At 39.2% G+C, this 116,803-nt stretch overlaps 13 protein-coding genes, 1 long non-coding RNA gene and 1 pseudogene across 28 annotated transcripts; 6 read left to right on the forward strand and 9 right to left on the reverse strand.

The window, feature by feature from the left end:
- Nucleotides 1-28,585: 28,585 nt before the first annotated feature.
- On the reverse strand, nt 28,586-35,431 carry LOC121768477 (CRM-domain containing factor CFM2, chloroplastic-like). 4 transcript variants are annotated; one of them, XM_042165019.1, is made up of 14 exons: nt 34,632-35,431; nt 33,352-33,874; nt 32,925-33,055; nt 32,482-32,793; nt 32,240-32,396; nt 31,840-32,132; nt 31,387-31,446; nt 31,248-31,313; nt 31,054-31,155; nt 30,187-30,396; nt 29,863-30,094; nt 29,303-29,433; nt 28,959-29,210; nt 28,586-28,728 (listed from the first exon to the last, which is right to left on the reverse strand). In XM_042165019.1, the coding sequence occupies exons 1-13, from the start codon at nt 35,343-35,345 to the stop codon at nt 28,989-28,991; spliced, it is 3,153 nt and encodes a 1,050-aa protein (XP_042020953.1). In that variant the 5' UTR covers nt 35,346-35,431; the 3' UTR covers nt 28,586-28,728; nt 28,959-28,988. The 4 variants fall into 4 exon arrangements, with proteins under 4 accessions (XP_042020953.1, XP_042020952.1, XP_042020951.1 ...); XM_042165018.1 differs by having other exon boundaries at nt 28,586-28,733; XM_042165017.1 differs by having other exon boundaries at nt 28,586-29,210.
- A 497-nt stretch (nt 35,432-35,928) lies between these two features.
- Nucleotides 35,929-38,537, reverse strand: LOC121769491 (protein CREG1-like). Its single transcript, XM_042166314.1, has 6 exons — nt 38,297-38,537; nt 37,856-37,891; nt 37,137-37,338; nt 36,538-36,616; nt 36,352-36,469; nt 35,929-36,241 (listed from the first exon to the last, which is right to left on the reverse strand). Exons 1-6 carry the CDS (start codon nt 38,461-38,463, stop codon nt 36,214-36,216), a joined length of 630 nt encoding a protein of 209 aa, XP_042022248.1. The 5' UTR covers nt 38,464-38,537; the 3' UTR covers nt 35,929-36,213.
- Nucleotides 38,538-40,304: 1,767 nt separating this feature from the next.
- LOC121767911 lies at nt 40,305-41,631 on the reverse strand. The gene is made up of 2 exons (XR_006043239.1): nt 41,410-41,631; nt 40,305-40,509 (listed from the first exon to the last, which is right to left on the reverse strand). It is a non-coding gene; the product is annotated as an uncharacterized LOC121767911 (long non-coding RNA).
- A 1,887-nt stretch (nt 41,632-43,518) lies between these two features.
- Nucleotides 43,519-46,128, reverse strand: LOC121769179 (protein NRT1/ PTR FAMILY 5.8-like). Of its 2 annotated transcripts, none has more exons than XM_042165900.1 (4): nt 45,932-46,128; nt 45,617-45,834; nt 44,887-45,407; nt 43,519-44,392 (listed from the first exon to the last, which is right to left on the reverse strand). In XM_042165900.1, the coding sequence occupies exons 1-4, from the start codon at nt 45,984-45,986 to the stop codon at nt 43,594-43,596; spliced, it is 1,593 nt and encodes a 530-aa protein (XP_042021834.1). In that variant the 5' UTR covers nt 45,987-46,128; the 3' UTR covers nt 43,519-43,593. The 2 variants fall into 2 exon arrangements, with proteins under 2 accessions (XP_042021834.1, XP_042021833.1); XM_042165899.1 differs by having other exon boundaries at nt 45,917-46,123.
- An 11,856-nt stretch (nt 46,129-57,984) lies between these two features.
- Nucleotides 57,985-61,544, forward strand: LOC121769069 (zinc transporter 5-like). 2 transcript variants are annotated; one of them, XM_042165746.1, is made up of 2 exons: nt 57,985-60,971; nt 61,189-61,544. In XM_042165746.1, the coding sequence occupies exon 1, from the start codon at nt 58,121-58,123 to the stop codon at nt 60,950-60,952; it is 2,832 nt and encodes a 943-aa protein (XP_042021680.1). In that variant the 5' UTR covers nt 57,985-58,120; the 3' UTR covers nt 60,953-60,971; nt 61,189-61,544. The 2 variants fall into 2 exon arrangements, with proteins under 2 accessions (XP_042021680.1, XP_042021679.1); XM_042165745.1 differs by having other exon boundaries at nt 57,987-60,971; nt 61,182-61,544.
- Nucleotides 61,545-62,372: 828 nt separating this feature from the next.
- LOC121767132 (mannose-1-phosphate guanyltransferase alpha-like) lies at nt 62,373-65,615 on the forward strand. Its single transcript, XM_042163326.1, has 15 exons — nt 62,373-62,578; nt 62,675-62,772; nt 62,955-63,055; nt 63,172-63,250; nt 63,383-63,443; nt 63,557-63,603; nt 63,710-63,802; nt 63,900-63,990; nt 64,224-64,272; nt 64,420-64,536; nt 64,632-64,779; nt 64,891-64,983; nt 65,059-65,127; nt 65,214-65,256; nt 65,340-65,615. The coding sequence occupies exons 1-15, from the start codon at nt 62,521-62,523 to the stop codon at nt 65,438-65,440; spliced, it is 1,248 nt and encodes a 415-aa protein (XP_042019260.1). The 5' UTR covers nt 62,373-62,520; the 3' UTR covers nt 65,441-65,615.
- A 148-nt stretch (nt 65,616-65,763) lies between these two features.
- On the reverse strand, nt 65,764-71,582 carry LOC121767131 (alpha-mannosidase 2-like). Its single transcript, XM_042163325.1, has 4 exons — nt 70,906-71,582; nt 70,366-70,515; nt 70,197-70,229; nt 65,764-68,935 (listed from the first exon to the last, which is right to left on the reverse strand). The coding sequence occupies exons 1-4, from the start codon at nt 71,455-71,457 to the stop codon at nt 66,197-66,199; spliced, it is 3,474 nt and encodes a 1,157-aa protein (XP_042019259.1). The 5' UTR covers nt 71,458-71,582; the 3' UTR covers nt 65,764-66,196.
- Nucleotides 71,583-73,431: 1,849 nt separating this feature from the next.
- Nucleotides 73,432-75,399, forward strand: LOC121768434 (protein transport protein SEC13 homolog B-like). The gene is made up of 2 exons (XM_042164945.1): nt 73,432-73,582; nt 74,262-75,399. The coding sequence occupies exon 2, from the start codon at nt 74,323-74,325 to the stop codon at nt 75,226-75,228; it is 906 nt and encodes a 301-aa protein (XP_042020879.1). The 5' UTR covers nt 73,432-73,582; nt 74,262-74,322; the 3' UTR covers nt 75,229-75,399.
- Nucleotides 75,400-75,832: 433 nt separating this feature from the next.
- Nucleotides 75,833-78,916, forward strand: LOC121768433 (E2F transcription factor-like E2FE). Of its 3 annotated transcripts, XM_042164943.1 has the most exons (13): nt 75,833-75,873; nt 75,989-76,133; nt 76,263-76,360; nt 76,447-76,514; nt 76,836-76,888; nt 76,948-77,025; nt 77,129-77,170; nt 77,384-77,465; nt 77,591-77,658; nt 77,738-77,810; nt 77,912-77,973; nt 78,089-78,410; nt 78,615-78,916. In XM_042164943.1, the coding sequence occupies exons 3-13, from the start codon at nt 76,284-76,286 to the stop codon at nt 78,707-78,709; spliced, it is 1,020 nt and encodes a 339-aa protein (XP_042020877.1). In that variant the 5' UTR covers nt 75,833-75,873; nt 75,989-76,133; nt 76,263-76,283; the 3' UTR covers nt 78,710-78,916. The 3 variants fall into 3 exon arrangements, with proteins under 3 accessions (XP_042020877.1, XP_042020876.1, XP_042020878.1); XM_042164942.1 differs by lacking the exon at nt 75,833-75,873 and having other exon boundaries at nt 75,897-76,133; XM_042164944.1 differs by lacking the exons at nt 75,833-75,873; nt 75,989-76,133 and having other exon boundaries at nt 76,140-76,360.
- A 62-nt stretch (nt 78,917-78,978) lies between these two features.
- On the reverse strand, nt 78,979-80,436 carry LOC121768435. The gene is made up of 3 exons (XM_042164946.1): nt 80,293-80,436; nt 80,111-80,199; nt 78,979-79,311 (listed from the first exon to the last, which is right to left on the reverse strand). The coding sequence occupies exons 1-3, from the start codon at nt 80,335-80,337 to the stop codon at nt 79,161-79,163; spliced, it is 285 nt and encodes a 94-aa protein (XP_042020880.1). The 5' UTR covers nt 80,338-80,436; the 3' UTR covers nt 78,979-79,160.
- A 2,041-nt stretch (nt 80,437-82,477) lies between these two features.
- LOC121769415 lies at nt 82,478-84,955 on the forward strand. Its single transcript, XM_042166216.1, has 5 exons — nt 82,478-83,019; nt 83,277-83,544; nt 84,256-84,354; nt 84,440-84,642; nt 84,763-84,955. The coding sequence occupies exons 1-5, from the start codon at nt 82,583-82,585 to the stop codon at nt 84,836-84,838; spliced, it is 1,083 nt and encodes a 360-aa protein (XP_042022150.1). The 5' UTR covers nt 82,478-82,582; the 3' UTR covers nt 84,839-84,955.
- A 565-nt stretch (nt 84,956-85,520) lies between these two features.
- On the reverse strand, nt 85,521-88,228 carry LOC121768674 (annotated as a pseudogene).
- Nucleotides 88,229-90,555: 2,327 nt separating this feature from the next.
- Nucleotides 90,556-99,815, reverse strand: LOC121768007 (paired amphipathic helix protein Sin3-like 2). 8 transcript variants are annotated; one of them, XM_042164349.1, is made up of 24 exons: nt 99,577-99,815; nt 99,339-99,425; nt 98,476-98,760; nt 98,200-98,383; nt 98,005-98,103; nt 97,755-97,928; nt 97,351-97,645; nt 96,873-97,009; nt 96,506-96,581; nt 96,395-96,424; nt 96,026-96,219; nt 95,770-95,924; nt 95,378-95,508; nt 94,999-95,253; nt 94,356-94,913; nt 94,098-94,189; nt 93,336-93,956; nt 93,017-93,114; nt 92,799-92,937; nt 92,562-92,714; nt 92,305-92,468; nt 91,856-91,967; nt 91,033-91,194; nt 90,556-90,920 (listed from the first exon to the last, which is right to left on the reverse strand). In XM_042164349.1, exons 2-23 carry the CDS (start codon nt 99,419-99,421, stop codon nt 91,057-91,059), a joined length of 4,173 nt encoding a protein of 1,390 aa, XP_042020283.1. In that variant the 5' UTR covers nt 99,422-99,425; nt 99,577-99,815; the 3' UTR covers nt 90,556-90,920; nt 91,033-91,056. The 8 variants fall into 8 exon arrangements, with proteins under 8 accessions (XP_042020283.1, XP_042020280.1, XP_042020284.1 ...); XM_042164346.1 differs by having other exon boundaries at nt 92,799-92,952; XM_042164350.1 differs by having other exon boundaries at nt 96,503-96,581.
- Nucleotides 99,816-103,390: 3,575 nt separating this feature from the next.
- LOC121768675 lies at nt 103,391-106,261 on the forward strand. The gene has a single exon (XM_042165219.1). The coding sequence runs from the start codon at nt 103,391-103,393 to the stop codon at nt 106,259-106,261; it is 2,871 nt and encodes a 956-aa protein (XP_042021153.1).
- Nucleotides 106,262-111,167: 4,906 nt separating this feature from the next.
- On the reverse strand, nt 111,168-116,564 carry LOC121769136 (ABC transporter B family member 15-like). The gene is made up of 7 exons (XM_042165836.1): nt 116,157-116,564; nt 115,858-115,912; nt 115,562-115,740; nt 114,985-115,442; nt 114,298-114,838; nt 112,827-113,738; nt 111,168-112,740 (listed from the first exon to the last, which is right to left on the reverse strand). Exons 1-7 carry the CDS (start codon nt 116,400-116,402, stop codon nt 111,370-111,372), a joined length of 3,762 nt encoding a protein of 1,253 aa, XP_042021770.1. The 5' UTR covers nt 116,403-116,564; the 3' UTR covers nt 111,168-111,369.
- Nucleotides 116,565-116,803: the final 239 nt, after the last annotated feature.

The following is a 116,803-nucleotide window of genomic DNA, read 5'->3' on the forward strand; positions in this document are numbered from 1 at the left end:
TGAAAAAGGCACCAAAGTTCGAGTGGGGAGCCGAGCAGAAAAAGGCCTTTGACGAGCTCAAAAGTTACCTAGCCGAGCTTCCTATTCTCTCTGCTCCAACCGAAGCCGAAGTAATATTCTTATACTTAGCGGCATCGGATCAAACCATCAGCGCGGTGCTTGTACGAGAAGAAGGCCTAAAGCAGCTTCCCATCTATTTTACAAGCCGAGCATTAAGAGGTCCAGAAACCAGGTATCAACCTCTGGAAAAGATTGCTCTGGCATTAGTAAATGCAGCAAGGAGACTGCGGCCATACTTCTATGCTCACAAGGTATGCGTCTTAACTGATCTGCCACTTCGGCAAGTGTTGACCAAACCAGAAGCATCAGGCAGAATCGCCAAGTGGGCTATAGAGTTGGGAGAGCACACAATTGAATATCTACCTCGGAAAGCCATCAAGGGACAAGCCTTGGCAGATTTTCTTGCAGAAGCAAAGTTCGATCAAGCAATTCCTGTTATTGCCGAACAGAAGAATTCTGCCAATGCCGAGCTAGCACAGCCCTTGGAATCCGAAGTAGAGCCGCCGGACTGCTGGAGCGGATTCGTAGATGGAGCTTCAAACAAGATGGGAAGTGGAGCTGGTATTCTACTTGTCGCTCCCGACGGACACGAGGTAACCTACTCACTTCGGTTCCTATTCCCCACTACTAATAATGAAGCCGAGTACGAAGCCCTCCTGGCCGGACTCCAGTTAGCGCAAAGTCTGCTCGTCAAATCTCTCAAAGTCCATTGTGATTCACAAGTCATAGTAAATCACATGTTGGGTACAAGTGAAGCCCGTGACGAGAGAATGAAGAAGTATTTGGACAAAGCGCAAAGCGTCAGCCGAAGTTTCTCCTATTTTCGGATAATCCGCATTCCCAGAGCGGAAAATAGCCGAGCAGATACCTTAAGTAAGTTGGCCTCAGATCCGAGCTCAAAGGTGGAAGAATTAATGCATCGAAGCATTGATGAAGCCGAGGTACATTCAGTATCCAGCTCGCCGAACTGGATGACGCCGATCTTGCGGTATCTGGATCAAGGACAATTGCCCGAGGATAAGAGAGAAGCTCGGAAGATCACGTGCCGAGCACTTCGGTACGAACTTCATGAAGGAGTCCTCTTTAGAAAGTCTTACCTCCAGCCGTTGTTGCGGTGCGTAGGACCAGAAGAGACGGACTACATCCTCAGAGAAGTTCATGAAGGATCGTGCGGTAGCCACATCGGAGCCAGAGCTTTAGCTACAAAAGTTCTGAGATGGGGATATTATTGGCCAACCATGGTACAAGAGGCAGTGCAGCTCGTCAAGAAGTGTACGAAGTGCCAAATTCATGCAAATGTCCCAAGGATGCCGCAGACCGATCTATACACTATGCAAAGCCCTTGGCCTTTCATGCAATGGGGCATAGACATAGTGGGACCACTTCCTCAAGCTCCTCGGCAAATGAAATTCCTTATCGTTGCCGTGGACTACTTCACGAAGTGGGTGGAGGCTGAACCATTAGCTACGATAACGAGCTCAAAGGCATTGGACTTCGTCTGGAAGAACATAGTGTGCCGATTTGGCATACCCCACATCCTCATCTCGGATAATGGGACTCAGTTCACCGACAAGACGTTCAAGAATTGGTGCCAAGAGCTGAACATTCAACAGCGGTTCACTTCGGTCTCCCATCCCCAAGCAAACGGACAAACGGAAGTAACGAACCGGATTCTGGTGAAAGGGTTAAAAGCTCGGTTAGAACAAGCCAAAGGACAATGGGTAGAAAATCTCCCTCAAGTCCTATGGTCCTACCGAACTACACCCAAAACCTCCAACGGTGAAACTCCGTATAGTCTGGTGTACGGCACTGAAGCCGTAATTCCGGTGGAGATCGGCGTACCCAGTCCCCGAACTCTAAATTTCTCCTCAGAAATGAATGACGACGGACTGAGAGCAGAACTAGATCTCGCCGAAGAAAGAAGAGAATTGGCGTGCATAAAAGCAGCCAAGTATAAGGAGCAAGTAGCCCGGTATTATAACCAAAGGGTGAAAAAGCTTCAATTTCAAGTGGGAGATCTCGTCTTGAGAAACAACGAAGTAAGCCGAGCAGAAAAGCTGGGCAAACTCGAACCCACATGGGAGGGTCCATATCGGGTGTCAGAAGTCCTCGGCAAAGGGTCTTATAAATTGACTCACATGTCAGGAGAACAAGTACCCCGAACATGGCACATCTCCAACCTCAAGAAGTTCCACTTGTAAGAGACAATCCGGTCAGTCCGTCTCGTGTCTAGTTCGGTCATAGGGGTATATGTTTTTATTTGTTTGTTTCTTACTTGCACCTTTTACTTGTCGTTTTATAAAAAGTTTAAAGTTTTTTTCTTTCATCTTTTTCATTTTTTCTCTATGTGTTTTGTCTCGATGTGCTTGTCGTCTCTTACAAATGGTACCAAGGTATATCGTTCTTTAAAGACTGATCCCCTTTTTAGATCGATTATTAAAGACTATTGTGAGTCCAAGCTTCTAAGGAGGATATAAGACCACAATTCAGCTTAACAAGCAGTCCGTCTGAAACGAACTGCAATAAGCCAACGATTGTGAGTCCAAGCTTCCAAGGAGGATACAAGACCACAATTCAGCTTAACAAGCACTTCGTCTGAAACGAACTGCAATAAGCCAACAATTGTGAGTCCAAGCTTCTCAGGAAGATACAAGACCACAATTCGGCTTAAGAAATAAGCACTTCGTCTGAAACGAACTGCAATAAGGGAAAGTCCGATCCACGCGATAAACCTCGCCGAATTAGGACGACCAAGTTCGGTCAAAGAAGTTTACCTCATAAGACCGGGGACGACCATGTCTAGTCAAAGAGGTTTACTGCATAAGACCACTTCGGTTAACTGGGAAAGTCCGATCCACGCGATAAAACTCGCCGAATTAGGACAAGGGAAAGTTCGATCCCGGCGACAAAAATCGCCAAATTAGAACACAAACCAAGTCCGGTCAAAGATGTTTATTTCATCAGACCAAAGACGAGTCCGGTCAAAGATGTTTATTTCATCAGACCAAAGACGAGTCCGGTCAAAGATGTTTATTTCATCAGACCAAAGACGAGTCCGGTCAAAGATGTTTATTTCATCAGACCAAAGACGAGTTCGGTCAAAGAAGTTTACTTCATAAGACCAAGGACCAAGTCCGGTCAAAGAAGTTTACTTCATAAGACCGAGGACAAGTACGATGAAATTTTTTCGCTAAGCTGTAAATACAGTGTTAGAAGCGAAAACAAAATTTCATTTTTCAAATCTTGTTCGGCATACAACTCCGCTACCCTACAAAATGGCGTTACGCTATTACAAAGGACTATTCTACTGTCCAGGGTTGCTGAAGTTAAGCCACCTATCTGCAAAATCCTCTGGAAGCCGAGTTCGGTTGTTCCGAGCAGATGAAGAATAAGCAGGTCGACGAGATGCTATCCTCGACCCAACGCCTCTTCCCCGAGCCCGAGAAGTCCTAACACCTCGGCGATGAAGAGTCTCTGCAATAAGCATCTGCTGATCTTGCGCGCTCATAGTCACAACTCCTCGGCGAATTTCAGTCCGTCCCTGTCTTGACGATTCCGGTTGCTCCTGAGCCCGTTCTCGTCTTGACGTTTCCGGCTGTTCCGGAGTTCGTTGTTGACTGGGAGTAGGATTTTGAACAAGGGAACCAGAGGTTTGATCTGGAGTGCGAGCATCTGTTGGCACGATATGCCGAAGGAATCTTTCTATGGAGGGGCGCCGAGAAAGAACAATGTTGTACCGAGAAGCCCAGCGCCGCAATGATTTCACAACTTGTTGGCAAGCCGAGCTCTCCAGCGCATTGTTCCTCCGGAGTACATGATATTCCTCCCACAGTTCGTCAACTCGACTCTGAACATCTGATATGGTCACTCCCCCGCGCACACGGATGTAATCCTCGTACGCAGTCCTCTCAGCAATGGTCGTATTCAGCTCGGCCTCCAGATCCTTCTTATCGGACTCTAAGTCCTTATTATCGGCCTCCAGCTTCACTAAACGAGCCAGAAGCTCGTCATTCTTCGTCTGATCGGCTATAGCTCTTTTCTCAGCTTCGTCTAAAGCCGAAGAGTACAGCCGTTTCCAGTGAAGTATCTCCATCTCCTTGAGTACAAAGCAACTATATTAGTTCGGCAGCTGTACCGAGCAGATAGTAAAATACAACAGGAGTAAAGGCGAGTACGAAAAGCTATACGAAGACAAGTGTAGAGAATTTTTCATTCACAAGGAAAATTTTTTACACTAGGAGGGCTTCAAGGCCATTTTACAAGGAAGAAACCAGAGTAAGAGAAGGGAGACGAAATCATACTCCGCCAGCTTCGTCTCCGGCTCCTCGCTCTGGTTCAGCTTCTTTCTCCAGAGCTACCTCAGCCTCGGCCTCGCGTCCTGCCGGCCTCGCCTCCGCCTCCTGATCGGCTTCCTTCTCCGGATGCCCGGCCCGCTCGACTTCGGCCTCCGGCTCCAGCGGCTCGGCCTCACCCTCTCCGTTGTAAGTCGAAGCGGGTGAAACGGGTCCCACGGAGGCAAAGATAGCCTCCAGGTTCTCGTCCCGATCAGCTCGACAACTCCGGACTCGGTCTGCAGAAAGCAGGACCGAGGATGAAGCGAGCTCCTCAAGGAGCGGCAGATTCTGAAGCCGAGCTGCTATCTCTCGGCTGTACAGAGGCAGCACGACGTCGGCCCCCTGCTCGCCCTTATCGGTAATTAGCCTTACCAGACTACCGACAAAGGCCGAGAACTGGCTGCTCAAAAAGAGTTTCTCCGTGTAAACACGGAGAGCCTCCCCCTGGGCAGCCACGGCGGCAGCCTCCTTCTGAGCCTCCCGGTGCTTCGTCTGCTCTTGCAGGATGATGAGCTGGTTTTTGGCTGACCGGGCTTCATCCTGAGCCGATATCCTAGCAGCTCGGGCCCTCTCAAATTTGGCCTCAGCCTGTTCGGCCAGACTACGAGCAAGATGCAACTCCTTCTGCATCTCCTCGTAGTCGTGGGATGCTTTGGAGAGCTCCACGGAGACGAGCTTGGCTCTCTGAAGATGAACAAGGAAAAAACTCAACAGAATGACCATCAAAAAATGTGGAAAAGAAGCCAAGTCAGAAAGCTTACCTCCACAAAATTCGTCGGCCATTGAAAAGGCTCAGGGACGTGTTCCGGGATGTCTGCAACCACCTCGGAGATGACCAGGTCTTTCCCCGGCACTCTTGGGGACTCATGAAATTTCCCCTTCCCTTTAGCCGAATACGACTCCGGCTCTTTCGGATCCGAAGAAGAGGTTTTTTGCCTCTTCGGATCCTTCTCGGCTTCAGACGCCGAGCGAGGGGCTCTCTGCCTCTCCGGCTCCACAAGCTCGGAGGACTTTCGGATAGCCTTATTCAGCATGTACACTGCCAAAAAGCAAGAAAGCAAGGTTAGTTTTCTTCGCTAAAGCAGTAGAGCATAAAGATAAAGAGAAATCCTCACCCTCGGCCTCTTCGTCCGAAGACGAGATGTCGAACACGACGTCGCCCTTGACGAGCTCAGACTCCGTGTATTGTTTCCTAACTATGGGAATCTTGTTGAGCTCGCCATCGAGCTCGTCCAACGGTTCAGGCCGAGGGTGACGGATAACGGACTTCGGCCCTCTCCAGGGAAAACTAGGAGCCGCGGTCCTATCATAGTAGAAGAAGCGGTTTTGCCACTTCGGCCACTTCGTTTTACAAAAGGCCCTAAAGGGCTGTACAGGGATCAAGTAAAACCAAGACCCCTTCCTCTTAAATTGAAAGAATTTAAGGATCGCCTTCAAAGACAAATCCCTTCCTAACCTACGGAGTTCGGCAGCAAAAGCCGACAAGTGCCTCCAAGAGTTCGGAGTCACCTGACCTAAAGGGAGCTGAAAAAAATCTAGTAAATCTATAAAGGCAGAAGGGAGGGGGAAACGAAGCCCGCATTCTAAGCAGGCCTCGTACACGGTGGCGTAACCCTCCGGCGGGGAGTCAGCCCTATGATCACCGTCAGGTACCACCGCCTTCCCCCCAGGAAAAAAGTATTTTTCGGGTAGGGACATCACAGTATCCTTACTCAAAATACTATGGAAATACTCTACGGTCTTCTCCCCGGACTCTTTCCGGCCAGAAGACCCCTTACCGCCTCTCCTAACGCTACCCGACTCCGAAGAAGAAGAAGAAGACATTTTTCTTACTTTTTGAAGGTGAAAGTCTGAAGAAATTCTTGAAAGCGGAGAGAGAATCTTCGCAAGAAAGAGAGAGTGCAGAAGAAGCAGTCGCAAAAGTGCTTCAATGATGAAGAAATGAGGTATTTATCAGATTCGGCGAAGATTTCAAAATCGTCGCACCGTTTCGAATCCCACCTTTTCAGGATTCAACGGCCGGATTTTACTGTCGCATTTAATGCAGTCACGCGCAAGGCACGTCCCCTGACATCAGCCTCCCCCTTGCCTTTATCCAGAATGCCGAAGTGACTCACTTCTCCGAAGTGATTCACTTCGCCCTTCGGGGGGGGTAGTGATGGGGTGCGCACTAAACAAGCCCAACAGCAATGACGGCCCATCAGCCCAAAGCCCAAGGAAGAGTATGAGTTCGGCATTACCAAAGAGTTCGGCCTCAGCCTACAGCTCGGTAAAAGCCAACCTATCAAGCTCTACTCTCAGATCGGCAACCAAAGCAGGAGTATGAGTTCGGCATTACCAAAGAGTTCGGCCTCAGCCTACAGCTCGGTAAAAGCCAACCAATCAAGCTCTGCTCTCAGGTCAGCATCAAGCTCTACTCAAAGATCGGCAACCAAAGCAGTTCGGTCTCAGTCTTCGACCGAACAAGGAGTTAGTGGACCCATACAGGATGTCCAACGCACCCACTACCACGTGGTGTCAACTCAGGCCACGATCGTAGGCCATGACCTACGCTACATCCACGATCTTAGGCCATGACCTACACGACATCCACGACTTAGGGTGGAGATGCAAGCCACGATCTTAGTTCCATATATAAATAGAACTTAGATCTGATATGAGGAGGTTAGAATCTCTCTAGAGAAAAAGTCATATAGCAAGTCTGTGTTGTAAGCTGTAATTCGCAGATCAAGCAATACAAACCTGCCCCCATTTCTCCCCGTGGACGTAGATTTACCTCAGTAAATCGAACCACGTAAAATTTCCGTGTCGTAATTTATTTTTACGAGCATTCATCATCATCAATAATTCGCGGATTCATCACTATATATGTCACATTAGTTTTTAACTGATTCAATGTTTTTGCAAGGAAATTAATTCAATGTTTCAATTCCAAATTAATTAAAGATGACGTTTTTCGGGTTTCGTTCTTCAAATATTTATTTCTATTTCTCTCTGCATAATAGTAATTGATAGTACTATCTATTATTACTATTATACCATGTGAAAAATCTAAAAAATATTTTTAATTATCTTTTTATAATCAATGCCAACATATTCGAAATTAGGCCACATAATTATGTACTCCCTCCGTCCCAAGTTACTTGAGTCGTATTCCTTTTTGGGTTGTCTCAAGTTACTTAAGTCATTTCTCTTTTTGGCTAAAAATAAAACATCTAATCACACATATTTTATCATTTCTTTTACTTTACTTTCTCTCATCTCTCTTACTTTATTCTCTCTTCTACTTTATTTAACTCATTAAACACAACTTTCTTAAATCCCGTGCCGAAAAGAAACGCCTCAAGTAACATGGGACGGAGGGAGTATGTCAGTGTAATATGTAAATTATCGTGATTCGTGACAAACTAATTCTGCACTAAAATGAAGGGAACAAAATAGACAATAAACATAAAATTCGTAAATACAATCATTTCATACACACGCACATAAAAGCTAGCTATTCAAGCCTATCTACCCAATAACTTTGATAACGCTCTAGCTATTATTCAATTCTATCTACCCAACAATTTCAAAGTTCTCACTCATCACTTAAATTCAAACTTAGACTACCCAATAATTTCAAAGTTATCACTCATCACTAATATTCAAACCTTTTACAGTACATTCCAAGAATCCACAACTCCATAATAAAAACGACTAATATTCATATTCTACATCACCAATTTAAGCACTTTTTGTATAAAAAAAATTTAATTACAGCACGTTTTATCTTCAAAATACCAACTTTAATTTATTTATATCCCGTCTTACATAATCTTGAAATGGAACAATAAGTCAGCTCGCCAGATTCTTAAGCGGATTATAATTTAATTGATGTAAAATTTTCTCACATTTTATATCCTTAATTTTCATGTTTTTTCTTCAAAAACTATCAACTTGGGGAAATTATTTATGTTCCATTTATTAAAGTCATTTTTTCGGAATGTTGAAATACAAAATATGGTAAGTGAAAAAACCAAAAAAAAAAATTACACAAATTTATAGAATTCGTAACTTTTTAATTATGTGATCGTGGACTAACTACCATGTAATTAGGTCGTGAACGATAGACAACATTCCAATCTGCAAGCTGCCACACTGTATGAACATAATACACGTGTGTATTCTGTTAAGGATAATCTCCTTAACGCGATGCCGGAAGATAGATTAGAAGTCCCGGGAGGCGAAATCCCGTCGACAACTAGGGTTTGCAGAAAAACGATAAAGAAAACAAGAAAGACGATAAAGGATTATTTCATTGATTGATTAATGAGAATAATAATAGCCCTATTTATAATAGGGATACTAACTTAATGAGCAAGACAAAAGATATGAAAAAGATATGCAATCCCTAAATATCTAACTAAATAATGCAATTAAATAATAATGCAAGATATGTAGAATAATAAACGTATCAACTCCCCCGCGGTTAAAATCCACCTTGTCCTCAAGGTGGGAACCACGACACAATGAGGAGAGTCCAAAACAACAGCTTTGGCGAGACCTCCCCTCCTGGATCAAACGTGCACGGTCGGTGCCGATAATGGAAACAACTTTGCTTGCTAGACTGGCACCCTGATTCAATTATGCCGGTGAACATAATATTTATATGGGATCTTGAGCTCTTAATATTTGTTGCTCCAATAATTCTATTAGATAGGCTCTTAACGTGAATACAGATATCCGCATAGCTGACAACATTCTCCTCAAACAACGTCTCTGTATCATATTTTATCTCCAATTCACTATGTGTTGGAACAATAATTCCATCACCAATCTTGTCATCATATGCCTCAACAAGCACTTGAGGCATCATATTTTCGTTCACAAGGATCTCTTTACAGGGCTCGTCGTCTAGAACATCAAGAGTAACACCATCATTGCGAGTAGCATTGTTAGAAACATCGTTAATGACTTCGGGAATATCCTCACTCAATACCATTGTGGGAGTATTATCAATGTTCTCCGCTGCTATATTTTCATCATCACTGTTCTCGTTGTAATCATTTACGGCAGCAAGTTGGGCAGGAGAGGGCGATCGAACCAAGAGGTTGGTTATATCGTTAAGATATCGCGGCTGCCCCGAATCAATAAGCTCCCTGGACTGTTGAGGCAGGTGCGTTGAACCGGATCGTGGCTGGGCAATGGCAGGCAGCGACATCGTGCAGGGGCTCAGCGATCGGTTGAACTGCGGTGGCTGGTACGTTGGCTGCACTTCCGGCGGATGGTAATTCGGCTGCCATTGTTGATAACCAGCGTGGAAGGTCTGTGTGCAGCTGTAGCTGGGTGGGTCCCAGCCTGTTGGACGTCGCATCTGGACCGGCTGCATGTGGGGCTGGTGTTGTTGCCACCGCCAATCCTGCATCTCCGGTTGTTGCGGTTGCCGCCATTGCAAAGCATCGGGTGGATCAGGTTCGGGTTTCAACGGAGGGAGTGTTGCTGCTACCCTGCGCTCATGCTCAACCAATCGGGACTCGAGTCGGGCGAACCTAGCGAGAATATGCTCCAACTTTGCAGCTATTGAATTCAATTGCAAGTCTTCGGATACTTGCGATACCTCCGTCCATGAACGAAGATTGACTTCGGCCATGAGCTCTCAATGAGAGCACCAATTTGTTAAGGATAATCTCCTTAACGCGATGCCGGAAGATAGATTAGAAGTCCCGGGAGGCGAAATCCCGTCGACAACTAGGGTTTGCAGAAAAACGATAAAGAAAACAAGAAAGACGATAAAGGATTATTTCATTGATTGATTAATGAGAATAATAATAGCCCTATTTATAATAGGGATACTAACTTAATGAGCAAGACAAAAGATATGAAAAAGATATGCAATCCCTAAATATCTAACTAAATAATGCAATTAAATAATAATGCAAGATATGTAGAATAATAAACGTATCATATTCATAGTTGGATTCATTGAAATGTAAGATATGAATTAATTTGTTACTCAAAGAGCTAGCTAAATTAAATCCCATATTAAATAAGTAGCACAAACCGACAACGAATTCTTAATCAGTAGTAGTAATTAGCTAGATTCATCAATGAAGTCTAAACAAGAAAGTTTCAGATCAAAAATCACTTCCTTGATCTGAAGAAGCATGTGTAATCATGTAAAACACCCCAAGAAATAGACAACTCAAGATCAGAAACTCTAAAAAACCCTAATTTCCTACACATAATTATTGATAAAGAAGACAATCAATTATAGCTTCATTATAAAAAGCTGAAAATCATACAACTATATATAGATCTGTAACTCAGCCACAAATTAAATCCAAATATTTCCACACACACAAAGATCTCACAAATCACACACCACTCACTAACCCTAAAATGAAAAACTCAAAGAAAAAATTAAAAAGAGTTACAAGATGTTGATCTAGTAAAGAGATCGATATAATCGGACCGTGATGCTCAATTCCCCCATGAAGAAGAGAAAAAGTTGATGGATTGCAATTAAGATTCAGAAAAGCAGAAGCCTCTCGATTTCTTCTTCATCATCGTCATCATTTGTAAGAGTGGTTTTTTTCTTGGGAGGTAATGATGAGAGGTTTGATTTGTGTGCAGAGAGATAATGATGGCGGTTTTGAAGGGGGTGGGTGTGGGGGCTAAGCATGGTGGCGTGGTATGAAATGTTGATGATGATTGTTTGTGGCGAAGGAATGAATATGATGGATATAAAAAGAAAACAAGTATGCGAGGGTTTTCGTGCTGTCTCTTTCTTCCTTTCTTTTTGAATTTCTTTCTTATTATTGAATTCAATGAAGATGAGAGGACCCCCTTTTGCATTAGAATATTACACTGTTTTGTGTTGACATCATTGCAAACCTGCCCATGTTTTTTTGGTAATCTCTCTCTTTTTCTCTTTCTTTTCCTTTTTCTCTTTTTGGTTGAGGAGATCATCTCTAAAATTATAAACTTTAGTCGGAGTTTGAGATTTAGCAGAGAAGAAAGAGTAGTACTAATAGATTGCGACTAATAGCGTCAGGTTGGCATCAGAAAAAAGAACAAAGCCGGAAAGTCTTTCATTGATGCAAAAGGGGGGTGTCCTCTCATCTAAGAGCATCATTAACCCAATCCTCATTTCAGGCCCCAAGTCCCGATCATCATTCCCCTAAATTTGAGTCTCATGCCACAACTGCTCTAACCCTACAGGCCTCATCCCGGGCCACAACTATTAAATTGCACTATTCACAATTTACAACCTATTTTACGGGTGAAATAAAAAACACCAAAAAATTTAAAACACAGAAAAGTTGTTCTTCATCCCAAAATTGAAAATTACAACATAGAAATTTAAAAATACAAAAAAAACATTAAAACATAACGTCAATGCTGGAAAACGTTGGTGCGTGTCCAAATCTCTTCAATTAGATCGGCTTGGAGGCGAGTGTGTAGTTCTTCTTGGCGCATCGCAGCTGAACGAGCCATGACATTGTGGATGTCGGGAGGAACGCCCTGCACGGGAGGGGCAGTGACAGTGTAGTTACTCCCGGTACTGGAGAGCGGATCGTCGCTCCACAGAGTGACATTTTTTTCCTCGTCGTCAACGATCATGTTATGCATTATGATACATGCATACATGATGTCGGCGATTAGTGGACGCCCCTTTCACAATAGCCCACCATGCTTGGAGGACTCCGAATGCACGCTCCACATCTTTCCAAGCCGTCTCTTGCTTTTGGGCAAACAATGCCCTCCAATCCGTTGTCGGACATGTGATAGTCTTCACGAACACGGGCCATCGAGGGTAGATCCTGTCTGCCAGATAGTACCCTATACTATAGCGACGGTGGTTGGCCGTAAACTCTACGTTCAGCGCTCGCCCGGCACACAAGTCGTTGAACAATGGAGACTCGTTCAACACATTGAGGTCGTTGTTTGACCCAGCGACACCAAAGTAGGCATGCCAGATCCACAATCGTTGGTCGGCAACGGCCTCCAACACAATCGTGGGATGTGTGCCCTTGTGCCGGCTAGTGTATTGTCCTCTCCAAGCCGTTGGACAATTCTTCCATTGCCAGTGCATACAGTCGATGCTGCCCAGCATCCCCGGGAAGCCGTGGGTCTGCTCGTGCATGTTCACCAACTTCCTAACGTCGTCGGTCGTTGGCAGATACACAATCTGTGAAAAGTCGCAAACCAGCTTGTTCACGGTCTCGGTGGATATACATCCGAGTACGTGGTACCCGGACGTGTTGTTCGTTCCACACTTGAATAGCAGCTTGGTAGCGTTCCACTTTGTTGTTGATTTCTTCTTGGATTGCCGGTATCGCCGCCTCTAACATTTGTGCCATTTGAGCTTCGATTGCTCTTTGACGAAGAGACATTTTTTCGAATTTTAAGGAGAGAAATGAAGTTGAATAGATATGAAAATGGATGGAGTGGTATGTATAGATAAATTTTTCAATTTTAAATATATATATATATATATATATATATATATAGGGATGTATTCATTTCCTTTTCCCATATTTCCTCCTTTTTCCTTCTCCATCTTAACCGTTGATTTACTATATCCTATGGCCTAAATTAGTGGGTTTAATCATTTAAATAAATTAGTAAAAAAACCGAAAAGGGCTTAAATGGAAATCAAATTATTTGTTGGTTATGGCAACTTCCTTAAATTACTCATCTCAAGATCTTTACGTTTATTCTCCTTCTTCCAATTGATTTTTTTGTTGCAGACGCGAATTACTCCATTCTTCACTCTTCAATTGATTTTTCCTCTCAAGATCTTCACTGTTTTTCTCCTTCTTCCAATTGATTTTTTCGCTGCAGATGTGAATTACTCCATTCTTCACTCTTCAATTGATTTTTCCGATCAGCCACTCTTTCCAATTATCAAATCTTCGTTCAAGTTTCCTCATTGGTACTAGCGTTTGTTGCCGGCGGTGTAGAGATCGTTGTTCTCTCAAAAATGGAAGAATGTAATTAAGCGCCGCGTTCGTTTGTTTTTGTATCGATTGTGTTAATAATAAAGATCAGTCCGAATAGTCGGTTGTTGGTGAGCAAGTCCGATTAGTCTGATTAATCGCTCGTTGTTTATGTATCGGTTGTGTTTAAACATGTCCCGTGATGGAGGATCGCGTGTATGTGAGAATTATTAAGGGTGTAGATATTGGCCTGGATATGGTTGTAGTTTAAAAGATACGAATAATGCACCACATGTTAACTATTATTGGATATTATTGACTATATAATGCTCAATATGTGAATCGCAATGCATACGAATAAGATGCGTCGTGTTTCGTTATTTGCACACGGTTATTGTTATCCTAAGGGTTTAATTAGTTGATGGGATTGGGTTTAGTAGCGACGTTTAAAAAAACGGATACATATAATGCACGAAATGAGTATGCATAATGATATCTTCTCTCTGTATAATGCAGAAAACGTTGGAGGGCGTAATGAAGGACCTCGAGTATGCCTCATTCATTTAGGTTTTTGATGTGCCGTGTGTAGATGTTTGGAACACGTTGCTTGTTTACCCTAAGGGTTTAATAAGCATAGGGGCTAGGGTATAGTACTTACATATATAAATCACGTATTTTTGTAATTAAATTTTTTTACCAAATAAAGTTAAGAAAAAGGTGCACGGTTACATATAATGCACCAAATGAGTATGCATAATGATATCTACTGTCTGTATAATGCATAAAACGTTGGAGGACGTAATGAAGGACCTCGAGTATGGCTCATTCATTTAGGTTTTTGATGTGCCGTGTTTAGATGTTTGGAACACGTTACTTGTTTACCCCAAGGGTTTAATAGGCCTAGGGGCTAGGGTATAGTACTTACACATATAAATCACGTATTTTTGTAATTAAAATTTTTTACCGAATAAAGTTATGAAAAAGGTGCACGGTTACATATAATGCACCAAATGAGTATGCATAATGATATCTACTATCTGTATAATGCATAAAACGTTAGAGGAATTAATGATGGACTGCGAGTATGCCTCATTCATTTAGGTTTTTGATGTGCCGTGTTTAGATGTTTGGAACACGTTACTTGTTTATCCCAAGGGTTTAATAAGCATAGGGGCTAGGGTATAGCACTTGCATATATTAATCACGTATTTTTGTAATTAAAATTTTTTACCGAATAAAGTTATGAAAAAGGTGTTCGGTTACATATAATGCACCAACTGAAAGTGCATAATGAAATGTATTGTCTGTACAATGCATAATACGTTGGAGGAATTAATGATGGACCGCGAGTATGCCTCATGAATTTAGTGTTTTTGATGTGTTGTGTTTAGATGTTTGGAACACATTACTTGTTTACCCCAAGGGTTTAATAAGCCTAGGGGCTAGGGTATAGTACTTACATATATAAATCACATATTTTTGTAAATAAAATTTTTTACCGAATAAAGTTATGAAAAAGGTGCACGGTTACATATAATGCACCAACTGAAAGTGCATAATGAAATTTATTGTCTGTATAATGCATAATACGTTGGAGGAATTAATGATAGACCGCGAGTATGCCTCATGAATTTAGTGTTTTCATGTGCCGTGTTTTGATGTTTGCCACACGTGTCTTGTTTATCCCAAGGGTTTAATAGGCCTAGGGGCTAGGGTATAGTACTTACACATTAATAACAACGATGTAAAATAGCGCGCGGTTGACCTATATATAAATCACGTATTTTTGCAATTTACATATTTTAGTAAACATAATGCATAAATTATGTTCCATAATGCATAGTCTATACTACAATATGCACATATGAACTGCTAATGCATTGTCTCAACATGAAAATGCACATGTGTTACACATAAAATGTATTAAACTATATAAATAATACAACGCATATAATGCAGACAATACTACAAAAAAATGCAAGATTATAGTTCCACAATGCATTGCCCCCACAACATAATACAAAAAACTCATCCTGACTGAGCATATATTACAGACGATCACTCTTTCGTCCCTTAATCTGTTTCTGTTCACCTTCACCTGCGGACGTACTAGGGACACCCTCTGCCAACCTATCCCTCAACTTCTTAGCCAATGCAACTGGAATAATATCATCAACTGCATTGTCGATTTTTGATCTTAGCCACTTCTCTGAAATTGACCAAACAAAGTAATCTATCATAACATTTTCAATAAAGCAGACTACATAATGCTTACAGATGTTTACATATTAATGCATATTTCATATGAATTAATGCATAACACAGCCTCATAATGCATTAAATATTACTGATAATGCATTTTCTTAACATGAAAATGCACATGTGTTACACACATATTAAACTATATACATGATACCACTCATATAATGCAGACAATACTACAAAAAAATACACTATTACAGTTCCCCAATGCATTGCCCACACAACATAATAAAAAAAGTTCATCCTGACTGAGCATATATTACAACACATCCAATACCCTATCTAATGCATATTTTAGTAAACATAATGCATAAATTATGTTCCATAATGCATAGTCTATACTACACAAAATGTATTAAACCATATAAATAATACAACGCATATACTGCAGCCAATACAACAAAAAAACACAATATTACAGTTCCATAATGCATAATATACTGCATATAATGAAAACTACAAACTACATAATGCACTGCCTAAACCCAATAATGCACATATGTAAGTTGAAATTGAGTTGATCAAGCCATAGACACAATACATCCCATAATGCATAATATACTGCATATAATGAAAACTACAAACTACATAACATTCACTGCCTAAACCCAATAATGCACATATGTAAGTTCTACCAGCAGCGCCGCAAAATTACATATATACATAATGCAGTAATCAAGCATGCAATTATCCTTCCACAAAATCGACATATACGATACTGAGTTCTACCAGCAGCGCCGCAAAATTACCTGCAACTTGGGATGGTTGTGAGCGCAGACGTCCTCGCTTTGGCATATTTTATCTGTCTGGAAATAACCAAATCAAATTCCAAATCAAAGAATTCTCTCAGAACCAGAACACATAGATCCCCGTTGCAAACACAGAAATGTCAGAACACAAAATAAAACCCAGTCGGCCATCAAAATACATGCTTTTATACCCAAAACAATAGAAATCGGGGTGAATTTATTGTTCTTCGACAATTGTCGCTGGTACAATTTATTTTTTTCACGCTTACACAGTATTTAAGGACCATCACGTACCCTGTCGCCGGTAGCGTGTCCGGGTTAGCAACGGTGGATGGTGGGTGCTGTAATTTTGGACAATTGATGTCGATTACTTCAGAGATTGCAACGCAGCTGCTAGCAGATCTAGGGTTTAGAGTGGCGAGAGTGGAGAGAGTGGAGAAAGTGAAGAGTGAGTGTACAGTGTTTAATGACCGAGAATGAAGAGTCGGAAGTTTGAAATCCCAATAATTTCGCCCCTTCCAATTTCAGGCGGTTCTAATTTTTTGTTGAATGACTATTTTAGCCTTATAATGCACACACACCTATTCCATAATGCAACACGGATGCATTTTAGTATTGTCAATCTGGACCGTTGAAGGTGTTGATCTAACGCCTATGATTGAGAAGAATAAAGGATGTTAGAGTGGAAAAGGAGAATAATGCTCCCCTATATATATATATATATATATATATATATATATATATTGAAGTTGCGGCCTGGTCCGGCCCGAACACAAATTAACGTTGGGCCGGAACGCGTCGCGACCAGTCCCGATGCACTTAACCCTGAGCCGGGCCGGACCCCGGGCGCGTCCCCGGGACCTGCCCAGGCCGCAAAATGCTCCTCTCCAACGCCGCGTGACGCGAGCCGGGACCCAACTGCGGTCCGGCCGGCTGCGTTAATGATGCTCTAACACTAGCAAGAGAAGATGAATCATACTCACTCCGTCCCAAGTTACTTGAGTCATATTCCTTTTTGGATTGTCCCAAATTACTTGAGTCATTTCCTTTTTTTGACTAAAAATAAAACATCTAATCTCATATACTTTATTCTTTCTTTTACTTTACTCTATCTTCTTTCTTTTACTTTATTCTCTCATCTACTTTATTTAAGTCACTAAACATAACTTTCTTAAATCTCGTGCTGAAAAGAAACGCCTCAAGTAACGTGGGACGGATGGAGTATTTATATTATCCCAGTCGCATTCAAGTGATCCTTTCTTGAATGACATATTCTCTCTGTCTTTTAAAAATTGAAACTTTAAAGACGGCGTGAGTTTTAATACAAAATTGGTAAAATAGAAGAATATATAAAGAAAAAATGATTATAGTATTGTTAGTGGAAAATAAGGCTATTTTAAATAGGTCACTCACCCCCTTACAGGACCTTATAAGGGGAAATGGTGGGTTATCTATAAGGGGGATGAGTAACCTGCACTTAAATAGATGAGACATGAGCATTACCAAGTCAATGTGGGATGAGATTTAAGATATTTTAATACGCTCTTACACGTAAGCCTGAATGTACATCTAACTTCCACACATTAGGTAAATAAGACAAAAGATAAGAGATAAAGAACTTCATCATCGACTTAAGCCCAAGCTGATACCATATTAATGGTCACTCTATTCTTTAAAAGGGCTAAGGAGAATGTTTATCCACACTTATATAAATGAAACATGTTCATCACAAAGTCATTGTGGGATAAGATTAAAAAGATTTTAACAAAAGATGAAGTAGACTAATTTTGTGGAACGAACTAAAATGATAAAATGAGTATTGATTAGGGACAAAAGAAGTACTCCCTCCGTCCCTTTGTAGTAGAGACATTTATTTTCGGCACGAGATTTAAGAAAAGTTGTTTTAAATAAATTAAGTAAAATGAGAATAAAGTAGAAAAGGAAAAAGAAGAGAGATGAAGAGAGAGTAACATACTTTTTGCCAAAAAAGGAAATGACTCAGCTACAACGGGACAACCCAAAAAGAAATACGACTCAGCTACAGAGGGACGGATAGAGTATTATTTTAGGTAAAGTTGTTAAGTATACTAAGGTAGAAAGAAAAAATGTAATTGTAGTTGATACATTTTAATATGGAGAGAGGAAGAAAGAAGTTTCATTCCAAAAATGGAATTAACCTTCTTAATTTGAATAAATAAAAAAGAACGATATTATCTTGATTGAAATGGATTAAGTAGTAAGTAGTAGTACTCCACGTCACTTAATAAATGAGCTCTTAACTTAATTTAACATATTAATTAAATGCATTAATTCTAACTTAAACTATAATTAGTGTAAGGAGTTTGTGACGAGCCGAGAAGCAAAAGTGCAAGTACATGAGACGGAGGGAGTTCTATTTAAGATGATGGTGTTTTGATAGATTGAGTTGTTACTTAAGCTTTAATTTTGCCACATTTAGAGTTCCAATTTGCTCCATTGGGGAAAATCTTAAGTTAAATGGCATTGTTATAGTACATATTGATTTGTCACTTTTAACTCTCATCTTGTCACCTCAAATTCTGAATTGACATGTCATTTTTTATTTTGCTGGAAACCGAAGAAATTGTTGAAAATTGGATATAAGATCAAATTTCACGATTTCTGCGATCAACTTTAAGTTTGAGTATTTGGATTCTCACGATAACTAAAAAGTGGTAAGAAATAATACAATGTTTATGCCTAAGCTGTTAATTTTGTGTTGGTCTCTGGGATTACAAGATAACAAAACCGGGCGTAATACAACCCAAAAGAAGGAATACAAAAAAGAACTGAAGTTACAACGAAAATGAAACAACTAAACCAGTATGCTATGACAGCCGAGTCGAGGAGGCCTCTTCCCGCAAGACGAGATACGCCCCGGTAGTGCTCTTCGGTTTGGCGTGTCGTCCCCAAAGGTAAAACGGCTACGTCTCTATTGATGCAGCACCGCAGTCAGCAGAGCTCCGGCGAACTGGATGGAGGAGAGGGCAGAGCTTCGACAGAAAAACTATGCAGGGAGAGGGAGAGAGCTTATGATGCAGAATGCTTTTTGAATTGTGTAGTGATGCATGGAATGGCTGGCCTATTTATAGGCTCAGTCCACTGCAGGGGGTCAACAGCCATGATGGCTGTCATCATGGCAATTCGTAACCGACGTCGGTTACAGGCGTGTGGCAGGAGTGTGCCATCCGTGTGTGGAGCGTGTGGATTTCTCACGTGGCACCCGTGACTGTGCCTCGCTTGACGACGTGTCAAGCCACTTGGATTGCTGACTCGGCGGTGGTCCAAAAAGAATAGTTTGGGCCAAGCACCAAGCCCAAAGACCACCCAAAGACCAATTGCCAAGATCAAGATCAAGATCAAGATCAAGATCAAGATCGAGATCGAGATCGGGATCGGGATCGGGATCGGGCCCGCGAGCGCGAGCACGAGCACGAGCACGTGCACGGGCACGGGCTCGGGCGGGCGGGCGGCGGCGGCGGCGCGCGCGTGTGCGCGCGTGTGGGCTCTTTCACCCATCTTGGTCCACTATAATTATTAAGTAACATAAAGTCACTTAATTTATACACATTAAAGATGTGTTAATCCTCCAATGTGGGATAATTAACACTTAGTTAATTATTCCCTAAGCTCCAACTCTAAGCTTTAATTAAAAGCTAATTATGCCCAACTTTAATCCACTATTTCTCACTCACCGGAAATCGGATTTGAGAAAGTGAATATACTACATTTACCTACGTAAAATGCAGAACGACGCTATGTCATTTAATTTCACAAAATTAAATGTCTCGTCACATTTATTATTTGGTCAAAATCCATTGACCGGGCATATTTAATCCATGATTTTTACAATCCCCCACATGAGTGGAAATAGCCAAATGCATATGCATGCAGACACAAGCTCAACCCTCGAGAGGTATATAAGCATAAGGATAGGTAGTTGTTGACTTTGAACCCTCCATAGTCGACACCATCGGATACACAGGCGGCTTAGTAGCGCGATGCTTTGAACTAATCCCCCACGGCGTGCACCGAGACAATGGTGTTAACACTTAAACACCTCAACCTCATCCGTTCTCACGTTTTGTGTCCATTGCGGTCTTGGACACCACTTTGGATTCATAAGTGCGTTTTTTTATGAAGCGACCACACTTCGCACTTACATAGGTGATTCTTAGTCAAGTACCTTGCCATACTTGGTCTCTTTGAGAATTCCATCTCTTTGAGATCCTTAAGAACCATTAAAAGTCATAGACTTAGCCTTTACCACGAGGCAAGCTCTCCAACACTCTATTGCTCTCTAGGGAATAGATATAGTTTGAGTGTTTTTCCATGAACTCTCATAGCTTAGTTGTCCCTTTGAACCAAGTTCTTGGGATCTCCAGTCATCATGGTTGGGTTACCACTATGACAATTCTTTAGTTTGTGGATTTCAAACCCATTCCCTCTAGCAACTTATTCATTTGATCACGGTTTAACCCTTTGGTTAGCGGATCCGCTAGATTATCTATTGACTTCACATAGTCAATTGTAATCACCCCTGTTGTGATCAAATGTCTCACGGTGTTATGTCGTCGACGTATATGTCGAGACTTACCGTTATAGAAACCATTGTTTGCCCTTCCAATAGCCGCTTGGCTATCGCAGTGAATCAGCACTGGTGGCACTGGCTTAGACCAACATGGAATGTCTTCAAGGAAGTTCTTAAGCCACTCGGCTTCCTCACCAGCCTTATCCAAGGCAATGAACTCCGATTCCATTGTTGATCGGGCTATACAGGTCTGTTTTGTGGATTTCCACGATACAGCACCACCCCCAATAGTAAAGACATATCCACTTGTTGAAAGTGAGTCTCTATTATCGGATATCCAATTGGCATCACAGTACCCTTCAAGTACCGGGGGGTATCTCGAGAAGTGTAGCCCAAGATTTTGAGTGTGTTTTAAATATCTCAAAACCCTCACAAGAGCTCTCCAATGCTCTTTGCTTGGATTGCTCGTGTAACGACTTAACTTGTTCACGGCACAAGCAATGTCAGGTCGAGTGCAATTAGTCAAGTACATAATGCACCCGATGACCCGTGCATACTCTTCTTGTGCAACGGGCTCGCCTTTGTTTTTGCTCAAGTGAACGTCGAGTTCAATTGGAGTCTTAACCGGCGCGCCATCATAGGCTTTGAATTTATTCAATATCTTCTCAACATAATGTGATTGTGTTAAGATGATTCCATCATTCGTTCTTAGAATCTTCATTCCAAGAATTACATCGGCTAGACCCATGTCTTTCATGTCAAAGTTTCTCTTTAACATGGCCTTTGTATCGTTAATTACTTGAGTGTTGCTACCCAAGATTAACATATCATCAACGTAGAGACACACTATAACATGACCGTTATTAGTGCTCTTGATGTAGACACATTTGTCGCACTCGTTGATTTTAAACCCATTTGATAACATCACATTATCAAACTTCAAGTGCCATTGCAATGGCGCTTGTTTCAATCCATATAGGGACTTTACGAGCTTGCATACCTTTTTCTCTTGTCCAGGTACTACAAACCCTTCGGGTTGTTCCATATAGATTTCAACTTCTAGCTCACCATTTAGAAACGCGGTCTTTACATCCATTTGATGAATCTCAAGATTGTGCAATGCAGCAATAGCGAGAAGCACTCGTATAGATGTAATCCTTGTTACAGGTGAATAGGTATCGAAGAAGTCATGTCCTTCTTTTTGTTTAAAACCCTTTACTACTAATCGGGCTTTATACTTATCAACTGTTCCATCGGCCTTAAACTTTCTTTTAAGAACCCATTTGCATCCTAAAGGTTTAGCACCTTCGGGCAAATCAACCAACACCCATGTGTGGTTTAGCAAAATTGAATCAATTTCGCTTTGAACAGCTTCTCTCCAATGCAGCCCGTCTGGGCCAGCAAAGGCTACTTTTATCGATGTTGGTTCTTCATCCAACATGAAAGCAATGTAGTCAGGACCAAAAGTTTTTGGTGTTCTGACTCTATTACCACGTCTTAGTACTGTATCTTTTGGATCGGGACTTGCACGCTTGCGCGATTCAGGTTCCGCATCTGTTGATTTAGAACTAGTGGCTTCTTCTTCCACTTGTTTAGAACTAGTGGCTTCTTCAATTCTTGTCTCAGAATTGGTTGATACCTTTTCCTTATCTTTGCAAGGAAAGGTATTTTCGAGAAATACAGCATTCCTCGACTCAATTGTTGTTCCTACTGTGATAGTCGATATTTCAGACTTGTGAACAACAAATCGATATGCATTACTGTTAAGTGCATATCCAATGAAGATGCAATCAACCGTCTTAGGTCCGATTGTAACTTCTTTGGGCGGAGGAACCATCACCTTTGCCAAACACCCCCACACTTTGAGGTATTTGTAGGATGGCTTCCTTCCCTTCCACAACTCATAAGGAGTAACATCTTTTCCTTTGAGAGGGATTTTATTCAAGATATAGTTTGCTGTCAAAACAGCTTCCCCCCACATGTTATGTGGTAATCCTGAACTGAGTAGCAGTGCATTCATCATCTCTTTTAGAGTTCGATTCTTGCGTTCTGCAACACCATTAGATTGTGGTGAATATGGAGCAGTTGTTTGATGAATTATACCACTTGCGTTGCATAACTCCTCAAACGGGGCTACATATTCGCCTCCTCTATCGCTTCGAATCATTTTGATTTTACAACCAAGTTGATTCTCAACTTCGTTCTTATAATTTTTGAACGCCTCTATTGCTTCATCTTTGCTTTTTAAAAGATAAATGTAGCAATATCTTGTGCAATCATCTATGAAAGTGATAAAGTACTTTTTACCACCTCTAGTTTGCACCATCTTTAAATCACATACATCCGTGTGAATTAATTCAAGGGGTTTTGTGCTTCGTTCAACCGAGTGAAACGGCAACTTAGTCATTTTTGCTTCAAGACAAATTTCACATTTATCTTGGATATCCAATTCATTAGCCTTTAGTAAATCTAAATTTACTAATCTTTTAATGGCTTTTGAATTCACATGTCCCAATCTACAATGCCACAAATTTGAAGACTCAATCAAATAAGAGGAAGTAGATGCTTTATTCTTATTAGCCAGTGGCTTTGGAACACGCAGTGTTGCTACACTAAGCTTGAAAAGTCAGTCGGTTACATAACCTTTTCCGAGGGACTTCACAAACTTATACAATGCAAACCTATCGGATTCAAATACAAGTTTAAAACTCTTATTCACTAGTATTGATCCTGAAACTAGGTTCTTCCGGATGTCCGGAACGTGCAGCGCATCCTTCAAGGTGATTGAGACGCCAGACGTCATCTTGAGGATTACATCACCAACTCCGAGGATTTCAGACGAGGCTTGATTCCCCATGTTTATCTTTCTCCCTTCAACGTTGTTGTAGGTGGAGAACATACTCCTATCTGCGCAAACATGTGCAGTAGCGCCGGTATCAATATACCAGCCACCCTTGTTGTTGTTAACAAGGTTGACCTCTTCAGTGACCACAGCAATGAGGTCGTTCTCATCCCAGTCCTTGAACTCCTTCTCAACGACGTGGGCAGCCGGCTTCTTCTTCTTGCTGCGGCAGTCTTTTGCAAAGTGGCCTTGTTTGCCACATTTGTAGCAGTCGCCTTCAAACTTCTTTGAAGGCTGCTTTCCCTTCCCTTTGTCGTTTGGACGGTTTGGGCGAGGGCGTTTGTTGGAGGGACCGCCCCGCTCCAACAGGTTGGCTTTGGCTTCATTTGGGGTGAAGCCTTTAGCCTTCTGATCACTTTTGCGCACGTCGGCCTCAATGCGCAACTTCACGATCAAGTCTTCAAGGGTCATCTGCTTTCGCTTGTGCTTGAGATAACTCTTGAAGTCCTTCCAACTTGGAGGGAGCTTGTCAATGATCGTGCACCTTAGGAATTTATCGGGCAAGGTCATCCCTTCAGCCACTAATGAGTGGATGATCATTTGGAGCTCTTGGACTTGCTCCATGATGGGTCGAGAGTCAACCATTTTGTAGTCCATAAATTTGGCTACTATGACGTTCTCGGTCCCTGCAGCATTATCTATGCTATACTTCTTTTCTAGGCTTTCCCACATTTGTTTAGATGTGGTTACATTGGAGTATACATTGTACAAACTATCATCTAAAGCACTTAGAATGAAATTTTTACAAAGGTAATCTTCTTTCCTCCAAGCTTTATAATCTGCCATGACTTCGAGCCTAGTCTCTTGGTCGCTTGGTGCGGGCGGCTCGTTCTCCGTGAGGAAGTTGGCGACGCCCAATGTTGTCAAGTAGAACAACATCTTTTGATACCACCGCTTGAAGTCAGATCCTCCAAACTTTGGTGGTTTCTCGGCAGGTGGCATCATTCTTGGTGCCAAAGGTGCCGCAGTTGGTCCTTGGAAGGAACCAATTCCGTTGCCCCCGAAGGAGCCAACAACTTGGTTGGGCATAGAGCCCCCCATGTTCGTGTTGGGCATAGTGCCCCCCACATTCGTGTTGGGCATAGTGCCCCCCACATTCGTGTTGGGCATAGTGCCCCCCACATTCGTGTTGATCCCGGAAGATCCAACACCAGTATTGAGCCCGAAGGCACCAACACCCGATCCATTAAAGGATCCGAAGGAACCACTAAAAGTGGAACCAACCGAACCACCAAAGGTGGAACCAGTGGACGCCCCGAAGGGGTTGTCCCAAACCCAAGGGACGGTGGATGAGGCGGCTGGGAAGCCGGGGGTTGGCATCATCGAGGGAATCGATGAAGTGTTGACCGGTCCAGTGGTCGCCATGGTGGAGGGAATGGCGGCGGTGGCGTTGGCAGCAGCAGTGTTGGATTCCGTCGACATCTCCAGCAAAAGGTGTTAATGTTTCGGAAGTTTTAGTTCAGTTTAGAAGTTCAAATTCCTTCAAAGGCAAGTTATCTCGTCTTGCGATTGTTGGTCTCTGGGATTACAAGATAACAAAACCGGGCGTAATACAACCCAAAAGAAGGAATACAAAAAAGAACTGAAGTTACAACGAAAATGAAACAACTAAACCAGTATGCTATGACAGCCGAGTCGAGGAGGCCTCTTCCCGCAAGACGAGATACGCCCCGGTAGTGCTCTTCGGTTTGGCGTGTCGTCCCCAAAGGTAAAACGGCTACGTCTCTATTGATGCAGCACCGCAGTCAGCAGAGCTCCGGCGAACTGGATGGAGGAGAGGGCAGAGCTTCGACAGAAAAACTATGCAGGGAGAGAGCTTATGATGCAGAATGCTTTTTGAATTGTGTAGTGATGCATGGAATGGCTGGCCTATTTATAGGCTCAGTCCACTGCAGGGGGTCAACAGCCATGATGGCTGTCATCATGGCAATTCGTAACCGACGTCGGTTACAGGCGTGTGGCAGGAGTGTGCCATCCGTGTGTGGAGCGTGTGGATTTCTCACGTGGCACCCAAGATCAAGATCAAGATCGAGATCGGGCCCGCGACCGCGACCGCGACCGCGACCGCGAGCACGAGCACGAGCACGTGCACGGGCTCGGGCTCGGGCGGGCGGGCGGCAGCGCGCGCGTGTGCGCGCGTGTGGGCTCTTTCACCCATCTTGGTCCACTATAATTATTAAGTAACATAAAGTCACTTAATTTATACACATTAAAGATGTGTTAATCCTCCAATGTGGGATAATTAACACTTAGTTAATTATTCCCTAAGCTCCAACTCTAAGCTTTAATTAAAAGCTAATTATGCCCAACTTTAATCCACTATTTCTCACTCACCGGAAATCGGATTTGAGAAAGTGAATATACTACATTTACCTACGTAAAATGTAGAACGACGCTATGTCATTTAATTTCACAAAATTAAATGTCTCGTCACATTTATTATTTGGTCAAAATCCATTGACCGGGCATATTTAATTCATGATTTTTACATTTTGTAGCGCATTTGTATCTGTCTTTTACCAAGTGTAATTAAGTTGATTTCGTGAAGTGATAATAAATTTATTCATGTTAATTATATTTGCTTTGTTTATCGGTTTCTTGTTCGAGTATGAATTTTGTTCTCCTTTTCTTCAACGGAATTTTGCCTTCAGATTCTCATGTTGCATCTCCAATAAAATTATTATAGTAATTAAAATTGGCCAACCCTAATCTAATGGATCCCTTGCACAGCCAAATAAACACAAATTATTAACTAAAATAATATTGACACGGTTTTTTATTCCAAACATTGCAGAAATGTATAGTAAAATATGATTTCATATTATTTTTCCCGTTAAATTAATTAATTTGCAATTTTCTTTTAAAGATCAAAGTACTCTAAAAATAGATAGATGAATGGATTGCAATTTACAGCGGAGTAAAATGGCATCGATCGGTATTATTGTTGATGTAATGTGTCATAAAATGTGTATAATGTTTTAACTTTTAGCTGTGCGATTTATATCAGTTATTACATTATATGTGCCGCTGGATGTTAGGCAATGGAAATATCTAAAAATTAAAATACATTATTTCTTTATATAGTTATGGCATTTTCAGTAAACTTACAAATGTTGGGCCTTTGTGGGATGTGTTTTTTTTATTATTTAATTTTGATAGAAGTATTGTTTTCACTTGGCAATTTTCAGTTAATTAAACTCACAAATAGTAGTTACCTAGGGGTGGGTTAGGGTAACACCAGTCTTAAAGTGACAACTTTACAACAACGTAGCATGCAATTTGCGATACATAAGCAAACAACTCGACATATGGTTCCAAGCCATCTGCGATGCGAAATCAGAGCACTATGAACACACCAATTAAAATGACAATTTAGGCAAACAATACGCTATATATAAGGAAGCAATCTGTGATACATAGGCAAACAACTCGGCATATGATTCCAAGCAATCTGCGATACAAAATTAGAGATAATCAAGCAATTTGCGATACATTAACAAGCAAGTCTGACACGTGGCAGGCTAAAATTGAATCTGCTCCTGAATCTAAGGGTCCTCGTGGTCATTTTAATACAATCCATAGTTACTAATATTAATATTTTAGCAATTTGCTCTTGTTTTTACATAGGTTCATCAGTCTTTGACTTCAACATTTTTTAGGTATATAAAAGCTCACAAATGTTGATTAATCATAGATGATACTAATCCAAAAAAATAAGCCTACATCTTCTCATGAAAAGAACTAATCACTCAACGTCACTTTCTTCGCCATAAAAGAATATAAACATATATGACAGTACAATTCTTTAATTCCTAGCCTGAATCAACCTAGTAACAGTTTAAGATGTGTACATACATGTGTCAATCTTCTTAAATTTAATGCCTCTTTGATGAGAGTAAAACAATGGTTTGATGAGATATTACTATACAGACAACAGTATTGTACTATAAAATAGAATTATGGAACATATATCTAGCACTAAAAAGTGATCAGTGTTGGTGTCATCGCTAATTATTTACCGTTCATTCATCAAATGAAAAAAAAAGACCATTTTAGATGATAAAATAAAGACAACTTAATCCGTCCAAACCCATAGCATAAAAGAGTAATGTAAATTTTTTATGAGAATAATAGAAAAATGTAGCAATGTACTTTGTAAATATGATTACATAGTTAAAATCAAAATCTGTAGTATATATTCAGGGGTTCCATCCTAGCCAATTAGCAATTCACAATTCTTATCATTTTTTAAATATTTTACCTATAGTTTATCAATGCAAAATAGCAACAAATATTACTATATGATTTAGAACATCATGCTGACGTAGTAAGTCTGACAACAACTTTTATGCTTTGTCATTGGAAACCCAAAAAAGGGGGGGCCGAAATGAAACTATCGCCGTTTCGTTCAATTTCGACTCTTTTAATTAATTTTATACAACTATTATACAAGTGGTAATATTAATTTATCTTTCTATCGTTAGAGCACTCTTATCACAATCATTGATACAAATAAATTGACAGGAATTTACTAATAGTAGGAGTATGTCTTTAAGATAAACTAGTAAATAAATGGAAAAGATAGGATAAACAAAAGAGAGTTGTGTCCAAAAATAGCAAAAAAAGTACATACTTTGGAAATTATCTCAAAATTACAAAGCACAATACACTACTCCGAGGACTGAGAGATAGACACTCTCTAGTCTTTATATTGGAGTACTATATGTCAGATGCTAAATGAGTTTTAATAAAATAATTATATTTTAATACACACAGAATATTTTAAAAGATTACTACAATAGAAATAAGTAAATCGAAAGTCAATAAAAATACGTAAGATTTAAGTCACAGGCTATAAATATACGCATATAGTAGTACATCTTCACATGGTGGGGGCTTTCAGTTCCACAAACCAAACCCCAGATTAATGCTTTGTCTGTACAGATTCCTGAACTATAAAAAAGAATATGATAAAAAAACAATAAATGACAAAAGGCAATAACGCCGGTTGATCAAATTTTTAGAATTCTCTGACTGTTTCTCAGCAAGTTCGGAACAAAGATTCTCTGAGGAGCGATAACGGGTTCATTCACTCGTTGCCAAAAAATGAACATTTATAGAAAGGATAGATTCTAGCTTAAGCTCCATAATGCAGGATATTGGTGGAGGGTTAGTTACCTGATGAGTGTGAAATGGTGTCTGAAACTGTTAGTTGTTGCTGGGAATGCCGTCTGAAACTGCTAGCTCTCCGATGGAAGATGTCAAACCACACTCGAGTCTGATTGCTGACATGAGCTCGGGAGATACGAGTGGGCGAGCCTTTACCTCTCCTTGTGCTTGATCGGGCTCAGGTTCTATTCCTGATCCCCAACCTCTGTAGAGTATCACTTTGCTAGGTTCGTGAGAAACAAGAATGGCGCCCGTTGCTTGCTGGAAGGGTAAGACAAGGAGAGCAGTTGAACAATTTATAATCTAAATCAAAATATGAATTCTTGAAAGCCCAACCACATATGGATACAGACCTGGAGATTGTATATCACCTCCCGAGCAGATGTCCCCTTGGCTCTGCCTTTGATACTCACTATGGCGAGGGGATGCTTTTGGAAATGCTCCTTTATTGTTTTAGCAACGCCGGTGATGACATTGCTCTTGCCTGACATAATAATGATAAAATAGGCATAAGCAAGCTTAGCACAGTCTATACATACTTCCAACAATAATAAGAGTAGAATACTAAAGTTGAAAGGAAGCTGATATCTATCGTTTGGAACTTTCGGTTTCTGGTTCAAGAAAAACTTACAAGCTAACCAGCTAAAAGTTTTATGAGCAGGAGATTAAAAACAATATCACCCATCACTGAACCCATGGAGATGTGACTGCTGGAGTAATTGTCTTCGTGATATGTTGGCTTTTTTTGTAAGGTGATACTTGAAAATTTGTAGCTTTAGTTGTCACGCAGCAGAAATATTTAGCACCCCTACTATACAATTATCGGACAAACTAATTTCTAGAAAGTAGTTACACAAGCATGATCTAGTTGAACAGATGAGCAGCCTGAGAAAAATGAGAGCATAGGGATTACCAACAGCGAGCAAAGGTGCTCGTTTTATCTTCAGCGCCTGCTTCCTTAGAAGAAGCCTCTCTTTGTTTGAAAGCTGGAGAACCCTAGAAGGCACCGATGGTGACCTTCGAGGGATGCTTTTCTGCACTGTGGTTCTCGGTTGAGCATTCCAGTTACCACTGGTATTATTTCTCCCACCTTGACCATGAGACGGGATATAATTGGTGGTTGAAATGTGTGTTCTATCTTGTGGCTAAAATTGTCACAGCATCAAATTAGTACTAATTGTGTAGAAAACATTCACCATAAAAAGAAAAACAAAGATCCAGTGTCTTCAGAATTTACCCTTTCGACTGCAAAACCTCTGGTTCCCTTGGGTGATGATTTGTGATGAAGCTCCGGTTCTACCTTTTCAAACAAATAGTTGTTTTTTGCTGCAGGCCGTACAGAGTCATCTCCTAGTAAGTTTGGACTAAAATCCAAAGTTACGTTTGCAGTGTCCACGGAATCCACTAGTTCTGTAAAAGTTGCATCAGTTCCACCGGTTTCTCTAGCCTTAACAATTGCAAGAAGAGGAAAGGTTATAGAAGTGAGCCTTGTGAAGCATGTTCCATTTAAGAGAAGGGAAACAACAAATATCTTGAAACGCTACAAATAGCAAAATTATAGTCCGGATCCTACGTGGTTAAGAAGTAACAGATCAATACGATGAAGGTACAAAGCTAAACATATGAAGAAGGGAGCATCATTACATTTAAACCACTGTATCATGAGTATAAACTAAGGTGTGTTTTCTTTGGTTGTAAATTTGTCAGGAAAAAGGAGGGAAAAGAAAACTCCCACCATTTAAATTCTTCATTTTCCCTCCTTATCTACCAAAATAATACTATCACCATTTCTTATCCCCCTTTTCACTCCAAAGAGGGATAATATATCACATCAATAATCTAAAAGGAGTAACTTAAAGGTGAGGATTTTCTCTTCTAAAGAGAACGCACCATAATAGTCTAGTAGACCACCATCAGGCAGTTGGGTTTTCATTTGCCATTCACTCTTACATGCATGCTCATGATTCACCGCAGAAACAATTTTGCATATCTAATGATTTTTATGGGCTGTGAAAAGGAATACTCTAAATCTGAAGCGTCATTCCAGACCCCTCAGAAGGAGGAAGAAAGACTGGTTAGCAGGATCCTGTTAACTCAACTTTACCTCGTTAGCAGGATCTTCAAAGAAAGACTGGTTATCACTGTCAGAGTCTGTATCAGAGAATTCGTCCTCCTCATAGAGAGATTCATCATTCTCCTGGTCAACCTGTATGATGGGTAATATAATTATAAGCCTAGATGTGGTAATTAGTAAAACAAATGAAACGCATGCACCTGAAAAGATAAAACACAACTTACAGCTCCAGGTTTCAAATCTTTCATGGATTGCGTATCATTTATATCTACATCTTTCTCCTGGAAAATCTAGCTTTCGAATAAGTATCATGGTCAATAGATTTATTCATAAAAGAAATAAGTAGGTTTGGAGAAAATATACCATTTTGAGCTTCAAGGCATCAATATGCCTGTTGAGCTTCAGAACATGTAATTTCAAGGACTGCGTAACACAGAAATAACGGGTAAGACTGTAGCAAAGATTACTTGCTTGAGCTTTCAATAAAGGACAAGGGTATACAGATGAGCGGAAAATAGAAAAGTGATCAAACAGGACAGAACAACAAGCCATTTGACAGGATTTTGAAAAGCATCTAAACATCCACATATGACAGGAGAAACAATTAAGGAATAACCTAAAAACTATTCTATGTTTGCATCGACATTATGAATTGAGCACTCATAAGAAATTCTTGATATCCTTTAACATGAGGAAATATAACTTGTTATTGCACTGCACTATGTCATTGTTGACTCAATTAGACTGCAGAAAAAGAAAGAACCACATGAGAGAAGCAGCTATCTTGTGTCTTATATAGGCATATGCAAATCATACCTGACGGCGTTGCGCCTCTAATGAACGTTTCATCGCTTCTCTTTTGCTGAGAAGTGACCGAGGCCTCAATGAAGCAGGGCGTTTATAGTTCTTGCCACGATATACAATGATGGCATAACCTTTACTGACTGGTTCAACAGCTACTAATATTCCACCACTTTCAGCTTCTAATATACGAGCTACTTCATGAACCTCTTCAATGCTCCTTTTGCCAATACATACCTTAACCAGTTCCCTGTACTTCCAGTGCAGATGCATGTTCTCTACTGTTCCATCAAATACTCCTCTCCTGCCTGAAATATAAACAGAAAGTTACAAGATAGTATTAACTCGAATCTAGAAATGGTTAATACATGATGACGTTGTTCCTTTGGAAGGCTTTTGCACTGTAAACACTCACCCAGTAGTAGGAAAGGTTTCATCCTCAAACCAACTTTTCTGAGCATATACCTTTCTTCTTCAGTTATACCCTCTTTATCTAATGGAGGTGGTTGAAGAGTCTGCTCTTCCTCTAGCTCTGCTAAAAGCTTCTCTGCTCGGGATTTTTTTTCTAAGGCCTGCAATCAATCAAAAGACAACATTACAGAAGCAATGGAAAGCTGAAATAGGATTTATGTGACTACTTATGAAGATCAATTCTACCATGGACAACTTGGTGCTTGCTCTCTCCATAGCTGCCTCTGCAGATCTCGCCTTCCTCATTTTAATGCGCTCCTCAAATTTTTGGTCGTTTTCTTCATCTTGCTCAGCTTCAACAGCATGTTCGTTTACTGTACTTTCATATCCCCGTTCATTCCCAATCGATAAGTTGCCTACTCGGGATTTTGAGAGATCAAGTTCATATTTCCTACGCTCTTCAATGGCTGAAGACACTGCAGCCGGCAAGAAATCCTTTCCTCGATAAAGAACAATGAATTCTCTATCTCTAGAAAGTAAGCTTCCCCCAGTCCACCACTGCAAGAGTTTATATTGAGGTGCATAATGTTTATGACAAATTCTAAGAAATAACAATGGTAAAATACATTCACTGTCTCACCACATGAATATCAGGGCATGTATATAAATAATGAGAAAGTATCACAAACCTTTATTTCTTCTGCCATCAGTTCACTACTTGTATTTTGTACTCCTCTCTTGATGGCAATTTTTGCAATTTCACATTTCTCCCAGAGCTTAAGAATGGCAGCAGCTAAACCTTGAAGTTTCCTATTTCTCCCTGGGGAACAAACAAACAAAGAAGTTGCTGTGAAGCAGCTAAAAAGGAAAATTTAAATACCACAGTCAATTGATATATACCAAAGAGTTTGAAATAACTACCTACACCTAATAAGTTTTATGGCATGTATAATCCACTAATCGGGTTTAATGTCATATGTTATTAATACCAACCATCATCAGCTATACACTTGGGAAAAAAAGAACATCTGACTTAATACAATGGACATGAAAAAGGAGGATCAAGTGCCTATGATTGTGTAATTGTAACTCGGGGGAAGCAAATAGATGACTAACCCAAAGCAAAATGGATAGGCAAATGCCGTCCAAGTCTACGTAATGTAGTCATTTCATCATTCGTCAACTTAGGTTTAACTCCATATGGTAGTAGACGAAAAGGTCTCCTGTAACCAGGAATAACTGCTGGCAAAAGATCAGCATCAACAGGCAAAGGATCGCTACCCCACCAATCTTTGAACCGTGAACCAAGCCCTTCTAGCAATGCATTAGCTTCCTCAGCAATCTGTGCCTCCCCAGAGAGTTGGAACCGGACTCTGTTTGGTGAACCCACACCCTGTATTAGGGGTAGATGGGGGATTTGTGCATCAGAGTTCAGTCTAGAAGAATCCACAGCGTTAGCGACTGGTGACTGTATACCCCTTGTACTGAGTATTCTTTGATCCTGATCTATTTCATGAGATTCTTCAGAGGAGTCATTTGACAATCTATCAGTTGCAAAGTATGGATATTTGTAATCAGTTCCTCTGAACAAGATTATATTACTCCCAGACCGCCAAACAACCAGGCCTCCAGTTTTTTTCTGAAAAGAGTCCCATTTAATTTGAATCAAATAAACATATTAGAGTGAGTGAGACTACCCAAAAAAACAACTAACAAAGAAACAGATGAATAATTTACATACAGGGGAAAAAGCTTTCTTTAGAAAGCATAACAATGACATTTAATACTAGTACTCCATCTTAATCACAACAAACCTGAATTATGACTTTATGATTCTTCGAGTAAAAGAATGTCATAAACAGTTGTTACAGACATCCTGCCTAAAATCTGTAAGAGAAACTTGTGTTGTTTAGATGAGGTGACTTTTGTCTACCTTAAAGCTGTATAGCCCAACAACTAAAAGGACCATATATGTGGAACCCTAACTTCTAAATTTGTTGGTAACTAAAACTCGACCATTCGAGAATCAAATACCGTCCCTATACTTCCACTCATGATGAACACATAAATTATTTCCATATCCCATAGATAGACATATAAAAGAGGATCGTAAACAAACATTTAAAGAGTAATGCTACAAATATTGATTCCGAACAATAAAATATCCGCTCCATTCTTGTAAAGAGGATATTAACATTTGGACTCAAAATTCCTAATAAATTGCTACATCCCATCTTCAAAATCATCTCTATTAACCATTGCAACTGCTTTCAACATTAAATCATCTCAAAGCTATTTCAATATCTTTATTGGATAGATAAAGGCACTTAAGTTCCGATGGCCACAGTGTGATTCACTCAATTTCTCAGCAAATAAAATTCTAAGCTTATCCAAACCTCCAATAATTCATGAGTCCTCTTCATGTTGAGCCGGCATATATCCTCGCACGTGATCCTCACCACCTCGGAACGCCTCCACCGTTCATGAATCCCATTCACAATCCCTTCAGTTATCCCAGCTTTCCCTACCTTCAACTTCTTTCGCAACGCAATCCCAATGCTCCTCAGCCTCCTCAGATCCGGCACCGGCAAAGTAAGCTCCGCCAAGCTCGGCGCACTCTCCCTCTTTTCCTCTTTCCGTTTCCTAATCCTCTCCCTCTCCTTCTCCAAAACCCCGCGCCTCAGCTCATGAAACCTCTGTATCGCATCCCCAGCCCCAGGCTCAGGAACCGGGTTCTCAGGCGTGCTCCAGCTCGGGTCGAGGGTATGCCCGACCCGATGCTTCGGTAAACGCGACGGCAATGGGACGAAAATTGCTCCGGGAGAATTCGCGCTGCCAATCGAAGGCTCATCTGAAGAGTCGCTGCTACTTTCTTCCACGTAGCCAAGGCTTCGGAGCTTCTCCGCTATTCGCTGAATGGCGGATTGCGGGAGGGTTTGAGTATCCGCAACGCCGCCGCGGCCGCCGGCGCAAACAGAAACCCGCCGGCGGGAGGGTTTCAGCTGGAAATTCGGAACATTGCAATTTCGAAATTGGAGCGCGGGTTTTAAGAGGGGTTTGGAGGAGAGAAAGGAAAAATGGCGATTGCAATTGCAATTGGGAACCTCCATATTTCAGTTAGCTTCTCTCTCATCGGAATTATGGGATAAATTCCATTATCAGTTCACGGCTTTCTCGCTTCCGGTTTTGCATTTTAGTCCTCGGGGTTTTTGACACTTCTGAAAAGACCACAATATTTTTTTTGAAATGGGTTTTAAATTTTTAATTCCATGTTGTAAATGTCCAAGTCTTCGGTTTAATGCTTTAGATAAAATTGAGTTATGGGTATTGTTTGGGTATGAATATATAGGTCATCAATTTTATATTAGAACAGTGTCACGTGAGATTAATCTTGGTTTATGGATCATGAGTTTCGTAGCCTTCACCTGCAACAAAATTAGTGTTGGGCCTATTCAATATCGGAGGATCTTGATTTCAGCTCTAATCATCGATGGGAAATTTCGATTATAGCTCCCCCCTAAATTCATCACATAAGACTAATCTTGGTTTATGGATCGTAGGTTTCATAGCCTTCACCTGCGATAAAACTAATCCCGGGCCCATTCAGTAATCAGGCAATCTCGATTTCGGTTCTCATCATTGATGGAAAATTTCTTTTATAGCCCCCCCTGAATTACATTCAAACGTGACCTATAGCAAAAATAAACAGAATGCACTACATAGAACGACCCTTGAAATACATTTACAAAATGACTGGACAAACAATTTACTCAGAAACAGTCATTTACATCAATATATTATGTAGCACACAGATTTCGCACAATTACGTACATATACACATGGTTACAGTTCTGTTCACAGTTCGATTATCGTATATTTTCCTCCAATCAGCCAGCTTGGAGCATGTCGGAATCAAGCAGAAGGGTCGTCGAGTTCTTCTTTGAGCAAACAATGACACGATGGACAATGATCATGCAGTCAACGTGCAACAGATGCAGGTTCACTCCTTCAAAGAATGAAGGTAAGTAAGAAAAAAAAAGCATGAAAAACAACGAAGATTCACTTTCAGGGATGATTACAGATAATTTTGACACAAATCAGTGAAATTGAACTCACATATCTGCGTTGAGGTACTGTTCCACAGTGATAGGCTTAGCACCCCCGTACCAATTGATCAAGAATATATTTTCTACATCTAACTTGAAGATCTGGAAATCGTGTCCTTTAGGCCACCCTGACAGAATTTTAAACCGAGTGAATAAAAATTATTTCAAGAGATAGATACAAGAGACATTCACTTACACTTCATTGCAGGATGCTTTGTGAACAATGCAGTTCGAGCAAATTCATCTTCGTCAGGATTACCCTCAAGTTGGTGTACCTGAAAATCCAGTTACGGGGAGCATTATGATCGGATATCAATATCATAAGAGCAAAGGAATCACTTCACTTCGAAATGCACACATAAGTTTTTCCCAACTAAAGTGGGTATACAGAAATAAATGCCCAATGACTTTTAACAGCTAGAGTTGTGAAATTGATATGTGCATGAGAGAAAGAGAACCAAGAGTGCTGTGCGACGACTACGCAATGCCCCACGGCAAATAGGTAATGAGAGTTCAAGGAAAGATGCTAATTTCTACTGATTGAGCGGTACCACAAACATATCAAATTATCAAGTTCAACAGGCACTTATAGATCATCATCGTTCAAATAGTGATATTTATTTTCATATTTGCAGTTCGAGCAAAGATCCAGAAAAAGGCAATAGATTAACCAAGATATGTTTGGGATGAGCACCAGAGCATATACTACTTTGCAGTAGTCTAAACTTTAAATCTATGCAGCGCAGCACACAAATTCATGACTTCAAACTAGAAATGTAGATACTAAGACATCACCTTTCCCACAATCGTGATTTTCGCACAAGAGGGGTCCTCAGGGTCTTCCTTGCCACAAGTCCCAAGGTTATACTCGCTCAACGTGAAGGAAGCCCTCTGGTCCTCCAAAGCATTTCGTGCTGTTGGATCAAGAGTTGTCAAGTAGAAGTAAGGGATGCCTCTTCCTTCGTCAGGCAACCCATCACTAAATGAAACCACATTTCTGCACAAGATTCAAATGCTCCATCATAACCACGAAAAGTTGCAAAATATCAGAAATTCAAGAATCAAACAGACCACAAATGGAGACAACTAATGGCATAAGCAAGGGTCAATCTATATTAATAAGGAATATACTAGGTAATCCATCACAAAGCGAAACTAACATCTGCAAAAAAGTTCAAGCGAAACAGAAATAGAGAAGACAAAAAGTAAAAGAAATCCCCGATCCATAGTATAATAAATAACAATGAATGAAATATGGTCACAAAGATGATGTTAAATCAAGGCCTCTTAACTCCAAACCAAGACCTTTACATTGACCACCTTGTTCCAAAATGGCTCACATTTTAAAGCATCTAAAAGAGGAAACTGAAATTGAAGCATCTTCGACATAAACCTCGGAGATATAAAGCAATGTGCCTCATAACCGATTAAAAGAATTGCATTCAGCCATGTCAGTAAGGTTACTTCTCTTGCTTATTAAATCAAATTCAACTGTAAGATTCAGATGCAATTACCCGAATGGCGCTCCTCCCCATTCACCAGATATCGTGCTGCAATATAAATGAAAGGTATCAGCTAGCTCTAACACTATGCTTTTGATCCAAATTAAGATGATAAAGCATCCAAGTATGGGGCAACACTAGCATAATAAAATCAACAAGCACCATTAAAATACACAGAAAACAGAGAACTGATTCAATTCCTATCCCTCAACAAAACTTTGTTTTCGACTAATAATCATTATTTATGCAGTAGATAATACAAATTCGTCAACATCAGTGAAAACACAAAAAAACACGCACTACTTACTCAATCCCCATCATCAAAAGCTCAACTGAGAACAAATTCAATAGACTTTGATTAATTATGAACTATGCACACCATCACATATTTAAAATTCACAAATAATCACAATGATAATAGCAATCAATTGCCTCGATCATCGAATTTGTTACCTGAGTACGCCCCATGAACTCTGTGAAACCAACCACCGGGCAAACAACGCCGTATCATCACGCCAGGGCCTGGGTGCTGACGTCAGCAACGGCCGCCCTTGTACAGATTGCTGAAGCAGTCCGAAAAATGCAAAGACGAAGCAATGGATGAACCCTTTGAATTTCATTTTCTCTCAGATTTTTGCTTCTCTGAGCCAATTAATGGAATGATGCTGACGAAATATACTTCCTTCTCATCCATATCTATCTCATTGACCAATTGATTTCGCAATCATTGAGAAAATATGTTTTTAGTAGTAGTAATTTTTACTGGTATATTGTAATGTAAACATTAGTACTAGTTTTTATCTTATTTATTTAGTTTGATTTTTATATTTAAAAAATTAGAGTCTTATTATTACTAATTATAAAAATTACATAAAATTGAAAATTTGATTTTTCTATTTTCTCTATAACTTAATAAGAGTATAATAAATGGAGTTTTGATTTTTATATTATTTGTAAATGACATAAAAATGATAAAATTAATACTATATCGTTTCTCTAATAATACTATATCGTTTCTCTGTATACTAGTAATACGTTTGTCAAAGTTGTATTCAATGTTTTATGTTGGCCGATCTTTAAGTCTAATTATTATAATTAATTGGAGTGGTCACATATAATTGCTCTAATAAAGTAAACAAAAACTTGAGTGCAAATTTATTCAATATGTATCTGTACCACTGCATGTCATTAAGGGATCTATTCATATCCTTATACTAAATAATGTCAAAACCCAAAACTAATTTCATTCATTAATTTGTGTCATCTAATAGTTGGTTTTGATGCCACTTGTAATTAGTTTAATTATTAAAAAAACTGAAAAGGGCAAGAATGGAATAGCAAATTCACGCCAGTTATTCGTTGCCCATAATTCACTCCATAATTCATTGCCTATGATTGACAGTTTTTAATGTAAAGGAAATAATGTACGTGTAATGTCTATTAATGTACAGTTCGAATTTAAATAATGTACATGTTTCAGGAAATAGTGTACGCCAAGTGACCTTTAATGTACATGCGTAATATTAAATGATGTACCTGCATAAGTATTTAATGTTTGGCGAGAGTTGAATCCATACCCTTTGGGTTTAACAATCCATGGGGCTATGTTGTAGTACACACTCACAAATGAAACCATCACCAAGGGCAGGGAGTTTGAATCATTCCCCTTGGGTTTAGCAACCCATGGGACTAGGGTATAGTACAACCACATGAATTAAATTTTGTTTTTTAATGTGGGTTTTAGATTTGGTACAGTAAATAATGTACCAGTATTATCTAATAATGTACATTCGTAACATTAAATAATATACAGATTGAACAGAATAATGTTAAAAGGAACTTGAATTCATGCCCTTAGGGTTTAGCAATCTATGGGGCTAGATTGTAGTACCCACTCACAAACGAAACCATCACCAAGGGCAGAGAGTTTTAATCATTCCCTTTGGGTTTAGCAACCCATTGGGCTATGGTATAGTACAACCACATGAATTAAATTTCATTTTTTAATTTGTGTTTTAGATTTTGTATAGTAAATAATGTACCAATAGTATCTAATAATGTACATGCGTAACGGTGAATAATATACAGATTGAAAATAATAATGTAGAAAGGAACTTGAATTCATACCCATTGGGTTTAGAAATCCATGGGCTAGGTTATAGAACATACTCACAAACGTAAACTATCACCAAGAGCAGGAAGTTTGATTCATTCCCCTAGGGTTTATCAATTCATGGGCTAAGGTATAGTACCACCACATGAATTATATTATATTTTTTATGTGTGTTTTAGATTTGGTACAGTAAATAATGTACAAATAGTATCTAATAATCTACAGTTATAATAGTGAATAATGTACCGTTTGCAGAGAATAATGTTGAAGGTAACTTGAAATCATGCCCTTTGGGTGTACCAATCAATGGTCAAAAGTATATAGTAATGTAAACTTATAACATAATAATAGTAGGGATAAAATTATAAAGTAGGATAACTTCAAAACAATGTAATACTTGACTACTAAATAATGTACGTCTTAAAGCAAGTAAAAACAATATATCTGGAAAACAAACTAAAAAATTTCAATATTTCCTCTTGCGCGTATGCTTCTCCTTGTCATTCTCTATATCTTTCAGCATTGGAGAGTTTCTCGAATCATGATGGCCCATCTGATCACAAACAAAATCAGAAAAACATACATTAAAATACTATCCCCGTACATACTCAGTAAGAGAAATATATATTATATAATAGTCGTACACTACAATTATAATGAATATAACAAACATAAATTATAATTAAAGTTGTGAATATTATACCCTAGCCCAATGGATAAATGAACCCTAAGGGAATGGTTCTAATTAGATGCCCTTGTTGAACGTTATGTTACTGGGTTGGTACCACATCCTAGCCATGTGGATTGCTAAACCCTTGAGGAAATGATTTAACTTCCGATTCTTATTGAAGCATACAATTCACACAAGGCAAAAACAAATAATGTATATATCTACTTAAATGATGTAACAACATATGATATATCAAAACATAACCAATGAATATACGTAAATGGCTAAATGATGTAACATAATATGATGTATCAAAACATGACAATTGATGTGCAAATTCAATACTCTCGCAACTAGATAGTTACAAATAAGCCTTCAAATAGATAGAAGTAATGTACAAATATGATTCTATAATGTAACACAACATCTTACAAAAATTTGTACAAACTTATTCAATAGTCACACCCCCAAATTTATGAAGCTAAAAAGTCCAAATATTTGAGCAAATCAACGATGAACAAGAAGCAGAACAAGTAAACAATGAATTGAAACCAAAAACATTCGACTCAATGTAGACGAAAACATCACAAAATTAGTGATTAACAAAACTGTACAACCACAATCCATGTAATGTACAAACAACACAATCACGATGTACATTCACGGAATCAAAATTCATGTGTTGAAATGAACAAAAACAACATCAAATATCAAAAGATTGCCCTTTTATGTAACCCCAACTGAAATTCTAGGTTAGGAATCGCATTTTACAGAGTGTTTTACCAGATTTCGGGGTTTTAAACAACCATAGACTTCTGCTTGCGCCTATAATCAAAACTCGACCCTAGATTGATGAGTAGAAGTCGGGGGATTCGTTTTCGCAGCCTCAATCGTCGGTGATTTGTGGTTTTTCTTTGAAAATCAGCGGCGGCTAGGGTTTTGGGTGCGGAGGAAGTGAGTGGAGACGAGAGAGATGAATGTGGGTTGAATGATGGAGAGAGAGGGAGGTATGTGAATCATTGCTGAATAAAATTCCAATCTTTACCATTTTGCCCTTTAATGTACCATTTCGGCCTATTAATGTAACACGGTCAATTAAATCTCACCCTTCTAAATTAATGATCTAATAGTTGATATTAATTTTGTGTATAACACTAAGGGGGAATTAGGACCTTAATGCTCCCCTAAATATCATTAATTGGCTATTTATGATATTAATTACGACGATTAAGTACTAATTTTCGTATCATGGGCTTGTGCGCATTTAAGACCAGCCCAATAAACCATAACAAATTACAGTACTGTCTTTTTATGTTTAATTTTTTAGGGGATGCAGATTGATAATGGAGTATTTACATTTGCTTTTGATGCATATTGTGTGACTTGGTTACAAATTTTTAATCAAGTATGAGATGCCACACTTTATATAATCTACTCCATATTCTAAAATGGATGGAGTATTATGTAACTTCACATAATACTATTAGAAAACTCCCGACACTGAAGGCCCAATAGCAGTATTATTGGCAAAATATGGGCCCATCCAGCATGGGCTTACACGTACGACTTACGGCTTTTTGGTATCATCTTATCTAATCGACGTTATTTATTTTATAAAAAATTGTAGAATTTGGGTGTGTATAAACTACATTTTGAGTATATACTTAATACTTTCACTTTACATGGGTTATCTTTATACTAATCAGATCCTTGATGTTTCATTTATAAAATTTAACTTTCATATTTCAATTCACACTAAGATTGCGTAACTTGGTGTAGGTATCTAACAAAAATAAAATTAAAAGAATATAAGTACAATTTGAATATATAAGAATATTGTTTTTAAGATAATAAATACGATATAGTAAGTACTATATAACAATTAAAACACACTTCACCGTCGTAAGGTTGAGACAATACACTACCGTCCAAGGTAGAAAAAGTACTACCTACTACAAGTCTACAATGCATAATAAGTAGAGTTGAACCAAAATATATATCAAATCCAAATTAATAAAATAAATGTCTTCTTGAACATAAATGAAAGTGCTTGGAGTTATTGTGTTGAAAATTATTGTAATAGGTAGCAAAGTATTTATTATTTGATTAAAGTTCAAAATTGGTCTTTGAACATATGTCCATTTTATGATTTTGGTCATATGCTTTATCTTTTGAATTTTTGCATCTTGAACATTTCAACTCAGATCACAATTGGTCATATACTAACAATTTCATTAATTTTTAAATGGTTTTAACCCGATTTTTAAACTGTTTTAACCCGAATGAGACTGTTAAAACCATCAAAATCGGGTTAAAACCGTTTAAAAATTGATGGAATTGTTAGTGTAGGACCAATTGTGATCCGAGTTGAAATGTTCAGGATGTAAAAATTCAAAAGATAAAGTATATGACCAAAATCGTAAAACGGGCATATGTTCAGTACTAGTTTTGACCGTTATTCTTATTTTTATGTTTTCAACTGGATGTGGCAAAGGATAGAGTTTAAAACCTACTCTTCTATTCCATTAATAGAAAGTCGCCAAAGTCGCCAATAATAGCATTTTGTATTTCCAATATAACAAAAGACTATTTAATATCACCCTAAAAAGGAGTAATTTTTTGTCATGAATAATAAATTCATTTTTATCTATTTAAAGTTTCTTTCACTTTTTGGGCGGGTCTTAAGTTTCATTAACAATATAAATTGCTATGCATAAAATATCACAACTTTGAATACCAAAATGGCAAATTGATCTTTTATTTTTCATTTTCATTCGGTAAGATTGGATCATCCATGACATATTTAGGGGTGTATCATTCGTTACAAGGGGTGCAGCTGAACCAATACTCTCTTAAGTCTAAGCCATATTTAATCATTTGAATCAAATCAAGTAGGTAAGGATAATTTACAATGTAAAATTTATTCCTAAGCTGAAATGATTGTCAAATCCAAGTCCATGAATCCTACTACCTCTTAAAAAACTTACAAAACACAAGAAAAGCTAGCAAACTAAAAGCACTCCAAAAAGCCAAAAACCAATAGTACTTATCAAGCCTAGCTTGAGCCATATCATCAGAAAACCAACTCCCCTGCCCTCCCCCGCCACTCGTCACCTGCTCGATCACCGATATTAAAATCGCACTCACGAAGCTCCCAACCCCGAACACGCTCGTGTACAACGCTATCCCCATCGTCCTCATACTCGTAGGCACCTCTGAGTAAAAATACTCTTGCATTCCCACCACCGTGAATATATCCGATATTCCTAGAAGAATGTACTGCGGAAGCAGCCAGAATATACTCAACGCCACCTCCTCACACGAGTCTTGGCATATACGCAGCCGCCACCTCTCTGTCAGGGCTGCTATCACCATCGCCACCACGGACAGGAACATCCCGATCCCCATCCTCTCCATCACGGAGATGCCCTTCTCGCTGCGCCTCAGGCTCTGGACCAACGGGATGAAGAGCTTGTTGTACCATGGCATGAGGATGATGATGGAGATGGTGATCGAGCTTTGTAGCGCGGCTGGAGGGATCTTGAAGCTTTTTCCTATGTTCCTCCTCAGGGTCATGCCTTGCTTGGTGAAGAACGTTGCGGGTTGTTGGAAGATCACCGCGAACATCAGTAGCATTGTCCACACCGGAAGCAGGCGCAGGACAACCTTTGCAGCCTCTAGAGCCTTCAGAGGCTCGTCGCTTGCCTGTTGTCGCGTGCTCCCGGTTTCTTCATCTTGGCTGCACAGCCCTGCTTTCTCCTCAAGCCTGCATCCACAATCCAAAATTCATTGTCAAGAATTTGTCACAAATATGTACTATCAAAATGTTCAATTACATGACTCATTATATATCATCTTTATAAATTTGGTGACAAAAATGTGCATCATTCCATTTTAACTAACTCCAACTCAATTATGTAACATAAAATCAAGAATTTGTGACACAGATGTGCATCAAACATTCAAACAAGATTCGTCCCACTAAACTATACTAATTTCAAGAACTTTCCAACATAACTATGCATCAAACATTCAAACAAGATTCATTCCCACTAAACTATACTAACATAATTTCAAGAACTTGCCAACAAAAATCTGCATCAAATGCTCAAACAAGATTCTTCTCCAACTCAACTATGCAACACAAGCTCAAGAATTTGTGACAGAGATATGCATCATATGCTCAAAATTAGTAGTACTACTAAACTAGACAACATAAAGAGTGACAAAAAACAGCATTAAATGTTCAAAAACACTCACTCAAGCTCAGCCACCTCATACTCATTCCTCAAGGAGCCACTCCCGCCACAGATCAGCTTCGACACGCCTGCTTTAACAGCCCGGACAGCGACCTCAAACACGCTCACATCCCCAATCCTGCTCTGCTTCTGCACATAAAACCGTGCGCCACACAGAAACATGACAATGGACACGATCATCGACAGCGCTGGGATGGCGAACCCCAACCCCCACCCGTACGTGTCCTGAATATACGACATCACCGACACACCCAACAGGCTGCCACAGCAGACCCCAAAGTACCACCACTGGAAGAACCAGCTCTTCCCGCCCGACCCCTTCCCCTCCTCCGCGGCCGTAACAGGCAGAGCCTCGTACGTCGCCTCCAGTTGCTCGGCCCCGAACGCCTGCAGTGAAGGGTTGTACCCTCCCTGCCCCACTGAGATGAGATACAGAGACAAGCATAGAGATGAAACTGAATGCACCTTGTTTGAATGTGCCCAAGGCCATGTCACTGCTGTTGATGTCAATGCTAATAGCCCCTGCATATTATATTACACAAAGGCAAAGGCGTGTTAGGATCGTCGACTGCACATTCAATTTGATATCCAATTGACTATTGAGGATGTAATTTATTGACACACAGTGAAATCACACATACAATAAAGTGGAAGGATGACTAGGGATGCATGTGTAATCTCCACTAAGTGAACATGAATTGTGGAAAAATAAAGCGAACAAAGGAACCCACGGCGGCGTAGAGGACGGAGGAGGCCAGAATGGTGGAGTATTTATCGCAATACGAATCGGCGAGCATCGAGACGATCAAGGGGAGCATGGAGGTGAATCCGACCCAGCTGTTGACGAATTTTGCGGCGGAAGAATTCTTCATCTCAATTACATCGGTGAGATACGTGACCAGATTCGAGGCCACCCCTTTGAATGCGAATCTCTCCATTCCAGATATAACTGCAACTTTCCAAATTTGAATTATTATTTTTCACGAGAGGGAGAGGGAGAGAGAGGGGTGTGTGTGTGTGTGCTTGCTTACTGATGAGAAGAATACAAGGCTTATTGAGTCCGCCTCCGCCGCCGTCCATTGATGTGTGAGGTTCAGGCATGATGAGAGAGAAATGAAACAAACATGAAGATGATAGGAACAAGAGGGAGAAGGAGATGGAGACAAGGTGAATGACACAAAAGATTCTAACACCAACTTTGAGCTCTCTCTCTCTCTCTGTTGATGTGTGTGATGTATATATATTTGTAGATAAGTGGATTTTCTCTAAAATCATGAACTCACATACTGGACAAGAGATGCTAACAAACAACCCACTTTATTCTCTCTACGGTTACGATCTTAATCAGGATATAATTTTGAAGTTTTTTTTATTACAATTTCAAAATTTAGATACAAAAAATGTAGTTTTATAAATATGACAGTATAAAATATTGTGTCGGAAGTAAAGGTGGATTTTAATCAGAGATAGGGATTAGAGAGAGTAATTTTAATCAGAGATAGGAATTTTAATATGAGACAGTAGAATGTTAGGCCTATTTACTATTTATGGTAAAAAATGTAATTTTTATTATGAGATGAATCAAAATATCAAAGTGTGACTGTTATTGTTGAATGACTGGAGTAGTATTTTTTAATATATGTAATTTAGTAATAAGGTAGAAAATATTGTTTGGAATGGGGATTTGGTCAGCAGGAATTATTTGTTTTTTTAGTGGAACACTGGATAATGCACTCACTGAGATATATCAATATTAGTATATGCTAAAATAGTAGACTTTGCGACGTGGCATAGGTCTTGCATGTAAATTCGAATATATCACGTGAGAGGGGTTCAAATATTAATTTTTAATTAGCTTTTTTTCGAAGACATTGAGTGAATTCATCACCTTGTTACATAAATTTTAGGTCAGTAATCCGAAATTCAAACTATGAAATACGATCTGATCTGAAAAATTCAAAATTATATAAAAATATATAAAACTACGAAAATCCAATATTAAAAATCTGAAAGTTTGAAAATTCAACTAAAATCTGATAATCTAATATACCAAATAATACTACTATTATAATTGTTCTAATACAAAGATTTTATATCTCTTATGAATATCATTATACTCCTATTTTATTATTATTATTATATATATATATATATATATATATATATATATATATATATATATATATATAATATGGGTTTTGATCCATGCAAAATCATTCTTAATACAAAAATGCAGAACCAAGCATACAAAAGTCATTTTTAGGTCATTGTAAGCTTATTTTTACGTCATTTTAGTAAGGATGACATGAAATGATTTTAACATGACCTCAAACCCAAAGTTTATATATATATATATATATATAGGAAAATGATCAATACAAAACTTGATCTCAATACAAAATCCAGACCAAATCATGACCATGAGATTTGACAATCCAATGGTCAACAAAAACACGGAGGGTCATTGTAAAGCAGTTTTAGGTCATATTATAAACTTTGAGTTTGAGGTCATGTTAAGATCATTTCATGTCATCCTTACTATAATGACGTAAAAATAAGCTTACAATGACCTAAAAATGACTTTTGTATGCTTGGTTCTGCATTTTTGTATTAAGAATGGTTTTGCATGGATCAAAACCCTATATATATATATATAATAACATATATATATATATATATATATATATATATATATATATATATATATATAATAACATATTTAAATATATTTCGAATTTCAATACTTTCGGATTTTAACATGGTTAATTATAACATATTTTGACAAAAATATACAATATGGGTACAAAGTTGTTTTTTTTTAAACATTGGAATATTATTAGTAATTTGCTAAACGTGAGTATTTTCCAATAAAAAATTTAAGGTTGCGATTTTGAACTGTAACAAACTTCTCTAGTTTTTCCATTTTTATTCACAAGAAAATCCGCCGTCCAACTTAACTTCGTTGATAAATAATTGTCCAAACAACACAAGATCCTTAATTTATTTTTTAAGTTTGTATATACCTTTATATAGATATAGTATGTAGACTCATTTGAACTTTTCCATGTATATGTATGTACGTACGTACGTACCATGAATTGAAAAGATGTGGTGAAGATGTCGACATAGTGCTAAAATTGCTTGTTTAAGTAGTAACAAAATCGTGATGAATCGAAATTATTAACTCCTTCCCTAAAAAAGAAAACTTGCGTCATTGTACGTTTTAAACACAAATCGGGAAAAATCTTGAATAATTTATTAAGGAAAGTGGATTAATACGTCATAATCCTCTGAGTGGAAAAAGGAAAAAAAATAACTGCTTTCAATAATAAAATGGTGTGGATTCTAACATGTGGCTGCTCACGCTGATTGCGTGCATGCAAACTATAGTCACACTTAAACCACGTTTATTTACCAAATGTATTAAATTAAATACATACACTCATCATATTACGTGGACTACAAAATTAAATTTATATGGTTATCATATTACGTGGACTACCACTTAATTCGCATTATTCCGGTGGATATATTGTGTTATGGGATCAAAATTGAGGAAGAAATTAAAATAAAAAGTGCCTAAGTTTGGGAAATATGCCGATTTTCGTGAAATTTAGTTCGATAATAGGAGTATTTTTTAGGTAGAGAACAACGGGTTAGAGATGAACACAGACAAAAAAATTGGTAGGGCTGTATCTTGTAAAATTAGTAATTGATAGTAATATGAGTATTTTTTTAAGTGATTTAAATTATTTATAGACTTTAACATAATAATTTATATAAATTTTGAATAAATTTAATTGATTTATTAAAAATTTGGGAAAATAGATTTAATAGGAGTTTTGGCCCCTTGATACATATACATGTGTCCTACCAATTATGGTAGCATCCAATTGTTTTGCCTCAATAACGAGATTTCTAAAACACAAACTCTTTTAATAAAGTTATAAGCAAAATGTGACCAAAAATCAGTTAAAAAGTTATCTAACAGATTTTGGTGTTTTCTTATTTAGATGAAGTTTTAGTCTGGAAAATGAACTTTATGTACTGTCACTCTAATCTACTCCTACTAATCATAACTTCAGGGAGAAATTTACTTGTTTTCTGAATTCGAAAACAACTACCAAAAAGTTTGTACGTAACCACACATTAAAAGTATGCATGCTAATTAAAAGTAAATCTATTTATATTAATTATACAAATGGTATAACGCATAGACTAACCCTTAAAAATACGGAGTATATAATAATAAGAAAACAAAATCAATCTTATTCTATAGGATATGTGCGAATTATATGGATTTTGATGTGAATACTCATTACCTAATAGTTGTTCTGACACATATTTTATGTTGAAATAATGATGTGATAAGGTGAAATATCAAACATCGCCAGATTCCTGAACAATTTTGGAGGAAGTGAAAAATTAATTAATAAAGATGGGGCTTTATTATATTCCCTAATACGTGTTCCACTTTAACCTAACATGAATTTTAAAAAATATAAAGGAAAGTAGATTAAAAAAGTTAGTGTTATATGTGTATCTTATTTTACATATGAATGTTTAAATAAAATTAGATTAATAATTGAAATGTAAGGTCCATTACAAAAAATACTAATAATAAAACTGAAGTGAGACAATTAATAAGTAACATACCAAAATGAAAAATTGACATATACGGGTGACGGAGGGAGTACTTTAAAAAGATAAAAAGAAAATTCATAAAGTAATTTTAAAAGTTCTCAAGTGAACATTAAGTGTGTTGTCTTCTTATTCCAAAATTATTATCTTGATAAACTTTATAGTTCGGGCAGAATATATATTCAATAGTAGTCGAAGTAGGCCATGATTCCCTTCTTAATTAACGACGTTGGACGTTTATATATAACAACCTTCAATATCTATAACTTATTATACTCCAGGATAAACAAAATTACATGCAAATCAAGGGTTTAATTTATATGTTGATTTTTACTTCTATATTTTTAAAGTTAAAGTAATTTGGATATAATTTGGGAGTTGTATAAAAGGCACAATATGAAAACGAAAAATGTTAACATGGGCTTTACATATCATCAGTATGAAAATGATTTTTCAAGTTATAATTTCCAATTATATGTTTGATCACTTAATGCATCAAAAGTTTACTAATGTATGTGCAATATGGAGTAGTATTATAATACTAGTAGAAGACATCATAAATGTATATAATGCATATCAATACATGATATAGAAATAGAATACTAGTATAATAATACTCCATAGTAGTATATGAAATACATTTATCCTTAGTATGGCGTGCATGTTTGGTGCTCTAGTATTAATTTGAACAATTCTTACTAGGACTACCAAACATGAACACAACTAATAAATCGAACCAATTTTTTTTAATAAACGTAACATATTACTACTATAAATCACCTAAAAATATTTCGAACATATCTACCATCGGAAGAAGTCTCAAACAACAAACAACTCTCGACAACAAAAGGCCACAACACCAAAGCAAAAAATGCCACTCACATAAAAAAGTGAATACATGGAAAACATTATATTGCTTGATTTCGACACTATATTCCTCAGTACCAATCTATTGTCTTAGTAGGACATCACTAAATTCACATTCTAATCTATTCGAACATATTCTTGCTCTGAATTCTTGATTCACCCGCCACGTGGGCTCGACCATTTACATTCTTAAATATTTAATCTCACGAAAATAATCCCTCTTCAAATTGTATGTATGTTTAATGTTCTTTAAAATCCATACAATACGAGTACTAATTTATATGCAATTTATTCTCCATGTGGAGTAATATTTAATAAAAATATTTTGAAAGGGAATGGCTTTAATACAATAATTTATCAAGAAACTATGAACACATAAAAAGTAAGTATATTTGACACGCCAATTCAGTAAATATGACATAGAATTTCACTGTATAAGATTCGTGAATATGAATAAAAGATAGATGTTAGAATGCCAGCAAAAGAGGGAGAAAGAGATAGTCCTCTAAAAAAAGGCCACGTATTATTTCACAATCCAAAGTTTGATGCCTACTCGTGCATACCCGTTTTCTTCCTATTCGTCATACCCCTGCTCCCCGTTTTCTTGATTCAAGTTGAATGGTAGGAACTACCTGTTGTGAGCACGATTGATCAAAGTGAAGATTGGAGGCACGGGCGCCTACTCGTACATCAGGAATAATCCCCCAGAACCGGGGAGCAGGGGGTATGACGAGTAGGAAGAAAACGACCTCGTGGTGTTCTCGTGGATTGTCGACAACATTGAAAACGACATCATCGCAGACTTCGCCCATCACCAGACGTCGAAAGCCCTGTGGGAAAACCTCGCGGTGACGTTCGAGAGTAAAGCAGATCGGTACCTCATCTATAACCTGGAAGAGAAGGCGATTAACACCAAACAAGGCAACATGGACCTAGAAACATACTACAGAAAGATTCACGGATTGTGGATCAATATAGATCGAAGTCAGAAACAACCAATTAGCTGTTGTGATAAGGGGATCGACCAATTCCGGACATTCTCAAATTCCAAAAGGCTCATCAAGTTCCTGACCAAATTGAATCAGGAATACGACTCAATCCGAAGTGAGATTCTGAAGAAAGAACCGACGCCATCAGTGGAGGCAGCGTATGGATGGGTGAAGACGGAGGTGGCTCGACGTCGAATCATGCCACTAGCGTCGTCCTCACCCACCGACGAAGCCAACGGCAGTGCCGAATCATCATTTGGCGGGGAAATCGGACAAGGCTTCGCCACTCAAACCCAACGACCTCCACACCGGAACGGCCCGCCACCAGCCGACCGGGAAACAAGCCAGGCACGTCGAAATTGTGGTGCTCCCATTGTGGGAAACAGAAACACACTTGGGAGACCTGCTTCAAACGGGTCGGATACCCAGATTGGTGGGAGGAACGACAGAAGGCGAGAGCTTCTCAAGCCCAGACGAAAGTAGCCATATGCGTGAACGGAGAAGGGGTTCCGAGGCAAATTGAGGTCGGAAACCATGGGGAATCAACCGGAGTTGGAATGGGGGTGCGTCAGGAGCTTCCACCGGCCGGCGGCAACGTGAGGGGCGCTGGGAATTTCGCTGAGTGGACGGAAGTCGGAGGCGGCGCGGTTAAAGGAGGTAAAGGATTTGGATTAAATCCAAACCCTAAATCGAATTTTTTGACTTATAATTTTCCCCCACAGAAGTATGTGAAATTTAAAAAGGGACACCATCCACTTATACATGAATCCCCAAATTTCCAAAAAATTCGAAAAGAACCCCCATCTGTCCAGAAATCCGAAAAATACCCTAATTTTGTGTCATAAAATGTTTTTGCACCCTTACGAGAAATTTCCGCTGCATTTCATGTTTATGATATCCCTGATAAAAATTCGAAAGGCTGGATATTTGATTATGGGGCAACTGATACCATGACTCCGGATAAAAATGATTTTCTTGATTATAGTGAAGACGCTGGTAGATCATATATTAGAACTGCAAATGGGGAATTGATTACTGTTGTGGGATATGGCACTATTGAAATATTACCTACACTCCGGCTTAAGAACTGTCTTTATGTTCCTACTTTGTCTCAAAGATTGATGTCTATAAGTCATGTGACAAAGGAGTTAAATTGCACGCTTCTAATGCATTCCGACTTTTGTATTCTGCTGGATATTCAGATGAGGAGGATTCTTGGGCGTGGCACTGAGAAGCAAGGGCTCTACTACGTGGACGAGATAGCTCAACATGGAAGTGCGATGCTGGCTCACGGATCCACGAAATAGGAAACTTGGCTCTGGCACCGAAGACTAGGACACCCCTCTCCTCGTTACTTTAAATTGCTTTATCCGAACCTTTCTATTCCTTCTGATTTTTCTTGCGAGACTTGTGTTATGGCCAAGAGCCACATACAGATTTTAAACCCACGAACACTCGTATACAATATACGTTTTCTTTAGTACACTCTGATGTTTGGGGCCCTGCGCCTTTTATTGGTGGAAATGGCTTTCGATATTTTGTGATCATTGTGGATGACTGTACTAGGATGACGTGGATTTATTTTTTGAAATACAGGTCGGAAGTCTTTGATAGATTTGCATCTGTTTTTAAACTATTCCAGACACAATTTCATACCACCATCAAAACCCCTAGGTCGGATAATGGGAGGGAAATTGTTAACAGTACTATGACCCAACTTTGTAAAGATAATGGAGTGATTCTTCAAACTTCTTATGCCTATACACCTGAACAAAATGAGGTAGCAGAAAGAAAAATAGGGTGATTCTAGAGATGACCCGAGCTCTTATGATCGAATCCAAAGTTCCCAAACATTTTTGGCCCGAAGCCGTCGCTACATCCATCTATCTCATCAATCGTCTTCCAACCAAAATCCTGAACATGAAAACCCCTCTCGATATCCTATCCAAACAAGCCCAAATTCCCGAATACCTTAGCCTACCTCCCAAAGTCTTTGGTTGTACCGTTTACACCCATATACCTAAACATGAAAGAACGAAACTCTCCCCTTGTGCAATCAAATGTGTTTTTGTGGGGTATGGGGTGAACCAAAACGGGTACAGATGCTTTGATCCCAACACCAAAAAAATCACTACCACTATGAACTGTAATTTTTTGGAAACCGAATTCTTCTACCACACCCACCTTAGTAGTCAGGGGGAGAGTGATCCAGGTAGTTCCACGGACTATCTAAGTTGGGTCGTGCCAGTTCCAAGCTCCTCGATTGAGGAACCAACAGATCCAGTTGTCACTTCCGCCGAACAGGTCTCACCACAAGAGCCATATCTCCCAAGTCCTTGTAATCCTTCTCCGACGATATCCGAGGTAATCTCTGAACCGAGTATAGTTGAGATTCCAGTTATCACTGACCCCGATGAAACAGAACCTCGAGACAATACAGTTGATGGAGACACAAGGAGATATGTGCTCCCTTATCGGAGTACAAGGGGAATTCCGCCAAAGAGATACTCCCAAGAGAAGATTGGGAAGAAGAGTCGTTATGCAGTAGCGAACTTTGTGCACGGAAATCTGACCAAAATGGCTCGAGCTTTTGAGGCTGCGTTGTATGAAGATGAAGAAATTCCACAGTCAGCCGAAGAGGCAATGAAACATAAAAAATGGAGGGAAATAATGTTCGTTGAGATGAAGGCATTGATGAAAAACAATACATGGGTACGGAGCAAGTTACCCGAAGGGGTGAAGACAGTCGGCTGTAAATGGGTGTTCACGATAAAAAAAAAAGACCGGATGGTATGATAGACAGGTACAAGGCTCGTCTCGTGGCGAAAGGATACACCCAGACTTATGGTGTAGATTATGATGAGACTTTCTCACCAGTGGTAAAAATCAACACCGTCAGGGTACTATTCTCAGTCGCCGCTAATAAGGAATGACCACTTCATCAGTTTGATGTGACCAATGCATTCCTACACGGAGAGTTGCCAAAACCAGTGTACATGGAGCCTCCACCAGGATTCTCTGGAGACTTCTTAGATGGGGAAGTATGCAAACTCAAGAAGACATTGTATGGGCTAAAACAATCCCCAAGGGCATGGTTTGGATGGTTTACGGAAGTGATGAAGAAGTACGACTACAAGCAGAGTAACTCGGACCATACGTTATTCATCAAGAAAAAGGGCGGCAAGATAACGTGTTTAATTATATACGTGGACGACATGATCATTACCGGAGATGATGAGGAGGAGATAGCCGAACTAAGGAAGAATCTGTTTCATGAATTTGAGATGAAGGATCTCGGTCTTCTCAAGTATTTCTTGGGAATTGAAGTGCTAAGGTCAAAAAGGGGGATTTTCATAAATCAGAAGAAGTATATTCTTGATCTATTGGCAGAAGTTGGGATGATCGACTGCAAACCCGTGGACACCCCGATGGTGCAAAATCATGGACTACAGATAAGGGAAGGGGCAAGGCAGACCGACAGGGGAAGATACCAGAGACTAGTCGGAAAGCTTATCTATCTATCCCACACAAGACCAGAGATTGCATACGCAGTACGAGTGGTGAGCCAATTCATGCATGCACCTCAAGAAGAACATTGGGAAGCCGTCTTGAGAATTGTCCGATACTTGAAGGGAACGACGGAACATGGGCTTATGTTTGAAAAACACGGACACATGGAAATACATGGCTTCACCGACGCTGACTGGGCAGGGAACCCAAGTGACAGAAAGTCAACTGCCGGGTATTTTACCTTTGTAGGAGGGAACCTTGTAACGTGGAGGAGCAAGAAGCAGAAGGTAGTGGCACTGTCTAACGCAGAGGCAGAGTTCAGAGGAATCAAAAGTGGACTGACAGAGATATTATGGTTGCGAAGATTGATGACGAAATTGGATCTCCGACTGGCCCTTCCGTGTAGATTGTTTTGTGACAACAAGGCAATCATTAGTATCTCCGAAAACCCGGTACAACATGATAGAACCAAACATGTGGAGGTGGATAGACACTTCATCAAGGAGAATATTGAAGCCGGGGTAGTAGAAATGCCTTTATGTCAAAATTGGGAGGATTATATGCAATTGATATGGGAATATATTGAGCCATATATAGCATAGTAATTATTGTAAATTAGGTTTATCAAAAATATGTAGAGATACCCTAGCCTATATAATATTGTAATCTATGTATTCACGGTACAATGAATGAGAAGATGATTTCTCCTATCGATTGTTAGAGTATCCACTATAGGGGCGGCGCGCCAGCCGCCTCATTCCCGCCACCGCCCCGCCGATCTATAGTGGCGAGGACTTCCGCCCCGAGGCGGACGGCATTTCCGGGGCCGAAGGGCCTCCGCCGAGAGTTGTGCGAGGACGCGCCGGCCTATAGGCGGCCAATATTTTTTTTTTGAAAATTCTATTATAAAATTTTATTTGTATTGTTTTTAAATGTTCGTTATAAAATTTTCCCGGTTCCATAATACAACGAATATTCGGTCCCAATTACCTCGTTTTCTAATTATTTACATTTTAATAATTTTTTATTATAATTGATTTAAAATAAACGAAAATAAAATTAAATGAAAAGTGGATACAAAATATTGGGGCTATTGGAAGTGTCCATCTTATAGCTGCGGACAACTTTTTTTATGGGTGCAGATAAATAAACTATGGTTGTGGACAAAAAAAGGGGCGGGGTTATTGGGCTGTCAGTATACTCTTAACGATACTTTATAATGTTTTTTCCTTTCATCCTTTTGTTGGTGGATTGGTGACAAGGAAATCACTCTTTTGATTGCTCCATTATTGAAAAAAAAAATCTTGTTTACGGAAACTATGAAGATGGTGCATGAATTAAATTAATATTTGTCATTGATATCGTTTTCAATTAATTTAAACTTTACTTTGGTATGTTGCAATATGTAATCTAGATAATGTAATCATGCAAATGCAAATGAAGACCTTATAACGAACAAGATTCGGAACTTTATAAAATATTATCCTGCATATTTTAGATCTTTCAGTTCCATACATCGTGTAATTAATTATTTAGTAACCAAAAGCATGGAGCTAATATAAAGGGATGGGGAAAAATATCGAAATATTGAAATACCGGCCTTATCGTATCGGAAAAATACCGAATTTTCGGTATACCGTGATTTTCGGTAGGGTATAATACCTTACTGAAATATTTCGGTAAGGTAAAGGTATGCATTTTTATATACTGCGGCATGCCGAAATTCGTACCGTAATTTAAGGTATATACCGTAAAATATGAATATAATAATATATAAAGTATTTTATATATTTTAAAATTATAAAATTTATTATGAAATATAATATAATATGAATAAAATATACTAGTATTTAATACCCCGTATATTATTTAAATTACTATAAAATATAAATAGTATTCTAAAAACTCAAATATTCAATTTCATTGATATTGAAAGTAAGGTATACCGCAAAAGTATGGTATACCGAACTTTGGTACGGCATACCGAAAATGAGGTACGATATCGGTATGAAAATTCTCCATACTGAAAATAAGGTATACCGAAGTTCGATATACCGAAAATTTTGGTAAGATAAAGGTATGATTTTTTCGCATACCGAATTTACGGTATGGTGGTTTCGGTAAGGTATGCCGTACCTAGGGGTACCTACCCACCCCTACTACTATATGCATAGTTTATGAACTTTTATTCATAATTATCTAATAATGAATTTTTTGTATATCTCATATAAAAACCAAAAAATTAATGTTATTGAATTAAATAATGTTACCTGTTCATACAGAAAATGATATTGTTTAATTGAAAAATATAAGCAATATTACACATCCAAATTTTATGGTTTTCTGGCCCATTTTCAAAGTTACGGAACGAACCACATTGACAAAACTTTATAGGAGTACTAGTTCTTATTGATAATTTGCTCAAAGTTTAAATAAAAAGTATAAAGATATGTAAAGTTTGCACGGCAAAGAGTTTTGTTGTTTTGAACTTCATATTAAGCAAATAAATATACTGCATGATTATCTCTTCACAAAACAAATTTATTTCTTATTGGACCGTTAAAATCTTTTACTTGTTGGGCCCTTACAATTTGTTACTTATTGGGCCGTTTAAAAATTGTCAGTATACAATGTATTTGCATATACATTTAAATGTTTCAATTTAATAACTTAGCATTGTAATCCATTTCCCTTTTTTGTCAAAATATGAGAACATAAAAATAATACTCTCTCCATTTTTTAAAAATAGCAACTATTTCTATTTTAGGCCGTTCCTTAAAAATAAAAATTTTAGAATTTTTCTATTTTAGGACTTGAACCCCACGATCTACTAACTCTATTTTCACTAATTTTTCTCTTCATCTCTCTTACTTTATCAATTATGTATTAAAACACGTGTCATTTTAAATATTTCTATTTTTTGAATACAGGAGGGAGTGAGTCAAATCTCTCCATTCAAAATATTCAAAGATCTATGTCATTTCATTAATTTAGTTTGGAAAAGTAGACCATCTACGACTAGTACCATGATAGAAGACCCATGATTATTTATTGACGAAAAAAAAATCAATTTATTGACATTCAATTTTGTCATTTTCCAATTTAATTTTGCTTTCTTGCCCCATCGTAACGCTCTCCGTCGACTAGGCCGGGCCTTTCCAAGAAACCGGCGACTTAAATCCAATCCTCTATTCGGGCCTTCTCTCTCCACACTTTATCTCACTAAACATGGCCGATCACCACCACCACCACCACCGCCCGAATCGCATCTCCCTCCCCCCACGCGCTGCCAATGCCGCCGCCGCCGCCACTCCGACCCCCCGCCCCTCTTACCCACTCTTCCCCCACACACCTTTCACCCCCGCCGCCACTCCCTCCAAACTCCGCCGCCCCATTTCTCGCCCCTCCGCCGCCACCTCCCTTTTCCTCCTCCTCTTCTCCCTCCGCTCGCTCTACTCCCTCTTCCCGTTCCTCCGCGCCTCCCCTCCCTCCTTCTCCATTTTCCCCTTCTCCTTCCTCGTCTCTCTCCTCTCCTTCTTCCTCACCCTCTCCTTCTCTCTCTTCGCCTCCATTTTCGGCCTAGATTCTCACACTAGAAAGTCCCAGCGCCCCCTTCTCTCTCTCACTCTAATCACCCAATCCCAGCACAAGCTCCTCGCCGCCAAATCACTCCTCCTCGCCGTCGTTTTCCTGCTCAGATTCCAGGCGTTGCGCTACTGCGGCGCCGCGGCGCTGATCCTCGCCGAATTGGCCGGAATCGTCGCGGCGCGTTTCTTCCAGGAAGGTAAAAATCGAATCTTTACCGATGGGAATTCGATCGGATCATCCAAAATTCGTGGGTTTATCGCGCTTTTATCTGGGTTGATCTTGTTGTCTCTCAGCTGGGATCGAATCGAGTGCTTTCCTTTATCCCATGTGAATATTATCAACAAAGGATTTGCAGCTTTCCCTAATTCGAATTGTTTGAGGATTTGGCCAATGCTGCTGCCATTCTTGTCAGGGTTTTTAGGGTGTTATGAGAGGGTTTTATCGAATTGGGGGAAAATTCGTGAGCTAGGGCAGAAGAGGGTTAGGTTGATCACGTTGTTCTTCACTACAGTTGTGCTGTTCATACCTGCTTGTGTTAGCATGTTCGTGTTTGAATTCGAGGGCGATAGCATTTCGTTGTCGAGCCTAGGCTGGCCGTTGGCGAATACTGTAGTTTTTGGGGTGCTTTTGAGTGAGAATTACACTGATGAGAGATCAATGGCTGCATCTAAAGATAATCAGAGGGAGTATTTTGTGACATTTGTTTGTACTCTTGTGTTGGAGTTGTTCTATTTTCCCGAGCTCTCGTTGTGGGGATTGCTTATATGTGGTTTGTTGTTGTGGATAGCAGCGAGGGAACTGAATCCTGTTAGTATTAATTATCCTGAGTTGGGGTATGAGTCGAATGAGTCACGTGGTTTTGAGGTGATGAAACCTCTTAGGCACATATTGAGTGAGCGGAAGTCACGCAAGATTGCTCTGTTTCTGCTGATAAACACTGCTTATATGGTTGTGGAGTTTGTGGCTGGTTTCATGAGTAACAGCCTTGGGTTGATCTCTGATGCTTGTCACATGCTGTTTGATTGTGCTGCTCTGGCGATTGGTTTGTATGCTTCGTATATTTCTAGGTTGCCAGCAAATGGCCAGTTTAATTATGGGCGTGGGAGGTTTGAGGTTCTCTCGGGATATGCCAATGCTGTTTTTCTGGTTCTTGTCGGAGCGTTGATCACGTTGGAGTCGTTTGAGCGGATTTTGGACCCTCAGGAGATTTCCACGAGCAGCCTGCTGTCTGTTTCGATTGGAGGCTTGGTTGTGAATATGGTGGGGCTTGTTTTCTTTCATGAGGAACATCATCATGCCCATGGTGGATCCGGGTCGTGTTCACATTCCCATCACTCCCATGGCGAAGAAGCTCATTCACACGAGCATCACCATGATCATCATTCACAGCATCATGGTGACAAGCATCAGGAAGTCGTGGGTGTTGTAGATGACTGCAGTGAGAAATCGTGTTCAAAACATGAGGAACATCACCACCACCACCACCACCACCCGAAGAATGAGCAGCACGACCATGTTGAACTACACGGCCACAATCATCATCATCATTCCCATGTACAGGATCAGCACCACCAGAATCATGACGGCCAATCAGATCATAGTCACAGTCATGCGGGAGAGAAGGAAAAGCACGATCTCCACCTCCATAGCCGAACTGGTCAACTCGACCATCATCACAAACATGTTGAACCACACCACCATGATGTTAATGTGGACAACCAACATCACCACCAACAGAATCATGTTGGCCAATCAGATCACAACCACAGTCATGCGGGAGAGAAGGAAAAGCACGACCTCCACCTCCACCACCAGACTGATCAACTCGACCATCATCAGAAACACGTTGACCCACACCACCACCATATCCACCACCACAATCATGCTGAAGAAAAAGAAAAGAAGCATCACCACCACCACCACGATGTCAATGTGGACAACCAACATCACCACCATATCCACCACCACAATCATGCCGAAGAAAAAGAAAAGAAGCATCACCACCACCACCACATCGACCACAACATGCAAGGCATCTTCTTGCATGTCCTGGCAGACACCCTGGGAAGCGTTGGAGTTGTTATCTCGACTTTACTGATAAAGTACAAGGGCTGGCTCATTGCTGACCCCGCATGCTCAATATTTATCTCGGCACTGATTGTGTCATCTGTGATTCCATTGCTTAGAAATTCCGCAGAAGTCTTGCTGCAGAGAGTCCCCAGATCCTACGAGCAGGATCTCAAAGAAGCTCTAAACGACGTGATGAAACTGAAAGGAGTTCTTGGCTCCCAGAATTTTCACGTCTGGAGCTTCACCAACACAGACGTCGTGGGGACCATCCATCTCCATGTTTCAGCAGACTCTGATAAACTTTCCATCAAGAAACAAGTTTCACACATTTTACGCGGAGCTGGGGTCAAGGATTTGGCTGTGCAGGTAGAATGCATCACCGAGTCACTTCAACCCTTATGACTGCCTGCATAATGTTCCGGTAATTCCAGAACTTTCTTCTTAGAATTTTCAGCAGAAAGCATGAATGCCATTAAATCTATGATTGCAAAATGTATATCAGTCTCTTTAATTAATCATGTTGTTATCCCTTTAATTAATCATGTTGTTGTGAATGAGGATAGATGCTTGATCATACTTATCATCGTCTAGCTATTAGTACCTCGAGGCCTCATTGTTTCCTTGGTTATAGGGTTCAGTTTGGGACATCGTGGAAGTGAAGTATATTTACAACTGATAGAATGGCACGAAATTGTGGAAGTAAAGTATATTTTCAACTGATAGAATGGCACGAAGCTACTAACTGTCGATCAAAGGCGTCTCAACGAGCAGGCTTTTCTTGTCCAGAGATTATTTTAGTTGATCACAGAACCCTAGTTTGTTGTTCTTGTTGATCACAAAGAGGGCTAAGTTTATGGTTCTTGTCTGCTGTAAAGGTGAGATGTTTTAATAGAAGATGAAGGTTTTACCTTCTGATATATACACAAAATGTATCTGTATTTTTGTAGAATTAAACATCAGTTATTTAGATGATGATTATGTTTTGCTTTTAAAAGTTATTTGTTGTACAAGTATACCGTGTTATTTGCGGTATATACGGCAATTGCGGTATGATGCGGTATACCGCGGTATATACAAAATGCATACCTTTACCGTACCTAAAACTGTCGGTACGGTATGATACCGTACCGAAAAGTACGGTATACTGAAAATTCGGTATTTTCGGTATTTTTTCGATACGGTAAGTGCGACATTTCGGTATATTTTTCCAGTCCTAGTTTGGCTATTTGAATATTTGTAAATCTTGCAACGTTATAACTACTCAATATAAGTACTACTATTGATTATTGATATACTATTCCCTCTGTCCCATAGCATGATCCACATTATTATTAAGTAATTAGTGTTTAATAAGTTGTAATGGTATATTATAAATAAATTGATGTAAAATTTGGGACAACTTTTTATATATGAAAATGCTCATATTTTAATAGGACATAAAAAAATAGGAAGTGTATATATATTTTTATGGGACAGAGAGAGTACGATTTTCCCTTTCTCATGAAAATAATTTGAATCAATATATATTGTACCATAAAAAAAATTTACTTTGAGATCCAACATGTTATAAAATGATGACGAATATACCATTGGATCCCAAAAATATACTTAGCTTTAAAAATGTCCAAACTACGAGAATTATGTGAGATCTGGTCAACGGTTTAATTATTTGTTGGAAATAAAGTTTGATAAGTTTATTAATACTAATTACTAATCTTATCGAAAAACAGGTACCATTAAATTTTTTTTTCAATTATTTTATTCTTGTATAAGTTAACTTCTGTATTTAATCACCAAATACAGAAAGTGAAATACACAAGAGCGAACAAAGCGACATCGTTTTAGGAGGCGAAATTTGCTGATTTGAATTGTCAATTCACCTCGACTCAAAATCACTGTAACTGTAATACCTAAAATCTTCGATTTCAGGGTTTAAGAGAGGATTCTTGACCTTTTTTGATCACCGGAAAATGGACAGCGCCGATGAGAAGGTGGTCGCAGTGATCTTGGTGGCAGGTCCAAGTAAAGGTGCGATTTTTATAATTCTGTTCTTAATTTCTGTCTAATCTGTCAATTCTCCTCTGAATTCTTACTCACCCCCATTTCAATGGCGTTTTTGCTCAGGGACTCGATTTAGGCCTCTTTCTTTCAACACTCCAGAGCCTTTATTTCCTTTGGCTGGTCAACCAATGGTTCATCACCACATCTCCGCCTGCAAAAATGTATGTTTCACTTGTTTTTGGAAATTAAATAATCATTGCTGATTTTCTACTGAAGGTGGAATTACTCAGATGTTACTTTTCCTTTGTATAATTCGTGTGGTGGCATCTTGCATTTGTGTTGCAAATTTGCAATGTGTAAGCTGGAAGATTTGAGTGTTGTTTTAATAATTGAGAGTGTGCAGATACCCAATTTGGTCCAAGTTTTTCTTATAGGATACTACGAAGAGCGCGAATTCGCTCTGTATAGCTCTTCGGTGTCTAATGAGCTCAAAGTTCCTGTGAGGTGAATGTTAACAGATCTGTTAGTGAAATGTGGTTTAATTGTTTCTACAAGTTTGAGTTATATAAACAGATCTATTCTTGAAATGTTATTTACCAGGTTCTTATTTTGTTTTTCAGATATTTGAAGGAAGATAAACCGCATGGCTCGGCAGGAAGCCTTTACTACTTCAGGGATCGAATCATGGAGGAAACCCCTGTATGCATTACTGGTTACTGAGTCAATATTTATTGAATTGCCTCATCAAAACTCTACTTCTTTTCGCGTAGTGTTCTGGTTTCTAAATGCACCAGTTTTGCCTTCTTACACTGTATGCTTTCGTTTCTGCAGTCGCATATTTTTCTACTGAATTTTGATGTGTGCTGCAACTTTCCCCTGCCTGAGATGCTTGGTAATCATCGTCTTTCTTCTATTGTCTTGAAGAATGCTTTTGCTCTTATGAAGTTATGTGTATTCTAACATCCTTTTTGCAATTGTCTAACTGCAATTTCTGTTGTTGTTTAGAGGCCCATAAAGCCTATGGTGGGATTGGCACATTGCTAGTTATTAAGGTGAGTCTCCTTTCACAGAGTCTTCTTCTTTTAAGCTGGCTTATTGCATTACAGACCTCGACTCAAGTTGTTCTGTGAAATACTCTCTCTGAAATTGATTCTGCAGGTTTCTGCTGAATCGGCCAGCCAGTTTGGCGAGTTGGTTGCTGATCCGGCTAGTCAAGAACTGCTGCACTACACTGAGAAACCGGAGACCTTCGTATGTTTCACACTAAAAATCCACATGCATAGTTTTAGAAGCTGACTATATCTCCCTTTTTTGGGCTTACATCATTTTTTTCTACTTGTGATTACAGGTGAGTAATCTGATTAACTGTGGTATTTATGTCTTTACGCCAAACATTTTTAGCGTCATCCAGGAGGTATATCGGCTCCGGGAAGAAAAAGGTGAGTGAAGCTGAATTATGGTATTTCTTTTATCTTACAACTACTTCATTAACATACCAATTCTATTAACAACTCAGTTTCAAATATCTTCAAAACCTGCGATACAAAGTAATTTATATGTGATTGTGATATAGAAGTTGTGAAGATCTAGATTGTAAATCTACTGAAATTCTACTTTCACTTGTGACTATGATATCAATATTGATGATTATATTTCATTCAATTAACTGCAGCATACACTCGCAACATACCAAATTACGAGTCTCAGCAATTTGCTACAAGGTATAACTAGCAGTCATAAAATTCTTTGCCTTTTGCACATTAGTCGCATTCAAAGAATCAAGAATTTTATCATTTATTCTCCTATAAACCGTTATATTAGGATATCAGCCTCATTTTAGTTACCGGGTTGATTAATCTTTCGTTTAGGTCTCTTCCTACAGATTTTGTTAGGTTGGACCAAGATATTTTGTCGCCTCTTGCTGGTAAAAAGCAGTTGTATACATACGAGACCACAGAGTTTTGGGAACAGATCAAAACCCCTGGGTAAATCAATCCTCGCACGTGGCGTGGCAATTCCTTTCTTCCATGTATCTCAACCCTTTAGATCATCTGTACTGAGTCAATATATAACTTTTCAGAATGTCTATCAAATGTTCTGCTTTGTATCTTTCTCAATTCCGCTCCACCTCTCCACATCTGCTGGCCAGTGGGGATGGCAACAGAAGTGCTTCTGTTGTAGGAGATGTTTATGTTCATCCATCCGCAAGAGTGCATCCTACTGCAAAGGTAAATTCAACTAATCTCTGCAGCAAGATGTTTATGAAAACGCACGTAAAAACTATCTTTCCCGGAAGATGTTTGTTGCCATTGCTTTGATCCGTTTCTTTACACAAACAGATTGGACCTAATGTCTCAATATCAGCAAATGTTCGTATAGCGCCTGGTGTAAGACTCAAGAACTGCATCGTGCTAGATGATGTTGAAATCATGGTGCGTTAGCCAGATAAAATCAAGGAAAGCAATAAAGTTGGTTATACAATTGGTAACACGATCTTTCGTGGACAGGAAAATGCTGTTGTGGTAAATGCAATTGTCGGGTGGAAGTCATCTCTGGGACGATGGTCACGTGTCCAGGTACTACTCTACCTTTATTTTCACCTGAATGTGTGGGATTAGGTGCAAAAACACCCGGTTACAAATTCGTTTCATCACTCTTACAGGCTGACGGAGACTACGACACCAAGCTAGGGATAACGATATTGGGTACGCCATTGTGACCACATCTTGCCTGTACATGTAAATTTCCTTATGCTTAGGCTAACACCGAATTCTCATATCTGATGCAGGAGAATCGGTGACTGTCGAAGACGAGGTTGTCGTGATAAACAGCATAGTTCTTCCGAATAAGGTGCTCAACCTAAGCATGCAGGAAGAAATCATCCTGTGAAGAGTTTGATAACGATAATTTCCTTGGGCAGCCATGCTACACAATCAAAGGATTACCAATGTTTATACATATTGTATCTGTTTCCCAACCAACAAATTTTGTTGTGTGATATGTGAGCTTACTTTGTGACGTGACATTCTAGTTGTCTAAATATTGATTTTGGCTTGTCCCAAAATTTAATGGTTACCAAAATCAATAGAAATATGAACACTGATGGTGTTGCATGAACTATAAAAGTTATAGCATTACTAAAAGATCATTTTTGGTCATTTCAAAAAACAAGATTTTGGGGTGTCAATGGCTTAGGTGTGTACTCAAACACAAACTGGTAATTATAGCGTATGACAATACACTAAAAAGGCCGAGTAATTTCCAACAATTGCAAGTGTCTAGATAATACACATCTCATCTCATCTCATCTCATCTATAAGCATTTGTGGACATTCAATACGAGTAAAATATATCCCATTTTTGTTAACAAATGGTCTCTGCCTGAGAATATATAGTGCACATCTACATAATCTATTAGACTAGTGGAACAAGAGTAGTTCGGCATAGCCAGCTTATAACCAGTTAGATGCTCCATCAAACAACCCGAAGGGGCTGACGAGTATTTCTACAAAACTTCCAGCAGCATGTGCTTCAAGATTTCCGACTTAGGTTGAACGTTACAGGTTGGAGAGATCTACTTCTCACAAACGGGAAGTTGCAAACCGATAGCAGGAACATGTTCTATAATTTATATGACAGCAGCATCTATTGCACAGGCTTTATCTGCAGCATGTACGCCTGTATTTCCATGGGAGGGATAAGGATGTGACCTTCTTGAGCGTCATTTCCGAACTGCTCATTATAGCCAAGATCTTCAGTATCATCGTGTAGCAGATTAACAGAGGTCGCTTTTGCACTCGCAACATTCATCCCCTGGAACATGTCAAACATATTGATTGGTTCGTCAGCTATAGTTGAGCACTGTGACCTGGCGGTTCGACAGTATGAATTATCCCAATGCCGCCTTTGCACAATGAGAGCAAATTTGGGCTCTCCTATGGGGAGCTGAGTGTATTTCTGAGGTCGGGGAACCTTAAAGTTCAAGATATGTAAATCGCATGGGAGAGAAGCCGCCAATGGAGAAAATGATCTAGGAGGGGGCTGCACGGATATTGGTTCAGGGCTTTTACCAATGAACCCATGAATTGGATAGTTCAGGTGAGCACCGACCACATGAGATAGAAGAGAGGGACTCGAAGGGCGAGGGTTCGAAACAGGATCAGCAGGTAATGAAATGTTAGGTTCCAACAGGATGTGGAAAAGCACATTCATAGGACGGTTGTCCATCACCCCTTGACCCAGGCCACGGCCATCATCGTTCTGAAGTCGGCGATCAAGCATGATCTCCAACCACCCATTTTTCAAGCTTGCCACGCCCAAGGACTGTTTAGTATGAATAGAGAAGCGCTCTCCATTTACATCTTGCATAAATGCAAGAGAGGGCATTGGGTAGTAATTTCCCTGCAGAGGTATCTTGTCATAAGTTTCCCTGCGGCTCATCTGAAAGCCGTTTAGATCAGTGTAAAAGATCCTCTTATTATTGATATCCGTCTTATACCTTGCTATGATTTCCTTATCAATTAACTCTTGACCAAGAAGCTCAACGTGATACTCTTTCTCAACCACAAATTCCTGTATTGTACTTTCCCCATTATACAAGCGGGTGCTGTGGGAAATTGGCGATTTCTCCCATGCTGTTTTAGGATAACAGTACACTTCCCGTACCAAATGGCCCTCTGAGATCACCATTGTTCCACCGGCTTGAGTGGTAGGTTCAGCATCACCATTTGGTTTGAAGAGGTAGGCCCCACTCTCTCTGCTAGAATACATACCTATTTCTTCACCAACAAAATTCATGCGACCATCTGTGCGACTTATTTTGTGCAGAAGTCCATGACTTACATTGAAAGAGAGTGTCTGATGTTGATTGCTAATTTCCACTGTGTCACTGTCAATATTCGAGCAAGCATAATGGGCAGGGCATGAAAGCTTCTTCGATGGAGCGAAAATTCTCAGACTAGCTGGTTTGGCTTTCTCACATCCAACAAACCCATTAGCAACATAATAAGTCTGCAATCCCATGGCAGGGACAGAAGATTTCCAGTACAGGCGGTGTCTCCCCGAAAATATTTTGTTATTGTCATGGCGCAGTTCAGGAGAGATCTGGCTCTTGACACATGTCCAGTTTGAGTCCAAAACTGTCACATCGGGTCTCTCAACAACCACCATCACCACCTCATTTCTTGTTTGCTCCAATGGGTTAAAGAGAACCACAGTCTGGACTGTACCTTCACGGGCACTAATTGCTTTATGCACAGGCTGAACATCATATCTAGACCGCATTTGTGCTGGTTCAAAATTAGCAGCAAGCTGATCATTTTTTTCATGGCGAATTCCAAGGAGAACCTCAATAGCCTTAGACATAAAATTTTCCAAGTCTTGCAAAGCCATATGCATTCGCGTCCCATAGTCTTCAACCACATGATCCTTGGCTGTACCAGTGACGCCATCGTGATGCTGGAAAAGAGCTAAGTTCCTTCTAGCAGAAATCAACTTGTATGAAAAACTAGTGGGCAACTTCTCACATTGCGCTTTTTGGCAATAACCTAATAAAAATGACATCATCATTTCTCCACCGCGGAGTGTCTGCTCCAAAACTCGGTCAACAGCCTTGAAGAAAGGCCTTGATACATAATAGCCACTCCAATAATCTTGACTTCTGTCAGCATATGTAAAGAAATCACCAGATAAAGAAGGGAAACCACCAATTTCACCAGATCCAATTTCACCAGTAACTGAATAATTTATTCTGTCAGCCTCTTCACGCATGGTACGGAAATAGTCATCCAAAGTGCCAAATTTAGCTTCAGCATTCAAGCCAGGATCAGAATTAATATAATCAAACAGCATTTGGTAGTTCCTGAACTGAGCTTCTGCTTCATCAATGCTGATGTAGCGAAAATCATCACCAAGGGGAATAAGGATTGTGTTTGTTCGGTAAAGCGTGGATTTCTTCCTATATTGATCCAACAGCAGAAGTGCCCTCTCCCTAACATTTTCATGGTCAGTCTCCACAGGATGTTGTCCCCAGGGACAACGCTCATACATAAATCCACGGATTCGAGCGAAGTCGAATTGGCAACACACAGCAGGATCTGGCCCACAGGTGTGTGGAATATCATAAGAATAAAAGGGCATCATGTGGACAAATATATCAGTTGATTCATCAGAATCCCAGCTCTGCCTCCATACATACTCCAGATTCTTATTCCATGCCAACTCCTTCTTCAACTCGTAATGTGTTCTATGTATAAGCATGTTTTCAAATCCCATGCGACGGAGAAGATAAGCCATAGTGGATGAATAGCCAAATGGATCAATTGACCATGAATTCTTAGGAATAACCCCAACAGTTTCATTCAACCACATGTTTCCCTCTGTCATCTGAGACACACAGTTTATAATCAATACCTTATAAGTAATGAGTCTCCACCAATCGAATTTAAAGTTGCACCTAACATTATACTAACATGTCCAGAAAAATCAAATCTCGATGATAACCATAAAATGCAAGTACATGTATCTACATAGCTATGTGATGGTAAACATGATACCTTTTTTTTCCCTTGCGGTGGCAGGGTGGATAAGATTTGAGATGGAACTCAATAGAACATATATATGCATCGTATGAAGCAGAATCATAGTCATAAAAGGCACTAGGTGGTGGACCAGGTCAAGCACCCGATCAAGATCAATAGCAGAATATAAGCAAGCCGACAAGCAGATTTAGGAAAACATAGTGTGGAGTTTTATAGCAGTGAAGAAACCACATGGCTATTTGATACGCTCATACACATGATCTATCATTTTCAAAATTAATAAGAAATCATCACTGACAGCACCATGATGTGATTCACACCCTGCCTCCCTAACCAACACACACACACACACATATATATACATATATAGGGGCGACTAAAATAAAAACAGTTTTATAATTATATATATGTGTTCGTAGGCGCGGGTTAATGTAGAAACCACTACATTGAATGTATAAAGCCACCGCATTCACAGTGAAATTAACCACACTCATAAAAAACTAAATTAAATGAAATGTTTGCTCCTTATGAATTTGATCCCTAGTGTTGCATTCACCATCAATTTTCATAATCGTAGTGCTGAAGATGGCTTTCCTTACTTTATTAAAATATAAGTTCTCTTGTGAACCTCTCCTCATATAGAGGTTGGTTATTATGAGTCTCCTTTTTATTGTGAGTCTGCTTTTATTACTGCACCGTACATATAAAATTACGAAGTTCTCTGTATAATTTACTAGTACAAATATAACTATCTTGTGGATTCAATCCTAGGTTAATTTCATTTTCTGCATTCAGTATCAGATTCAAAAATTTTATACATCTGGTGGCTGGTGCAGTAAAAAAACAGGAGACTCACGGACTCACGATAACACGGAGACATTTGATGCCTCGCCTACAGGCCCTACACACACACATATAGCCTAGAAGATTTAAGTATTTGCTTTGAGATCTTCATTGAATAAAGTACTATAAGGTTGGCACAAATCAATGAAAGCTATAACACTCCCATTTACATCCAAGCAGATATCAGACAGTTCACCTTACACATAATGCTAAACTAGACTACTAGAGTGAGTTAAAATAACAAACAAAATTTGCATAGTTACCTGTTCAATGATAGCAAAAAAATGTGAATTAGCCTGTACAAAGATGAAAAAACAACTGGTTAGATTTTGCATCTACTATTAATTAATACAAATATAATGGCAATAAAAATTGAAAAGTAGTTTATCTGAAACTGAATATATAAGGGAGTGGGGGCTGGGGGCAATTTACCTCGTCATTCATAACCCATCCACCTGAAACAATTTCCAGCTGACCATTCTGGACTAAATTGGTGAAGGATTCTCTTTTCGCTTCTGAAGCATCCCTCCACCACCTCTCTAAATAAGACATCTCTTCCCATATAAACTTTCTCCGAGTATCCTACAACAACATCAACCAATCAAGCAGAATTTTGTAAATTTCACCTCCTATATACACAAATCAAATTCTGGTATTAAACAAGAACCATCAATATCAAGGATAGAACAAGAAGCAACTATAGTTCAGCAGCATCCGAAAATTGAATGTCATCGACCTGTTATAGGTTATAGCCATGAAAGCAGCATGAAATTTTCCAGATTGATGATGCACCAGATAAGTACAATAGAATAAAAGCCAAATTATATTAAAATTCCATTTTATCCTAAAAGTTTGGTATCTATCAGCTAAATTGAGAACATAATTCAACTTAATGTTCAATCGAATCTCACCAAATTATAAATACGTTTCCTAACAACTCCGATCTAGGTTAGATGGAGAAATGATGTTAACCTTAGAAAGCGTTTCCACAATAGTGTCGAGAATATGTCTGGACTGCTTATCGTAATATTCTTCAACAGTGAGCTTCCATCCAGGATCATTATGCGAATGCGGCACCACAAACACCTTCAATTTCTCATCATCCCACTCATGACCCTTGTAACTCACGCGCCACCCCTGCTTCCACGGCCCGCCGTCCTCATCCAGAAACTGGATCTTATCATACAGATCCTTAGTAGTGATATCCACATCCGCCGCCAAAATAGTCCTATTCGGCGACTTATGCACGACCGGCTTCCGAGGCCGGGCGGCGCGCCCGCGCGCCGTCGCCGATCGCAACTGCAACGGCCCGGGGACGGCAGCGAATCGGAATAGGACGAAGAGGAAGAAGAAGAAGGTGACGCAGAGTCCGATTGTGAAGAAATTGGCGAGGATGAAATCGCGGAAGGCGGCGGTGGTGCGCCTTCGAGACTTCCGCGGCTGCTTGGATGGGGATTTTGTGGCGGCGGTGGGGAGGAGAGACTGCGCCCATCCGCCGGCGCCGCGGCGGGTGGAGAATGCCATGGCGGTTGGAGCGAGATACGGCGATCGTAGCGAGCTGGGGTTTTGGTCGTCGCCTGCAAAGTCGACGACGATTTTGATGTGCCGTTGATGTCGAGATAGTGTTGAGATCTGTTTGTCACTCCACTAATTAAGGTCTAAACAAAATTAAAAATTTAAAATCGTAATTAAAAATAGATTTGTAGTAGTATTTTTATATCTTTGACAAAATGTCAAATGGAGTGTACATTATTCATCTAGATAATTACTCCTACTAGTATAGATTCATAATTCATTTGCCTTATCTATACAAATTTTGGTAGGGTTTTTGGAAATACGAAAATATATTCCACTCTACTGTAAATTTTACTTTGTTCACATTGTATTTCTAAGAAGGTATTATGGTACAAATTGTATTTCTACTTTATCGACGTCAGCTTTAGTATTTAATTTTAAAATCAAAATTTTATCATTAGCTGTATGAATAAGATAGAAATCACAATTATATAGTAGTATTTTTTTAAAATAACTTCAAAGTTCAAATGAATGAATAAATACTAATTGAATATCAATTTTTTTTAATATAATTTGTAAATTTAACGATGTTAAAACAATATATTTTTATAAGATATTATTTAAATCAAACAAAAGGTCCATTCGATTAGGGGTGAGTCGATACGATACGAAAACGTTATATCGTGTATCGTATCGAAAATATCGGTATGAAAGAATTTCATATCGTTATCGTATAAAAAATTTCGATATATCAAACTTTCGATATGGATAATATCAATATCATTATTGTTACGATATTTCGATATATTATACCGAAATTCGGTATATCGTTCAGAACGATATATCAACGATCGATACTTCAATATCGTATCAAAATTTCAAGATATTTCGATATATAAGGTATATATCGATAATTCAATATAATTCGGTATACCGAAAATATCGATATATATTGTATATTCGATATAAAACGATATATCGCGGTATAAGGAAATTTATATCGTTATCGTATCGAAAACTTACGATACAGTATTGTATCGTATCGAAAATTACGATATATCGAAAATTCGATAATTCTTCGATATTTTTCAATACGATACGAGCGATATATCATTTTTTCGGTATTTTTCCTCATCCCTACATTCGATTACTTTGTTTTCATTATGATAACTTGTAAATTTAACTTCTACTTGACTATTTGAGTATATATTCTAGGGGTTATTCTAGCGTTTCCTGATGTGTGGTACCATGTGAGGTAAATCATCTTTTGGTTTATTTAGTTAGTGCTAAACGAATCCAATAAATAAGTAGTATGATTAGTTGATTTACATTGAAAATCTAATTAGGACAATTAATTTAAATGAACTTATTACCCTTGAAATTTTTACCTTCCTATTTTTATTGTTATTATTAATAGTACTTTGATATTATGGGTCGTAATATACTTCATTAGTTTTTTAAGAAAAATATACTAGTAATTGTTTTATTATGGTTCGAACGCTTACTCATGTTAATTTATACACATAAAATTTAAATAATCTATTTATTTATTAACTATATATAGCAAATCCCAATGCAATTATTTAACCATACCTAAATGTATTAAACAATTCAGTCAATAAGAAATACCAGAAAATGAACGTGCTCATAAAAATGGCAACATATGATATGTAGTGTAAAATTTATAACCTATTACAATTATATATTTGTTATTAACTGTGACATTTTATGTGACATGTCAGTAAGAAATCATATATAGTTACCATTAATAAATTAAATGATGTTGTCTATTTATAAAAAAATAATTTTATTAAAAAAACATTAGCAATATTTTACATATTGACATCCGAATTTTTTCATTGCATAGTAAACATAGAAAAGTCCAATTTTTTCTATTTTCTAATTAATTTTTAAAATTGCAAAACAACCTAAAGTTTCCCAAATTTTATAGTACTCCAAATTTGTTTGCAATTTATAAAATGACCGAAATTCCAAGTAAGTTGCAACCAAACACGTCCCCACTTTTTTAACGTATATCGCTCTAGCATAGAGTTGTACGACTGCAATTCTCTCCTTCTCTCCGATTTCCTCCTAGTAGCCGATCTGATCCGAAGCTCCAATCGACACATACCTGGTAAATCATTGCTTGTAATCCCTCAATTATCTTTTTTTTGTGAATTTTTAGCTTCTGATGGATTATTCGATACTTGTGATCTGTAAATTATGAGATCTGGGATTGGGGAATCTTAGATCCGTTTCATTCAGGTTTAAGCTTATTCATTTCTGATATCTTCTCGAGATCGAGGTGATGTAAATATGATTTATTTGGTTTAGATACATTCTCGAAGTAAGTTGCCGAAAAATAGTTTGTTTATATTAGGGCTAGGTTTTGTTTTTCCTTTCGTTTATGTAATTGACGAAGATTTTTACTTCATACGCTCTGGCTCTGCTCTTAGATTGGGATGAAAAAACTGAAACTTGCCTGCGTGCTGTTAATTTTTGGGGAAATGGGGCAAGGATCTAATCTAGTTGATTTGTATCAAGAAGCTAGCTCGATCTGTGTGTGAGCATGCTTGGTCTGATTGAATCCATTGATAACATTTAAAACTCAGCTGCAACAATTGTATGTTTGGAGCCGCGTGCTTTGTTAATTATGTCATTTCGGTCAGCTAGTTGTTATTTGACAGGTTACACAGCATACACTAATTTGCTCGATAATGATGCTGTGATGCTATAAATTTTGAATAGTTTGTAGAATTCTGTTGGAAATATATGAGGAGTTCTATTTTGAATGCGTATGTTCTGATGTACAGGGGTTTCAAAGCAAACTTTAAAGCAATTCTACTAAGTTCGAAGGTGTAACCAATAAGAAATATGCCTCCACAGAAAATTGAAACCGGCCACAATGATGTTGTTCATGATGTGTCGATGGATTATTATGGTAAACGTGTGGCAACAGCTTCATCCGATGGCACTATAAAAATAATTGGCGTGAGCAACAACTCTTCCCAGCATCTGGCTACTTTGACTGGTCATCAAGGACCAGTGTGGCAGGTAATTTGGGCACACCCCAAGTTTGGCTCGACACTGGCTTCTTGTTCTTATGATGGTAAAGTCATCATCTGGAAGGAAGGTAATCCAAATGAGTGGTCCCAATCTCATATTTTCACTGACCACAAATCATCAGTTAATTCCATTGCTTGGGCACCCCATGAGTTGGGATTGTGTTTGGCCGGTGGCTCTTCGGACGGGAACATTTCAGTTTACACATCTCGAGCTGATGGTGGCTGGGATACTACAAAAATAGACCAAGCTCATCCTGTTGGGGTGACCTCAGTTACATGGGCCCCTTCAATGGCTCCTGGTGCACTCGTTGGATCTGGAATATTGGAACCAGTTCAGAAGCTTGCATCCGGTGGATGCGACAACACAGTGAAGATCTGGAAGCTCAACAATGGTATATGGAAAATGGACTGCTTCCCTGCCCTCCAGAACCACTCAGATTGGGTGAGAGATGTTTCCTGGGCACCAAACTTGGGACTTCCTAAATCAACTGTCGCGAGTGCCTCTCAAGATGGTACTGTCGTGATATGGACTGTGGCCAAGGAAGGTGATCAGTGGGAAGGTAAAGTCTTGAAGGACTTCAAGACTCCCGTCTGGAGGGTGTCGTGGTCTCTGACTGGAAATCTCCTGGCTGTGGCATCTGGCGACAACAATGTCACGCTGTGGAAGGAAGCCGTGGATGGGGAGTGGCAAGAGGTATCCACCATTGATCAATAGAAGTCTGGTGGGACTTTTATCAGTTCATGGTTGTCATATTCAAAAAAGTATAAGACATATTTTGTTTGTTTTGAAGACCAATGGGTTTCAGTTTTCATGTACTTTAAATTCATTGTAGTTGAATCATTTTGTCTGCCTTAGATGATTATGGTAAGTGAATCATTTCAGCTATTCAGGGAGTCAATTATTTGGTGCTGGTTGCACTAGTTTTTCCATTATGTGGGTGCATTGGGTTTGGTGGATTTGAACATGGTTTATTCATGTACCTCCCCCATTTTGATATGGGTCACATCTTATTCTAGGCAATCGTCAATTCTTCTCTTGGTGGAATTTGGATTTTTAAGAAAATATTAGTATGTTCATCAAATACCAGTTTCCCAACTCAACAAGCATATTTTCGTCATGTCCTACAATTACAAATATACTCCATCAATTAAGCTCAAAAGACGAAAGCCAAAACGTAGAAGAATGCAATTATCAGATTCACGTGGGTCAGTGGTCGATTGAATCCACCAGCAGCCCACGACAGTCGGAAAAACATCATTAAATTCGGCCTTTAGAGCTGTCGCCGTAGGGTCAGAGGTAGATTGAACTCCCCAGCAGTCTACAACAGTCAGAAAACTTTACTAAATTCGACTTTTAAAGGTCGATTGAACACACTAGTAGTTTACTAGAGTTGAAAAACTTCACTAAATACAATATTTAAAGCTGCGGTTGATTCTTGGTAGGTCATTGATAATTGATTCTTGTTTCTTGGTAGGTCATTGATAAAAGTGACACATTTCACTTTAGTAGTACTAGTACATGAGTATTCGGTTTGCAAGATTGTATCCGAGATTAAATTAGTGATGGATACTCGTTAAGCCCGCGCTTCATCTGAATTCGAATTCCCGCGATGCATTAAGGTAGTGTACTCGTCCCTTTCCAAATCTGTAAACCCGAAGTCGTCAAAGTCGAAATCCCTAGTTGCGCCATGCCTATCAATTTATGATTCACCTCCATCAAAACTCATCCGAGCTAGATAATCTCTCCAGTTTCTGAAATCGATTGCTGGAATGGCGTCTCGCGATTCTCGCACAAAAGATGCATTTTACTGCCGCAAGGAGAAGTCTCTCGGTCTTTTATGCACCAAGTAATTCGTGATTTTGTCATCTGTATATGATGAATACTCATATGATTCGAGCTTTCCGCTTGAGTGATTTTTTTGGTATTGTGCAGTTTCCTGAGGTTGTACGATCGCGAAGGCGTGGACTCAATCGGATTGGATGCTTCTGCTCTTCAGTTAGGTGTGCTACTATTCTTCAATCAGGATAATAATACGATCTGTTGTTGATTATTTTTGGAACTTGAGTTTTTAAAATCTAAGAACTCGAGTGATTATATGAAATTGATTGTGAGGATGAAAATGCAAGAGATATTACTTGTTAGATAATAAATTCATTTATCTCCCATATTTTTATGTATAATTCTGGACTGCTTTTAATTTTTTTTAGAATTAGTATTTTGATCAAGTAAAATAAGAGGAAATTGAGTTTAAAATAGCTAACTTGATATCCTGATACAAATTCTAATTGGGAGCTAACCTTTTTTTTGGACTTTGTATCTAGGTGTTGAACGGCGAAGAATATATGACATTGTGAATATTTTAGAAGGCATTGGGGTAACTATCTTATCTTTTAATCTAAACTTGAAATTATAACTTTAAGGGGAAATGTTCAGGTTTTACAGAAGAAAGAGAAAAATCAATACACTTGGAAAGGTTATGCTGCCATTTCTGGGGCTTTAGAGGTGCTCAAGGTAGTCTTGTTTAGACTGGTTTTATGGAGTATGAAAAAATCAATGAATTTGGCACTCAAATCTTAATGGCATAGTAACTTTATTCTGCATTGTTTCATTACAGGAACAGGGACAGAAAGCGGACTTCCATACCTATATCACTAATGTATCTTGCTGGCTTTAGCAAATTAAGTTTAAATTGACTGCTTGCTTTCTTTAGCTTTTCAGACTTACCTCTTGTTGTACGAGCTGAAGAACGTTCACAAAATAGTCGTAGTCATGTTAACCATTATGTGTTATAAAGCGTAGGCGTAGTGTAGCATGATGATAGTACTCCTATATTCCGCTTGCAACATATAATGCAGAGTTCTTTCCCCAGGTCTCGAATGATAAAGAACATAGTCTGTCCTCTGACTCGAAGGCTGAGTGTCCAGACAAATGCTCTCAATCGGATAAAAGTGGTGATTACTGAGTCTCTTATTTATGTGGAGCTATCATCTCTACCTCCTTTGAGTCACTGCCTGTATTAGTAGTATCTTCTCCATCTAACTGAATTTGGTTGTTTTTTATACTCGTGGTTGTACAGAGCACAAGAGGGAAAAATCATTGGGGCTTCTTACACAGAATTTTGTCAAGCTTTTCCTTTGTTCTGAGGTAAGTTTTGCCTCTATCTGGATTTCAGAAATCAAGCGAACGAATTCAGTTTGATCTGGATCTTGTTCATCACTTAAAGGCGGAGATTATATCACTAGATGGTGCTGCATTAGCTTTGCTAGGGGACAGCCTTGACCGAACAGCTATGAGAAGTAACTCAATCTTTCTTTTAGATGTGCCTTCATTATAGTGAACACATAGAAATTGTATGCAAACTTATGTAGTACTCTTACATTTTGCTTCTCATATGCAGCAAAGATTAGGCGCTTGTATGATATTGCTAATGTGTTTTCATCAATGGGACTCATTGAAAAGGTTTATCTGCAATAGTACAATCACTTTTTAAAAATTCAACATATCCCCATTTTCCGTTTCCCCTCCCTGCATATAGGAAGCTGATCCTTTTCAGCAAATCTTGATATTTCTATAGGTTCGCGATCCTGGGAGTGGAAAACCAGCATTTAGGTGGACAAGTGTGGGAAGGAGCGGAAATGGATCTTCCATTGCATTGGAAGATAAGAATCGGAAGAGAAGAGCGTTCGGAGCTGATATCACCAACATATCAGTGAAAAGGTGCAATACTTATAATGCCTTGACTGAGCAGCATCAGAAATGCAGCTCAAAGGAATTCGTATTTGGTCCCTTCTCCCCAAATGTTACTACGGTATGGAGCCATGAAACCAGAAAAGATGGGCAGATTCAAAACTCTGACAGTCCCCTTTGTGCTTATCAGCCACAGTATAGCAACAAAGGTAACTAATTCCTAATTTCTTAGCTCAAATTTTCTTATGACACAACTCTTTCAAGGAATCACATTTCCTCACATGGTATAACCGTATAACTACGAAGCAAACTGTCTTAATATAGCCCCAAAACGTGGATCCTGTCTTGATTTACTACATGTTGAGCTATAGGAATTGGGCATATTATCTAATCTTATATCAATGTTGTGGCAGCTGTTGGAGACCTTTTTCACCACTATACTGAAGCATGGAGTAGCTGGCGTGGTGAAGCTAAAGAGAAGCAGCAGATAGAGCATGCATCCGAATGAATGTTTCATCTTTTCCATTCGAATTCTTTCTATCGAAACTGGAGGCAAGAGTTATACTAGGATGTAATGATCTGATATACTACAAACTAAAATTTGAACTGAATTTCGGTACCAATTCTTAAACTACAAAAGCCATGTATATTGGCTGCTTCTACCCGATATAAAAATTCCAAATCCAATGAAATCCTTTGTTTAGCCATTTCTATACATGATAGTGGAAATGAAAATTTTGACGAGATTACAAAATGAATGTAACATGCACTGAAATGAACCATAAGAATGCTCAATAATATAAAAGGGGAAAGATTTAACCCAAATCATTCATGAATTGTTGTGAAAAAGTATATATTGGTTCTTTTATTTGTTTGCTCAATCAGAGCCCAAAAAATGCAATTCTGTCATTTGTTGTATCTTGATATCTTCAAAACAATTGTATTTCATCAGTAAACGATCAATATTTGGGGTCAGAAAAGAAGCCATTGATGGATGGCATGATCTCGGGGGACTTGTTACGGACATACTTCCTAAGAGCATGTTGAGAGTACTTCTCCCCTTCCACATGATTATCCAAAATACCAGCAGCTCTGTTTTCCTTATTCACCCTACATTTCACAAAAATGGAACACAGGCTTTAACAATGTCATAATTAAGTTCAAAGGTCAAGTACTCCATGAAACTGTCGACCACCTCAAGGTCCGAGAAAGTATAACAAAGGCAAATATATGATTAAATGGACTATGCAAGTTCAAATAAATTTTTCATCTTTTTGAAGGGTTTATATTTTAAACAAGCACTTGCAATTTCACCATCCAGGCATAATATTTTAAGACATTGTTTTTCAGAATATTTATCCATTATTATTGCAAAAACCTCTATGATGAACATCATTGTTGTGCTCTCTAATCAGGGAGAGGACCACAAATTTTAATACAGAGACAAACCCTCAATTTTCTATTTTGTCAAGAAATATGCACAATTGCATTGCACCCTTGATTTTCATATTTTTCCATGACATGTTACATTACCAAATTACCGTTAAATTTTCATAAATTCGATGCACCAGATACTGTATACTCATTAAATAAATTGAAATACAAAAATAAAATAATTTGACCGCATAATATTGGACAGCATAGTCACAGGTTGGTATACATAATCTAATGAAAACACAATGTATAATCCAACATTATTTGATACAGAGAATCTCGAGGACTATTTATTTACTACCACTATTATTTATTTTATTAGTATTATATTATTATTATTATTATTATTATTAATGTGGAGTATCAGACTTTGCAAAGACATACAGCACGACTCCTCGAGCAAAACTAGCACACAGATCTATACATATCATAAAACGGAGAGAAATCAGCGCAGGTACAAGGTCAAAAACAATACCTGACTTCAGGATTCGTGCAGATGTTACGAACCAATTGCATTCCGCAGATCCCCACCGCCACTCCGACGGCGGCGAACAACGGATACACCTAAAATTCATACAACAAAGAATCAGATCCGAACAAATCACAAAACAAAAATAAAAATAAACTATACGAAAAAAAAGGAGATCTAGCGAGTACCTCGGGCCTGAGCCATCTCTTGAGAGCTGCTGCAGATGAAGCCATTACGATTCTAGATACAAAATCCGAAAAATTAGAGCGATCTATTGAATGAATATATGAAGGGTTTTGAATTTGAAGTTGCGTGCCCTTTATATATATATAGAGAGCTACAGTTGTAGTCACGCTTTTCGGCTGCGGAGGAATATTCGGTGTGGCCTCCTCTACTCAAAACTTGACTTGCCTTTTTTAACTCTAACGCGATTTCTTCTCCTTTTCTCACTTTTTTCTGTTTTAATTTGTTTTATGTATTATATTTTGGGAATGTGAAACTAACGGTTTTATATTTTGGGGGAGTGTGATAATAACGATTTTCAAAAGTATAATAAAATATAAGTGAAATATGTCATTTTATCGCATTTTTAAATACAGTATTAAATAAAATATAGTAGTATTTAATAGTAATAGATATTTTAGGCAATACGCAATAGTTAAGGCTAAAGTAACTTAAAAGTTAATAATTGTATTTAGAGAAAACGAGGCTGACTATATTATAACCTTGCCCATCAAAAAGAGAACAGAAAATTAATGACTTTGCAAGCGAGGGTGATGAATTTAGGATTGTCAAACGACTGAACGAGGCTAAATTAGTTTCATAATCTTGCTCCCTAAAAGGCTATAATAATAATAATAATAATACTTAATATAATAATTGCAATCACAATATCACTCGCATTTTTGCGTTAGCCGTTAATTAAAATTACTCTTTCAATTTGACTAATATAATGAGAGATTAAAACAATAATTTAGGGTATGCGTACGGGCTTTATCACGCCGAAACTGGGGCAAATTTATAAACGTTTCGGAGAAACTTTCGTTTGACTTTTGAAACGATGCTTCAACTCATAATCGTACTAGTAACGAAATCATTTGACTTTCGGTCAAAAGTAAAAATAGTCGACAAAATAGTAAACACATTACATTGTGAATTCACAAATAAAATAAAAACAATTATCATGAGTCAGTCCATGACAATGGACAATTATTGAAATTTTCAATAATCGAATTGGGTAACCTGAATAATTTTTGCAAATTTTATTGGTCGGCGTAAATAGATGTCAATATCAATTTGAATTTGTGCTCAAGATTGCTCCAACCAAATCCAATAGGCCCATTACTTTTCAATTGTCAAACTCACTGAATCTCACGATCAATTTATGGGGCCCCATTTGATACTGGGCGTTCATTTTAAGTATATTTATCATTATAAGTTATTTTTATTTTTTTTTACAACTCTTATTATTATTTATAAACATAGTTGTCGAAAAATATCGGTAAATATAACGATTCTAGTAGTGATAATGTTGGTGTATATACTTTAAATAAATGAGATTTATTTTTAGAAGCCGCGACTCTTTTGAACTTTACTATGAAACATCTTTTATTTTTGGAGTCCCAATTTGTTGTTTAATTAATTAGTGCTTGTTAATACATATTTATAACGTTTAATTAATTGTTAACTACTAGTATTATTGAATTTAGAATTATAGATGCCCACACGAAATGGAAAGACAAAATACCATCCTAAAATAGCTAATTCAATATTATTACGCATTATTTTAAGTCTAGTGAATTAGGCACATGATATCATCATGGTGGAGAAAGTTTTATGGATTAATGCACACCTTTAATATCCCTACCAAATAGTGGAAAGTTGAGCTCCATAATTAGCTATATTGATATTACTTTGTAGTAATTCACAGTTATTCATCAATTTTCTAAATGAGCTACCGTATTAAATTTTAAACACGTTATAAGCTATAAAAATAAGCATCGCTAGCTTTTAAGCTCACTAAAAACATGTCCATCAATCTCGACTTATTTGTGTATTTTATAAATAATAATATTTACAAAAAATAACACTTATTTGATTTATTACTTTTCATGTATACACTTTTTCATCTACCTTTATTTTTTCTCTTTTTAATTATATTATTCTCACTCAATTTATACTATCAATTTATTCTTAAAACATTATAGAACTATGAATATTTTAAATGCCAAAAAAAATATTAATGCTATAAACAAGAGGAATCTTTGAACGAAGTGACGTCACTACATTCAATGGCGAATCCGTAATTAATCCAAACAAGAAGCCCAATTACCTCACAAACGCATCACCAAGATGAAATCAATATCAGCAGAAATTGGTGGGCTGAGGCTCATGACAAAGATTTGTAGGTAAGAACGCGACGCCCCTCAACCACCGCAGCTCCTCCGCCGGGAAAATCTCGAGTGCAGAAGCAGATTCATGGCGGCCTCGGCAGCGGCGAGGGCTGTCCTAATATCACGCGCCTCCGATTTATCCCTTAAACCCACCCTGTCGGCTCAGCCGCCGCTCGCGCACCGCCACTTCATCCGCCCCTTGCTCCGGGCGGTCCCGAGGAAGCGCGCCGTGATCAGCTGCCTTATTTCCGGCGTCGACGGCGGTGGAGTCTCCGACGAGTTCGTCTCCACCAGGAAATCCGGTTTCGGGCACGAATTCTCCGTCATAGCGAATATGCTTAATAAAATCGAGCCGTTCGACAATTCGGTTATCTCGAAGGGGGTTTCGGATTCGGCTAAGGATTCGATGAAGCAGACGATATCCACGATGCTCGGACTTCTGCCTTCGGATCAGTTCTCCGTCACCGTTAGGGTTTCGAAGCACCCGCTCAATCGTCTCCTAGTTTCATCCATCGTCACCGGGTAATTAGATCTTCGTTGATTACTCTTTTCATTAATTGAATTTCTTCAATGGATGCGTCCGTATATATGTCTGATTCTGTGGTTATGATGTATAGTCCTTGTTGATTGATGCGTAATTAAAATTAGGTATTCTTGAAATTGGGAAGAAATTGATAATCGTTAGTTTGCAATTTATCATGTTTTTAGTAGTAGTGTCAGTTTGGAAGCAACTACTATTTATTACTGATTTCATATAATTTGTCTATGTTGATTTGTAGGTATACTCTGTGGAATGCAGACTATAGGATATTGTTGATGAGGAATTTTGATATGTCGCCGGATAGTTCAAAGGGGTCTGAATATGTGGAGAGTGATGGGGCCTCGGTGGTGAGGTGGGATAGGAGCAATGGTAGCGGTGTTGGTGCCAGAGTTGAAGGTTGTGCAGAAGAATTGGAGAATATGAATCTTCAGATTTTTGGGGATTTGCCTCCAGAAGCATTGAACTATATTCAGCAATTGGAACTGGAGTTGTCCACAGCAAAGAAGGTTAGTTTACTGTAGTCTAGTTGAATTAAGTAACTACAGAGCTTGCTGTGTGGGCATGGATTGATTATATGATGTTGATCAGGTGGATGAATTTGCAGTTATAGATTGAGCAAGTCTTGATTGAGATTGCACTAATAATTTTCATTAAATTGCCAAAATTTATACACCAAGTTATTACTCTAGTTACTTGTGAAAGATTCATGGATTAGTATCAGGTGGCCAGCTGAAGGGTGCTTTTTTAGGAATACTGTTGTCTAGGTTTCTGCTGATTGATTCATTTTGATTGGATTTAAATCAGTTGAATGACCAGTCACAAAGTCAAAAAATAGTACTAGCACTATATAATCTGTACCATTTCATGGACATGTTCTTCATACGCATCATGATGTAATTATGGGTTTACATTGTTGAATCTTCATAACATGATTATATCACATCCATATGAACTATGCTTCTTCAAGTGAATCTCCCTGATATTATAGCTCTACAGTTGTATTAGTAGTTGAACTCAACTTCTAGTCTTCTACTCCCTCTGGTAGATTAGATCACAACTTGGTTGCCCCTTGACTTTATCTTTTTTGCAAAATCGATTACCCCTTTCAGATATTGGTGTAATGTTTCTTCTTTGCTTTTATTCTATCTGCAACTTTTACTCTGATTTAATTCCTATTGGTATGTATCTTGATGGCTTCTGATCGGATGTTCCCTCAGGAGCTTCAATCTCGGAAACAGGAAAACTTGGAGATAGAGCATATAACAAAGAGTGATAACAATTTGTTGGAGTACTTGAGGTCCCTGGACTCGGATATGGTAAGTCAATATTCCTTACAATATATGTCCAGATATCTTGAATCTCAAATATCAACAGTGATGTATCTCTGACATTTTGCTTCAGGTAACTGAGCTATCTAGACCATCATCGACAGAGGTGGAGGAAATCATCCAGCAACTTGCTCAAAATGCTCTGCGGAAATTTTTCACAGACGATGCAACCCCAGATTATGAGGGGGACAGCATGCAGAACTACGAAGATAGGGATAATGAACTTTGTGATACCATTGGCACATCACGGGATTATTTGGCCAAGCTGCTTTTCTGGTAATTGTGAATAATTCCCTTAATTTTACTGCTGTCCTTTGTTTCTTGAAGCAAATAAATAATGTTTGTGTGTGGGTTTCATACGATTGTGGTGACGAAGGCGGATGTTGTTTCGTGCAGGTGCATGTTACTGGGCCACCATCTAAGAGGGTTGGAGAACAGATTGCATCTAAATTGTGTTGTTGGTTTGTTATGATGAAGTACAAAGAGGGATGTATATTCTTCTTTTACATGATTTTGCCTTTTAACTTTTATATATCCAGTTTTACATTACTTTATATTCAAATAATTTAAAAATAATACATCCTCTGTACATTTTGCGTGTGGAATGCGGAACACCATCATGCGACCTAGACAGCAATTAGGCAGCTCTCTCTTATGCTTTGCCTAACAATTAATTAGCTCGATTGCCGATCACCCATTTTTAGAAACATACCGAATTTATTGAGTAACTTCATGATTATATAGATTATTGTTACAAATGCCAGTCAGACTCTGCCTAATCCACACATGCACCAAATGTTCCTCTAAGATTATAGTTTCGATCAAGTGCAACTTTGTTGGAAAATCGTTTTTTCCCAATTCAATAAGCTATGATCATTATATTAAGAGGAGAAGGATTTCCATTTCTATTTCATAGCGTGCTTCTCATCAACCACGTTGTATTTCGATATATGAATATTGTCTCCTAAACGTTTGACGTCATCTAAAAAATGAATTCAAAGAGCGAATTTTCCCATCCTTCTTTCACTTGTACTAATAAATTTACAATAAAAGAGAACACATTTACTTTATAAAAAAGAATGAACAAATTGTATATAGAGTTGGAAAAAGAATAAATAGTATACTATGGCACATTTTCATTTACAAAAAGAATTCTAAAATGCTTTGATACTACTACTACTACTACTTAGCAAACCTATATAAATCAAACGGTGCCCAAACATAATCAATCCAGCCTGTCCCACGGCTTCAATGCTCACCGCGCCGCCGTGCAACCTCCGGCAACTATCCACCACATTATCCCCACCTAGACCGTGCTGATTCCACCTATGATCCACCCCCTCCACCTCCCCCCCAAACACCAGCATCAACGGCGGCAGCGAACCTAGCTCATAAATCCTCCTCTCCTTCTGCGTCTTCATCCACCACTCAATCCTCCGCGTATAATCATCGCCGCTCCTCCACCTCTCCAGATCCACCACCATCACCCCGGTATTGAAGTAGCACGCCCATGGCCGGCTCTGGGCATAGGCAACCAAGGCCACGGCCAGGGGCCCAGGATGGACAGGGGCCCAAATTTTTTTGCAGCTTCTTAGGCCCAGCAGGTCAGCCAAGGTAACCCAGGCACCCAGCGATGTCCTTTGAGTTGCCAGCCTGCCACCGTTCCACCGAGAGTCCGAGACGCAGTCGCCAGTCGATCCATACGAAAACGAACAGGCAGAACAGCCCTTGACCTTGCCGCCAGGGGCGGACACACTAGGAAAGAGGGTAGGGCTTAAGCCCTTACCCAATTTTTCATTTTTCTGTATTTCCTACTTCCAAATTTTTCAAAATTCTGAAAAATGATGTTAAACCCTTACCAAACAATGCTACTGAAGAACAAATTATCTTGGAATGAAGAATTGTAAGGGGCTGAAAGCCTGAAATTAAAGAAGGAAAATGAAAGAATTTGCAGAAAAAATAGTAAGAGCATCTCCAGTGGCGGACGCCCGTATTTTGCTTTCCCGTATTCCGTGTCAAAATTATATTTCCGTTTTTACGTAATTAAATTATTGTGATTTTTTTTATTGCGGGATGTCCTAGTGGGAAGGGCGGACATAGGAGGGGATGTCCTAGTGACGTGGCAGTGGGATGGGAAGTCCTAGTGACGTGGCAGGAGGTGTTTTTGGGATGTCCTAGTGGATGTCCTAGTGGGATGTCCGCCCACTGGAGATGCTCTAACAATGGCGTTGGCCCTGTGAGGAAGATGATGAGTACTTTTTTAAAAGGAATTAAATAATACTATAAAAACAAGTCTGACTCCACATTTATATGTTTGACACGTTTTTCACTTTTAAAAAAAGAGAATGCATCCTTCAGATTTATAAAAGCTCTATAAGGGCACACAATTTTTTTTCTTTCTTATTAATATAAGGATTTAAAATTAAAAGTCGACACACGTTTTTTGGATTTAAAAAAAAGTTAAGAATGAGCATTTGGGCGTAATGAAGACTATCAAAATTAACTTGCAAAATTAAGTGGGAGATAAATGATAGGAGTAGTAGTTTAATCATGTATATTGAGAAGGATTTGTTTTCAACTATTAATAACGAATAAATCTTGTAACGTTTTCAATCAATGAAAACACGTAAAATTGAGTTATCATCACTTTAGATATTAAAACACAAATATGACATGTTCATTTTATAAGATATATCTTTTGGACTAATTCATATTAAATATATACGATTACTACTTTATGGTGGTTGTTATTACAGTTTTTACATTATACTCCTTCCGTCTTTTTTTTGAGATATCCTAACTAAGTTGAGTCATTTCCCCTTTTGACAAAAATCAAACATCTAATCACTCTTACTTTATTTCATCACCTATTTTACTTTCTTCTTTATCTTTTCTATTTTATTCATCTCTCATCTATACCATTCGTTCCAAAAAGTTATGTCTCAACTTAGTTAGAACGGAGGGAGTATTATATTATATTTTATTATATTAAATAAATATAATATAATATAATATAATACTCCCTTAGTTCCAACTAAGCTGAGAATGAAAAAAATATATAGTGGAGCTCAGCCCCTACAGCAAATTTTTTCTGCCTCCGCCTCTGCTTGCCGCCTCCAAAAAACGTTGCGCCTCCGTCGTCTCTCAGATCAGATCGCGGCACGGCATCGCACCTTCGACACTGCGTCCCGTCCCGAGTGCCGACCAGTATGGGGCCTTGACATCCAGCTTGGCCAAGGGCCCTTCAAAACACAAAGCCGGCGTCGCCCCCTTCCCCTCCAGCGCGCGCGACAGGCTCCGATCCGACCAGAATTCAGAGTTGAAGTAGCTCGTCAAGTTCGCGCAGCAGTACACCTGAGCTCCGATCACTGTCGATCTCGTCAGCGGCGTCGACCACAGATTCTTGATCTCGTCGACGGCGATCGTGTCGGAGTCTAAATAGACGACGCGTTTGACGCACGGATCGAGGATTTCCGAGAGGTAGATCCGCGCGTAGTTGAGCGGATCCTCTAGGGCGGGGCGGATGGCGGAGGAGATCAGCTGCTTGATCTCGGATTCCTTTTCGAAGGGGTAAGCGCGGGAACGCGGATTTGACGATCGCGGCTAGATCGGCGTGGCGGAGGATTGAATGGATGGATGCGATTGAGCCTCGCAAGTAATTAAAATCGAGCGTGCTGGCGATGTGAATCAGTGAAGGATGGCAGATTGAAGTTTTCGGCTTTGACATTGGTCTCCGTTTGTGTATTGCGGCGACTGGTTGTAGTCGGAAATGGAAGGAGGAGGGATTCTGATTGCTGAAGGTGAAGATACAAGGAGAGCCAGTGTCGTTGCTAGGATTAACGATTTTATCATTGTGTGAAGATGTGAGTGAGCAGAGGAGAGGAGAGGAGAGGTTGATGGAGAAGAACATTTATAAGAGCATACGCAAACTGACACATTATGGAAATGCCACCAAAGTTGGAATTTGAAAAAGTTAATGAAATAGTACTATGATTTACTTTTATATACTTCTTTTGTCTTGGAATAATAGTCATATTTAGTTATGACATATATATTTAAGAAAATGTAAAGAAAAATGAGTTGAATAAGTTAATAGAATATGATCCCACTTATACATATTAATTTTATAATAAAATGTGAGTGAAATAAGTTGGTAGAATTTGAGACCCACTTACCATTTTTTATAAACATGAAATATGACTCTTATTGTGAGAGGGGAATAGTAAAATACTTGTTTCATTCTAATACTCCTAGTATTGATTATTGAGTAATATTTTTTTAAATTGTTTTATTAAAGTTGACTTATTTTTTAGTTAATCTCTTATTTTAATCTCTCCTCCTTACATTACTATTTAATTCTCTTACATACTTTATTCATTCTACATTTAAGTCACTAAATATTTAGTATGTATTCATTAATTAATGTGTCCAACAGAGCATTCTCTCGTTATTTATCATCTTAATTTTCTTACCTACTTCATTCACACTACACTTAACTTACTAGAAGTACATATTTATTCATTAATTAATACTATGTCTAGAAAAATTGTTATAGCACTAAAAAGATGAAGAAAATATTCATTTATAATAATAATAAAATATCAGTGAAATGATTTTATGGATCGTGAAATCTACTTATTTATCATTTATAAGTAATAAAAATGAAATGATATTTTTATTGATGAAAAGATTAAAATGATAAAACAAAACTTTTATTGACAAATAAATGAAATACTAGTTTGTTAAACATTCTAAACTAATGTTATGCATAAATTAGTATTGGCTCGAGAGATAAAACTAAATTAATAGTTGTATTTACATTCACAACAAATAGGAGTAATTATTGTTTTCTTACTTTTAGTTGGTTATAAAAATTAGTCACATTCTATTATAATAATTTTCCTTCCTATATAAAGTGGTCTCATTCACTATAAATAAAATTTAATTATTTTTTTTCTATCTATCTTCAATTTTGTCAACTTGGAATTGAAACTAGTCTATTTCAGTATTTAATCACTTCGAACTGATCCTAGTCTATCATAAAGGTGAAAATATTGTCAAACTTTTAGTATTATTAACATTTTTTTTTATTTTCGTCACAATATTAGAGTTAACAATTGTGAAAGTGTTTACTTTTTCAGTATACTGACGTTTGATGATTGAATTATTTCATAGGTTACTTCTGCGATGCTTCCTTGCTGCATAAAAGAGACATTCCTGAAAATAAATTAAATTAAGTTCTCCATGCTGCACACCACATAATTTCATCACAGTATTACGATTTATCTTGCTATTAATTTATTTACGTATTTAATTAGGTCGGTGAGGTGGCAGAATTGCAGGACTCTCAATCTCATTTTTGGCATATGCTGCAGATCGTATTTAATAATTTAATGATTGAACTGCTAATTACAAAATGTAGTTTAAGTTTTGGAATGATTTTGAAAAATATTAACAATATAAAAAAATAATAACTTTGATATTGATTAACACAATTTAATATAAAATTAATAATAAAAAAATATTATCTCCCTCTACAAAAAATAATTTTGATTAGTAGATAATGAAATGCAAAATATTAAAAATAAGAAAAAAAAATAAAGAAAACAGTGGATAAAATATTAATAGTAAAAAATAGAACTCGCATCATTAGAGAGAAATTTACCAGATATAACTAAAGACTAATTTTAATTAACAAACTAATATGAAAAAACATGACTATTTTTCGTGAATAGAGTTAGATAGTACTATCATATTTACTTTGATACAATACAATCATATGAACGATAGTGTAAATTTTTAAGAATGTTTTATTTACTTATTGGTTAAAGCAAGATTAATCGTCTTGACTCTTGAAACAATATTATGAGATCATTATGATTGTTGACTACGATATCAACATGATTATTAAAATTAATGAGAACTAGGCAGAGAAATTGTTGTAGAATTCTACTCCTTTCAACAAGAATAAGTCAACATTAGGGAGTTAACTATTACTTAGTCGATGAAATTTACTTTTACGTGAATTCTCCTCCTTTGATTTGACTATAATTCCTTAATCTTTTTTTTTTACTTTTAATAACTCAAACTAAATAGAAATATTGTTATAAATTTTTCCTAGACGGCGGATGACATCTTTTATGAAATTCTAAAAGATCTCATTTACAACATCAAAGTGTAGAAACAATAAATAGAAAGTGAACTATATTCACATATTTATATATGTATTCCAGAAAAAAAGATAATGAATAGTTGAACATCAAATTCTGCTATACTATTTCTACCTATCCCACCAATTTGCCACCTTTTACATTTCAAGTAGCTCAGTACAACAAAGCCCAAAACCAACACAATCGAATAAACATGTTCAAGGTTAGGGGGGGAACCCTCCTCACTATGTACAAAGAAACGGCACTCTTGCGCCATTTTCGCTTCATCTCGAGAGATTATTCGATCCTAACCAACTCGATGCTTCCTTGTTATTTGATTCATCGACAAGTAAATAAATAAGTTGCACGAGCAATTATGTACCTGTCAAATTCCAGGAGTAAAATCTGCCAAAAACAAGGACATCCGATTAAGACACTGCACAGCGTCTTCAATGAAAGAGCGACATGTTTTCAAAGTTTAATTGAACTCCAGGAGAAAGAAGTAACGTATTCGTACCTAAAGGCATCAGAGAGGGACTTGCTAACTCACAGAAGACGTCAGAAACTGGCGAAACTGTTCTACCCTTGCCTGGGCTTTCTGCGATTGTAGTTCTTTCATTCTCTCCCTTCTCCTTCCCAGGCGAATAAAAAAGTCCTCTGTGTCGAGGACGTATGAGATCTGAAATTATAGGAATTGGAAATGGAATTTCAACAATATAACAAGGACCATCAAGCCACTTCCATGGAAAAATAACAATATGTCCTCTAATATCAGGAAAACTTGGAGTTTTGCAGGAAAACAGCATGTGTATAATAACGAAAAAGGTCCAGTACGGTCACAAATCAAACTTGCATATTGAGTGACTTGGGAAGGTTAGAAATGATAGAAATCAAATGCCTAGCAATGGTACTGTGAGGTTCAATAAACAATTTCTTGCATAAAGAATGAGATTATGTCGAATTGGCTAAAACAAAAAGGGAAGTTCTTGGAAATTAAATTTATATTAAGTACCTTAGAATGAATGCATGTGCATGTGTATACATGTGAGAGAGTGACAAAGAACCATAATGCGCACGTGTAACATCTTCCCGTATGGGGAACATAAATCGCATAGAATCTTATACTCCCTCCGTCCCGCACTACTCACACCTTTCCTTTTGGGCATGGAGATTAAGGAATGAGTGATAGACAAAGTCAACAATTACGGCTGTAGGTATAAATTGTTACTAAAAATGGAAGGAGTGCAAATAACTTGGGACGCCCAGAAAGGAAATAAGTGCAAGTAGTGCGGGACGGAGGGAGTACAAGACAAAACGAGTTACAACGTCAAAAACCATACCTTTGATGAGGTGGCGGCCATCTTACATTCCAAGCCGTTCATGATCAAGACATTTTCTGTTGCCCTGCAGAAAGCTGTAGATTCATCCAAATTACTATACTTGCGCACATTCCTGCATGTACCCCATATAGATTAGAAACTCACTACAAATATAATCGTTGTGAATTTATCACTCCAATTTACTTCTCTTTGATTGCCCAACCATAAAGGAAAATGACACAAAATATCAGGTACGTTACATTTCTTGTCCTCGCTAATTATTAGCCTTTAAGACCTTTTTGAAATATTTGCAAATCCAGTTTCAACGTTTACTATGCTGCAAAGCATAAAGTCACGCGCACACCAAATTTTTAATTAGTCAAGAGTTTTGCCCATGTCAAAAGAAAAGGGTGGGGGAGAAGACTGCATGTTTCAAGTTGTGCAATTGGAAATTACTAGCATAAGAATACCTTTTCAGCATAATTGCTGATGACTCCTTTTTTCCATGATGAACTGAAAGATAATCATTATGTAGATAGGTTGCAAAGTTAGGATCTACCGAAACTGCAACAACTTCAGACTTCTCGCATCCATCATCCATCAATTGGATGGATAAGTGGGTAGAATTAGATGTCTGCAGCAAGCATAAAAATAGCTTATTATACAAATAAACTCGGCATATATCAATATAGTGATGATGGAAAGGTATAATCCAATCGAAACCTACAAATTCAAGCCGGTATATATTCTCTTCGTGCAGAACAACATGGACGTTTTCATAATAAACTGAATCAACATACTTCTCGGGCTTCCTTGCCTTCTCATATTCATACAACTGAAGCAGCTTCAGGTCGTTCTCATCAGTTGCAACAGTTTGGAGCTGCAGAAAGAAACACAGATAGACAATGTAGGAGCTTAATCTTAAAAGAACCAAAATCAAAGCATAGTTTTATTAAAAGATTACCTGCTTCACCAACTTATAAATCAACTTATCCAGTGTGAAAAGCACATATGACTGGTTTCCAATCAAAGATCGACAATCGTCTTCAAATTTGGCATTATCAGAAGATCCGTCAAGTAAACTAAATAAAGCCCTCATAAACCTGAAGTAAACATGACTGCGTAAAATTAAAAGTTTGGTAGCTTTTGAGATGATAAAAACTAATTATGCGATTACATTACCTCCCATAAGGATCAGAACTAGCTTCCTTTGTGGTTCTCCATTTTGATTCACGAGATACAGAATTCACCTTGGCGGATAATATTCTTTCATACAGTGTCTGGGGAAATGAAAAAAAATATTAATATATCATCAACAAGGGAAGTGGGAGAACAAAAAACTAGAAATTAAAAATATTTTATATGCCATAAAGGATGCTGATGCCATATATTAACCAAAGAGTTACACACAAGGCGAGCAGAAGGGGAATTGGACAGATCTATATCGGAGTACCACATAGAACACTAGAAAGTAGAAACAACACCCCAAGAATAAATTTACCTGATGCAACCTGAAGAGCACATAAAATGTGTCATTGCCATAGAAAACATGTCGATCCTTCTTTTCATCACCTACTGACGGGGAAGCCACATGCTTTGACAGAGGCTTGCAGGTCTGCAAAAATCGTTCAGACTGTGGGACCGTTGCACCATCGCCACCATGATATTGAGCTTCACTAGTATTTTCAGCCTCATCTTCACTCTCAACTTTACCATCAACATCATCATGCTCTGCATCATCCTCTTCCTCATGTTCTTCCCTTGAACATCCATCAGCAGCGGACTCACTGCCTGAAACATCTTCTGCAGCCTCAGAAATATTTTCACTGTCTTCATCATCAGCATCTACATCATTTTCACCAGCAGTATCTACACATATCTCATCATGACTAGCTGTTTGACCCTGCATCCCAACATTCCCATGATTTTTCTCAGGCAAGGTTTGCAAGCTAGCATCTGGATATGCACCAAAATTATCTTCAAAATCTCCAGTAGGAGACAATTCGCCCTCTTCTTTTTCGATTTTACAAGGATCCGCATGATCAACGTTATATGAAGCAAGTTTAGAGCCTTCTGCAAACTCTCCAGTCGTTGATTGATTTAATCTCAATGTCTCCCCGCCCTAAAAACAAGGAAACAGAATTATGCCTAATTTACTAGAAACTAAATGGAAGGGAATGAGAAAAAGGTAGAACAGAAAGTGGAAGAATGAATCTAGAACTGAACTTTAAAAGTTATGCCAAAAAACAGGACCATATTATACCTCTGAGGAAAACATATTGTCTGTTTTAGGTTTCCCTTCGCTGCCTTCCTCGATTGGACCATTAATCACTTTTGACGAATTTGCACTACGTCCTTAAATTTCAAAAGACATCCAAAATTATGCTAAATACATGTAAAAAGCAAAAAAACAAATACACAGGATAAAAGAGGACATAATATTTTTGCAGGAACTTGATAAAGAGAATAAATTATAGTTATCATAAAAAATGAACCTTTACCGCTCTAGTTTTATGCATACCAGGGTTAACGTCAGGGGCTGAAGTACCAGCGATCTCACAATTTGTTAATCTTTCACCAGATGACATAGTTACTCCTTCCTTGGGCAACACACCCACATTCATCAAATCAGTCTGGCAGACATTTGCTTGTTCAGGTGAACTACTGGAGGTACCATTGCAGTTCGATTTTGGTGGCTTCAATATCGTGGTTACAGCATTCCCATTAGGACTGCCTTCACTTTCAACTACGCCAGTTGTGCTTCCTTTCAGTATTTGACATTTAGTGGCACCATGATCATCATCAGTTTCCGAGTCACGCAGCCAGGACTGAACACCGAGTATTGGCTCAAGAAAAGTTTTCCAGAACCTCAACACTTTATTCAACTGGTCTTTTGTTGAACAGACCTCCTCACATGAGTATTTGATAATCCTAAAGACGTCTTCATGAACTTCAGAATCAATGTATTTAAATTCCATGTCTGGAATGATAGCATGCCTGCTCCCAGCAGCAATACTAAGTAGTACATCATCCTCCTTTTGCCGTTTCTCCTTGGTTTCTTTGATTTCTGCCACTAAGGCTGTCCACAGAAAGCAGAAAATAACATGAGAACCAAGTGAAACTCATAAAGGGTCAGAGAATACAAGGAGTTCAACTAAACTTACATTTTGTGCTCAAGTTCTTAGAATCTTGTTGCTTGAAATAGAAGCTCCGGTGATCAAGAGACTTGTAGTGGTTCTTAGAATATATTTCAGCCCAAACTTTGTTGAAATCAGATCGACATTTAGTCCATTCCTCTTGCTTCTGCTTCAGACGTGTGAGGATAACAGGCAAAGCCAAAGATTGATTTTTACGCAAAATGTCCGTCACATCAAGACCATGGTCACCATATAGGCGTTCAATGCATCTTAAATTGAGAGCTATACGAAATTAGAGGGAGAAATCCACTTATCAGTATAAATGCAAATCATTATCTGGAAAATAATAGAATGAAGTAAGTAAAGTAGCTTTAGACAAGTTTTAATGAACAATTAGAGTACAGACCTGTAAAATGGTGGTCCTCTATTCGTGTAGGACCATCAGAACCATTTGAATTATTATTCATACTGTTCACAAGTTCCTCTACTCGCTTGGCAGTTGAACTGACAGACTCCAATAACATGTCCAGCTCAAACCTGAATCACAAAGAACATACTTAGTAAAATCTTATATACACACTGAAAGAAATTATAGGAAACACAACAAGCTATAAATAATAAAAAAAAATCAATGGCAAGTAAAACGAACTTTGGAAACATGACTCTCTCAAATATCCTAGATCTGTGCTCCAGCAAACCACATTTAACAAAAAAAATATTAACTAACAATGCTAAGGTTTTTGTAGCCATCATACAGGAGAGGCCAAGCATGAACCCAAAATTGAAAAGGTTTTGTACCTGTCATCTTCACATCTAAATAGACTTTCTTCATACTGGTTTCTTCGCATGTGTTTAAATGAGTAATCCTCACTACCAGATGTCACAGACACCCAGTGATCATTTAGAACCTGAGCACCAAGCTCTGACCTCTGGCTAGCTGTGGCTATTGGATACTGCAAAGACAGTTTTATAAAGACAATTTTAAGATTGCCCACAAAAAGAACTGATGATACGTTCCAAATCATATATTTGGATATGCATCAAGGACACTTACGTCTTCAGGAAGGAGCCGATAACTGGGAGTGCAACGCTGACAATCGGAAAGGTCGAGCTCCTGAATGGACTTTCCCCAGTATTTTAAATTGTACCTATCCTTCTCTTTCCCTCCCTCCACTTCACGCTTTGGTTCTTTCTCCTTTTCTTCTATCCTTGCAGATTTTGAGGAATTTCCTTCATTCCATAATGTTTCTGCAGATCAAAAAATTTATCAGGTAAAGGGTATCCAAAAGCTGAGTAATTTCTGATGAAAACACAAATTGTAGTACACTATTGGAAAGGGATGGTTTAACTATTAGAATTTGAGCTAGATTAATAGCATTTCATAATTTTTGTAAGAGTTATTTATAAATTGATGTATACATACTTTTGCCCATTACACCAGCCAGAAATCCATCTGAAAATTTGAAAACCTGTTAGAAACAAAAAAAAATATACAAAATTTTATGACTCAAGAAACTGAAAATCAACGGACTACCGATCCGCTCACAGCGCTCCAAAAATTCCTTGAATCCCTCCATAAGATCTGGATATTTTCCAAGTAAATCAGCAACCTGAAAGTATGCTGTATGAGAATCACAGCAGAGCAAAAAACTAATAAAAAATAACCAGAATAATCAGACCCCCCCCAACACAAACCAAAAGCAGGGGGTAGCGGAAAATGAAATAGTTTTACAAGACATCTTCAAGTAGAATAAGTTGAAGACGAGAACTATATGAGAACATACAAGTGAATAACTTCTCAGAGAAAGAAAAAATATACATACACACACGCATACTTTGATACCTTAAAAAGTTTGTAAACGTATTACACAGTAATATTATATTGTTGATATGGACCATACCAAGCTCTGTAATTCCTTTCTAGTAATGATTTCTGTACTGTAAATGTGAAGGCATTTTAAGAATGCCTGGTAGTCATCTGCACTGCGCAACCTCTCTTTGACCTTTTCACAGAAATTGAATTCATGGCTGTACATACCTGGTAAATAAAACAAAACTAAATGTTATTCCAAGACGAACACATTTACATAATACTGATAGAAATTGTAAAATAAAAGGACGCATAAACAAAAGAAGTACTACAACAAGTGTGGAAGGATCCATGCTCCCTGTCTAAGCTTTTGTGGAATAAAAGGGACATGAATGTTTTAAAGAAAATTTAGCAAAGAACAATTACATTGTTCTAAAATTACAGAACTGTTAGATATCCAGCTACATAGGATTATAACTTACTAAAAAACATGTGTATATCAACATTTATGGCTGAAAATGGAACTGACCGGCATCACAGTATTTTAAGATATAGTTTTGTCAACTCACTTTTTACTGCATCTTTATCATCATATGGTGCCAACGTCGAATTCCCACCAGAGTCTTCGACTTTTCGAGCAGACTTCCTTTTGTCAGAATGTCGTTGCATGCTTATATCACCATTGTTCTCATTGTCAGGATCTCTATCATCCTGATCACGATTTCTCCTGTCCCTGTTTTCCCTGTCACTGTGCTTCTTCTCCTTGTGCAACTTCATAACTGTTTTATCATCATCTGTTTCTGGACGCTCAACACTAAGATCTCTGTCTCCATTAGGGTCAATAACCCTGTCCCTCCGTTGCCGCTGCTAAAAATATAGGCCACAAATATTAGTCACAAATCGAGGCACTAAAATAATAAAGTGAGGACCTCCACAAATAGAATGAAAAAAAAGAATATGTTGGAGAAAAGACCTTGTCTATGTGCGACTGACGCATTGCAGGCAAGGCAGAACTCCTCTCCTCATACCGATTGAAAGGATGTCTACCAAAAGAAGCATGAGATGCCGGAGCAGTAGATGAAGTATCAGGGAGAAATCTGGTAAACTCGTCGAGAAGATCGGCATGATCATCAAAAAGCGTTGCAACCTGCAAGCAATCAATCAAAACCCTATCTAAGTAGAAAGAACAAAAAAAAATCATATTGATTCCGGGAGATGAATACCTCTTGGTAGACCTCAGTTATCCCCTTGTGTTCCTTCCGGTACATATTCAAGATGTCTAGGAAAGATTTATAAACATGATCATCATTTTGAAAACGTTTCTGCAGGTAAAGAAAACAGATGTATTATCCATTAATGAACGCCCTCTTGAAAAAAATTCAGAAATGCTATTCTGACGCAGATATCAAAGACTCCACCTTAATTTTATTCACAAAACTGATCGCCTCTTCAAACTCAACTGTCCTTTTTGGTGGAGCCTCCTCTTCTTCAGTGAGGGTAATTTCATAGCCCTTAGGCAAGAATGTATTAAATCCAAGGATTAAATTAGGGTGTCCTTTAAACAATTCCTTCACCCTCCCAATGACGCCAGCAGTATCAATTCTGTAGGGACCAAAAGTTAACAGAGTTGTCAGGGAATGGCACGTTCACTTCTCAAACACACATGTAGATCCTGACGAGAAAAATCTGCTTACCTTTGAGCCTTGAAATCTTTCATGACGTCGAGGAACCTATCATACTTTTCCCTTTGATCTTGGAACATATCCTTAACTTGCTTAAGATAACTCAAGGCGTCATTCGTAGTTAGTTTTTGTGTGCTAGCAGCAGCAACACCAGCACCACTGGTACTAACCCCAGCCCCACCACCATTACTACTAACACCACCTCTTCCTCCTCCTCCAACTCCACCACCGCCGGTCCCACTGCCACCAGCTACAGAAGCATTACCACCGCCACCAGGAGCTTGTGATTGCCCATGCCTTAATCAAAAGCATTCAATAAAGTAAAAAAAACAATCATCGAACACATACAAAAAATAGGGGCTAAATTAATGCATAATGCAAAAATCTTAAACTTTCTTAAAATAAAATAAAGATAAATATAAAATTATCCATTAATTCATAGAAATATACCACTACTATTAAAAAGTGCACCTTTTAAGGACCTTAAAAAGATTTTTAAAAAAACCCTAAACTGATCGATAAAACCCCAAAAAATAAAAGATAACGTGACGCATCAAGATCCAAAATTTTGTCCCCCTTAACCCGAATACCTTATTCACCACTTTCCCCTCCGAGGTCTTAGACAGCTACCAGAGACGGCCTAATCCAATTTTAACAAACGACAAATACATCCATGAGTCTTAACCTAGTTCCAATCCAAACCACTTTCCATCAAATCCAGTTCATTAACTCGCACAAGCATCACAAAACCACTAGCCTCGTTCGCTAAACCTCATTAAAATCACAGCTAAATCGCACAATATTACGCAAGTTCGGGACGAAGATAAAACTTCAAAAAATGAAAAAAAAAATGAAAAAAAAAGTAACGAGCTTACGATTCCCCGCGAGACGACGGCGAACCGAATGGCCGCTTAAACTGAGGATTATTCATATACACCTCATCTCTCAACCGTTTCATCTCTCTACACCAAAGAAGAAGAAGAAAACCATGTTCAACGTCAACAAGGAGAAGAAAACAGTACAATGATAAACAAGAAACGCGAATTAAAACACAAGAAGTGAAAACAATCCAGATTTCTCAAGAAGGAAATATTTAAGAGAAATTAAACTGACCTGTTAAGTCTCCTCCCTTGAGTAAAAGGGAAAGGATGAAAAACAGATCTAATCCAGTCCCAACTACTAAGTAGAAATTTGTTCCGATCAAAACAACCACACTTCGGAATTCTGATGGATTCTTCTGCTGCAGCTTCAAAATTTCCCCTCGCCAACAAGAATTAGTTGCGAGAACGTCCAAAAGGTAAAAATTTTGAGAGGAAAATTGAAATTTTTGTAATGAAAGTTTATGTGAGAGAGGAATTGTACGTGACCCCTCCAGTTTTTATATTCATTGTAATTTCTAACACTTTTTTTGGCTTAGCAGTGCCTCTTTTTGGGCTTATGGGTTCTGATTTAAATAGTTTAATGATGGACTTTATGAGGCCCATTTATCTTCTTAAAGCCCAGTCTTTCTTAAAAGACCAATGAATACAATGTATTTACATACGAAATTACGGTTAAACCCTCGATCTATAATTGATTATTATACTCACATGATCTTTGCCTAACCAAAAAACATAGCAAAAATAAAAATGGACACTTTTCAATATTGGTAGAAAGATCGAAGTGTATTTTTTTTACTATTATTTCAATGTTATTCACGTAACGACAATATATAAATATCATTGCTAAAATGATGCCGTTTGCAATATCAACATTTGGAATAATGCATTACTAAATTTTGACCATGATACTTATCCGACATTGGTTGTTCATTGTTGAATCGTATGTGACAAGCTTGCTTCTAAATTTTTGTTATCATACGACATTGTTGTTCTTGTCAATATTTATGGGATAACTACTTTTAAAGATCTAAACTTTTAATAAATGCACATGAACTAAAATTTATGTTTCCTAAATAAATAAATCTTCAATTGTTCATATTTTCATATACTGTAAATTACCTCCAAATTAAAATTCGGATGTATGCATTGTTTGGAATAATTAAATGACAAAGTAGTCTATAAAGTTCTATATGATGATTAATCAAGAACAAATATGAAAGAGAATAATCTATGGAACTGAAGCATACCTCTTGACCCATAAAAAATTTAAATGATTACACTATAGAACACATACTTTGATCCTTAAGAAATTAAATGATTGCACTATAGAACTAACACATATTTGGATTCATAAGAAATCAAATATTGGGATTGCTTAACAACTGTTATGAATCTTCCAGTCGATCAAACACGTTATTTATCACAATATGTTCCAGAGAGAATATAGAAATTTTAAATTGTTCTTCTATCGTATGGGACCACAACATTATCTTATATTTACATAATTAAATTAATTAGTCATTCAACTAGTCACCATGTAATAATTAGCAAAAAATATTGAATATCCTTCCCAAATCTTTAGAAGTAAAAAGGTTGCACAAGAGTTCATCTATAATCTGGTTGATTCGAATGAAAGGAACTTAATCAATTATTTCAAGATCACGAAAAAGGTAAAATATGCACATATTTACATTTTAAAAAAGAATAATGCTTATTTAACCGATAAGGTGAAGTTAGTACATGGTGTATACGGAGACAAATTAGAGTGACTTTAGTTTAATAACCAACGATTTTTTTATATAAATTACTACAAATTAAATCTATTTTGTTTATTTCAATAATTGATACGATCTAGTCATTCCGATTGATAAAGTATTGAATAATCCTATATTGTGAACACAATTCAATGTATACATCATTCTATTTAAAATATATTAAAAAAAACTTGATAAAACAAAACTTTATTTGCAAATTAAAAGGCTTAATTAATTGATAAGATCTTTTTTCGAAGTGTTTATCAAGTGCGACTCACTTGTAAGTTGTAATTCAATAAATAATATTGATACCTAATAATAGTAGTAGAAAATATAGGACAAATGTTGTGGCTGATCTGCACCATAAGATTGATAATGACGTGACAATGCTCCTTTAAATATTGGGAAAATACACGTATAATCACATGGTCCATATAAAACATTTAATACGTGGATCATATTGACTTCGTATACACTAACAAACATTAATTGCATACTTGGGGAATGAATATTAATATTTTAAGAAAGGAAAAAGCATCTTTTTATATTTAAAAGCTAGATTCGAAAATTGGACTCCCAAATGGCCAAATCATTAACAAAATGATCATGAATGTATTTTTAAAAAATATATATCTATGAAGATACTCATACAAATACTATCCTTCGTTGTTTGTGTTGCTATATAGAATTACTTTTACTTATCTATTTCACATTGTCTTTTATTTTTATTTTTTTATAATGTACTCCATATATTTGTATAGATACAAAGAATATGTTATGCAATACTAATATGAAACATTTAATTTGAGTGATAGATTAATAAAATACTCCATAAATTAAGTAGTCGAAATATAACATGATAACACAAACTCAAAATTAATCAATTCATTGAAGTAAACAATGGACTAACTTGAATTATTTTTGAGTGAACACCCTAACTTTTCGTTTGTGACATTGCATGCCTCTAACAAAAAAAAAATCGTCAGATGACCCTAACCTTAAACATAATCACATATCTTGTTTTTGTAGCCAATTTTCGGACCAAAATACCCAAATGCCTTGAAGGGCATTTTAGTCAAAGTACCCGCAATCTGCAAACCTACTCTGCGCACACCTACATTGATTTGCAGACCTTACCCAGACTTTTGTCAAATCATATTTAATATTTCCCACTCGCTTATATTTCTCTTGCTATATTTCAAGTTTTTTTTTCAATTCATTTCTTTTCTTCGTAAACTGCAATAGTAGTAACTAAAAGATATTTAGTCTATTCAATAAAATATGAAAAAGCATAAAGACACGCATGTATGAATATGACGAATCTCCAAAGCAGTGGGATACACACAGTAAGAGGTGGGGAAGGGCTTAAGCCCCTCCCAAGAGTTCCATTTTCTTGATTTTTCTACTTTTAAATTTTTTAAAATTCTGAAAATCATTTTCAGCCCTCACTAAAATATTATTTTAGACGCCTAAATGACCAGATGTTGAAAGGTAAAGAGGAGCTGAACGAATGTAAAGTATCAAAAATTACAGAGTTGAAATATGTAACAACTAACAACAATTGTTGTCGTGTGGTTAATGAAGAAGACGACATTTTATTAATAATATTATATTACTCCTATTAGTAAATTACCTAGTAAAATGTGTAATGCGTAAAATGTTGACACTTGTTCACTTATATTGATACGGTCCCAACGGAGCCTCGGCCACGGCTAGAGCCGGTTGGCGAGCAGGAGCAGAGGGTGGACGAAGTCACGCAGGGGAGAGAGGCGCGAGATGAAACGTCAATTGCAAGGTCGAAGCCGACAAGGAATGCGAAGCCTCCGAGCCGATTTGGCAACTTCGTCACCAAATAGGAGTTCCCATCATTATCTTTATTGCTTTCTAGTAGTAGACGTTTTTTTTAATCTTTTTATTTCTTTTATTTTTGGGAATTTTATTTTTTGTTTTAATTTGCGTCGAGCGTAATTATAAGCTCCGTCGGGTTTTCTTGTTGGTTCTTTCCCGATGTTTAGGATTAGGTCGAACCAAACCTAGGGTCCGTAGATTATAAATAGGGCTATTTTATCCATGATCAATATCAATAAGAATTACATTGCCCAACTTCACGTTGCTTTACAAACAAGAAACCCTCGCAACCCTGCTGCCCGACGAGAGGCCTCGCGCACAGCAGGTTCGAGAAGATTCCGACGACCCTACGTTAGGGCGCCGGACGTTCGTGTTCGACGGTAGACGTCGTTGATCGCAGTTAAGGAAGAAGAGCCTTAACAACTGGTGCTTTCTGTTGAACTCATGAGACGATACAATAATTACGGCAGAGCGGGTTGGGGCCAACCGCGGCGTGGCCATCCGCAGAATCGCCGTGATACAGGGGGGTTTGATCATCCGCCGTTTGGGGATTTGGGGGGTGAGTCTAACCCGGGAGACGAGGGCCAGCCGGGCGACCAGGTTAACGCGAAACTGGACCGCTTGTTGGATCGTTTCGACAGATTGGACGTGTGGAGAGAGGAGACGGATCGGAGGTTCGAAACGTGGGAACCGATCCTCACCCGAGAGGCGGAACCCCAATCGCGGACCGAGGATTGGGAGGAGGACGAACCGATGGATGTGCGGGGGAAGAGACCGTGGGAGGGGGCGCCCAGGCCTCGCAATCCTGCAGGAGGTCGACAGGGGGGTTATGGTCGCCAGCCCGACGCTTGGGACCAATTAGGGTTCGGCGCGCATCGCAACAGAACCCACGGTTATAATCAGGTTTTTGACCGTCCAGCATCGTGTTGGGATCCTCCTCAGCGTTTTACCGCGAGGGAGGCACCATTCGACAAATCAGAGAAGGTCAAGATGACGGCTCTGCGCTTCGATGGGTCGGACGCATCAAATTGGGTATCGAGAGTCCAGTATTATTTTGATCACCTTATGATGCCAGACGCCCAACGCTTACATTATGAAGTGATGTTGTTTGATCCTCCGGCGTCGGAGTGGATTTTTAATTATTGCGCGAATAACGATTTCGTCACGTGGCGGGAGTTCTTGGAGGACGTAAGACACCGTTTCGACAGACAGAGTTTTCAGGACTACTTCGGCTTATTGGCAAAGCTAACTCAGACGGGGTCGGTGCTCGAATATCATGACACGTTCGAGAAGTATTTAAATCGGGTTCAAGGGATTCCGGAGACTAAGTTGTTCACGCTGTTCGTGGCAGGCTTAAAACCCGATATGCAGGAGCGGGTCCGCCTACATCGCCCGTCGTCGCTGGCCGCAGCGATGGCGTTAACCCTGGAACTCGCGGACTCCCAAGTTCCACAGCAGCCGTCTCGCCGGCCTTGGCAACCACGGGACAACCGGGTTCCGACAGGACCGCCAGCCGCCACACAAGTAGGCCACAATGCCGTCGGGCCACCCCAACAACCTATCCCAGGGCGTGCGGCCAACCCTCCTCGCATTCGCGTGTCCCAAGCGGAGAGAGCCGAGCGCGCACGGTTGGGGTTGTGTTATTTCTGCCCCGAGAAGTGGGTCATTGGCCACGTGTGTAAGCAGCGACTCCTCTGCTACGCCGATGAGACGGAAGAGGACGACGTCATCGACTTAGAGCAGCCCCCAGCAGACGAATGCCCCGACGCAGAGGTGGCGCACATCCATGCGATGTATGAGGGACGACGATCCCGACCGCTGAAAGTTATAGGGACGATACAGGATCGGGAGGTATCTATCTTGATTGATACAGGGAGTGATCGGGATTTCATGCACCCACAAATCGCCGAGAGCCTGCACTTACCTCTATCGCCCATCCGTCCTTTTAGGGTCATTGTGGGGAATGGCGAGGCATTACTTTGCTCGCATATCTCCAAGCAGACAAAGTTGGACGTACAGGGGACATCATTTGTGGTGGATTTGCATATTCTACCGGTACATGGGCCGGACGTGATTCTTGGGATGGACTGGCTCGAATCCTTAGGCCCCATCACAGCGGATTTCGCGGACAAAAAGCTAACGTTCGCTCAAGGAGACCGGCGAGTGGTGTTGAAGGGGATTTTGCCGGCTCCGCGTCGCGTGACCCTGCATATGTTGTCATCGCTGGTTCCTTCCCGAGACGTCCTCGACGTGTTCGAACTATTGTTGTTGGACCAGGACACCGGCCAATCGGAGCAGGCCGCAGGGGAAGACTTTCCGGGGGACCTACCGCCGGAAATTTTGGAAGTACTGACGCGTTTCCGACCGATCTTTAGCTTGCCGGTGGGAATGCCGCCCAAACGGGCGTTCGATCATCGAGTCCATTTACTACCGGGCACAAAACCAGTAAATGTGAGACCCTATCGCTATCCGTATTTTCAGAAGAACGAGATCGAACGGCAGGTCCGGGACATGCTTGATCAAGGCATCATTCAACGAAGCAGTAGTCCATTCTCATCGCCCGTGCTCCTGATCAGGAAGAAGGACGGGACGTTTCGCTTTTGCATCGATTATCGTGCTCTGAATGGCGCGACGGTCCCGGATCACTTTCCGATTCCTACGGCGGACGAACTCTTTGATGAGCTAGGCAAGGCGCGGATTTTCACTAAGTTGGACCTCCGTTCGGGGTACCATCAGATACGAATGCATGACAAGGACATCTTTAAAACAGCCTTCCGCACACATGATGGGCACTTTGAGTTTTTGGTTATGCCGTTTGGCCTCACAAACGCTCCGTCAACGTTTCAGGCCGCAATGAACGCCATTTTCCAACCGATGCTCCGGAAATTCGTCATAGTATTCTTCGACGACATTCTGGTCTATAGCCCGTCGATGGAGTCGCACGGAGAGCACCTTGCCGCGGTACTGGAGGTCTTGCAGAAGAACAGTTTCTTCGTGAAGTTATCAAAATGCTCATTCTGTAGCTCCACGGTGGAATATTTGGGCCACTTAATCGACGAAGGCTTGGTAAAGGCCGACCCTAGTAAAATCGCAGCAATGACATCATGGCCGAAACCAAGGTCTGTTAAGCAGCTTCGGGGATTCTTGGGTTTGACAGGTTACTATCGTCGTTTTATTGCCGGCTACGCGATGATAGCAGCTCCACTGACCGAACTGCTCAAAAAGGACTCTTTCAAATGGTCCTCAGACGCGGAGGCTAGCTTTGATGACTTGAAAGGCGCAATGACCACAGCCCCTTCGCTTACCGGATTTTGATCGCAAGTTCTGCATTGAGACTGATGCGTCGGATGTGGGCATTGGGGCTGTGCTGTTGCAGGACAACCACCCCATTGCATTTTTTAGCAAAAAGTTGGGGCCACGTCGGCGAGTAGCCTCAACATACCACAAAGAATTATACGTAATTGTGGAGGCGGTACAGAAATGGCGTCAATATCTTTTGGGTCGCGCGTTCGTTATTCGGAGCGATCAAAAGAGCTTGAAGGAACTACTCCAGCAGGTGGTTCAGACCCCGGATCAGCAGCTCTATGTGAGGAAGTTAATGGGATACAAGTTCACAATAGAGTACAAAAAAGGGTCGACGAACCGAGCTGCGGATGCCCTCTCGCGTCGCTCTGCACCGACGGCCGAGGAAACAGGGGCTAGTCTGGAAGCCGACGAGGCCGGGGATGCGCAAGCCGACGAGGCGTCACTGATGGCAGCCGCCTGTCCAGTCCCACACTTGATTGAGTTGCTACGCCGCGAGACGGTGTCTTCTCCGGAACTGCACGAGCTGACTAGGGAGATTAAAGAGGGTCGCGCCCCGCCACACTTGACATGGGTGGATGGGCTCGTGTACTACCACAGGCGCATCTATGTGGGGTCCCGGTCTTCGGCCCGCAACCCGATTCTGACCGAATATCACTGTTCCCAAGCGGCAGGCCACCCGGGCTTTGAACGAACACTGCGACGCGTGACAGCGGAGTTTTATTGGCCAAACATGAAGAAGGAGATCCGTCGGTTCGTACAGGCATGTGTCGTTTGCCAAACGACGAAGTACTCTACTCAGAGGCCAGCGGGCCTGCTACAGCCATTGCCAGTCCCTTCGCAGGTTTGGGAGGATGTGTCAATGGACTTCATCACCGGACTGCCCCCGTCGCGAGGGTACACGGCCATCATGGTCGTCGTGGATCGATTATCCAAATACGCCCACTTTGCCGCTTTGCCAACACGTTTTGACGCACTACGAGTCGCACATCTATTTGTTAACACAGTGGTGCGCCATCATGGGTTCCCCAAGACACTAGTATCGGATCGGGATCCAGTGTTCTTAAACAAGATTTGGGAGGAGATAATGCGACTTAGCGGCACTAAGTTGAACTTCTCGACGGCATACCATCCGCAATCAGATGGTCAAACGGAAGTGCGCAATAGGGGCCTCGAACAATATCTGCGGGCTTTTGCTGGGGATCGCCCCTCGAAGTGGACTAACTTCCTGCCGTGGGCGGAACTCGCGTTGAATTGCTTCCATCACGCGGGGCTCGGCATGTCGCCATTCAAGGCGTTGTATGGGCGGGACCCACCCAGCCTCGTTTTCGCCCCTCCATCGGCTGCGACACCCCCGTCTGTGGCGGATTTGATCAGGCAGCGAAGCGAACTATTGGTTCGCCTACGCGGGAATCTATCACGCGCCCAACAACGGATGCAAGAGGCGGCAAATAAACATCGTCGCAGCGTGGAGTTTGTTCCGGGAGATAAAGTGCTGCTCAAACTCCAGCCGTATCGGCAACATTCGGTGGCACGGCCGCTATCGGCGAAGCTGGCTCGCCGCTATTACGGTCCATTTGAGGTCATTGAACGAATCGGGCAAGTGGCTTATAGGTTGCGTTTGCCGGAGGGGAGCAGGATTCATAACGTGTTCCACGTAAGCCTCCTTCGGCCATTTGTAAGAGGAGAGTCGGATACTAGGTGGGGGGATCTGCCCTCGGATTTTGACGGCGATCGCCCGGTTGTGTATCCGGTGCGTGTGTTGGATAAGAGGCTGCTTTGGGGTGGGGATCAGCCCACGGAACACGCGTTGGTTAGGTGGTCCGATGGAACCGAGTCTCCGACCTGGGAGCCAATGGATATGCTACGTCAGAGGTTTCCAAACATCCTCCTTGAGGACAAGGATGTGGCTATGGAAGGGGGGGTTGATACGGTCCCAACGGAGCCTCGGCCACGGCTAGAGCCGGTTGGCGAGCAGGAGCAGAGGGTGGACGAAGTCACGCAGAGGAGAGAGGCGCGAGATGAAACGTCAATTGCAAGGTCGAAGCCGACAAGGAATGCGAAGCCTCCGAGCCGATTTGGCAACTTCGTCACCAAATAGGAGTTCCCATAATTATCTTTATTGCTTTCTAGTAGTAGACGTTTTTTTTAATCTTTTTATTTCTTTTATTTTTGGGAATATTTTATTTTTTGTTTTAATTTGCGTCGAGCGTAATTATAAGCTCCGTCGGGTTTTCTTGTTGGTTCTTTCCCGATGTTTAGGATTAGGTCGAACCAAACCTAGGGTCCGTAGATTATAAATAGGGCTATTTTATCCATGATCAATATCAATAAGAATTACATTGCCCAACTTCACGTTGCTTTACAAACAAGAAACCCTCGCAACCCTGCTGCCCGACGAGAGGCCTCGCGCACAGCAGGTTCGAGAAGATTCCGACGACCCTACGTTAGGGCGCCGGACGTTCGTGTTCGACGGTAGACGTCGTTGATCGCAGTTAAGGAAGAAGAGCCTTAACATATATGCTCTCATAGTATCATTTCAAAACATTTTGTTAAATATAGTGTTGCTTTAAATGTTGTAAACGAAATTTTAAATGAATATCAACCAACAGAAAATCTAATTATAGGGTTTCACGGCACCATCATTTACAATATACAATTTCAATTTTCTTTCCATGTAATCTATGTAAATTCAATAATTTAAAAGTATTGGACTAGCTTTATATAAAATGTTTATGTATATTAACGTTGTGTTTTCAATTGTTCTGATTAATCTAAATTAAAAATTGATAACTTACCAGGTGTGAATAAAAATAATAATTATGCCGCAATTATTCAGGAACATGTGTGAACAATAGATGTGGTGCAGCATGCAGGCCACCACTGTCAGCATTTTTACTGAGGTGACCAGAATGCCCTTCTAGGGCTTAAGGGCATTTTAGTCAGAAAAAACAAGATATGTGATTATGTTTAAGGTTAGGATTGTCCGGCGATATGTTTTTAGGGACCTGCAGTGTCACAAACGGAAAAATTAGGAACTTTTGAGTTAGTTCACTCATTATTTTTTTGTCAATTCCCTATAGCTTACTCCTATGTACAAGACGTTTAATTTTGTTAATAATCTACTTGGGTTGAGTCTTGTGAGCCCATTACTATCTGTATGAGGAGTTTGCCAGTACACATACTGACATACACATAAACCATGTACAAAAACATTGCAGATCACTTGGGAATCCAGTACAAAAAGATTCGAAGATTGGACTCCCAAATCACTAACTAAATGATCATCTTTTATATTATATAAGAAAGATTCGAAAATTGGACTCCCAAATCATTAACTAAATGATATGATCATGAAAATATTTTAAAAAATTACTTGTGAAGAAACAGATATCATCTTTCGTATATATGTTATGCACGGTGCACTTCATAGTTTGTATTGCTATCTAAGAACATCCACATTCGTGCTCTTGCCAACGAGCACGGATGTAGGCCCGGCCCCACTTTTACTCCCTGCTCTTAGGCAAGAGCACAACACTCACATCCGTGCTCTTCCGCAAGGACGAGCACAAGGGCCCCACCATTTCATTATTCAATTTAAATAAAAACATTTCCACAAAATTAAAATTCATTAAAAATAACCGAAATAAAATTACAAATTACAAAAAAATTAAAAATTACATAATTAAAATCCTAGAAATTAAAAAATTACATAATTTAAGTCTTAAAAATTAAAAATTACATAATTTAAATCCTAAAAATTAAAAATTACATAATTAAATTCATAAAATTAAAAAAAACCACTACTCGTGGCCAAATTTCGCCCAAATGGATGATGAATTATGATTTTGGGATTAAAATTTTTAAAAAAAATTCAAAAAAAAATTCAAAAAAATGGTAATAAAATCTGTATATTTTTGGGAATCCGAAAATATATAAATTTTTTAATTTTTGGTATTATTTTCAATTTTTTTTAAAAAAAAATGCCAACAGCCAATAGAAACGTGCCACGTCGCCCTGCTCGCTGGAACGAACGTGCTTTTAGCTAAGAGCACGTCCGTGCCAGCGGCAAGAGCGCATCGACAGACAAGCGTGTCTTTGCCAACGGCACGGACGGACGGAGCCTGCTCTCCGATGTGGATGCTCTAATTGATTGAACAACTTTTACTTATCTAGTACTTTCACATGGTCTTTAATTTTTAAGTAATTTTTATATATATTTGCATCGATTTACAAAGTATATGACACTTAAATACTAATATGAAATATTTAATTTGAGTGATATGATAGATCAATAACATATAAATTGAAGTATTTGAAATATAAAAGTATTAAAAATAACTCAAAATTAATCAAGTCATTAAAATAAACATTAGACTAATTACTTGAATTATTTTTGTCAATTCATCAAACTCTACTCTCTAGATTAGTTATTAGTAGCGTCCTCCTTTTTATGAGACGTTTTAATTTTATTAATAATCTATTTGGGTTGTGACTTGTGAGCCCATTACTATGAGCTAGTTTGAAATAAATATTAGCTACAATGCAAAATGTGTCTGAAACGATAGAATAATAATAATGTATAATGCCAAAGGTCAGGCTCGAGTCTATCATAGCGCGACTTTTAAATTTATATTCACTTGCCTGCAAAACATCAAAAGGAATTGATTTATTTGAATAATTTGGTGCGAAGTTTGTTATATATTTTCAATTATTGTATAGGAGGACTATTATAAGACCTAAGTGATCTTTTTAATCCAGTTTTCTTTGTTAGAAACTAGATTCACGAGGCTTGAAATCACAGTTATATTTAATTCCTAAGGTGGTATTAAGCTATAGCTACAAAGACAAAAACATAAAATCCAGGTTATATCATAGTAGTAGCAATTAATTCTCACAGCTACAAACAGAAAAAACAAAGAGAAAAACTCTTAAGCTTTCCTTTCTTAATTTGTTATACATGTACACATAACATGTGCAAAAACATTGCAGATGAATTGAGCGAGGAATTAACACAGCCTCCATCAATTCCACTGCTCCTCCAAAAATGGAAGAAAAAGTCTGCATATTAATCTCAGACAAGAAACATTTATTTAAAAAAAAAAAGAGGCAGCATCAACTTAATTATGTGAATATCTTTGTAGGCTAACAAGCGAGTAATACACCCCTCTCTCCCCCTTCCCTATCAACGCCGCGTGCGTCCCCTTCTCCACCACCTTCCCCTTCTCCACCACCGCGATCGCGTCGCAGCTCTGTATCGTGCTCAGCCTGTGCGCCACCACGATGCTCGTCCGCCCCACCATCACCCTCTCCAGCGCGTCCTGCACCACCTTCTCCGACTGCGTGTCCAGCGCGCTCGTCGCCTCGTCCAGCAGCAGCACCGCGGGATCCTTCAGTATCGCCCTGGCTATCGCAATCCTCTGCTTCTGCCCCCCCGACAGCTGCAGCCCCCTGTCCCCGCAGAACGTCTCGTACCCGTCCTTCAACCCCGCGATAAAATCGTGCGCGTTGGCCGCCTTCGCCGCCTCCACCACCTCCGCCTCCCCCACGCCCTCATCCGCCCCGTAAGTTATGTTTTCTCTGATGGTACCCGCGAATAACGTGGGCTCCTGACTCACCAACGCCACGTGTTTCCTCAGCGACCGCAGATCATACGTCTTTATATCTCGACCGTCTATTTTCACCACACCCTTTAAAGGATCATAAAATCTCTCAATCAGGCCTATGATAGTCGACTTCCCCGAACCACTCTGCCCCACTAAAGCAGTGGATCTCCCTGCCTCAATGCTCAACGAGAAGCCTCTGAAGATCATCGTGTCTGGCCTAGCCGGATACGCAAAATCAACGTCCTCAATCTCAACGCGCCCAATGAGCTTCCCGGCCTTCAAGCCATCGGGATCCTCGGGCTCAATCAACGAGTACCTATCCAAAACGGTGAACACGGATCCGACTGCATCAGCTCCTTTAGCTAAGTCATTCGTCATCGTCCCTGCATCCGCAATCACTCTCCCGGTACTCACCAAAATCATGAACGTCTGAAACAGCGCCTTCGCGCTGATGAACCCTTCGTCTATTAGTTTCCCGCCATACCAGAAATCCAGAGCCCAAGTGCATGTCATGAGGCTCTGAGACGTCCCTAGCCCGATCCCCGCGAACCAGGACTGGCGTATGCTCTCCTTCCGCGGCCCTCTTTGCGCGTGTTCCAGCATTTTGAGTATCCGGGCTTGGGACGAGAAGGCTGCCACGGTTCTGAGATTGGAGACCGCTTCAGCTGCGAGCTTGCTGCTCTCTTCTTGTGCTTTGATTGCCTGTTTTGACATGTTCTTGAGTAGAACACGTTTTAAGTAGTAGCAGATGATGATGAGAGGTTGAACTGCAATCATCACTAATGCGAGCTTCCACGCCACAGCAAGCCCCATTGTGAAAGCTATGGTCACTGCAGAGAATGTCTGTATCAGCAAGGCCATTCTGTCGCCTACGAGCGACCTCACCTTTGTAAATATGGTCAAATTCTGGTCAGTATCATAAAGATTGAAAACGAAATATTAAATCACAAAACTATATGTAACTAACATACCACATTGGCATCCTTGGCGAGTCTGGAGCAGACAGCGCCTGTAGCGTTTTCGTCCTGATCAAACCACCCGATTTCGAATGTGAGGATCTTCGACAGCATCCTCTCCCGGATCCTCTTGGTCAGGTGCTCCCCCATCGCGGCGAAGTTGTAGTGTTGCAAGATGTTGACGAGCATGGAGAACACGGCTAGGCCGACGAAGCATAAGGCGTATATCTTCGTCTGCCTCTTGATCTCTCTGTGATCCTTTTCGAAATACACGGAGATCATCGACCCCATCGCGAAGGCGTAGAGAGGTTGGATCGCACCGAAGAGTATTGCGCCTATGCAGCCCATTGTCGCCTGCCTCCACTCGGGCAGGTTCATAGCAAGTAGCCGTTTAAAAGAAGGCGGGCGGAACACTTGCTCGTGCGGCTCATCAACTTGGTGCGGTCGAGTTGGTGCGACCGAGTTGGCCGAGCTGGTCCTGCTCGCTAACGACAGCCTTCTGCTGCTCGTGTTGTGGATGTCATTGTTGGAGATAGTGATGGAACCTGGCATTGTGGAAGTAGGGACGACGGCCGGGTGGTGGTGGTGGTCGTCCCTCTCGGTTTGTTGGAGGCGGACGAGGGACGTGTAGAGGCCGTGCTCGTCTTCTATGAGGTCTTCGTGCGACCCGATCTCCATCACCTGGCCTTTCTGCACCACCGCGATGAGGTCTGCGCTGCGGATGGTGGAGAGGCGGTGGGCGATGGTGATGGTTGTTCGCCCCACGGCCGCCTTGTCGAGGGCTTCCTGCACCACGCGCTCGGACTCAGAGTCCAGAGCGCTGGTGGCCTCATCCAGAAGGAGGATTTTGGGGGCCTTTATTATGGCTCTGGCTATGGCTATCCTCTGCTTTTGACCTCCAGACATTTGCACACCTCTCTCTCCAACCTGAATTTAGACAGAGAAAATATTTCATGAAAATGACCAAGATTTACCTCAGTATACTTGTTCCAAGTTATGCAAACAGTTAGTCAACTAGGCAAATAAATATCAAGTTCTAGAACATTACATCAGTTCATACGTTGGATTGTAACTATATTGAATTGAAGAATGTCTACACATCATTATCCATTAATATTGCATTAGCATATATAGCCAAGTTGCTATCTTGATGCATCCACTTGTCGTTTGGTAATAAATTTGTTTTTAACTATAAGGGAAGAGAGAAACAGTCGACCCTACTACATGTATGGTTTGCTTAGTGACAGCATAATAAAAATTTAGTGGTGTAATCAACCATATGCAGAAAAAAAGAGAATGAGAGAAACGGTTTATGAAATTGTGATTGGTTGAATATACAATATGACAATATGTCCAGACCACTAATTTTTTTTACTCGGTTAACACCAACAAGGCCATTAATTAAAGTGGTGAAAACAAGACCAGCTAGCCCATCCATCATGACTATTTTATTAGATGCTACACCATATGAAATAACGATATTTACCTGCGTATCGTAGCCTTGAGGCAGGCTCGTGATGAAGTTATGAGCATTGGAAGCTTTAGCAGCCTCAATAACCTCTTCCATGGATGCATCTTCCTTCCCGAACAGAATGTTCTCCTTAATGGTGGTAGCAAAAAGAGCCGGCTCCTGACTAACCAACCCCATTTGCAACCTCAGCCACTTGAGCTGCAGCTTGTCAATCGCCACTCCATCGAAGAGGATCTCGCCCCCGACCGGGTCATAGAACCTCTGCAGCAGAGCGATCACGGTAGACTTCCCCGAACCACTCCCCCCAACCAACGCCACCGTCTTCCCTGCAGGAACCCTGAGGTTGAAATCCTCAAAGATTACACTCTCTGGCCGCGAAGGGTACGCGAAAGCGACATGTCTGAACTCAACTTCTCCAGACACATTCTCCAGCATCTGCCCCTCCATGCTGTCCGAATCTATCTTGGGGACTCTCTTGATCACCTCCCTCACCCTCTCCGCGGCCGCACTTGCCTCGGAGAAGTACTTGAGGTTCGACAGCCCCGAGCCTAGCGACCTGTCCAATTAAAAAACATCATATTAAAATTCAAAACCAACACAAAAGCCGGTATTAATTTTTGCCAAAAATAGAAATGAATCAAACTTCTTAGAAATGAAAAAAATGACTCAATTAACAAGTAACGAAGTGAGTAAGATTCTTACAATCCACCAATAGCAATGGCGGCTCCAACAGCAAAGACAGTCCCGCCTCGAGCATTGTGGTACATGACAAGCCTACTTCCATAGTAAGACATGAATGACCATATGGCAAAAACGACGCCGTTACTACCAATGGCAAGACCCTTAGCCAGACCCTGCCTGAGTCCGAGGCTAACGGTCCCCTGCAGGGCGGCAGAGTAGGACGCAATAGTCCTACTCTCGCCAACAAAAGAGTAGACGGTGCGGACAGAGGAGAGTGCCTGCTCCACGATCACGTTCGCCTTGCTGTACTCATCCCGTATCTTCCTAGCAATGCTCATCAGTGCCCGCCCGTACATCAGCCCCGGGATCACTAGCAGGATGATGAACGGGAACCCCACGATCGCTAGCCTCCACAGCATTATGAATGCTGCCACGTACGATCCCAGGAAGGTCGATAGGTTCATCACAAAAACCGGAACCTGTTTTATTTTTTTAAATCAACATTAGTATAATATTGTCCGTTTAAGGTACTTTCCAAGAAAATCTCAGTTGGATAACATTTATATATTGCTTGCAACATTACTTATTTTTAACGGACCTTTTCACTGATGGAATCTTGAATGACTAGGCTGTCGCTGGAGACGCTCTCGATGACCTCGGCCGTGCTGGTGACGTGGAGGTCGAAGTAGCCGACATCTTGTCTCATTACAGCTTTGAGGTATCTAGTTCTTAGTCGTGAAGCTTGTCTCTCTGCTGTTCTTGTCCAGCAATATCCCTCTAAACAAATGGTTCATTTTATTTATAAGCATAATAAATCAAAGTCAAATTGTATGCTATCTGTATTAGTATATTCTATAGTATTATTAACATTTGAAAATTTGAAATTTCACCTACCCAGAAAGCAAGCTACCCATTGCACGCAAGCCATGTAGCAAAGAACCAACGCATTCTGAAAGAGATAAACCAGAAAAAAACAAATGTTTAGTTAGAAATGAAAATTCAAGAAAATACGAAAAATAAAACCAATTCTTGCATAGTTCCGAGAATCGGATAAAAATAAAATATCACTCGCAATTAAGTCCTGGACTGACGTAGCTATTAAGGATGCCATAAATAGGCCTGGTTAATTTATTTATTAAAATTAAAGTTAAAAAAGGGAAAAATCGGACATTGGCGATGGAGAAGAAACTGACCTTGTTGATGGAGTGGGTGAAGTTTTCCGACAGAGAGACCTGGGAAGTTCCGAAGCTGTTCATGAGCTTGCTTGTGACTAAGAGCATGACAGGCATGGAGACTCCGTCGCCGATTGCGCCGAGCAAACCCAATCCCATCAACGCCTTGTCGTATTTATCGGCATGCATGAATATCGACTTGAAAGAGATGCCTATGCTGCTCTTTTTCTTCTTCCTCTTAATCTGCTCCATATCTGAACTAACCATTGCTTCTTCTGCTTATTTCTCCTTTTACCCCTCACACAATTTTGAAAGCAAAGCCCCTAGGCTTGTGTTTTGTTGTTTAATAGAGAGAGAGAGAGAGAGATGATTCAACCCAACCTTGGGATGCCAATGAATGGGTATGTGAGTGTTTGTGTGTGTGTGTGTGTATATATACACTCAGAGAGAGAGAGAGAGAGAGAGAGAGAGAGAGAGTTGTGTGCTGATTTTTGTTGCTGTTTTCTAAGAGAGGTATGGTCGTATGGACATGGGGAATTTGATGTAATTTAAAATGTTAAAAAATTAGAGAAATTTAGTATGGGATTATTGATTTAATTTTATACTGGAGAAAATTGAAGTTCAATGAACCTTGTGTTTTTACATGAGATGAGCAAAGGGAGGTTGAC

This window comes from Salvia splendens, chromosome 15 (assembly GCF_004379255.2).
Source record: "Salvia splendens isolate huo1 chromosome 15, SspV2, whole genome shotgun sequence".
Classification (NCBI taxonomy): Eukaryota; Viridiplantae; Streptophyta; class Magnoliopsida; order Lamiales; family Lamiaceae; genus Salvia; species Salvia splendens.

Coding starts and splice junctions, on each gene's coding strand:
- LOC121769415 (XM_042166216.1), top strand. CDS start 82,583: ATGGCGGCCTCGGCAGCGGCGAGGGCTGTCCTAATATCACGCGCCTCC. Junction 84,355..84,439: donor GGTCCCTGGACTCGGATATG/GTAAGTCAATAT, acceptor ATTTTGCTTCAG/GTAACTGAGCTATCTAGACC. Junction 84,643..84,762: donor TTGGCCAAGCTGCTTTTCTG/GTAATTGTGAAT, acceptor TGTTTCGTGCAG/GTGCATGTTACTGGGCCACC.
- LOC121768675 (XM_042165219.1), top strand. CDS start 103,391: ATGAGACGATACAATAATTACGGCAGAGCGGGTTGGGGCCAACCGCGG.
- LOC121768434 (XM_042164945.1), top strand. CDS start 74,323: ATGCCTCCACAGAAAATTGAAACCGGCCACAATGATGTTGTTCATGAT.
- LOC121769179 (XM_042165899.1), bottom strand. CDS start 45,986: ATGCCTGAACCTCACACATCAATGGACGGCGGCGGAGGCGGACTCAAT. Junction 45,835..45,916: donor GCCTTGTATTCTTCTCATCA/GTAAGCAAGCAC, acceptor GGAAAGTTGCAG/TTATATCTGGAATGGAGAGA. Junction 45,408..45,616: donor CCTCCGTCCTCTACGCCGCC/GTGGGTTCCTTT, acceptor TATAATATGCAG/GGGCTATTAGCATTGACATC.
- LOC121769136 (XM_042165836.1), bottom strand. CDS start 116,402: ATGGTTAGTTCAGATATGGAGCAGATTAAGAGGAAGAAGAAAAAGAGC. Junction 115,913..116,156: donor TCACCCACTCCATCAACAAG/GTCAGTTTCTTC, acceptor TATCTCTTTCAG/AATGCGTTGGTTCTTTGCTA. Junction 115,741..115,857: donor ATGGGTAGCTTGCTTTCTGG/GTAGGTGAAATT, acceptor CCATTTGTTTAG/AGGGATATTGCTGGACAAGA.
- LOC121769069 (XM_042165746.1), top strand. CDS start 58,121: ATGGCCGATCACCACCACCACCACCACCGCCCGAATCGCATCTCCCTC.
- LOC121768433 (XM_042164943.1), top strand. CDS start 76,284: ATGGCGTCTCGCGATTCTCGCACAAAAGATGCATTTTACTGCCGCAAG. Junction 76,515..76,835: donor TGCTTCTGCTCTTCAGTTAG/GTGTGCTACTAT, acceptor CTTTGTATCTAG/GTGTTGAACGGCGAAGAATA. Junction 77,026..77,128: donor GGGCTTTAGAGGTGCTCAAG/GTAGTCTTGTTT, acceptor GTTTCATTACAG/GAACAGGGACAGAAAGCGGA.
- LOC121767132 (XM_042163326.1), top strand. CDS start 62,521: ATGGACAGCGCCGATGAGAAGGTGGTCGCAGTGATCTTGGTGGCAGGT. Junction 63,251..63,382: donor GAATCATGGAGGAAACCCCT/GTATGCATTACT, acceptor TCGTTTCTGCAG/TCGCATATTTTTCTACTGAA. Junction 63,604..63,709: donor GCACATTGCTAGTTATTAAG/GTGAGTCTCCTT, acceptor TTGATTCTGCAG/GTTTCTGCTGAATCGGCCAG.
- LOC121768007 (XM_042164343.1), bottom strand. CDS start 99,421: ATGAAACGGTTGAGAGATGAGGTGTATATGAATAATCCTCAGTTTAAG. Junction 98,384..98,475: donor AAAGATTTCAAGGCTCAAAG/GTAAGCAGATTT, acceptor TGGTCCCTACAG/AATTGATACTGCTGGCGTCA. Junction 95,925..96,025: donor ATCGGCTCCTTCCTGAAGAC/GTAAGTGTCCTT, acceptor CTGTCTTTGCAG/TATCCAATAGCCACAGCTAG.
- LOC121768435 (XM_042164946.1), bottom strand. CDS start 80,337: ATGGCTTCATCTGCAGCAGCTCTCAAGAGATGGCTCAGGCCCGAG. Junction 80,200..80,292: donor AGAGATGGCTCAGGCCCGAG/GTACTCGCTAGA, acceptor TATGAATTTTAG/GTGTATCCGTTGTTCGCCGC. Junction 79,312..80,110: donor TGCACGAATCCTGAAGTCAG/GTATTGTTTTTG, acceptor TGTGAAATGTAG/GGTGAATAAGGAAAACAGAG.
- LOC121768477 (XM_042165019.1), bottom strand. CDS start 35,345: ATGGAGGTTCCCAATTGCAATTGCAATCGCCATTTTTCCTTTCTCTCC. Junction 31,314..31,386: donor ATGCCTTGAAGCTCAAAATG/GTATATTTTCTC, acceptor TTCGAAAGCTAG/ATTTTCCAGGAGAAAGATGT. Junction 31,156..31,247: donor AAGATTTGAAACCTGGAGCT/GTAAGTTGTGTT, acceptor CCCATCATACAG/GTTGACCAGGAGAATGATGA.
- LOC121767131 (XM_042163325.1), bottom strand. CDS start 71,457: ATGGCATTCTCCACCCGCCGCGGCGCCGGCGGATGGGCGCAGTCTCTC. Junction 70,230..70,365: donor GATGGGTTATGAATGACGAG/GTAAATTGCCCC, acceptor ATCTTTGTACAG/GCTAATTCACATTTTTTTGC. Junction 68,936..70,196: donor TTTTTGCTATCATTGAACAG/GTAACTATGCAA, acceptor TGTGTGTCTCAG/ATGACAGAGGGAAACATGTG.
- LOC121769491 (XM_042166314.1), bottom strand. CDS start 38,463: ATGAAATTCAAAGGGTTCATCCATTGCTTCGTCTTTGCATTTTTCGGA. Junction 36,470..36,537: donor AAAGCATCCTGCAATGAAGT/GTAAGTGAATGT, acceptor AAATTCTGTCAG/GGTGGCCTAAAGGACACGAT. Junction 36,242..36,351: donor CAGTACCTCAACGCAGATAT/GTGAGTTCAATT, acceptor CATTCTTTGAAG/GAGTGAACCTGCATCTGTTG.